General features: G+C 43.6%; 2 protein-coding genes across 3 annotated transcripts; one reads left to right on the forward strand and one right to left on the reverse strand.

The window, feature by feature from the left end:
• Nucleotides 1-4,692: 4,692 nt before the first annotated feature.
• RIPOR3 (RIPOR family member 3) lies at nucleotides 4,693-58,306 on the forward strand. Its single transcript, XM_044455171.1, has 5 exons — nucleotides 4,693-4,814; nucleotides 42,240-42,367; nucleotides 49,825-49,971; nucleotides 55,066-55,144; nucleotides 58,274-58,306. The coding sequence occupies exons 2-5, from the start codon at nucleotides 42,267-42,269 to the stop codon at nucleotides 58,304-58,306; spliced, it is 360 nt and encodes a 119-aa protein (XP_044311106.1). The 5' UTR covers nucleotides 4,693-4,814; nucleotides 42,240-42,266.
• Nucleotides 58,307-90,284: 31,978 nt separating this feature from the next.
• Nucleotides 90,285-121,334, reverse strand: PDGFB (platelet derived growth factor subunit B). Of its 2 annotated transcripts, none has more exons than XM_044455196.1 (7): nucleotides 120,115-121,334; nucleotides 104,719-104,815; nucleotides 98,871-98,960; nucleotides 97,781-97,986; nucleotides 95,759-95,894; nucleotides 95,436-95,606; nucleotides 90,285-93,539 (listed from the first exon to the last, which is right to left on the reverse strand). In XM_044455196.1, the coding sequence occupies exons 1-6, from the start codon at nucleotides 120,202-120,204 to the stop codon at nucleotides 95,470-95,472; spliced, it is 756 nt and encodes a 251-aa protein (XP_044311131.1). In that variant the 5' UTR covers nucleotides 120,205-121,334; the 3' UTR covers nucleotides 90,285-93,539; nucleotides 95,436-95,469. The 2 variants fall into 2 exon arrangements, with proteins under 2 accessions (XP_044311131.1, XP_044311132.1); XM_044455197.1 differs by having other exon boundaries at nucleotides 95,436-95,570; nucleotides 120,115-121,330.
• Between the last annotated feature and the right edge of the window lie 22,845 nt (nucleotides 121,335-144,179).

The raw sequence follows: 144,179 nt of genomic DNA on the forward strand, positions 1-144,179 counted from the left end.
TACAGACCAGTGGGTCATATGACCCATCTCTGCACTTTGGGTTCACATACTTCTGTGTTGTGCAGTGGGGTATGCACAGAAATCACTTGCCAGATTGAAGGCGTCGCCTGTAACCTCACCATGACTTGTGGGGGGGGGGGGTTGGGTTTTTTTGCACGGATGAGCAAATGCTGGTGAAGCTCTTTGAGAGAGCTGGATTAATAAACTTTATATAGAGAATGTAAGTGTACCCCTTATGGCATTGCTAATAAGGCATTGTTTTTCAGCCGAAGAATCTTAGATGCTTAAAAATGAGCCCCATTGATGAAGTGTTCATTGCTTGTTCATAACCCCAGAAAGCTAAGCATACGCAGCCCTTAACAAGCAGATTCCAAATAGGCAAAATCAGCCAGGAACAATAAATTGCAGCCTCACGTCCTTTTCTTTTCCAAAACATTCACTGGATCATGGCATTCCTTTCAAATGTTCTCTTAATACCTAATTAGGTGATCTGAACACCAGCCTGACTGTGCATGATTTATGGCTGAGCACGTTCTTAGAGTCTGTGGGGAAGGGAAAGACCCCCTCCCCATAATGCAGGGGAGGCCATTAAGATAATTATAACCAATAACAGACAACAGAACTATGGCAAAGGAAGATTCAGCTCCAAAGTATACATAATAAAAAACTATGTTTGGACGAGTGTAAGAATGCCATACAGGGCCAGTTTCTCATTATTACGAATAGGAATTTCTATTTTACAGGTTCTGAGACCCCAGATATATACTGTGGAAAAAAGCATCAATATTTCGCTTTGTTTACTAAGTACCCAAAAGGGCCCAATATAGTCAGACCCATCCACAGGGCACCTGCATGGGGAACACGGTTGCCCGATTCATACATGGAGCAAGGGTGAGTGGTGGTTGTACATAAAAAGACATGCATGGTGGGGGGGGGGGGGGCACGTGCAAATAAAATGGGGCTCCCCCTATACTTAACTCACTGCACCTTGAACACTGCATTTCATTAATTTCCCCCAGACTGGTTCCAGTACCAAAAATGATCGGGGCCGGAAGAAAAATATTTACAGTTCAGTACAGGTTAGGTGGGAAAAGCACAAAATCAATCATCTTGTCACACCTTAGAGATTAACAGATAGTGGCAAAAAAGCACCCATTCTCAACCTGGTATCCTCTAGATCCTTTGAACTCCCAGCAGCTCCAGCCAGCACGGCTGGTGGTCAGGAATGTCAGGAGCTGTTCGAAACATCTGGAGGGCACCAGGATGGGGAAGCTCGGGAGGCCTTTATGCCACTCCATGTACAGGGGTTTGCTGAGTGTCTGGACTGTGCAAGCTTAAGCGTGATTCAACACAAGCAAGGCCTTACCTGTTTGTGACAGGCATCCACCACTGGGGACACGATCTAGATTGCAGGTCCCCAGTTGGTCTGCTCTCCTGCCTGACAGTATAGGATGGGGACCTGCAGGCATACTTCAGGCGTAGAACATGTAGCCCCTGAACATTGCCACAATGCTGTCTCGAGCAAGGCAGAGGACGCAGGAGCTCTCTGGTTTTGCAGGCCATGTGCAGTGCCATTGCAGACCAAGAGCAATGCCCTGAGCATCATCTGCCCTTGAGCCAAATGCACTGAGAACTGATGGGTTGCACCAGAGAACACATGTACAGATAGGGTTGCCGACTGACCAGAAAAAAAATGTCCTGGTGTGCTCTTGGAGCATTTATGACAGCATGATCTGCAGAACCATCTGGTGAGGGTTTTTGCTTGCTTGCTTGTTTGGTTGGTTTTTTTGCCTGCATGGAAATATGCGGGATTTACAGATCTCACATCTGTACATCAAGTTGCTGTTAAGGAAAGAACTTTTGTTAGAGTGAACTCTCTAAACAAATTATTAAATACATGCACAACCAAGATGGAGGAAGACCTCTGCAGGAATGGTCGCCTCCAATGAATTAGGGGAGGCCTAATCTGTGTCAGGAATGGATTCCAATAAATCCATTTTTAAAATGGGGGGGAGGGCATCCATGTCTATTCTATCCCAATATACTTCTGTATAACCTAAGATTTTTACTTTTGGTACAAGGTATCAGTCAGACCTAATCAGTCTGTATAGGGCTTTGTCCACTAAAATACTAAGACTAAAGCAAGTTTAACACCAACCCTTGCAAACATTTCCTCCCCTTCTATCACTTGAAAAAAAATCACATCCAAAAGTCTACTGTGCTACTTGAAAGCACTCTGCCTGGGACATTTGGGCTGATCCTAAATTACTGCCTTCTTTACCCTACAAATAAAAATATAATTACAGGCGGCTGTCAATGGGTGGCAGCAACGTGTCCCACTGAACCAACAAACGGGCTGTACAGCTCAGGAAAAACTCCTTTAAAAGATCAAGATGTTTTAGGTGGCAGGGTCCAATGGTTTAAAAGAGAAGACATCTGGCAGAAAGGAAAATTTAAAAAGGAAGAGAAGTGGGGAATGACTGAATTGATGCATTGTTACAATCCTTTCCAAAGAACCTGTTCCCCAGTCTCAAAAATGTGACATTTCTGTAGGAATTTATGTCAGACATGCAGATATGCATGACTGCCATTAAACAACATAACAAAAGATTTGTCTTCTAATATTATTTCAGCAACAATCCATAATGCTAAGGTAATACAGCAAAGGCACCACACAAACCTGGTGAATGTCCCAAATTTGGGACGCAGACACTGTTGATGGTGGGAAGAATTCACCCCAAGTGGGAAGGATGGTCAACCTTCCCTGGACTGGAAAGGAGCTGAGTCAGTGGCCCCTGGACCTTGCCCAGCAAGGCAGTCTGCACCTCTTAAAGCACTGGAGGAAATGGGGAACCGCAGATGCTGAAGGCAATAGTGGGGGAAACAGGGCTGCCCTGGCCAGGCAGGTGCGGAGTTCCCTGATCCCATTATTTCTTGCCATCTCTTCCGGGTCACCTGCCCTCTCAAGGAGAACAAGCAGCGGACTTCATTCATCTGGCCTCTGACTTTTGGCTGGAATAGTCAGTGTGGGATACCCCACACATCTTTCTTGCAGTTCAACAAGGTCTCCCACTTCTTTTTAAATTAGCACATTTGCTTAAAGGTAAAGGTAAAGGTTTCCCCTTGAGGTTAAGTCCAGTCATGCCTGACTCTAGGGGGCGGTGCTCATCTCTGTTTCCCAGCCGAGGGAGCCAGCGTTTGTCCGCAGACAGTCTCCGTGGTCATGTGGCCGGCATGACTAGACACCGAAGTGCACGGAACACTGTTACCTGCCCACCGAAGTGGTACCTTTTTATCTACTTGCATTTGCAGGCTTTCGAACTGCAAGGTTGGCAGGAGCTGGGACGGAGCAACGGGAACTCACCCCGTTGTGCAGATTCAAACTGGCAACCTTTTGATCTACCAGCCCAACAGCACAGCAGATTAAACCACTGTGCCACCTGCATCCCTCACATTTCCTTACAGGTGCTGAAAACTGTGGCTTCCAGGGCTTCATTGGGCCCAGAGAAACAGGACAAGCAAAAGCAGAGGAGGGGATGGGCTGCTCAGGGCCCAGAGAGCTTCCTTCCACGGGTCTTGTTCAACACACACAAGCACACACGTGCAGCCCTCCCAACATCCAGAGTTTGGCACTGGGAAAAGAACATGATTCATATTGGTACTGCACTTGAAATTTTGTTTTAAGTGTATTTTAATTCACTTTTTACTATTTACATGCAGACTGCTTAGAGATGACGTGTGTGATGAGGAAACTGTGTGAGTGTTGGACTGGAACTTGGGAGGTCAGGTTTTCAGCCATGAAGCTCACTGGGTGACTTTGAACTAGTCACGGATACTCTAACCTACCTCACAAGGCTGTTGTTGCAAGGATGGGGAGAAGGAGAATTTTGTAAGCTGTCTTGGATTCCTTGCAAGACATGGAAAGGTGGGGCATACATATAAAGTAAAATATTAGTTTTAACGATAATATTGTGGTATTACTAATTAAAGAAGCAACGTGGAAAGCGCTAGGGTGCAACCTCAAGCAAAGGCTTGCCAGGGTGTGAAAAAACGCCAGCGCAGCTGAAGAACTGTCCCGCATGCACGTGTGAACCGACCAGTGCGCGAATCCTCAGTATCCGCTGGCTCCCCTCTCGTGGCAGATCCTTTTCCTTCCTTGCTGCCCCCCCCCCGCGCCCCGATCCTCATCTCAGGCCCCAACCTTGCAAAACAGTGCTTGCCGTGGGAGGCGGTGGTGGCTCCGGGGCGGGGGACGCTGGCAGTTCGCGGCTCGGGGGACCGCAAGGGCTTGGAGATGCTCCCCGGCGAATAACCGAGGGGCCGGGCCGCGGCAGAGCTCGGCCTGCGGTGGAGCCTCCATTTCCTCCCCTCTCCAGCCCCGCTGCGGGAGGGGGTCGCGGCGGCCGAGGGGGAGGGAGGGAGGGAGAAGCAGCCGCAGGGAAGGGAACCGGGACGGGCGGCCGGGCGGGCGGGGCGGCGAGGGGAGGGAGGGGGGAGGGAGGGAGCGCTCTCGCTCCAAGGCGCCCGCCGCCGCCCGCCGCACGCGTCTTCCAGGAAGAGGCGCCCAGCCCGGGTGACGAGCGGCGGCGGCGGCCGCGGCGATAAGGCGCTCCCTATCGGGGCGCTGCAGGCAGCGGCCGCGGCGCAGAAGTTGCGGCCGGGAGGCTGATCGCGGGGCGTGCGCGGCGAGGAGGAGCCGCCGGGGAGGCGCGCGGCGGACGCATCCCGGAGCCAGGAAGAAGGCAGCGGGCGGAGGGGGAGAAGCGAAGCCCCGTCGCGTCCGCAGGTGCGGGTTCCGCAGGAGATGTCGCAAGGTACGTGGGGAAGGGGCGGCGGAGAGGGAAGGGGTACGGGCAGAGGAGCGCGAGCTGGGGCAGAAGGGGGCGTCTGAGGAGGAGGAGGAGGAGGAGGAGGAGGTAGGAAAGGACCGAGGGCGACGAGAGTTTAATCCCGTCGGTGCCAGCTCCCGATCTGGGGGATAGTCGAATAGACGCCTGTCCAGAGAAAGGTGCAGGACGCCCGGGGATATGTACTCATCTGTAGCAGTTTGTTGAAAGGAAATGGGCAATGCAAGGAGCCGAGATGGGCTCTTGATCTTTTTCTTTACGGGCTTTCAAGGCGTTCTATAAGGACCACTTTTCTGCCCGATGAAGAGTCGCGTGTCACTCGAAAGTTTGTACTCGGTCCGGCAAAACCTTCCTGCCCGATCCTTTTTTGGCACTTCGTGTAGTAGAGACCTAATCATAAAGTTCTGGTGTGAATACCGAGAGTCTAAGTCGCTTCGAGTAAACGTGCGTAAGATTGCGCGGCGCATCTCCTCGCCCCCTCTCGCTCAGCGGTCGTGTGTTCACTTCCAGGCATGCAGCGGTGTTGAACAGCAGCTAAGAGCGCAAGCCTGTGCAAGTTTGGTCAAAAAGTCCTGCAGCTCCTAGCATGAGTGGCCCCTTTTCTGACCAAACTTGCCCCGGATTGCGCCTTAAGCGAGTTCCCCAAGGGCACTGGGCGCGTTTGTAACGCTGCAGGGGTTCAAGTGCAGCTGTGTGGACGGAGAAACTGGGGGGACCGTTGCACTGAATTTCTCCAGGGTGTGGAGAAATTCTTCAAGTATTTCTCAGGGGTGGTGATCTCTACTAACAAAGGCTGTACCACAACTCTCCTTTCCCGTCCCCACACCAAGGGATTTTGGTTTCTGGTGGCACTACTGCAAGCAGCCCCTGTGCTGACAGGTTGGCCTCCGTTTTGCATCCTTTACAACGTCCAATACAAAGTGCAATTCTGAAACCTTTAATGGGTGTGGGGGCACACTTGGGGGGGGAGAAGCAGCTGAGACAAAACATAAATACAACAGAGCAAAAATACATTGAGGAAAAAATGCATTGTGATCTTCTCTTTCTAGGAATGGGTGTTTAAAAAAAATCTCAGAGATTTTCTCAGAAAAAAACCTCTAGCCCAGACACTTAGACACCTGCCATATGATGTCCAACTCCAGAGAAGGGCTAGACGAGCTAGTCCTGAGCCAAAACCTGTCCTCCAGTATCTCCAAAGTTTTCTTAGGCCATGAAAGAGGCTTCTTCCTGCTTTTTTGCTCCATTCTCAGGGGGCTTAAAATGTCTTTAGAATGTGTTTAGGTGGTGGTCTTGAGCGGCCTTATCACCATGAGGTGGTGCTCTGTGTCTTTTTCTTTCCTTGCACATCTCTCCATCCTTCTGCAGCCTCCATGGCTTCCCCCTTGCTTCCTAATCTGCAAAAGCTTCATGGAGGAAGAATTACAATATTCTTCCCATGAGTTTTAATTGAACTGTGGGAAGGAGAAGCTGTGACAAGCTGCCAGAGAAATGACTGCACGGCAAAAGACAGGGCACTCACACACCATCCTTCCAACTACTTTATAAGTAAGCTGAGGATCCCAAACCCCATCTGTGGGAATTTATCTGAAATTTTCTTTTCTTTGTATTGCTTTTCTACCAAATTAAATGCGGACGACCAAAAATGGATGGATTTTTCCATACATTATGAATTCCAGTGTACTGGTCTGTACTGCTTGCCAAGACTGGTGTTCTGTGCAGTGAAATCTGCCTATGATCATGTGATTCAGCTCCCTCCTAGAAAGCAGAGACCTCCCAACATAATCCAGCATCCATGATTGACTCTTAGCTGCCTGTAATACAGAAGTGGTGCTAGATCCCCATTATTCCCACCCAGCATGGCAAGTGGGAATGATGGTTCTAGTCCAACCCATCTGAGCGACAGCTGTAAAGGCAGGTCCCAGTCCGAGAAACTGGATGAAAGGATGTACCTCAGTTCTCAAATGCAGGGGAGGGTTCTTTGAGGGGGAGCACAAGGCCCTTGAAAGGGTAGGTGTGAACTTTCGGGCAGAGGAAGAGATTCTGCTGCAGCTGATTGCTTTACAGCAGCAGAAATTCAGCACTGCAGGCACCCGAACTCATATGCACAGCACAGAAGTTGAAAAGAGGCAGGAAAGTTGTGGGAATTTGTGATCACAGCAGCAACAGTTTCTTCTGTCTGCTTCCTTGGTTGGTTCGTATGGCAAGGATGTTTAAGGGTTGGACCACAGGTTCCAGGGAAGAGCTGAGTCGAATAGGGTATTTAGTGGTCTGAGTAGACTTTCCATGGAAGGCCTGTGAACTAGGCTGGCCATCTCTTCTTTAGTTCACACAAACAAGTGAATAGGTTCCTGTCATTCCAAGGACAGTCTGTTCTAATCCAGTTAGGTTAATATTCTTAGTTATGTCCATTTTCTTATGCTCATTTTCTTACAGCCTCACAAGGTGAGCTTTGCAGGTGGAATCCCCACTGTGAATGGGTCACACAATGTAATATTAGTCTTACTGAAGCAGGTGTGAGAGGCTGAGGGGCAGAGGCACAGAGGACTAACTTACTTCCAGATTTCAGCCCTTATCTGGAGCTCAGATGCTTTTCCCTGCAGAGGGAAAACAGAAAAGCACAATATGATTCCTTGTATGTTTATTCCTGTGTGGCTGGTTGCTGCTTGGAGGAGTGTGGGGCTTTGAATTGGGACCCCCATGCCATGGTGGAGACAACAGTTCACTTTCACCCCTCCCTGTGTTGGAGTCCTTCTCAAGGCTGAAGAACATACTTGCTTGGGAGCAGTACCATTGAAAATAATGAGACTTAGTTTTGTGTAGGTATACATAGGATCGAGCCATATAACTGATAGACCTAAGGGTGCAATCCTATACATATTTAGACAGAAAAATGGCTTATGATTCTTAGCATGTTGCAACCCATGCAGCTGGCTGGGGCATGCTGGGAGTTGCCGGCCGTTTTTCTGTCTAGTCCTACATAGAGTTATGCCCTCACTTAGCTATGGTGTCTTTAATGGGATGGCATCCTTACTTATCAGCTCTAGTCTTCAACACACCTGTGGCTTACTTGGCTGATGAGCTTGGATGGGTGGAAGGCTTATACCCATCCTGCTTGAAGGAGGCTGTGGACCACTGGTTTGGCACCATGTGGATGGAGTGCTGGATGGGATGGACCGGCCAGCATGGCTCTTCTTCTGCTTGTCTGTTCCTGTAAGCTAAAGAGGAAATGTACTGGGTAAAATGTTTCAATTTATATATCTCAGTGTTGTATATGAAAACTGATATTCTCATTCACTCTTCCTGCATGAAGCTTATCTTAAAATCTAGCCATGCTGATGCTAGTTTTGACATTTCCAGCTTGGAATTAATTGCAAAGTGGTAGGATTTCCTTCAGAGTGCTGCTTTTGGTGAGCTGTTGAGGTTTTCTGCACGTGTACTTGTGATTTCTTGCTCATGCTTTTAATGGCTTCTGTAGATGATGATGATGATAATGCCTTCCTCCCATTGGGCTTCTGTTTTTGAAGAGCACTTTCCTGTTGGGTTTTTTTTTTTTTTTTTTAAAATGCAGAAAATGAGCTTTTATTTTTGAAAAGGAAAAAGGTTTTTTTTTTTTTTTTTATTTTTGTTTTTTTTTTTTTTTGTTTTTTTTTTTTTTTTTTAGAATGCAGAAAATGAGCTATTATATCTGACAAGGAAAAAGGTATTTTTCTTCTTGTTGAATTGTGATATTCTGCTGTAGCACAGCATCACATAGAGGTGATGGAGAGGAAAATGGGCAAGGAAAACTTTGTGTAGGGCTCAGATCTCAACTCTGTATCAGAAGTAGATGCAGTGATTAACAGGTACCTGTAGGAAAGCTCTTTGTGTCACGGCCTACATTTTAGTATTGAAACTCAGATTTTGGAGGATGGGAGAAGATTTGTTGGATCTTACACTGAGATAGCCCACTGGCATATCTAACCAGCACTGTCAACTCTGACTGGCAGTAGCCAGTGGTGTAGTGGAGCCAGGGCTCATATGAATGCAGAACCAGAACTTTTTAATTAACAGGGGCACTGTCATTAGGTCAGTTTGCACATGGACAGCCAGAAATTAAGGTATGGCGTACTGATTGTTTGCTTACTAACCCATGTTACTCTCAATGTACGATCAAATGTTCTGCAGCTTGCCACGGTTTGTTTCTGTCTTAGTCCTCAGCATGCTTTTTGCTCACTCTTTGCTAACTTCCCAACGATCTGTGCTATTGGCTTCTGAAGAGGAGGACACCAAGAAAGAGGCAGGAGGGTGGGCAGGATGGTCAAAAGTGGCAGAAGCCTTTGGAACTCCATTAGGGTCATTGCCTCCTGTTTCCCAGGCTGACTGTGAGAGCAGGCATGTTTTGGAAGAGACAGGAGGGGACCCAGGAGGAGGGATGTGACAAGGCATCAGAGAGACAAGCTATCCCATCAGTCACCAGCTGGCTCTCCACCAGAGGCTAATGAAAAGGAAGGATTAGGGAGAAGTTCCTAATCTGGGCTCAACACTCTTTACACAAGTAGAGACTTATTGTTCAGCTTGCTGGAGGGCTTTTAGAGTTGTGTTGTCCTAGAGTTGTGTTAGCTGTGAAGTGCTAATAAAGATCTGCATTGGAAAAGACTGTCTGGTGTTGTGGAGCCTAAGAAAGGAAGGGTTTAGCTCAGGACATCCTGTATCTAATGAGCTTTTTCTGCACAACCTTAGCAGACCACTATGCCATATGGAAACCGGGTCTCCTAGAAACTGTGCAAAAGAGGGAGGCCACCATGGAAGCTGGGGACTCCTAGCTCAGTGGGGCTGCTCATCCACTGCTGCTTTTCTGGCAAGCTTCTTAGGAGCTATCCGTGGTGCTGAGCTCCATCTCCCAGATAGATCCACCTCTGTGGAGCACCATGGATAGCTTCTGTAAATCTGAAAAGAGGCACTAAATGTTGCTGCTCCAGCACCAGGCTGGATAAACAGGAACAGGGTGTGGGGAGGCGCTTTATGTATCAGCAAAAAGAGGGAATTCATAACATGACATAAATGTTTGTAACATTTGCACTTGTTAATTTCTAACTGTAAGAACAAATTTAGAAATAATTGCTTGTGTTATAATAGAATTATGATCCTAGTGAACATTTCACCAGAGTGGGGTGACATGTTCAGACTGACCGGGTGTAACAAGGGCCTTGCTGAATTGGATCGAGGTCTAATCCAGTTCAGCATTTTGTGCACACCAGCAGCCTGTGGGAAACCCACACAGGAAGGCCTGAGTGCAGAATCAGCCATGCTTTCCCCGGGGGCCGTAATGATTTTGACTGGGTTTGCATAATCACCAAGAGAAAATAAAACATGTGATTTTCTTTCCCTCCTCAATCATGTGGGGGTATGAGCTGCCTAATTAGCAAAACTTCTGTTGCCAGGGACTGTTGCAATATGTCTTGTTGGTGCAACGTAATATGAGATTATTCCCCAGAATGGAGGAGGCAGGGTTGTGCTACTTTTTGGGGTGAGGTGGCTGTGGGTTTTTTTTAACACTCCTCCTTGCAGCCTGAGTGCAGGGACTTTCCTGCTTCTAGCACAGCTGTGCCTGAATGTGTGATGGACTTCCCAGTGGCCCAGTTTAGGACCATGGCCATTCAGGATGTAACATTTCCTCTCCCTACTTTCGTCTCTAAACCTTGCCCCCTGCACTGGGGTTAAAGAAAAAAGAAAAAAATGAGACTTGTTTCTTTTCTAACCCTTTTGGGGGAATTTGGGCATGAAAATATGAGGGAGGGGAACTCAAATTCCCTCTCCTGAATCATGATGGTCCCATTTTGGGAGCAATGTGTGCTCACCCAGAGTTGAGTCAAGCACCCCCGCCCCCACTGACTGTTCTAACGTGGCTCAAAGAAGACGAAACCAGTTGCTGTGACATGCAGTGCTGAGCTGAAGGAGAAGGGGCGAGGGCACTGCTTGGACCTCTCGGTTCGCAGCTCTAGAACAGCCCATGGATTCTGGGGAGCATGCCAAGCACCCCAACACTTGCTCTCACCAGGGTCACATATATCAAGAAGCTACTTGTATTGAGAAGCCCCAAATAGAAACCCCACAGGGTAACCACTGACTGCATGCAAATCGGGGCTGTGTTTGTGAGCTCCCTCTGCTATCCAGGTGCTACTTGCTGAGGGGAAACTTTGAGCCCTCTGCACTCCTGATTTCTGAAGGTTTTTAAAATCTTAAATTGGGTGTCGACTGAGCAGTCCTTCAAATAGAGGACTGCCTTGGAATGGTTCTTCATATAGGGTTCTGGAAGGTAGGGCGCATGGCCAGCCTAATAGGATAGTGAAGCAGGAAGGGCTTGGAGGTGGTGTTATTTATTTATTAGATTTCTAACCCGCCCTATTAGCCATATGACTTCCTGAGTGGGCTATAACAAAAAAAAAAGCAGAATAAAATACAGTATAAAACAGAAATTATAAATAATAAACATTAAAACCAACATAACACACAGAACTGATGACATACCCCACAGTTAAAATACTGCTTAAAACAAATTAGCAATTAAAACACCTTTGAAAAAAAGTTTTCATCTGGTTTCTAAAAGAATTTAAAGAAGGTGCCAGGCGAATGTCTCTGGGAGCTTGTTCCAGAACTGGGGTTCCACTGCAGAAAAGGCCCTTCTTCTCCTAATTTCCTAAGGAGGGGGCTCCTTCAGAAGGGCCTCAGATGCAGATCTAAGGTGCCAGGTATGGGAAGAGGCACTCCTTTAGAGAGTGTTTGGGCCCCATTGTGAGTCACATCTATGATACTGTCATAAGGAGTATGGTAGGATCTGAATTTGCACTGGATGTTCTCATTTTTTGTGGTGGCTAGATCAGCAAACCCAAGTTTGCTGAGCCAGTTCCCAAAGGAGCTGGCAAGGAGTATGTCCATCACTTGTAGCTAAGGATACAATGAAAACTTTGCTCTACAGCTGCTTCATTCCTTGTACTTGTGAAGAAATTAGGACATAAAGCAGTGTTTTAAATTACAGAAGAAATGTGACATTTAGGAAGAGTGACATGTTAGGAGGAGTGAAGAAGTGTGAAATGTTAGGAACAGCTTCCTGAGTGGAAGAAGCTTTTGTGAACTTTTCTCCATGGGAGGTTTCCCAGAAAAGACAGGTAATGCAACTCTGGCAGAAACTGAAACCCCTAGTCTTCAGGTTATATCCAGTCCAGAAACTGATTGTATTATCTGACATTTTTTAATCAAGGCATTGCCAAACTGTCCACAGTTTTATCCCCAAGGAAAACAATGCTGTTTTCAAAACATTGAGATGGATCCATGCTGCTCAGGTTGGATTCCCATTTCCTTTTTGGGCTTGTTTGTAATAATGTTTATTGCAGTTTTGTGTTTGCTTCAGAAAGGCAGAAGCTCATGACCCCATTTGTCTGTTGTGGGATTCTTCCGGAACACACATTGGCTTTGCTTGGATGTAAGGGCAGTGTTTGGCAGCAATTTGTGGGTTAATCAATCCACAGAGTGTAAATATGTGTGTTGCATAGGAGCAGTTTTCCAGAAACAACTCACCCATTGGCAGCACTGGTTTTGTGCTGTCTGAATCTAGGCATTCTAGATTGTTTGCGAGTTGAGCAAGCCCCAGTTGATGCCAGAACAAACAATCTGGATTAATGGACTCATAAATTGCTGCTGGATGTCACCATTGCATCCCAAAAGGGCCATTCGTTCTTCATTCTTATCCATATTAATGCTCTCACATCATTTGTGCTTATGCTGTCCATGATCACCACCAACTTGACTGGAGTGAAGGGGTGTTGAGCCTCTTTCAGCCTGAGGGCTGAGTACCATTTCAGAGAAGCTCTGGGGGGGGGGGGGCAAATTCGGGGGGGGGGGTCAAAAGGTAAAATGGATGGGGCCAAAATACTAAAGAAGTCTTATGGCTTAAAGTTCCTATTGTTTACCTAATTTACTGCTTTAGGAGAGACATTTAAACCTATTAAATAGTGGGGCAGGGGGGATGGCATGAAAGCCAAGAAACCCCAAAGCAATTGCTGGTTGGGAGAAAAGAGTTGAGGTCAGGCAAACAGGAGTGTGGCCTTGGAGGGCAGCATATGGACCCCTTGAAGGTTGCATTTGGCCCATAGGCCAGAGGTTCTGCACCCCTGCTGTAGAGTCTGACTCTTGTGGAAGCTTGTGTTGTGTGTCACAGTACACCAGCAAACACTTGGCTGCTACTAGCCCCAGGGAATACAGAAGTGGTCCATCCTTATTTCAGATGCCCCATGTGTTCCCTTAGCTTACAGTGTTGGGCTGAGCTATCTCTCTTTATCATAATCAGTTCTCAGTGTTCTGCCCATTGTGCCCCACCAAGCTTGCATGGCAAAGATATATTATGGGATGGGGCTATGCAAAGAAGTCTTGATTCTAAATGACTGAAGCCCTCTTGAGCAGGGGGCTCAGCCAATGGTTTCCCAGAATGCATCTCCCTCTTTCCTTCTGGGTAAGTGAAAGGCTGCCTTTCATGCCTATGGGCGAAAGCAAAGTGCTGCAGATGGCAGCTGAGTCAGGGTGACGAAGTTTGTAGTGACAGTTCCTCTTTAAAGAGAAGAAAGATGGTTGGAAATGTGAGGAACAGATTCTGAGGTGTGGGTTTTAGTTAAGAGATCTCCGGTTCTCAAAATTTTATTTATTTATTTATTTAGCGAACTTCTATGCCGCCCCATTTGCTGAAGCCTTGGGGTGGCTCACAACAATAAATAAATACATATCAACCATATAAAAACAATATAATAACAATATAATTGGAGACGTCCTGGCCAAAGATCTAAAATCAATAAATAATGTTAACAATTAAAATGACGTTTAAATAAAAAGGTCTTGGCCTGGCGCCGAAAAACAAATAACGACGGCGCCAGGCGGACCTCTCTGGGGAGCGCATTCCATAGATTGGGCGCCACCGCAGAGAAAGCCCTCCTCCGGGTACTTGCTCTCCTAATATCCTCCACGGAGGGTTCCTGCAGGAGGGCCTCTCCCGCTGATCTCAAGGAGCTGGAGGGCATGCATGGACGTTTCTTGAGGGAGGCATACCATTGCAAATTCTTTAAGGCAAGGAAGCAGGAACAGAAAAACGAGTCTTTGAAGGCAGTTACTTGGATGTTCTTTTTGGAGGAATGGTACGTAGGGAGGCATGGAAGAAGACCTCTAGTAGTAGGTATATAGGCACAGGTTTTACAAACATGATTTAGCTCAAGGCCAAGAAGATGTTTGCTGGCAGAAGGTAACTAATCAAGCTGTAAATTGACCTGTACTGAACTTTGGAATGAAAAGTAGCTAATGGTGACAGGCAAATATTCCATAGAGGACAACTCTCGTAATAAGCCTCTTGCAGGCTAGCAAGTATGGGCCGCAAGGATCTTGCTTTTAATCTGTTTCTGGAGCTGGTGGGCACAGCCCACTGGGCACTTCTTCCCCCATGTCCAATTGAACTGAACATGGAAACTGCAAGAAGGGAATTTGCTGGTCTGTCATCCTCTTCAGTGGAATTGGGTTGTGCTTCAGAGTCTCAAGTAACACAAGGACAGGCAAATCCACTTCTGATGTGCTGTTTTTCCAGATTAACTCCTGTTGCCAACTAATGCTCTGCAAGCTGGGTTTTCTGTTTTGGAAACTTTCAGTGTGGCTTCAGAGACAGAAGGTTTACAGTCATGATTTCTATGGCAACAATGAAAAAGAAAGAAAAAACCCCAGCTCATTCAGCCATTGAGCTTGAGTGTAGTGAAGGTTAACAAATGGTAGATAATTCAGATGTTGATATTTCAATTTGAAATAGTATAAACCCAAAGTTCTCAGCATGGTGGGATGCAGAACATGCTAAGTGGTTTCTAGCTTCATATATATAAATATATATATAGTGAAAGAAGAAGGGCAAAGAAAAGAACAGAACCTTAAAAAAAACCTGTATGCCATATGGGGATCCTTGTCGTTATTTTTCCAGTGAAAACAATGCCTCCAGATGAAACTTTTACTGTGCTTTTGTCCTGCTTCATTCACAGATTTGGGAGTGGGGGTAAGCCCAGAAGATGTTATTTCCCCTTGTTTTAGTACCGCTTCCTCTATATTTTTTCTTACCACACAAAATCCGCTAAGCAAGGGAAGATGGAATAGCTGCCCATTGCTTTCTCATTGTTAGTGCTCTGTCTGGAAAAACATACAAGATCCAGCAGTCTCCTATGAATAGGAAACTGGGTTGCTGTTTGTACACCTGGAAAAGCTGCTTGGGCTGCTGCCCCATCCTCTTCACTGCACACAAGGTACGGAAGCTGCAGTGGCCTTGAATCCCACACAGTGTCCTCGTGGAGTCTCTACCCGAGTGTGATTTAGCACAGAGGCACATGGGTGCCTCCGTGGTTCAGAGAAGTGCCAGGGCAGGAGAGAATATGGGCCCTGTGCTGACTCTGAAGCTTGCAAACATTTTGGGACTGGAGAACAGCTGTCTCCTTATAGTATGGATGTGTTACATGTTAACAGTGTAGCCCCTTTTAAATACTGCAGTGCAGCCTTCCCTTGCCAGGCTCCTTCCAGATACGTTGGACTACGAAGTCCATCTTCACCCAGTGCCCATTAAGGCTGGTGATGATGGGAGTTGTAGGTCAACTCACCTGGAAGGCACTCAGTTGGGAAAGGCTGCTGGAATGCAAAGGAAGATGGTTTTGAGCCTGAGATGAAGGGCAGCTCAAGAACAAACGGGGGGCTGCAGTTAAAGAGGGGCTCTAGCATAGTTGTGGAGGATCTGCTCTGCATGCAGAAAATCTCAGGTTCGAGTCCTGGTATCTCCAGGTGGGGCTGAGAAAATACCTTTGCTTTCCAGTCCATGTCATGATGATTCAAGCTGCCCCGGCCAAATACCAAAGGCTTTACTATCCTGAGAGCCAATTCTATCTATTTTTGTTAATCTCCGAAGGCTGTGGCTTGTCTAAGCCAGGAGAAGTTGGTTTTTCTAGCCTGCCTAGGGAACCCGCCATGATCAGCACTGCCGTATCTCAGCAATCTCCACTATTTCCATGTGCAAGTCATGGTCAAGGAGCACAAGGCATGGAGACTGAGCCTCTGTTAATGCCATGCACAAAATAGTGCAGTTTGAAAACTGTGGAAAAGGTAATATCTCTGCAGTCTGATGGAAATTGTGAGAAGCTGCACAACAATAAAAAGAGGGATATGTGTCCGTCTGTACCACAGCACTAAAATGGTGAATCCTAGACACTGGAAACGTGGCATGTGTATGAAGCAAAAGTGTGTAAGCTTCAGGATTATTTTGCTTTTTACATGCATTAATTAATTTTAAATTAATGCAGACTTCCCTAATCAATGCATGCCTTTACAGTCCATACAGTTTGAAGCCAGAGAAGTTTAGGGGGTCAGGAGGCAGAGTTGGCTCCTTTCTGCCTCCCACCTCCTGTATAGCAGCCCTGCTCAGGCCAACGGAGCAGGCAGGGGGACCGGAGGTCTGTTCCACAGCAAGGGCCACGCCTGGGGTGGCAGCAACAAGTCTTCACACAGATGGGATGGGATGGGATGGGCGTAATGCATCTGATTAACAGATACATATGTTTGCTCAGGAGCTTCACTGTATCAAAAGGGCCATTGCAACCTATGCAAGACTGAGTCTGTTCACTAGGAAGAAATCAGTAAACATTAATGGTACAGGAATCTGGATGAGTATGAATATTCCAAGATATGGAGAGGTGGACAAAGGAGTATGTATTGGCAGCCAGATCAGGTCCCCTTTGTGTCAATCCTTTCTGCTTCTAGTTATAAAACAAACCTATCTCATACTATATTAGCAGTATAAATATTTACACAGACCTTTCAGAGCGAAAAGTGCGATTGCTGGCTGGTTGGGGGTGTTTTGGTGCTGTGTACATCATGTGACAAAGAAAAGATCCAGGCTTCCCTTCATCATTTTGCAGCACAAGCACTTCTGTCATTAGTTTTGTAGAAATGATGACAGTCAAGTTTGTGTGTGTGTGTGTGGGGGGGGGGGGTAAGCATTTAACAGACTTTAAAAATGTCAAAGCCTGTTTCTAATTTTTATATTTTTCTAAACAAGAGACTCCAAAGATGTTCCATGGGGTTACTGAGCATTTGGTTGGCAGTGGAGGAATTCGATCTATTCAGGCATATTAATGACTGTGTCTTCATTCTGCAGTTCAAATTTTTCTTATTGTCAATGGCACCACCAGCATAATTTGCTGTCTTCCAAGACGGTTAATCTCCTGATCCAGAATTCCATGACCAGATGTGTTACTACAGAAGCATACTAAAAAGAAAAGATTTTTTTTCCTAATCTTTCAGTCTTCCCAATTTTTCCAGTCTCTGCCCCCACTACCTATTAGTAAATTGAAATTTTGCATTCATATTTCAGTTTTCTTTGTGCATGTGTGTGATGGAGACAATGAGAGAGGGAGAGGACAGGCTAGAAGAGCATGAGAGAGGAGAAGGAGGGTTGTACTTTCCTACATCTGTTAACATTTTAAGGTTCTCATACAGGACTGGAAATTGAAATATGCTGTATTAGGGACATGATTTATGTGCCTCAGAGACAGTTTTATTAAATCCTGAGGAGGTTTTTGAAACTTTTTTTTTCTCCAAAAGTGTTGTACATTTCTTAAGAGCTGATTTATTCCAAATCACTCACAACAACGTTCCTGGCAACTGTGGAGGTTTCTCTGAAAGCATGAAAAGGTATTTGACTTTCCAAACTGCAACAGGTTCTGATGCTGACAAATCAAATATTCACTTATTTGTAACAGGAAGTTTTGCAAATAATAATTAATGTGAATTTATATTGGAGGGAGTTTTTTCTTTCTTTTTTAGAGCCCTATAATTCCCATTTTGGGCATACTAGTTTGGCATGGGAGAACCGCTATATTGCTATGAGAGATAAATAAATGCATGCTGTAATTCAAAACATCTACTAGAGAGTAAGCCTCATTGAACACAGTGGGGCTTTCTTCCAAGAAAACATGCATAGGAGTGAACGGCACATCATTAAATGCTTTTATAATAGATTCACATGTTATTATTTACTTAGTACATATAGGGGTAATACATGGGGTTGCCTGTAATTCTCCATGTGCAGAAGATTATGAACATCCTGTGAATGGCAGGAAAAGTGTAGTGACAAAGGTCATCTCCAGACACTTCCCACCAAGCAAAACACTTAGCCTATTTCATCTGTCTAAAGGGGTGGCCTGGGAGCAACAGGAAAGGAGTTCCAGGCACCATTAGGATGCTGTGGTTACTGGGGGAGCCTGTATCCACCCCCACTCTGCTCCCATTTTGTCCCCAAAAGCACTGCTTCTGAAATCATTCCTGCAGCCTCAGAGCCACAGCTGGCAGGAAGTTGTTCCAAGATCAGAGCCCTACCTCCAGCGTTGGAACAAATTTCCAGGTCTGGAACTGGGACTTGGATTAATCCTGTGGAAAGCTAGACCCTTTCTAGTGCTCATAGGATTGTGCAGGTTATACCTTGCTTCCATCATGAAGCTCAGGATAGAGTATGCGTGGTCACCAGCTGGTCTCCCATCCAAGCCTTGACTAGACTCAGACCTGTGGGCTCTGGTGAGCAAAATGTGCGCCTCCACAGAGGAGCCTGGCCTTGACACCCTATTCACTCTCCTCTTCCTCTTTGCAATTGGACCACTCATCCCCCAAATGCAGAAAACCCTAACCCTCTGCAAAGCCCTCCACTCCAGCTAACTTCTCACACTGACACTGAGGAGTGGGTCAAGCTTCTCCTTTCCGCTTACTGATTCCCCTCCGTAAACAGTCCTGCAATTTGCTAATTTTAGGATACTTCCAGATTAAGGTTTCATTGTGGCATTGCCCTGCTAATTCACAGAATTTTATGGGGTCAGCCAGACATTGCCATTTTTTACTCAAAAAATGATCCTGCTTTCTTCCCATGGAAAGGTGGAATAGCTACACAATGCCTTCTAACTGGTAGGAGCCCTCTGTCTGGAAGTTCCTTTGATACTGGACCTCATGGTCTTCTAGGGGTCTCAATGGAGGCTTCTGTTAGACCGTGTGTGTGTGTGTGTGTGTAGGGTGAATTTGTAGATCTGAGCTCCATATGAGGAAAAAGCAGGAGAGGGTCACCTCTATGTTTCAGAGTTAATGTGTCCTGAAAAGTTGACCCTGGATCTGGTGACTACAAAGTAACACCAACCAGTAACAGCATTTCTTCGTTGAGGGCCACCACAGAGAAAGGCCTACCCTCTTGCTGCTGCCTTCCAATCCTCCCTTGAAGTTGGCACTTGGAGGAAAGCATAGTGTTCAGGTAGATTCTGGTTGGGAGAGGCACTCCATCAAGATCCCCTCTTCTTTCTCTTTATCGCACTCTGCTAATTCACTGGCCTCAGCCATAATTTTTCTATGAAAGATAGCTCTCCTTGCCGCGCACAAAATCAGCCATTCCTTGTGGAGAAGATGCACCAACTCCTTGATAATTTGGGCTGCCATTTGCTCTATCCTTTCTAACTCACAGGTGTCTTCTTGGAGCAGTTAAACAGCATTGTTCCCGATGTGGTCTAGCCATGGATTTTTTTTATAAAGGCAACATTACACTGTGTTTTATTTTCAGTCTCTTTCCAAATCACCTCCAGCATATTTATTTGCATGCAGCTTCCCCTAATTATGCTCCAAGTGAAAATATAAGTGAAAAATAAATGAAAATGTATAGGTGCAAAATACTCATATGGAATAATAAATCAAAGAGTGTGTCCACATTAGTAAGCTAATGAAGATGCTGCAATTAGCATTTCCCTAAATATATGGACAGGCATTGTAATTATTCTTAACATCCCTTTTCTACCCATCCTTCTTTATTTTGCCAGGTTTTTAGCTCAGACTTGAAATTATTCCATATGTAGGAGGCTGGGCTTGACTGGAAAACATCAGCAATAGAAAAAATCTCAGAGGGAATATTAATGGTTATTTTCAGATTGCAGTAGTTGTTAAACTGCTTTCTCCTCCAAGGTGGTGTAAAGGCATCCAGGCAATTTTGCTCCCCAAAGTTTTTTTAATTTATTAAATAGAGAGCATTTGATTTCTGGAAAAAACAGCAGTCTCTTGGCTGGGCTTAAAATCCTAGTTTTCCAACTTTTAAACTAGAAGGGAATGGAATGACCCAAGGGCCACCGCTTGGTTTCCTACTAAAGGCTACAAGAGAATGTTGCTGCTGGCATTGTTTCGCCATGTCGAAGAATTCTTGGTGCAAAATGCACTCCTGCTGCTATATGGAGATTCTGTATGATGTACCTGTTTCTCCTGCTGGGGTCTGTGGGGATCAACGGTGTTCCTTAGAATCGGTAGATGAGCTGCAGCTGGAACAAGCTGAAGTGGGAGTAGAACCTACCATTTCACCTCTGCAAGAGGTTCATTTTAGACCAAGGATGAGCAACTTGTGGCTCTTCAGTTGTTTTGTCCTACTGTTCTCATCACTCCTTGCCACAGGCTATGCTAGCTGGACTTATGGGAGCCGTAGGCCAAACCATCCACCGTTTGGAAGATTGAAAATGAGCCTAGTGGACTTCTGTGTCCCTATTTTGCCAGCCCCCCGTTTTGTGCAGCTTTACTTCCAGTTCACCCTTTCATTCAAACCAAGATTTTCCGTGACATTCTGATGGGCTAAACTCTTCAAAACCAAAGTTTCACGAGAGTCTGGTAATTCTGGCGTGGACAGCGCATCTGTTACCTGTATGTTGTCTGAGGTTTGGGGGATTGCCTACGTTGGGTCATAGACAGAAGAGCACTGCATTTAGGAGACATTGGACCAAGTAGCAAAATGTTCCTGCTTGTCACAAGAGTCTTCACATTTGTGTCTCATCCCAATAACGCCCTGAGCTTTGTGCTCTCCTGCCTTCCATAGAACGGAGTAGCTGTTTGTGTAGAATTAAGTATAATGGTTATTCTCAGAAATACAGTGGCCAGATCTTCATTCCGTTCAGTACTGGCCCCAAGTTTTAGAAGTTCTTCAGGTACACGCTGCTTCCTCTAATCTCTTTTTGACACAACTTGTACAACCCCCTAGTAGAAAAGTGCAAGTCAGGTGATGGATGCTGGTGCCCCTCCTGGTTGTTTTTGTTTACTGATATTTTTGTACCACCCAGTAGCTGAGGCTCTCTCTTGCTTGTGTGCATGCTCACAAAGGGCAGAGAAGTAGGCCGTGACGGCAAGCGGGAAGAGGTGGTAGTGAGGAACTGTGAGAACCAAAGGAAGATGGGCCATCCAACAGCTCAGTAATGCCAAGCCCTGAAGCCAGTCGAAGCCCCTATTCCTGACCCCGGGTGTTGAAGTGAACTGAAGTTTTAAATGAATTAGAAAAGTGAGAGATCAGGCTGGTTTTCTTTTTTAAACATGAAGCAATTGGTTTAAGCCATATTGAAGCCATATCAATTCAGCCATATTGGAGGCCATTTCTGTTCTTCCAGACATGTTTTCTGTTTATGTTCAATACCACAGCTTGGTACTTTGTGGTGCTGCCATTGGAATTAGGCCTTTTAGTGTGAATGGATCGTGGCCTTACTCTCACTGACTTTTCCAGCAGTTTCCAAGGAAAAGGAAAATGTTCTAATTCTAAATTGCCCTCTGCAAACTCCATGTCCCCAAAATTTTATTGCTAAAAATGTCTTGGGCTTGGTGTCAACTGAAAAGTTAAACATTTTTGGAAAGTTTAAACAGCCTGCTGTGCTATTTTTGGGTTATTCAACTACATTAAGATAGATGTTTTCCATGTATCATTTCTCCATTACAGACACATATTTCTCTTTGTACTCATATAGCCTCTTTGACTTATTATTAGAAACCTTGCACACATCTTCATCTCACAGATAGAGGGACCAAGAGAAAGGGGCTTGCTGGGATGATCCATGATGCTCAAGCAGCGGTTCCCAAACTCTTTTGGTCACAGAACCTTTCTGAAGACATTTTCCTTTCTGTGGAACCCTAACCATATCCCTGATTTTTACTAAGCATTGTGGACCCAAAATGTTCTTCCTTCTTTCATCTGTTTCTATTGCATGGATGAATTACATAATGTAGCCGGTTTGGAAATAAAGAGAACATTTTAAATATAATGAATGAATGAAGCGATTATATGGTAATATTCCAAGTGAATTCTTTCGATTATTCCCAACACTGTGCAATACAGTCCTAGGAACCAAATGATGTGATGCAGTTCCTTGTTTGCTGATTGGACACCAACTGACAATTGAATAGTTGGCCTCATCTGGTTTCAATTTAAAATCTGTTTTAAACTTGAGTTTTGAGATTTTCCCCCTACAAGGCTTCTGTGGAACCCTTCTTCCTTGGGACATGCAGTCCAGTCGGCAAGGCTGGAGTAAGATCCAGTGTCCAGACTGTTTGGCTTTTGTCCCTGATATGGGGAAGCGCCATTTTGACCTTCATCTCAGGCAGCAAAGTCTCTTGGGTCACCCTTGCATGTAAGAATGTCTACTGTCACCCCTGTGGCTGCTCACGGTCATGGGGTGGCCAGACAGCATACTCTACAGAGGGAAGTCCTCTGTTTAAAATGGTTGTTAGAGGACAGTCCTTTGTTTGCAGGGCTGTCTAGCATAACAGGTTAAAGACTGAGAAGGCAGAGCGGAGACTGTGAAACTGTCCTTTGATGACACTGGCAGAACAGACTGAGCAGGGGCACAGGTTCCCTGGTGATCTTCCCCTCTTTGGTGAGCTGTGTGGTTTTTCCTACTTAACTTATAGCTATTATGTCCAAATTTAAATCTATACATAGCAATTAGCATAAGCAAATTGAAGCCCTCTTATCCTTCCGTTTAGGTAAGAGATTTCCCTTTTTTTGGGGGGGGGGCAATCTCTTTATGTGTGTGTGTGTGGGGCCACCCTAACTCACTGGGGACTCCGATCACTTCCTTAGGGCTTGCTGCATGGCCAGTATTAATGTCTGGACAGGTCAAGTTACTGCCCCGCCTGCCAGCTCAACACAGGCTGCCCTTCCTGTCGGCCAAGGCCAGAATTGGAAGCTCTTCTCCAGCCACCTCTGGTGCCTTGTCAGACATTAGGCAGATGTTGACTGAGGAGAGGGCATTTCTTGGTGGCACTCCAGCTTTGAAGTATTTCCCTGGACATGTTCACTGGTCATGGTCTAATTTGCTGCAGATGCCAAGTCAAAACACAGTGAAAAGGAATGAATGAACATTGAGTCATGCTTTTATTTTGGCTCTTAAGATGGCAGTTCAGTACTCTGAGCATGCTGAATGATGGGTTGGCATTGGTCCCATCTCATTTACTGCACACTGTTATGCATGGGGATTGCTGGAGCCATGGGACTTTTTTTTTTTTACAAATATACATTGGGTTGCATCCTTAATTTCTTCATTTTCCATTCAGCTGTCTCTTGTATTTATATTATTTCCTTAACTGGTGTCATCCAGGATTTGTGCTCGTAAATACGAAGAAAAATGCACCACTTCTGTGAATTTATTATCTGTTTCTGCAGCTTTACTCTTTTGGTAAGGCACTGATAAGTGCTGTAGTCAGTACGTGACTGTCACATAGAATAACATGGTTATCTGTCTTTCTGAAGCTGGTAAAGATCCTCTGCAATTTGTCTGAGGCTCTTAATTCATCAGGACTAAGTTAAGTTGCTGTAAGTAACCAAGCCAGCCAAATGCAAAATCCACTACATTGGTTCATAAAGTCCCTTTGCTTTGTGTATAGTAACGCATGTACATACAAATGCTGTATATTTCATATTTTTTAATAGACTGGCATTAAATAATTAAATGTATTAACCTGATTTGTTACTGTTGCTACATGCCATCGAAACCTCTGTGCTTTATGGTGACCCCGTGGACAAATGCACTCCCTCCAAATGCATATTGCAAAAGTTCAGGAAGGGACACATTTTTAATATTTTCTTTTGCACTAAGATTCAGACATGCAGCATATGCCTTATTAAGTTTACACAACAGAGCAAGAACGTCTTTAAAATGAGCCACATCCAAGGCCCATCAGTTTCTGCGGTTTGCATGAGAGAGAGCTGCAAAAACAAAACAAAACAAAACAAAACAAAACAAAACAAAAATCTTTGTATTATCTGCACTAGTAAATTGAGGAGCAAATATTAATCTCTGTTTAGGACTGGCCACATTTTTATTAGCCCCTGTTCTCATGGCTTTAACAGCAGATTAATTGGTTGGCATTCTCAGGGTATATTACTTTAATCTGCTATAATGCTTTACCTTCTGGTCTGTGCAGATTTAATTGATGTTAAAGGAACAGGAGTGGGCTATTTTTTCTGGTCAGTTTGACATGGTTAAGGCCTATGAAAGGCAGCACTTTTAAGAACGTTTAATGGAAAATCCTATTGGATTCAAGGGGACTTACTTCTGAGTAGACATATCTACAGTGGCACTGGTCATTTGCTCAAGTCAGCATCCCTAGCTTGAAGGCTCATTTAAAGCAAAACAGCATGTTAAGTTAAATGGGGAGTTCATACTTTGTCTTCTTTTGAAGAAGAACAGATATTTTAAGGGAGGAAGGAAGTGGAGAAGAGGAATTGGGAGGATGAAGCAGCCTAGCAGGGACTGGGTATGCTCCATGATTATGGAACACAGTCAGTTTTGGAGAGTGGGGGAATGTAAAACTGGAATGTGGTGAAGGGGAACGGAATGGAGTATGGAAGAGGACATGGCTGGCTGGCTGAAATCATAAATAGGTGTTATGGTTTCATGAAAACCACAAGATTTTCTTGCATATCCTTCTTGTCAATAATCCCTGTATTTAGGACTACCTTTCCACACATTCCACTTCTGGGTGGGTGTCTCACAAGTTTATGATAAAAGTGCTTATTTTGCTACATAATTGTATGGGAGGGAAGAGGAGGCCAGAAGTACACACACATCTGTCCTGAGGCTTAGCTGAGAAGTAGGACCTGAATAACTTCTATGTGATTTCTTTTCCGTCTCTGCGGCTTAGTTTTTTATTTAAAAAAAACAAAGCACTGGACTTTTGAAGTGGTGTTTCTCAGCATAATAAAAGGCCATAATAGAAGTAGTAAAAGAGAACAGGTCAGTAAAAACAAAAGCTTGAGTATAGGAAAGATTGCAATGTATCTTTCCTATAGAACACCATAACTAATTCATTTTCCACCACTCAAGCCAAATCATGACTGCAAAAGCCTTGTTCCTCCTCACTCTGAACATGCCGGATTAGGCCGGAAGCAAGAATGGTACAGTCCCTCACTGTGTTTGCAGCAACAATTCCTCCCTTCCATGATCAGTCAACCTCAATGCATGCGTAAGGTGCATTTACGAAAACTGTATTCATTTTGGATGAGCATAAGGTATGGAGCAATACACTCCACTAAAAAGGCTGGGAAGAGATTTATTGCAAGTTGATGCAATGCACCATGCTGCTCCGTTTTAGTAGCTGAGATGGTTCATTATATGTTTGCTGAAGTACAAGTCCAGGTCAAATTGACCCAGGCTAAAAAAAGGTAATTGTGAAAAGTAAGGAACTAAATTTAATCTGTTATTTTTGACTCATTTATTTTATCTAAAAGAAGTAACCCTCCATCCTAGATAGATACCCATTCATATCTGCAGAAGTGAGTAAAAGCTACTATGAGGGTAAACATAACTTTGAAAAGCAGAGGAGATGCTTTGAAAACACCCTCAACAGAATGAAACCACAACTACTATAAAGCATACTGAGCATGCTAGTCTCTTCATAGACATTTAAAACAGACTAAAAGGCAACTTATTTTGTGCTACCTGATTCTAGTCAACTCTCCCATCTATCCTGCCCATGATTCCCATTTTCACTCAAGGTTCTCTGATGCCTTCAGAGCTGCCAACAAGCTCTGTACTCTGAGTGACTGCTGTCAATAAGTATTGTTTAAAAACCACATGAAGTAGCCTTCAGGTTGCACCTTTAGTGTAACAACCTGCCACCCCACAACTGTACCCTGCTTGTAGGAGTCTTTCTCCAAGGAGGCTTGCTTGGCACCTACTGAGTCAGTTGGTTCACATGTCAAAATAAGCTACTGGCTGTTTACTTGCTAGTCCACATTCCTCCCAACAAATGAATGGACACTCTCTGGCTTGTCATGGCATGTTTACCCATAGTCTTCCAGCTCACCCCCAGCATGGGCCTTCATTTCCTTATCCCTGCAGAGGAACACTTTCCACATTCACACCCTGCATCTTGCTACTGTTCGCAACTCCTTTTCAGTGCATTTTTTCCGTATGCAACTTTGAACAATTATTTTTCAGTGCCTTGGTACTATGCAAATAGGTTTATGTTTTTTACCTTTAATTTTTCTGTTGCTTGCAAGTATACTGCATGCATTTCATCTGTCTACTGTGTACTTTCTTGAGCAGTACAGATTAATCTATCTGAACATCTCTGCATCTCCCTTGACGCCAAACTCCTAAAGAGGCAGCTGAACGGGACAGAGCTATTATTGTGGGGATCTGGCTGAGCGTGTTTCTGCTTACTGCCAACAAGCTTTGGTTTTTAATTTAACATTATGTTTCTGTCATCCATAAGTGCTTGCTCAGGACATTTCCAAGTGCCATTTCTAGCAGCAGAGGCGCAGACATCACCGAGGGTGGCTGGAGGCAGTGGTAACACGATCGCAAAGAGCAGCTAGGTATCTTGCCACTCTTGCGAGGCAACTCTGCAACTCATGTCAAGAAGTCCCTGGCAAGCCTGGCTTCTGGATTTGCTTATTCTGACAAGCCACCAAAGGAACACGCCATCCCCAGCAACCCAGCGTTCCCAGGGTGGCTTGTCTGTGGTTAATAAACATGTTCGATTGTCTACATCCAGTTCAGATATCACATTAAGCTATGCTGGTTGCAGAAAACATTGCTCACTACCTACCATGGTTTGTTGTGTCATGTGAACTTGATCACTGTCAGGGTTTTTCAGTTCCATTTTTTACTTTAACAACTGTTTTTATTATGCTAGATTTATTTTGCCAGTTATTGATTGTGTTGCATCCATGTTATTGTTTATATTTTATTGTGAAATTTTCCTGAAAGCCATTTGGCTGAACGTTGGTAGATACATAAACAAAAATACATTGAGTTGGATTACCTCAAAGATATGCATGTTTACCCACAGCAAGAAAAGTTTGTAATCTGCAAGTTTTATGCTGCCCTGCCTTGTTCTCTCCTAAGCTTTCCCCCTTCCTCAACATTTCCTTGAAATTATGCCCTTACTTTTAAAGAGCTTATTTGAATCCAGCCAAGCACAGTTCCAGTTCTTGCCAAGAGTGAACAGGCTGCATGTCCAACTAGACCCCTGCTACATTCCAGAATCTGTGATTCAGGCATTTGAATTTGTCATCAGTTTGAAACTGAAACCAGAGCAGCTAAGGCTCAGCTCTTGGAACTTGTAAATCAGCCTTCAATGGAGGGTCTTGTTCTGGGCCTTTGGAATGAGCAGAAAGCAAATCCCACAGCAGGGTCCCCCATCACATACTACCAGTAATTTTGGAGCAGTGAGGAAACACTGGCATGCTCATGACAAGAGTGCCGTTCTAGGAAAGTATGGAGCATTGCAACCCTGTTTTGTGCAAAATGACCCATCTTAGGATTGTACAATGTGCCATAGATTAGACACAGGCACATAGCTCAGCCCACATGATTTACATGCTGAACTATGTGCCTGTCATGATTTATTTGCATGCTGGCATTTCCAGAAAGGGCTGGGAAAGACTGCTCTATAGAGAACTTTGGAAAATATTTGGAATTATTGCTACTGGGGCAATAATGTGGAGCTAGGTGGATCAATGTTCTAAGTATCAAGTGTACAGAATTCACTCTGTACTGAGTCAGACCATGCTAGAACTTCATGGTGGCAATTACTCATGTGTCTCAAGACATCCCTTGCCAATGTTATAAAACTGGAGTGTGTGTATTGTCCCCAGTGATGTCACAGGCACTAGCCAGAAGGTGGCAACTACAAAAGGCACCCCAGTAATTAATCAGTTGCTGTTCATGAAATAGATGGCATTTCCCTAATGACCAAAATATGGCAATCTCACTGCTGGACAACATGTAGTTTCCTCACAATGGAAGCAAACTAGAAATAGATGCTCAGAACTCTCACCAACCATGAGTGACAACTGCATTTTTATTGTACAGCAAGGTGATCCCTAGTTAACACATGACTGAAGATGATCTGTCTTTAATCTGCCTTTTTATAATTGTGCTTAATGATATTCTGCAAGCAAAGGGCGATGCATTCCTGGAATCTTACTACCTTTGATTGAACCACCTCTGTGATTTGAAGGTTATGAGCAAACAATGCAAAATGATCAGGAATGGTCTCTCTCTCTGTGCACTGTGCACTACAAGCACAAACAGAACACACATGACTTTTCAAACTCCTACAATTAGAACACTGTGTATTTGTGCATGGCAGTGGATCATGCTATAAACACTCCATTCCCAGAACAATAATTGCATTCTGAAAAAAATACCAGCATGACTATGCCTTGTACACAAAAAGTCTTCTCGTATAGATTCTTCTCCTTGTCATTGACCTGCTGTATCACAGCTCTTTTGACTGTGTGATGCGAAGACGGCATGTGTTTACTTGTGGAGATGACTAGTAAGAAAAAACTGACTTGTCCTCCTTTCTTTACCCCTTGCACATACTGACAAGCCCACAGCTGTTCACAATTTGCAGTGCTGAAGTTTTAAAGGGAAAAAGGCCACTAGTCTTGGCAGCCTATTAGTTTTAAGGAAAGGATTATGGATAGGATTTTCCAGAGTCCCCAGGACTGACCTTGGCACAAAGCAATCTGGAAAACATCCCTCTGTAGCATACTTCAGCTCTTGAGAGAGCAAACAACAAAAACAGAGGCCCAACAAAAGAACAACAAAGCAATTAAAAAGATATGTGTTGCGAACTTTGGACAGTGATTCCTGCCCACTGTTAAAAAGGAAGCAATGGTTGCGTGCAACCCAGTTCTGCAAGCAGAGGGAATTTCCAGGGATGCAGAGCCCACCTGGCCTTGGTGCCCTTTGGACTGAGATCAATGGAGACCTAGTGACCTTTGTACTATTTGCATTATTCACAAATGTGCAGGATGAGCCCAGGAAGGGGAGGCTCACAGCCTTTACCATTCCAACAGTCACGCTGAACTCTGCTGCTCCCACATTAGATCTTCCAGGGAAACAGCCTGGACACTATGAAGCACCAGAGGGCCAGGTGTATTCTTTTTCTGACTTGTTTCTTCTTGCGCAGACACCTGACTCATTCCTCCCCTGACTAATGAAGGACTTAAGGGTGAGCCATATCAGCTCACCATCTATGTCTTCTTAGCTCCCATTGTATCAACTGTCTTTCATCAGGTTTTCCAACCTATTGTTTGAGACCCACCCTGATAAGAAACCCATAACATGGGCATAGTAGACATAGTGGGCTCATTTGCAAGTCCTGACGGCCCACCCTGGTTTAATTTAGCTGTGGAAGCTCTTGTGGGATGCAGAGCACCTGCAGGCACCCAGCTCATGCAAACCTGAGTGGCAACAGCCTGTAGGAGATTTGAAGGCTGCTGGCCACCCGAAGAAGCCATCCTGCTCAGCTTTGCACAACTGCGCAGCGATAGCACACAGCTGGCATACCTGGTGGGGAAATAAGCCGCTATATCTTATTTCCTCCTCCACGGTTGTACAGATTCAGGCAATGGGGAACAGTCGTGTTGACTTATTCACATGTTAACATGTGCAGAACTATTATTCTATACTAGAAGGAGAAACACCTGAGAAGAGCTGAACTCTCCCCTGCCTTTCCTCTGTCACCATAGTTCAGTGGGGGAGAACATGCTTTTCACACTGAGGGGTCTGAGTTCAATGCCTGAGTTTGTGGAGTCAAAAGAATCAGGTAGCAATTGATGGGGATAACGTCTGTCTGATCTGTTGGGCAGCTGTTGTCATATTGCTACAAAACAGTAACAACAACTACCAAGCCACACTTCAGGAAGTGTTCTAGGGTTGGATGTCATGGCACTGTGGCTACTTACCCATGATGGGTTGTCATGTCATCGAAACTGGGTCAGCAAAGAATGCTCATTTATCCCAGGAAACTCTTTGGGGGATCTGTGCTATAATACATCTCATCCCCCCAAGCATTTTGTGTCACTGGCCAGTTTATGAGGTGCCATCTCAGTACAAATTCTTTGATTAAGTCTATGCTTGTGATTAAATGCTAGAATTTCATGCATTGTTTAATGCACAGACATATATTACAGTGAATTCCAGAAATTTGGTGATGATCAACATTCACATGGGAATGCTAAGAGTCCCACACAGAGTTTGTAAACGCCTGAAAACTCAAGAGATGCACTGGTCATGTTAGCAGCCCCTAAATAAGATTGTCAATACCCACTTTTCTGTGCCCCCAAAGCTGGGAAAGACATATATATTTTTAGGCATGAACAGTATACATCTCATATTGTTGGCATTCATATAGAAGTACCGCGATCAAATGAATGTTGGACTTCTACCATATCATGATTGTTGCCCACATGGATATTAGCTCCCCTGTGCATAACCATTCAAGAAACCCCAAGAAGGACTTTCTGATGCTAGAATTAGATGGTGGGTCATCTTGGCCTCTAAAGAACAGCAAAGTAATTGCAATTTAATTTTAGCTCTAATAACATTATTACAATGCCAATGACTGGATAATTGTACAGATTAAGGATGCTGATTCTAAAAATTGGAGTTCTGGAATGTTTCTATGGTGAAGAATCTTGTTAAGATGACATTGCTACTGAGGTCGATGGTCTTTCTAAGGAATGCTTAAGAGCAAAGGTTAAATACAGAGTTTATTTTCCCAGTAGATTCAGCACTGAATGGAAACTTAGGAACTGAATCTTAATTGGCCCTGGTATTAGGTACTTTGATAATAACAATGATCCAGTTCTGTAGTTTTCTGTATAACAGTCATGAGCTTCTCTTCTACATTCCATTTCATGAGTGTTAACCTTTCTTGTTTTTCTGGGAAGCGGTTATGGGCAACCTAGCTTCCCTCCCATGCAAACCACATTCATACGAATAGAGACTTACTTATTTTAGAATATTTAGATGCCGTTTCCTATTTTAAACCCCCCTAAGCCATTTACAGCAAATTATAAAACAGCACATCCTTATAATAACATGACATTTGGACTGCTTAATGGTTGGGGAAAGTCAGGGTAAACAAGTACATTTTTATAAATATCAAAAGCCCATGATATTTGCTCTCTGATGTATTGCAGAAGGTTGCCATTCATAGAATCTTAGAATAGTGGACTTGGAAGGGACCAGAAGGCCATCAAGTCTAACTCCCTCCTGTTGCAGGACCTCAAGTTGCGCAATCCCATTTAGATGACTGTCCAAACACTTTTTGAATGTCTCTAGCAAGAGCGAGCCCACAACTTCCCCAGGTAATAGATTCCACTCTCATACTTCTCTTACAGTGAGGAAATTCTTCCTGGTGCCTGATCTAAATCTGGTTTCTTTTAACTTAAGTCCATTATTCCATGTCCTGTACTCTGGAATGAATGAGAAGAGATCCTGTCCTTCCTCTTTGTGACAACCTTTCAGGGACTTGTAGAGTGCTATCATGTCACCCCTCAGTCTTCTCTTCTTGAGACTGAACATGGCTAGTTCTCTCAATCTTTCCTCATAGGGCTTTGCCTCCAGTCCCAGAATCATCCTTGCTGCCCTCTTCCGTCCCCTCTCTAGCTTTTCTGCAGCTTTTAAAAACTCAGGTGTCCAGAACTGGACAAAGTACTCCAGGTGAAGTCTGACCAGTGCCAAGTATAGTATTTTGGAAGTGATGCTGGAAATGGAACTAGTACGTGTTTTGGAAGTGATGCTTTTGTTAATGCAGCCCAAAATAGCATTTGCCCGTTTTGCAGCTGCATCTCAGCTCATATTTAGCTTGTCATCTACAATGCCCCCAAGATCCTCCTCCTTTGCAGTACTGTTGAGCCAAGAGTTCCCCAACTTGTAGCGGTGCATTTGCTTGCTTGTTTCTAAGTGGAGGACCTGGCATTTGTCCCTATCAAACTTCTTTTTGTTATTCCCAGCCCAGCATTCTGACCCATCAAGACCACCCTGTATCTTATCTCTGTCTTCCAGGGCATTTGCTATGCCACCCATCTTGGGGTCATCTGAAAATTTAATTGTCTTTCCTTGTACTTCTTCATCTAAGTCATTAATATGTTGAGGAGTAGTGATCCCAGGACCGAACCCTGCGGTACTTCACTTGCCACCTCTCCCCAGTTTGAAAATGTACCATCGATGAGCAACCTTGGAGACTGATTTTGCTGCCAATTGTGGCTCCACCCAATGATGGCACTATTTAGCCCTCTTTTTGCTAGTTTGGTAATCAGGATGTTGTGGGGCACCTTGTGTAAGGCTTTGCTAAAGTCAAGATAGATTATGTCCACAGTATCCCCACAGTCCATTTGGGAGGTTACCCAGTCCAAAATTGAAATTACATTAATCTCACAGGATTTGTTCTTGGGAAATCCTTTTTGGCTTCTAGTAATTACTGCATCTATTCAAAGTGTTAGCTGACTGTTTTATAATTTGCTTTAGAATTTGCCAGAGATTGATGTCAGATTAACTGGCCTATAGTTTGCAGGTTCATGTTTTTTCCTTTCTTGTAGATAGGGACAACATTAGCCCTTATCCAGTCAACCAGCACGTCTCCTGTCTTCCATGAGTTCTCAATGATGATAAATAGTGGTTCTGAGAGTTCTTCCACTAGCTCTTTAATGACTCTGGGATGAAGTTCATTGGGCCCTGGAGATCCTTGACCCTTTTTCTGTCAATCTCAGGCTGCCATCCTGCCCCTTCAGCTTGTACTCCAACTTCATCAGGAAGGTTGTAGTTCTTTTAATGAGAGACGAATGGGGCCACCACAAAGAAGGCCATTTGCTGTGTTGTTGCCAGACAGGACCCTGTAGGATGTGGTAGAGATGATGGGTCAGTGATCTAATGTAACCAGGTCCTAAGTTATTTATGATATATGTCAGTAATAATTCTGAGATCTCAGTTTGGAAGCAGACTGGCTGGCAGTTTAGGAGGAGAGCTGCACTAGGCATGTTTATTGGTATTAGAATTCCTGCCTCACTGGGGTGTCACAAACCAGCCTCAAGCTATTCCTACTATTATTTCAGACTTGATGTATAACAGTTTTATCTGTTGTGGTTTCCCCCTGATATATATATCAGTGTGTAGGAAACTTGCATTTCTGTTCTGTGGCCAGGAGTGGCGGCTCAGGTGGGCTGAGTGGGAAGAGGAAGCATAACAGGAGGAAGAACGACAGCTGTTCTGAAGGAATCCTTCAGATGCTCAGTCTCCCCAGCTTCCCCCTCTGGCAAAGACATTGCCCAATGAATTGGAAAACAAAGGCAATGCTGTTTCCCCCCTCCCCTCCCCTCCTCTTTCTTTTGGGGAAAATGAGTTTGCAATGCCTTTTCAGTCCTGGAAACACATGTCTGCTCAGAAGTAAATAGCATTGACTTCTGTGGAACTAACTCATGGCAAAGCCAGTATGAACTGCATTTTTCCCTGGAATTGCTTTTGGGTGGAAGGGAAAGGGGTGCTAATCCCACTGGCTTCACCCCATGGCAGGAGAGCAGCAGGCAATTCCACCAGATCCTTTCACTCTTCTCTCCTTAACCTCCTTGGTGTCCATGACTTTTTTGTGAGAAAGCAGGAGGAAAATCTCCAAAGCTTTTTAGAAAATCTTTGCTCCTTTGCTTCAGTGAACCTGCACATTCTTAGTAGAGCTAACCAAGAAAAGCAAAGGAATCTGAAAGGGCTGTTTCCTTCCACACATCCCCTTTTCAATGCCTACTTCTACTCTGATGCCTTTGTGTATGACCCAAGATCATGATCCCAACACAGTGGGAACAGCTGTATTCATTAGCACATGACCCCACTGAGATAAAAGTACTTAATATGCATAAATCCTGTGTCTGTGGTCCCTTATACATGGGATGGGCTCTAGTTTAGCTCCCCCCTAGTTCCCTGAGAACAGGTGTTTTCTTCTGGGTGTATGACAAGGTACTCAGCAGCCTTGCTCCAGCGTTCTGCATTAAATGCATCTTCTGAAGCAGCCTCAAGGGCAGCCCCATGTTGAGAGCAAATGAAATATTAAGCAAGTGTCAAGATTCACACACACGCTTAAATCAATGCAGAGGCAGCTCTTTAAAGAGAGGCAGAGAGAGCCCACCTGCAGCTTCAGACGGCTGCAATTCAGGGATGGATTTTAGGCCCTCTCACCACAATCAAATCCGTGACTGGACGCTTGCGTAGCTGTGTGGTGATTTGCAGCCTCCAGGCCTCAGAGGAAGGCTACCCTCACCTGGACAAAGCAGATCCTGTTCTGCCCTCGTCAGTTCTGGACATGTGGTAATCCTAGCACTGTAAGGGAATGTGTTAATATTTTTTCTGCGCAGAGGTAGTTTGCCAAACTTAAGTAAATATTATCTGAGCCCATAACTAAAAGAAAAAACTAGAGAGAAGGCAAGTGCGTCATCTTTTCCTTTGCAAAAATTTTTGTGGTGGACCCTAGAAATACCTAACTAAAGTAGTGTTGGGGGGAAAGTAGCCATACTCATAAAGAATGACTAGAGGAGACATTGTACGTTTCTGTTGTTGTCGTTATTGTTATTTATATTTATACCCTGCCTTTTTTTTCTTTTCAAGGAGCTCAAGATGACTCACAGAAGTCTCCTTGTTCTCTCAGTCTTCTCTGCTCTACAGCAGCCCTGTGAGGTAGGTGCGGCTGAGAGTCTTTACGCTCCGTGGCTGAGTGGGGGCTAGAACCCGGACCTCCTGAGTCCCAGTCTCACATTCTTAAAAATCACACTGGTTGCCATCTTGCAGCTTTCTTTGCAAGGTATTGCAGGACGGGGGCCTGTTCCGAGGGACTTGCAATGCAATAATTCCACACAGAGGCAAACGAAAGGAAGAATGTCCATTGATTTGCTACTTGTACTTAGGTGTGTTTATCGTGAGACAGTTATCCCCAAACTGGTGACCAGAGATTATTTAGGACAAGCTAAACAAATGATGGTAGCCTTCCTCAGCCTGGCACCCTCCATATACGTTGGACTGCAACTGTGGCAGCTGATAATGTGAGGAATTGTGGTCCAGCACAACTGTCTTTTGTCTGCAAACTCTGGCCAGAAACTGAGCGAGGGGGTCTGAAAGCTCTGCCTGTCCTTTGCAGCTGTGGGCTCCCTAAGAAGAACAGCAGATTTGCTCCATTGATGGTTTCCATCTTGTAAAAATGTATCTTTCCAGCACTTCTAGAGGTGTGCAAGCTTTTTCCATTTTATTATTCCATGTTTGTTGTAAAATACCCTCATTTGTTTGATCACTTCTTCTATGAAATGCAGTCATTTGTCAATATTGTATTAATTTTCTACTCACATTGTTGTCAAGCTGTGTGTTTTGTTTATTGTTTACTTTTGTGCTACCTGCAGTGGTTAGTAGCAGTAGAACTGTTTTTGATGGGTGCATCTGGTGGCCAGTATGTTGTTTATGAGCAGCATCTTGGGCATTGCATTTTTGTAGGACACTGGGCTAGTAGTAGGGACTGCCATTTGTTTTGGTACCAGTTACTTTCTTATTCCAGTGCAATGAAAATTATGCAAAATCCAGGGCATTATGGGTAAAATAACATGGCAACTTCCAGATAGGTCTGCTGCCACCCCTGGAGAGAAGTAAATATGCCCCCACCTCTGAATGAACACGGATAGGGGTCCTAAATTTGCATTCATTGTTGTTCAAATCAAAATCAAACTGAATCTCTCTCATTCTGTCCAGTTTTTCATTTGTTCTGAAAAGCGGTAATTAGCGAAGATAAATACTTTGAGGTTTGAGTTCAACCTGCCTGGACCAAGTGAACTTTGCAGATAAATTTCAGCAATGCATTGTTGGAGGTCCTTTTCAGAACTACTCCCTGGGAGGGAAGATGCAGTTGAGGGAAGCCAGGTCCTTATTTAATTAGGAGCAGTTGTAATCTGTTTCTGCAGTTCTTGGAGGAAAGGCAATCTGATCCCCCCAGACAAGGTCTGAATTAGAGTTTCATGGTAATACTCACATGTTCTGCAAGTGAGCGCAAGCACATGCATGCCAAATGTGGTCCTTGGCTGGCATCCTCAGACCTGAGCTGCTACAGTTCCAATTTCCCATTCTCTGCACTAGCATAGATTTGCTATGGTCACAGTGGGAGTGCAGGAAACAATGAATGGGGAGAGAAGGACCAACTAAGGAATGAATGGAAGAGAAGCCTATATTTCTGTTGGTCCATGCTGTGTTAAGAGATCATCTCAGTGAAGCTAAAGGTGAAAGAGACAAGGCTGGTTACTTCCGTGGGCTTTGGCGTATATTCCTTAACTTCCTCTGCAAATGCCTAATGTGAAGGTTTAGCAAAATAAACATGTTTAAATGGACCTGCTGTACAGTCCCTGCCCTGCTGCCCAAGCCATCCATGGAATATTGGTGCTAGGAAACCCATGCTGGTCAGCCTGCAGCATGAGTTGACGTGATGTAAAGCTGAAGGCAGACCACATTTTTTCAGAGTGCCAAAGGTGATCTGAGAGACTCATCACTACCCAAAGTGTACAGACACAGGTCTTTTGTTCTATTCTTGCCTCTGTTCTAGCAGGCTCTGCAGGTTAAGGCTATCCATGGATGCTTGTCTTGAAGGATATTTGCTGCTTCCAGCCTCAGAAGCCATATGCCCAAGTACACTAGCTGCTGGGGAACATGGGCTGCTGCCCATGTAGGTTTCCCACAGGGAGCTGGTTGGACTTTGGTATTACTAGATTTTAGAAACTACAAAGCCTGCCAAATTTATTTACCAGTAGGCTATAGAGGGATGGGTGTATCCATGACAACAGATCCCTGCTTCAAGCCACTGTCTTCTCTGAAAACCACCCAATTATCATTGGTTCCCAGTCTGGTAGAGCCTCTGTCCAGTGAGCCTCCAGTGGGCTCCTTTTGTCCGGTGCTGAAGCTTAGAATCAGTAGCACAGGGTGAACATACATGGACAGGCACTGATTTTCTGAATGCACCAGCAGCAGCCGGAAACAGTTGAGCAAGAAGGCAATGCCCCTCCACCCTTCCTCCACACTCTAGCAGAGCCAGAACCCACAGCATAGCAACTTTCTGAAGTTTTCATTAATAGTTCCATTAACGTTTCCAGGCCTGAGAATAAAAGAGAGGCCCCAGGGATATGTCAATTCCCCACACATCTGGAGTCATGGGGGCAATAACCACAAGGCCAAGCTGTTCATTATTTCTTCTTTTAATTGCTTGTTATGCAAGGGCCATTTTTATTAAAGTGGCTTGTTTACTTCAGCTGTAACAAGCCTGGTGGAATGATTTTTTTCCCATGTTGTACCAAGCTGTGTCATGCTTCCTGGGTCAGATTGGTGGGCCTCCAGCTCCATGATCAGGCTGAGCCGCTGGAGAACATTTCAATTTACCCCCCTTACACAGGTGAAGCAGCGGAGTGATATCCGGACAGACGGCCTGTTATGCAAAAATATGTGTGACAAAGCACTGGTGGCTTTTTTCTTTAATGTTTACTGAGAAGTAGCCTCAGGAGGCAGTGAATGCGATCAGAGGGTTGGCAGTGTGAGGTGACACTTGGATCTTTCCCCTTTTATTGAAATGGTTTTATTTAGCCTTCTTTGGTCCCCCAGAGAAATAGCTGGAAAGGCAGTTTTGATTGCAAACATGGCTGATAGTGAAGGTGCTCAACTCTCCTTCTTGCTGCTAGTTTTTCAATAAAATATGTCACTTCCTGAGGCTGTTTTTCATTAAGGAACCAACCTGTCCTAGCTTTGTGCACATATTTGCATGTAGTGTACATTTCATTCCTTACACTGATTGTCTGGCCACATCCCCAAAGGAGATGCCAGTGGTTTTGCATGTAATGTCCAAAAGCCATTTTTACATCCACGGAATGGGAACAATGACCAAGAAGCTTGACGACTGTTGAATAAAAACAGTGAAAGGGAACAGTGTAACATGTGTAAACCTCATCACCACCTGGAAATTTGCAGAAAGTTTCCAGAAGGACTAGAAACTTGTTTTTGTGTTTTCCCTTTTCTCTCAATAAGCTATAGTATATGTGCATGTCCATAAATCCCCACAGATCTTCCTCTCCTTGGCTTTAAAATAATGTATCTGTTTTCATTTTTAAAAATTCAGTGTGTGTGTGTGTGTGTGTGTTTGTGTGTGTAAATATAATGAATGACCTCTGAGAGAATGCAACAAAGGGTAATTTTCCTTTGTTGAAGCACAGCTTTGTTTGCAGTACAATGCAAGTTACAGGCGTGGGACCCGTGGCCCTGATCAGGACCCCAGCTAGGGGGGCGGGTGTGTGTGGGTGCACATGTGTGCGGGTGTGCAAGCTAAAGCCCTTCCTCCCAAACATGCACTTGGGTTGATCTTGACTGATCTCCTTGCATCAGCCTTTAGTGGAAATGGAAAGCATGACCCAACAACAGAACTATGCAGTTAGTCACAGCTTTGTCCCCAGCATGGCCACCTCTGGTTTTCAGGGAGTGCACTTGGTTCAGAAGACACATTAGCCCACGTATCAGTTAGGATACAATAAATGATGCATATGGGTGACCTTTTTTGGGAATGGATAGGTGGCTACCCTGGGGTGGGGGTGGGGGGGCGGGTCTTTGCTTTCTGTTATCTAGAGAAATGCTTTTTATAGACATGAGTGAATGGTAGGATCTGGCTATCCCTTCCTTCCTTTCTCTTTTTTTTCAGACAAGCCTTAAAATCTGGTGTTTACATTAGTGCTGAGTGCTTCTGCATGTGGGGGAGGATTCTTCGTTGACTTCTAGTCACTGTTTGGACTGAATTTATAGGTCTGTTGCATTTTGCAAGATGGTAGCCCTGTGCTCCACATTCTGTGTGCACACAGCCCTGGGAAAGCCAATTCCCCCAAGGAAAAAGAAGCCAAAGGAAATGGAGTGAGCTGGGGGAAGCCGCATGACCTGAGTTAAGATTTATTAATGAGAGCCAGCATTGTGCTTTTGGAACGAAGTGTTGCTTGTGACCAAGTTCTTGATGCTGATGTGGTCACGCGATACATCGAGCAGCTTCTGGAAAAATAAACAAGAGTCCTGTGCAGCTCTAGTGGCAGTCTGTGCAAGCCCATCGGGGTGGATCCAGTTACAGAATTATGCCAAGCACCACCGGACTGATGAAGAGATGCTGGGCGGCAAGAGAATGAATAGTCTGACCTCATCTCATTCTTCCCATGACAGCTAGAGCATTGACTTGAAACTGTGAAAGAGGCAGGCACTTCTGTTTTGCTGGGGGGCTGATTTCTAGCCGCTGAACATTTGTCCAGCAGCAGGACTGGTGTTCGGGCGTGTGTGCGCATGCGTGATTGTTTTGGTGGTCATATTAGCATCTTAGTCTTGTGTTGTTAGAAGTAGTCATATAGCGATATAATTGAGTGGCTGGAAGAATGATGGAAAATCAGACCGTGAATAATAAACAGAGCTTCCACCCTGCTGTACCATGCAGTGACCATAGTGTACAGAGTAGCTCTCACAACACGGCTTGTTTAGCAGACAGGGCTATAATTCAGGAATGAAGCACCTGCTTTAAAAATCTGCTTCGCCTCCATGTTCCTTCTGAGGAACACAGTTTTAAAACCTGAACTACTAGGAAAAGTGTTTTCTGTGTCTGGATTTTTGCTGCTGCTGCTGATATATAAGAATGCAAAACATCCAAAGATGCTTTATTTGAAAATGGATCCAAAGGTTTAAAAGTGTCTAATGCTTTTTTTAAGGGTGCAGGGGGAATGACCAATGTAATTCTAAGCATGTTTTATCATATGTAAGTAGGGTCGACTTTATTTATATCATTTCTATACCATCTCATAGCCAAAGCTGTCTGAACGGTTTACAACAACCCATAAAAATAAGAACATAAAATATGATAAAATGTCATAAAATATTATTTGAGAGGCTGCTAGAGGACAGTCTGTTTTGAAACTGGGCTTCCATTTAGTGGGCTATCCAGTGCATGCCCAGGTTAAAGATCAGAAAAAGTTGCTAGGTCTTCAAGTTGTCCATCACCACACCTGGAACATGGGCTGAGCAAGAGGGACAGTGCTGGGGGGGGGGGGTGCTTCGTGAGACTGTTTATCCAAGACTCACAGGTGCAATTTCACAAACAAAAGTTTAGTCAAATCACTGCTTCTCACCAGCCCTAGTGTGGAGCACTTGGTGCGTTGCTATGGCTGCTTCACAGGGGGAGGCTGCACACCAGCCCCAGGAGTTTCTGCTGCGGACTGGTGGTGGCATGGAAGCACTACCCCAGGGATGCACAACTGGTGCCGTGCAGGTGTTGTGGACCACAGCATCCAGCAGCCTTAGCCAGCATTTCTGATGGTCGAGGAATAGAAAAGGTGTAGTCCAAAATATCTGGAGGGCTCCAGAGTGCCTACGCATGCTCTGCTCGGTGGAGGAATCCATGGGGATGACTCAAACTCTACCCATGAGGGTTGCCAAAAGGAGGAGGAGGAGGAGGAACTGTTTCTGTGTGACGGCTGTAACATTTTGCATGGACTTCTGAAATCATCTTTTCATGATTGAATGTTTGCAGTCCATTCTGTCCCATAGGATTCACCATTCAGACCCTTTGTCATCTTTCTCACTCTCCCCTGCCCGCCTCATAATGAGCAATAATAGTTGTAATTTGAATTTTGGATTCTCCTCGCTTATTCCCTTAGTGTTAAGTCATTCTATATAGAATTTGAGGGCAATTTATCATTCTTCTGTTAATATTATTAGGCTTCTGAGTTTTTTGTATGACTCATTGGAAGGGTTTACTATAAAAGGTGGCTTGCAAATAATTTAAATCAATAATTAAAATAATAATACCAGAAAGATGGAATGGTGAGAGCAGTTTTTCCCAATTTGATGCTTTCAGAGAAGCTGGACTGCAGTTTAATTCATCCTCAACCAGCATGGCCACTAGGGATGACGGGAGTGATTGTCCAACAGCTCTAGAGGGTGTCAGGCTGAAGAGGGCTGGATTGCAGAGTCAGAATTGGGGAAAACCAGATTTCAGTCACTCAGCCAGGAAATTCCCTGGGCAATCTTAGGCTAGCCACTGTCTGTGAACCTCATTTATCTCACAAAGTGGGGAGTATAAAATGGAAGGGAGAGAGGAAGGGAGGGCTAAAAAGTAATAAATAAAATCAGTAAATCTGCTGCTTGGCCATGTAACTCCTGGCTTAATTAAATTCACACACACAGCACCAGCGTTTCCTTGGGTGGTGGGGCAGAGTTGAAATGGTACAATTGCAACATGCAAAACAGATTAGTCTGCTGATAAAATGGGGAATGTTTAAATGGTTATTTGTTCTGGGGGAAACCAGTGCTTCCCCAAATGTATTTAGCAGACAGCTTTCTCTTTACAGTAGAAGGATGGAAAATCTGGAGCGAGTGCAATTGAGGAATAAATCAAGGTTGGCTCCAGTCTTTGCACAATGCTCCCACCGGTTCCTTTTCAGTGACAACAGCATCCTATCATGCCCTCTGTGTTATCAGTGGGGAGAAGAGGTATTTTCTGTAGAGGGTCGCAGCCCTGCTACTACTTTCCCATCAAATACACCCACCTCTGTCTGCACCAGCCCAGGGGAGGTGGCCTGCACAGACTCTAAAGAGCTTAAACAGTCCTCACCTGTCAAGCTGTTAATAAAATAAGGATGCTGAAGGAGGGTTAATGTTGATGCTTGCTATTTAAATATGTTGCCTGGTGAATGAATGTTCATGCTCACTTGGGTGACGTATTGCAAGGGAGCACACAGTCTGCATTCAATGTTATTTTTAAAGCCCTTTTAAATGCTCTTGTGGGTCTAGGTGTGTTTCTCAAAACCACCATTACCCACATTTCCAGTAGGAACCTGTAATACTTCTGCAAACATGTCCCCCACACAAATCACCGTGACCGCAGACATGGCAACTGGGAGGTGTTTTTTCCAAAATACAACACTTTGGTTGGGAAATTCAACAACTTCAAGAACCAAGAAATGAAGACAATAAAATGATTATGGAGGGTATCAGTAGCTTGATTATGGAAAACAGTCTGGCATCCCCTGATGAAATAATCTCAGCCCTGCCTGAGACCCTGAAGACATCTGAAGAGACAGTTGAGCTGGATGGGCTGATGCTCTGCTTGGAATGATATTTTGACATGTTCAGGACTCCTGGTTCTAGATAAGCAAATGCTTTCTTTGCTTCCTACCTAATCTTTTAATACAGCTGTTTCTCCTTTAATTTCTAGATGTAACAGACCTGTCAACCAGGAATCATGTCGGTAAAACTGACGTTTGACTCCCCAGCTGGTGGGGGAAGAATCAGCCGGAGCTGCTCTTTTGCAGGGTTTAGCAGTGCACACAGCCGAAAGTTAGCGTAAGTTGCACAGTCACAAAAAACAAGTTCCTTTCCAGCGTCTGCTTCATCATGGTATACAGTTCGTGCTGTTCAGGCCAAGCTAAACAAGGCGTTACAAATCTGTGATTGTATCTCTCCTTTGTTTAATTGTGTAAACTAACAATACCCGCTGGTCATCTTCCTCCAGCTTGACTGGGATTGGGAGTCTTGCCACAGAGGGTGAAATGCTTCCCCTGTGCCATTTTCCTGATGTGAATTCTTCCTTCAAAAGCTGTTTTCCAGTTTAGGTTGGGCAAAGGATATACTAATTTAGGCTAGGGCAAGAACTGGGCAGGACATGAGACCAGCTCCTGTTGTCAGAAACCAGAGTCCTGAGTTTCTTGCTCTGAATGTGTACTTCAGAACATGAAATGCTCTGTTATTGCTCCTTCTTTCACTTTGTTTGCTGGTACTTGTACTGGCATGAAACTTGAAAAACGATGACATTCCTTCATGCCTTTTTTGTGTAGTACTGCATGCTATTAGTTGAAAAGAGGAGAAACAAGACTGATTTTTTTGGTGGCACTCGCTTGTCTTTTATCACATCTTGCTCTGATGGAAGCCATTGCAACATTGCAAGCTTCAAAATTGCTCTGGGAAAAATGTGCCTATGCTTTAGATCCCATCCTATGCGTGATTAGTCCAATGCTGGCCCAATGGGAAATCTACAGAAAAGTGTTTGTAGGGTTGTAGCCTAAGTCTGTTAAGCTCTTGGGATGTAGAACTAGATTTAGCACAGGGTGGGGAGTTGCTTTCAGTCCATGGGCAGAGTTCCATTTTGGAAAAGTTCTCAGGTAGGCGGGGCTAAGTAAGCAAATAATATCAGCATGGTATAGCAGAGAGCTCATATTGCCAGATGTTGTGCCTTAGGAGTTTCAACCTTTTCGCATGGGGTAGGGGGAAACTACATAGTAGAAAGGGGAAAGAGATGTACCCCCACAAAGAGCAGATTCTACAGTTACTGTCCTCTACATCCCATGTGAAAATCTCAACAGAGCTCCTTAGGGCAATGGTTTCCTGCCCAGCTTGCCAGTCCCCAGAATGGTTTTGTTTTCAGGCTGGTCTTCCTAAACTTGTTGGTTTTAGGGCAACAAGTTGGTTTTAGGGCAAAGTCATGGTACAGACTTTGCAACAGACTTTGCAACATGGTACAGACATTGCAACAAGCCTGGCTCCTTAACTGAACAACAAATCATGGCTTGTATTTGCCCTTTGTAGGTTGTTAAACCATGGTTTGTTTGTAGAAAGAGGCTCAAAGGACAAGCCAGATTTCAATAAAACAAACCTTAGTTTAGAGTTTTATGTGAACCAGGCCTACTATCTATTATTTCTGAAGGCAGTCATACAGCCCATAAGTTCTCTATGCAGACAGGATTGTTGTGCTATTGATGAGCTGTGATTTGAAAAGAAAACCAAGTAGCACGACTGCAGTGTTTGCCACTTTAGAATAGTGGGTTGAATTCAGATTTAGGGTAAAATCCTGAGGAAGTACTGCCTTGCAGATAGAAACTACTAGAGGTCATAGAGCGAGCTGTCTCATTGAAATCAATGGGACTTGAGTTAGACTCATTGATTTCAGTGGCTCTACTCTAAGTATTGACTAAGCTTTGTTTACATGACATGACAGCCCACTATGAGGCAGACCCCAGTTTGCTATGGCTTGTGTCATGCAAACCTGGGCAGAAGTATTTATTGGAAGTGGGAAGCAACCTTACAATGGCCATCAAGGGTAGTTAAGCAAATTCTGCTGGTATTAGGCTGGTGCATGGTAGGGAAGTAAGCTACTGTGACTTATTCCCCTTGCCAAGATTGTGGGAACCTGTATTGCTTGTGTAAGAGTGGTACATGAAAATAAACAGGAGTAGCATGCTCAAAGATTTGCTCAAAGAGCTTCCATAACTGGGGGCAGAGGATGGGGCTACAACCGGAAAGACCCTGTCTGTGGTCTCTACTTTCCTTACCTGCCATGGTGGAATAAGGCTGACCTTCTAAGAAGATCTCAGCCAATGGGCAGGTTAACATGACAGTAAGTAGTAACTTGGGTTTCACACATCCCAAGTAGCATATAAGAATGTAGGTGGATTTCCACATCCATTATCAGACCTGAAGAATTGTCAGCCAGCCAGAAAGCCATTTAAGTGATGCGCTGGTGGACTTGGCTCTGAAAGGGGGAAAAAAGAAATCAAGCAGTCAATTGAATAAACAGATAGGAGTCTTAAGTACATAGTGGGAGTTCTTACAAGGAAAGACAGGACCAGGGAAGAGAGTTAAACAGCTGTTTCTAGAACCAAAGCACCTCCAGCAGGGTAAGAATGCTCTAAAAGAAGTGAGTTTACATTCCCTGAAGGTTATTCAGTTTCTTTCAGCTGTAAAGCATTTAAAAAACAACAATCAGCTCTTTATTACTTCTAAGGGGGTGGAAAGATTGGAAAATTCAAGTACCATTTCACTAGGAAAGGAGCTTGGTTTGCACTCGGTTTAGGGGTTAAGTACTTCTAGAAAACAGAAGCAGTTGTGATTTATGTATTACTTTTTAGACAATATTTATTATAAGAATGTCAGATTGGTTTTAAACTTGAAATTCTTGCAAGAAATGCAGGCCACAGTTCAACACAGAATTAAGAGCGCACAAGCCAATTAAGCATGTGTAATGTTGCATTGGATTGTGGCCATAAGCATTTTATTTCTTGGATTAATTGCCTATATATGAAGAGCTCAAAATAAGTGGATTGTTATTCAAAAGGGTCATAAAGCTCTCCATCCATATAGTATAATGCCAGTGTTCATCCATGAGCAGGCTGGGAGCAGCCAGATACTTCCATGCATGGATCTGCTTGGCTGCTTCTAAAGTTAAAAATGCATTTAGAATTTAGTGGGTTGGCTCTAGACACAGCCATGAACATAATGGGGCTTCAGTTAGTTGTCCTCCCCATGCAGCTACAAGGCTTAGTAGAAAGGTTCCCATTGGCAAATATTTAAATAAGTGCCCAAGGCACATGGGTAAGAAGATCAACATGTGGACTGTGGTTAGGGAGGGAAGGAAGGATAAACCCCGTCAGCACTCGCTCTGGTCCAGAGAACAATTGCCTCTGTACAGCTGTCGTTAATGTAGGTAAAACAGAAATGACCACCTGCTACTAATATGTGGCTTGGCCCTTGGGCAACATTATTGCGGGTCCCAGTAATGGCTACAACATCAAGGGGTTATTGTCCTGGTCATCTTTTAATGTTGATGTATGCTGGAATTTCCCAGCAGTGCCCTTCTGCATTCTGCTCACAACAAACAAGTTAATCCCTATGGAAAAAACAAATGCAAATAAAACCAACATCAGAAATGGCAATATTCAGAATCCTACCTGAATGTTTTACTACTGGCCATCCTTCAGTAAAGGAATTTGTCAAACTACTGGATCGTGGTCTGTTCCTTGAGACCTGAATAGAGACCATGGTTCCTTGCTCTTCTACAGTTAACTCAGCAGGGCTGAGTTGACTGTGCTATTACCTGCCACTGCTGTTAAGAAGGGTCATTCTAGTTAAGCGTGAATTTTCACTGTCCTTACTGTGTGCATGCACTGTGATCTCAGTATGTTTCACTGAGTTCAGTGGGACTCAAGTATCCATGCATATGTGCTCTCTGGGGAGCGCATTCCCAACTGTGGGAATGTGAGGTTCGCCTGGCGCCGACTTTATATGCTTTTTGGCACCAGGTAAAAACCTTTTTATTTGCCCAACATTTTAAAGCTTAAATAATTTTTAACTGGTTTTATTAATATCCTCAGTCACATTTTATCTTGTTATTGTATTCTTTCCTTATTTGTATTTATTGTTTATATTGTAAGCTATCCTGAGACAATTGGATTGTATAGGATGGGACAAAATATTCTAAATAAATTCATAAATAAATATAATGTAAATCCCGCCTTAATGTTTAGCACCACTAATCCTTTCATCTAATAACCTTTTCTGAGGAGGGACAATTTTAGGTGTGCTTCAGTTGCCCCGTGCAGCTAAGGCTGCAGTTGTAAACCTTTGGTAGTGGGACTTACTTCTGAGTAAGCGTGGCTAGAACTGGGCTAGGAGGCCTTACTCTCAGCACAGTTGGTGTCTTCCAGCTCTGTCTATTGCAGGAGTTCTTTATATGATCCGGTGGGAAATCGAGTTGATTACGAGGGAAGAATTTACCTAGATACACCTTCTGCAAAGTAAATACATGGTTAAAAACTGAGATAGCAAAAGTCAAGTACAAATAATCAGGGAAGAGGAATGTAGCGTAGCCTAGCCAAAAATCTGTCGAAAAGACAACTTTTGACAGGCAGTGTAAAGGCCTCCCTGAGTTGTCTTTATCCATCTTAAGTAGGTGAGCAATACTCAGTGTTGCATCTGTTCTTTATATTTACACAGTGAGTATTGTCTTGTGAAGGATACATAGTAGATTTTTTTCTCTCTAAGTGGGACTTCAAAATACTTTTTAAATCAATCCAGCTGGTTCTGTTCTGTGTTTCAAACAGGAATAAATAAACATATTAGTTTAGCAGGGAAAGCGAAATTTTAAAAAGCTGCTCTATAAAAAATCATAAAGAAGTACAACGATTCAATGAGAGGAGAATAGCAATTTGTCTGCTGCTACATGTTTCAAACGGAAAGAAATATATAGGCCATTAAGCAAGATTTATATCTCAAAGAAGTGAGCTTTTAAAACATAATGCACAGCCCAACAATGTTATTTTGAACTGGCAATAGGTCCTCCTTTCTTCACTGGAGCTGGTTCTGTAGGAAGTATGTATTAATAACATGCGTCTCATGCATTATCCCCATAATCTTTGTGGCAACATTGCAAGGTAAGTTAATATAATTAGAAACACTTTAGATGGGCCAGTGACCAGCAGTGGCTTTAGATGCAAGCCAGCCAGTGAGCTCAACCCAGATACGGTTTTCCACCAGGGATGCTTTGCTTGCATCTCAGTCTCTGAGCCGCTGCAGTCAGTTGCGTACTCTTAGTCTTGGGTCAGGAATCTATTTATTCAAAAGTAAATGTCAACATAAACAAATAGCTGTGCTCATAAATATGCTAGGGGCTAATCCTTTAATGTTGTGATCTTATCTTTTCAGGATGAGTGCACTAGCACAGTTTATAACCTAATTTTCCATAGATCAGCTGCTAGCTTCTCTGTTAAGCTATGAACTTAGTCCTTTCTTTTTCAGACCTTTTCCAAATTTGAAAGATTATGTCTTGTCTCACAGGTTTACTTAAGAAAGCAGAGAATCTACCTTAGTGGTAGAGCACCTGATCTGTGGCTCCAGTTCTTCCCATTTCCAGTTTAGAGGGATGATTAATAAGAGGGCCTCTTTCTTTTCCTGAGACCCAGAGGAGCTGCTGCCAGTCAGAGCAGATAATATTGGGGTGGGCCAATGGTTTGATTCAGTGACTGGGTTTGGACAACACAAAAACCTATATCCAAGGGTTCAACATAGATTGAATGTGGGTTGTTTTAGAAACATAGGTTTTGTTGTCTGAACCCAGCTTCTTTAGCAAGCCATGGCTTGCTGCTCATGGCCAACTAGAGAAGACGGAATTTGTTCTTGGGTTGCGAAATTTTGGTTCACCATGGTTTGCTATCGCAGCTGGGTTCAGACAACATGATAACCATGGTTAAAAAAACCTCTACAGTTCATAGAATCGTAGAATAGTAGAGTTGGAAGGGCTTAGAAGGCCATCAGGTCCATTCCCCTGCTGTTGCGGGATACTAAGTTGGACCATTCCATTTAGATGAATGTCCAAATGCTTTCTGAATGTCTCCAGCAAGGGAGAGCCCACAAATTCCCCAGTCCTTCAGCAACTCTAGCTCAGCCCTTGAGAATGCATTATTGTGTTGTTCAAATTTAGTAGATATGAGGCAGCTTCATGAGTTGTTATAAACAACAAAAACCATTGCTTCTTGAATGTGCTTAACAGGAAATAAGGAACAATAAACTTGATGGGACTGGCATCCAAGTAAACATAATTAGCGTTATTCTCCATAAATGGTGTGGAATTGATTTAATTATAATGTTTCTGAAAGCAGTGAATGTGCTGTTTAAAAGCAGTCTGCAGTGGCGTATGTAGGACTGCTTGGGTAATACCACTAAATTTCATGGCCACTGTGATGTAAGTGACTTGACAATTACTGCTATATGCCCTGAGTACTGTCAATATATGCTAATCTAATGCTGCCATTTTTAGCAACTTGTTTTTAACTGTTTCATGGTGCATAGGGCCACGGATAGATCATGCAAATATAAGGAAAACAAAGCTGTTCTGGAGGAACATAACATTTTAGGGATATTTTAACCATGTTTCTGAGTATATTTACCAAGTAAATACTGTAACTCACCCAGAGAGCCCTTTTTGGCTAAGGGATGGGATATAACTCAATAATGATGATAATGTTAATATGCTTAGGATTGTGCATGTCTGAATTCAGAAGCTTTTGTTCCTCCTTACTCCCTACTAAATAATGCATAGATGGTAAACGTCCTTAAAATACCGGGAAAAACCCAGTAACATTAGCAAACCTTTTTTCAAAGTAAGAAAGCATCACTTGGTTCTTATCTACCTTTGAAACAAATGAATTCAACATTAAAGCCAATACTCTGCTTATACCTGTTGTCTTTCTCTTGTGCTCTGCTGATAATAGAAAGCTAAAGGCCTGTCTTTAGCTTTTCTGGATTTTGCACTGGTGGTCTGCTCTGAGGGCTGAAAAGGAGAGGAAAGATTATGTATGAATTGTTTAAAAATGTAGAAAGGAGCTTCTGGTCCCAAAGACTTCTGAGCCTGCAGTGTGCTACCAAACTATTGCTGGCAAGGTGAGCGGAGGGTGGAGGTGCCTTTTCTCCTCCCTGTCCTCCTTTTTATATTGTTTATATAGACGGCCTTTGAGCCTGTCTGGAGGAGTTCTGCTAGCAGGGGCTGAGCTAGGACTGAAATGGTTATAGGATTTTTCATATCCAGGCTTCCCCTCCCCCCCAAGCCTGCATATGCAACCAGCCCATGGGGTTCTTTCCACAACAGCTGCAAGGAGATGTGAAAGGGGGATAGGATCTCAGCATCCCACTCAAAAGATCATAGCAGCATCTGTGGCCTTGACAGGGTCTTTCCAAACAATCCTATGATCCCTGCACCCTCTTCCAGGGACTTGGCTTGCTGTCTCCCTGCTTTATGTTACATATCATACCTAGTATTGCCTGGAGACCAATTTGCCTTGCTTTATTAGGGCTATGGCTATGGCTCAGAAAAGAGCCCAGCCCAGGTTCAGTCCTTGGCATCTCCAGGTGGGGTCTGGAAAAGATGCCTTCTCTTAAACCTTAAAGAGTGACTGTCAGTCTGTGCTGACGGTACTGAGTCAAAAGGACAAATGGTTTGATTTGGTATAAGGTAGCTGTCTTTCTCTCTTTTACAGAAAGTCCCTCGGCAAAGGTTCCACAAGATCCAAAATGTCAGTGAAATCTGCCAAGATGTATTCCACTCTCCAGAAAGGGGCTGTCATCTGGGATCCCAAGCCGCAACAAGTGACAAAAGTTTTTGAAGCTTTGAAGAAGGGACTTAAGTAAGAATCCCACCTCCCCTGGCACACAACAGATTAATAAGCTGGACATCATACTGTATCTTATGGCTTACTATTTATTTAGCTCCATCAGCATGTTAAGTATTGTTGAGAAGAAGCGCAGATCCTTTCAGCCTGAAGGCCAAATTCCATTTTCGAGCTGCTTTTGAGTGCTGCATTTCAGGGGTGGGAAAGCCAAAGGGGTGGGGGCCAAACTTGTCCCTAATACCAACATGTTTCAGTTTAAAGACTGTAGTAAGTGAAATTTAGGGGAGGCATTTCAACATTTTAGAATGGGGGGAAACTCCACAAAAGCTCGGAAACCACCGAAGAAGATCGTCTCCAGAGTGGTCCCAGGTATGGAAGGAGAGATCTGATGTGACCCACCTGGCACCAACATTATTATATTTTAATAAGCTCCAGGTTTAGACCTTCTTCTTCCTCATCTCTGAGTCATTTGGCAGTGTTATGATGAGGTTCATTGGCATCCTGATTCTTCCTGTTGTTTGTTGAACATTGATTTAACTATCTCTCTGTGTGTTTTCCATTTGTACATATGTATTTATGAGATTTTTATAGAGCTTCAAATCTTGGGTGGTATCAGTGGTGGGCACAGGGAAAGGAGCATGACCAACTTCAGACCTCCAAAGGGCCAGTTTGGTCTCTAGGCCTGTGTTTCTGCATCCCAAGTTATGGAGGAGGAAGAAACTATTCCCCCCATGTTCAAAAGATCTCTGTGGATTGTTATGATTAGGTTATGATCAGATATGTCCTTAGGATAGGGATCTTGGGGTTAAGGTGGACAGCAGCACAGCTTCTGTGAAAAAGGCAAGTTGGGGATCATTGGGAAAGAAATCAAAAATAGAACTGCCAGTATCAGAAGGCTTTTATACAAACCTTGTTTGTGACTATGCTTGGAATGCCTTGTACAGTTCCAGGCACTGCACCTGAAAAGGGATATTGTAGAGCTGGAGAAAGACTAGAACTGGGCAGCCAAAATTATGCAAGGCTTGGAACAATTCTCCTTTGGGGAAGAGGCAAGACAGGAGGAGGAGGAAGATGGCAGTGGTGCCTAAGATTGTGCATGGTATACGAGAGAAGGCTAGGGAGAAGGTTCTGCAGTCGTCCCTCTAGTCTCAGTGGAGAAGAGGAAGCGATTCTTTACGCAGCACATTTGCAGTTTGCTGCCACAATGTGTAGTGATGCCTGGCAGCTTGCTTTAAAAGCACGGATGAAACAAATCCATGGAGCGTGCAGCTTTCAATGGGTGCTAGTCACAAAGCCCATATACTTTCTCCAGCATTGGAGGGTTTCTCTATGTCACCAGTTGCCACAGAAATGGTGACATCATGCCCTGCTTGTGGCTTCCTAAAGACATGCTGGGAACAGTATGCTGGTCCAGAAGGGCTTTAGTGGTTGCCTGTTCTTATGAACATCCAGTAAGGGAGGTGAGCTTTTCTCCACATCCTTTTTTAGGTAGTTGTTCAAGATATTTTCTTCAACTGCCTTGGTGGCTGATAGGTGCTTGCTTAAAGAGGCATTGATGACTGGTGTGTACAAGCTGTTGATTGCATTTTACACAGGGCCTGGGGAGGAACCCTTTGTGATTAAGATCTTCAGTGGAGACAAAGGGTAGAGTTTTGGTATTGGCTGAAAATCAAGTGCCTTGAGAAGTTTTGTGCACCTGAAAAACTTGCTTATTCAGCCATATAAAATTAATCCAGCAGCTAGTACCCTTGTCCACTAATGCCTGCTTAAACAAGAAACTCCCAAAGAAGTGTTGAAATAACAGTTGAAGAAGCTCCTTCAGTTTTAATCAAGTTAATGGCCCTGATCCAGAGGTCCCCATGTCATCTTCCCTTGAAAAATCCCCTCAAATATATGCCAAGTTCTCTTGCAATTGGTTGAATCATGTGTAGTTTTTGTTTTTTCAAAAAATCTCTTGACCTAATACATTATCTTGACGAAGGTAGCTACTTGTTCTGAGTTATATTTATTTGTGAATTTATAGCAATAAGACCATGCAATACTTTTAGTTCAGTAAGTTTTCAGGCAGCTGCATTTTAAAGGTTTGGGTGCAGAAGTATTTAAACTAACCTCAGAGGCTCTTGCCTGCCTTGCTGGCAAGTAATCAAATAGTTGAATTTTGGAGGAACAGTATGTCTCAGAAGGCTGGGTGGGACAATAGTTAGGGAAACCCCCACCCCCCAAGTAAGTTGGGAAAGGCTGCTTAAAATAAACACATTGACCTGTTTAGGTTCTGCATCTTGTAAAGCAGCACTAGCTGTACCCTTTTTAAATATAAGAGGAGAAAACTGAGTTATTCATGATGTCTGGTCTGAATTAACTCACAAACTTAGAGGAATGTGAGCTGAAGAGGTTTGCCCTCTGGGAACTAACATGAAGTTTCAATCTGCAGCTGCTATTCTCTCTTTTTGGGGCTCCCACTGGACCCAGTAGGTGCAAAGGGGCAGAACCTTAGGGCTCCATTGCAAAGTTTGGAGGAAGAATAGTTCTCTTTGCTTCCCCCCTCCCCCACTCCAAGTCTTCCTTGTCAGAATTCAACTTTCTTCTCTTCTCCATTTTGCTTAGTGGAAACTTTGCTAGGGTGATTATTGTCTCTCTGCCCTCCAAAAATGCAAAGGAAAATGTGAAAAAGGAATTTGCATGTTATTCATCTTAGCTGCCCCACTGGAGTGGTGTGGGAAAAGTTGGGAGTAGGAAAAGCTGGATGTAGGATGGGTGTAGGAAAAGTTCCACTTGCAGGCCCATGCCTCTTGTTAGATGCAAGTATCACCAGTCAATCTCTCTTTCCTTCTTGCTCGTTGTTCTGCAGTGCTGATTCCCCACAACCCACCGTTGGCAGTACGGCCAAGAACAGCAGTGTGCATGGCAACATGATTGTCTGGCTTTAGGTTCTGTTAAGCCAACAGGACATGCATGTGAGGACGGAGGTAGCCAGCTGGGACTGATTCCCAAAACTGAATTAATACCAACGCTTCCGTAGGGCTGAGAGAATAAGAAGGCCTAGGGGTCTAAATGAAGTTTCCATTGGCTGGAGCTTAACAAAGCCTGGATCAAGTTTCCCAAGATTTTTGAAGACACTGTGTGTAAACGCCCCCTCCCCAAAAAAAGAACAACATGACATAGTAATAACCAGATGTGACTTGTGTGGTGGTGGGTGTTAGAACATTAGAACAGCACATGTTAAAGCATTATTCTTTGAGTGTTTGGATTATTTTTCAAGCATGGATCTGAGAGCAGCTGCTCCAGTTCAGGAGTGTTTCAGTTCAGAGCCCTCCAGACTTCACAGACTTAGAACCAGCCTATGCAATTTGCAGGATGAGATATGAGTTATTTTTGCAGTTGGACCACCAAAGGTTTTCCACTCGGTTCTGTGGATGAACTGCAGTGGCCCTTAATGTCAGGATGGGTATTTCCAGCCCCATCATTGACACTGGAGTCAATCCCATGAAAGTGTGAGAATGGGTGGGGCGGGGTCTGTCCCGGGGTGATTTGCAGAGGAAATCCACATTGGGGGCTGTGTGTGGGGCAGGGCCAACCTGGGATGCATAATACTGTGATTGTCAAATCCCAAGTGAGAGAGCAGAAGGTTGCAGAGAGTACCTTGACTGCTGTTGTTCTAACAAGGAATCGCTTGCTGTGTGTAAGCAAAAGTGCAGTTTGTGTATGCCTTCCTTGCCTCGGCACACCTAGAGCAGCTCTCTGCCTTCACCTTGGTTTCCTTTGCTGAATCAGAAGTTGCTGCTTTCTTCAAGGAAACTACTGGAGACTGAAAGGGGGAAATGCATTTGGGGTTTTGCATGAGAAAGAGCACATATGTATATGTGTGGGAGGGAAACCGTACACGCGGGTAGTGAGCAGGGCAGCTGATCTGTTAGGGCTTGCTGCTGTCCAAAGGATGGCCTGGGGAAAATGTCTGTGGTGCATGGAAGCTCAGCTTTGCCAAGCACTATTCTGACCTGAGGTGGAATTGGCTTATGATATTGATGATGCTGGTGAGAAAAAGAGGAGGAGTATGAAAGAAGAGGCTTCAGTGACCTCTGCCCACCTGCTGCCAGTTCTGGTATGAGAATGTCAAATGTAATGTGAGGACTTTGTGACTTTGCAATAAGGAGTCCAAACAGAAGATCTGGCAACCCCGCGCTCTGCAAAGTACAACTTTTCCATCTCCAAGGATAGAGAGCAATAAATGGAAACATTGCAATCTTGCCTCACCTAGCCACTCGTCAGGCCTTGCTTTTATATAGTGTTCAAAAAGCTTATTCTCTAAGGCCGTGTTACAAGGCAAGTGATCTTTGTCTTGAAATATGACTGTGGGACACCTTGCAGACAGAAGGGCACCAACCCTTTCCCCACCCACTGAATTTTCCTGCAACTGCCTGCTCCAAGGCAGTTTGTAGCTCTCTCCACCCTGCTCCCCAGCAAGGTGAAAGTAGTCTGGTAGTTACCCTAAGCTGAGGCTGGATCTCACCATATATATTAGCACCAGACTGAACAGATGGAATGAACTGGAGCAACTGGGAAGATACCATTTCTGAAAAATGAAAATAGAAAATAAGCCTAAGGAGAAAGATTCTAAACCAGCAGCTGGTTTGTAGTGCTAGTTTTGCAGGGAGGTTTTAATGGATGAAACAGCCCGCTACCTGCACCCCATTCTGCTGTATAGCCCTCTGGGAAGGAGAGAATTGAAGATGGGAAGGGTTAAGACTGCCCACATTAGCATTATCTTTACCCTCATGGGTTTAAAAACATGTATTTTCATTAAATCAAAGGAATGTCATGTGTACCTCCACAACCTTCCAACCTTACTTATGCCAAAATTGCTCACTCTTTCATCACAAATAGACATACCTGGAAAGTAAGTTTCATGTCAATGTGGTTGGTGCTATTATCTAATTTCCTTGCCTTCTGTAATTCATAAACTGTTAGGTTTGTCTTGTTTAACCGAAGTGCACTTCCTTGTGCAAGTCCTATTTAAAGTTACTGAGCTCTTGTTCTGTGTAAACATACGAGCTAGAAATTTGTTCTGTGATACTGCCTAATCCTTCTGTCAAATTCATTTCTTCCCTTTAGTGAATATCTAGAAATGCATCAGGCAGAGCTGGTTTATCTGTCCGAGTGCCACAAAGATACAAGAAGGATTTCCCGGCTGGTAAGAAGGTTTTAGTTTCTCTAAGCAGTGCTAATGGATAGCTGGAAATTGCCAAGGACCAAGGGCATAATGCAAAGTTAAGCCTATTTAAAATTCCACTGACTTCACTGCAGACTCTTCATGTGAGGAAATTAATTCAATGTTGTATTTCGACTAAAGCCACTTGATTCTGGATTGGCTCCTAACATCTCAAAATTCTGCTGTTACTCATGTATAGGAAGACTTCAGGCTTGCTGGATCTATTTTGGCTTTTGCTATAATCTCCAAGCCTAGCATGGAGTCTGACACAAAAGACATGTATTATACATAAAGAATTCGGAGCCCAGAAATATTTTATGAGTGTTAGAATTGAATGAAGCTTTCAGTCCTTCCACACTAAAATCCATTCCTTCTTACCTCTTTGTTGTAGACAATATAAGCCAACAATGTGATGCAGCTGCAAAAAGGGCAAATACTATTTTGGGCTGCATTAACAAAAGCATCACTTTCAAAACACATGAAGTACTAGTTCCACTATACTCAGCACTAGTCAGACCTCATCGGGAGTACTGTGTCTAGTTCTGGGCACCCGAGTTTTAAAATGATGCAGAAAAATCTAGAAAGCATATGGGACTGGAGGCAAAGCCCTTTGAGGAAAGATTGAACAAACTCGCCATGTTCAAGCTCAAGAAGAGAAGACTGGGGTGGTGGTGGGTGATATGATAGCACTCTACAAGTCCCTGAAAGGCTGTCACAAAGAGGAAGGACAGGATCTCTTCTCCTTCATTCCAGAGTGCAGGACATGGAATGATGGACTTGGTTAAAAGAAACCAGATTTAGACTAGACACCACTGTCCAAGCAATACAACAATGGAATCTATTACCTGGGGAGGTTGTGGGCCCTCCCTTGCTGGAGACATTCAAAAGGAGTTTGGACAGTCATCTAAATGGGATTGTGTAACTTGGTATCCTGCAACAGCAGGGGGTTGGGCCCAATGGCCTTCTGGCCCTTACAACTCTACTTTTCTATGATTGTACCCCCAAACTTCCCTCATTCCAACAGGAGTCATAGAGTTGGAAGGGCTCAGTAAGGCCACTGGGCCCAACCCCCTGCAGGAGTAATTCTCCTCCCCCCTGTCATTGCGCAATTAGGAGTCAGCGTTCTTGTCTAGTCCAACTCATCCAGAGATCGCCCAATGTATCCAGCTCTAACTTTTGTCTATCCCTACCGCACTTACCACTTCCATAGTAAATTGAGGTCGTGCTTAACTGAGTACCTTTTTAGCAGGTTTGACAAACCAGTTTCAGAAGAGCCACCGTTAGCTTCAGCACAGCCTCAGAGACTCCGTGGGTGCTAGTGATGCACAATCTGATCCTTTGGGTCGAACAAGATGCGACAGTGCCAGACCTGTTTTGCTTGTGGCAGTGGGAGCGCCAGGCTTCCCAGGCTTCCATGCACCATGTGCTCCAGAACAGAACCCCCACATGCCGCTCTATGGGGCATTTTCTGTACTCTTGGGGTAGGCAGACCTAGATTAAACAAAACGAGACTGTTGTTGTCCTGTCTAGGTTAGCCCTTAATCATAGGGCAAAATGTATTTCTGCAGAGCCCAGGCACTGTTCTTCAATGGTTAGCAAAATCAGCCTCTTGTGTTAAAGTTAAGGTTTAAATTCTATTTTTTACTTCTTGCTGTATTTAACCCCAGTTCATGTATAATCATGCATTCTAAAAACTGAACAGCTCCATGGACATTTTGATACACAACTGCTTTCCTGTGTTCCCTAAAAAGGAATCTGTGAGTCCAAGCAAGCTGCAAAGGCACACAGAACATCTGAGAACATCCTTCAGGCTTCAGGGGCGAGCCCAGTGGGTTGGGTGTTGTGTAGATCCAGAGTTTTCCATAGGTGTGGTGACAAAGTTGTCATTCAGACCAACCGTATAATTGCCTATAAAAGCGCAGGTGCTGAGAACTTGAATACAAAGATCCATGAGACACACATACCTGGATTTTCTGCATCCTTTATATTTTATTATATTTATATGTATTCTTTTTCCTTGCAAGGAACCCAAGGCAGCTTACACGTTCCTCTTCCCTTCAGTGTTATGCTAACAACCACCCTGTGAGTAGGTTAGGTGGAGAGGCAGTGACTGGCCCAAAGTCACCCAATGAGCTCCTTGGCATTGAAGTGGGATTGAATCTGGATCATCTGTGCTCTATTCCCATGCTGGCTGTAGTGCATAAGAGCGTCCCCTGGAAAACCCCCTCTCTTCCCCATCTCTGCCTGTTGGAAATGGGAAGGGTGGTTGTTCTTGGTGCTCCTTCCAAGGTCAGGCAGATTTGGACTTGTCAGATGAGGAGCAGGAGAGGCCCTGGGAGCAGGTGGCCCCAGACCTTGAAATGGTGAGAACAGAAGTGCTGCCCAAGGCTGCCCGTCTCCAGGTGTTCAGATGGACTCTGAGAATAGCCAGGATGCACAACTGATGGGATAGGATGTGGGACAGGTGGGGCAGGAGCCAGCTGAGCTTGATGCAAGTCCTGATTCCATGATGTGGAGCAAGGAGAGGAGGAGCAGCAAACTAGAGGGGAGATGTACAGAAAAGAGGGTTGCCCATCTCCAAAAGGGCCCTCCCAGAGGTAAGGGACCCCAGGAGGACTCAGAAGGAGGATTTTTGGAAGTAGCTGCTAGATTGGGTTCAATAAATTGTTCTGTGCATGCCTAGAGACTCATTCTGGGGTGATGGTGCTTACTGGATATACTTTGAAGAATAAAAAGTGCTCTCTCTCTCACACACGGGGAGTTAGCACTTCATAAAGGAAAACTGGAAATGCTAGTTTCCAAGTCAGGGGAGCTTCCGTCTGCAGGCTCTACTAACCTGCCTTGTTCTGGAAACAAGCATTTCCACCAGTGTCCAGGGTTCCTTTGTGAAGCAAAGTGTAATAACTGTTGCTGTGAACTGCCCAGAGAGCTCCAGCTATTGGGAAGTATAGAAATTAATCAATCAAGTGCTAACTTGCCATTGCAGTGTTTGATATGTCCCCATACATTGAAAGAATATAGTTCTCTTTCATAATACTGTCCTTGAACTGTTGGTAATAATAGATCATATGCATTTGATGGGTGAACTAATTTAGCACACTTCTATTTCAGGCCTTCTACTANCCCCCCCCCCCCCACTTTTAGGGGGAAAAGCACTTTGAATTTCCTTTCCCAGAATTCAGAAACATAAAATTCATTAAAACTCACTTAAAATCCAGAAAACACAAGCAGTACTTTTGTAACTGGGCAGTCCATCATGTGAGGAAACATTATTTAAAATTAGAATTCCCTTTTCAAAACAATGCAGTCAGAAGTACAAATATTAAAAGAGAGTTTAGTGGGGAAGTGGAGGAACCAAGGAAGGAAACAATCACACATGCACAATTCTACATAAAACCAAAGAGTGCATCCAATTTAGCTAGTTACAGCTCACCTAAATGAGCTGAGTCTTGGATTCCCGAGCTTATGCAGAGTTCATTGCTGAGCGGATGCTCGGAATAAGAGCACCTCTAGTTAGATAGTGCACTGAAAGCTTTCAAGATCTTACTTTTATTATCTGAGCCCAGTAAAGGCCAGTCCCTTAACAGAGACAGATTTTTGTTTTGTCCAATAACGTGGCAGCAAGTGGTTCAGCCAGCAAATCAGAACATTTGTTAGTGGTTAGACCCAGCCAAATAATGGCCAGAAACTTCGAAACTCTCAAAGGGATCAGCCATTTTGTCCCAGCTGAAGTGCTATTTTACATATATTTGCTAGCAAGAATGTGAGGTGAGCCTATTCAGGCTTCACCAGGCACTCCAGAGGACGCTGTTGAAGAATATCCAAATAAAGTGGTTTGTGGCCCTCTCTCCCTGCAGCAACGGAGACATTAAGACATTAGTGGGCAACCTGCGCTCAGCAGGTTCAGGCCACTTGGTGAGCTGATCTGCCCTTTCAGAGGAATCCATTGCCTGGAGAAGGAAATAGAGAAAGGATTGTCAAGAAGAAAGAAAGACCATGAGAGACAGAGAGAAAAGGCGGGTAGCAGAAAGAAAGAGAAAAGGGGAAGCCACACCCATGTTTGGCTTTGATCCTGTCCAGCATTATCTTTGGCCCACTCACCATCATTATGTGGTTCCTGACAGATTATTCTCAAGGGAATGTAGCCTTCAACACTGTGTGCCAAGTTGCCCTCCTCTGATATGAAGTGTTACTGTTCTGGGCAAGATTTAGCCTGAGCAAACATTCTGGGCAAACTTTCCAGGCTCTTGGTTTGTTCTTACTCCTGGCTCTAGATCCTGACTCTGTATGGCTAATGGATCTAAGCAGTGAATGCTGAATTTTAGTTCCCCAAAATGTTTCAGAAGGGATTTCTGGCCCCTGCAACCTCTGATACCAAATATCAGTCTGGACCAGCAATATTCTTTGCTCCTGTGAACTCCTTGGGGAATGGTAGTTCCTGAGTAATATCTACTCATCTACTCGATTTCAAAGCAGGAGGCCAAGCCGGATGCAGGAGTAGGCAATCCAGTTGCCTCTGGATGTTTTGTATTACAACACCTACAACTCTTAGACATGGATCATATTGGTTCAGGGTACCAGCCAGTATGGCCCATGTTCACAGATTTTGGGAGATCAAATGTTAGGACTAATGACAACTGTTGTCCAAATCATAGCAGGCCATGCAAAAGCCAGTCAGGTGGGCTTGGAACCTGACAAAGTATGGTAGAAAGCTGAAAGTTCATTTTTAATATGATATTTAGATTTGGAAATGTGTGCATACTTTGGGCTTTTGGAATATGTGTTTGTCTGCATGCATCTACAACACACTTTTTGCATTAGCCAAAGGACTTAAGACTTTACAAGCAGGAATAACACAAAATTCAGCTCCAGTTCTTTCAGCTCCAAGTGTGAAGGTAGCAACCTTTAATGGAATTTTTACACCCTTCTCTTCAAGCATAAAACATTTCTATAAAAGAGTTAAACCCCAAATGCTATCTTATCATTCTTCTAGAAGGCAATGAAGCAGCTTGGGCAATAAATCTTTTACTACATCAGAACACCATACCTAGTTCCATAATTCATAACTGCTTTTTGCAAAACTCTCACATAGCCCATTACCTGACATTAACCAAGTTCTCAGTAACAAACATTTTCCTCAGCTGGAAATATTCAGGATAGTTTTATAGGACTGAGTAATTGCTGTTTCCTTTGTTTTTGTTTTTAAAGTTAATCATGAAAGAATCTAATGGTGTCAATCTTGCTAGATTGTTGTATTTTGATTTGTTTTCCCCTTGTAATTATTGACTTGGCTCTGTTTGAAGCCGCCAGTGCCAAGTCTCTGCAGGCCCCACTGCAAGTTGCAAGAAACCTGAAGTTAAAAGATCCCTTTATATCTGACCCAGCTCCTGTCGAGGTTGGCAGAGGCAGCAACAGGCCAGTGCTGCCTCTCATAGAAAGCGGCTGAGTCTCTTTGATGCTCTAGGCTCATGACTACACCGGGATCAAGAAGCTTGTATGGAAAGCAAGCCGTGCCATGTGTGCATGCAAGTTGTTTCCGGGGCAGTCTTCGACCTTTGAAGTAGCATTGAGGAACGCCTGGCTGTATGTCACATTTGGCTTCCCTGGCTGGTCCACCCAACCTGTGGGGTGTAAAGCACGCCCTGCCTCTTCCCTGAAGCCCTGAACCTTGTTGGCTTTCCTATATACAGAACGTGAAGTAGGAACAAAGTCCCTTGATGGGCTTCACTTCATGCAAGCTTTCTCTGGCTGGGAAAAACCCACTTAGAGGGAAGCAGACCCCCAGATCAAGGCAGCAGCTGGATTTGTGCCTTCCCCTCACACCAACCAAGCTGCAGGTGGTGCTGAGGGAGTATTTCATGCCCCAAAAGTATATGCAAACCTGCCTTAAATCCCTACACAGTTTATGGCCTGCCTAACTAATGGAATGCCTGTCGCAATCTGTTCAAGAGCTACTGAAGGGTCCCTTCTGAGGATGCCACCATTGCAGAGATCGAGTTTTAGAAAAGCTCATCTGTCAGACACTTTTTAAAAAGTTGGCCTTTTATTTTTAGTAGCATTATGAGTTTTTTTATGATGGTTGTAATGTTTTTACGGTGTTTTGCTTTTATTGGTTTTGAACTGTTGGTTACTGCCTAGGTGTTTTGCTTTGTCTTTTTTTAACAGAAAGATGGCATGGAAATACTCAAAAGAAATTAAACATGAAATGCTTTGGTTTGTTGCTGTTAAGAGACTTCCTTGCTGGCCTTTGCTTCCTCCCTCAGCTACAGCCTGGTGGTGGCAGACATTGCCAGGCTCAAATCCATCAGCTTCCTGCTGCAGGCTTCTGCCCAAGTATGTGTCCTTCAGTTTTTCTGCTCTTGTTTGGGCAAGCCTATGGTAACCTCCCCAGTTGTATTTCCAGGATTTTAAGCCAATGATTAACAACACTCACCTGGGATGTATTCTGGGTCGCACAGTTCAGATTCTGTTTTCAGGAATGCATCCCTTTTGTGTATAACAGAGGCAGGGTCAGGGAAATGAGAAACTGTGCAACTGTAGCTATTCAAATGTTGGATGACATTGATCTAAGCTACAAAATGTTTTAATATATAAGATTTTCATGGCCAAGTAATATAGGACCTTCTCCTTAGCTCATGTTCTATTTGTCAGTTCGTAATGTAATAACTCCACTGCATATTTAGATATCAGAATGAAATTTGATATGCATACTCATGAGGCAATTTTATATTTTGTGTTTATGGAATATCAGCTTCATCTTCATATCTGTTTTCAAAGTGGGGAGGAAAAATGCAACCACAAAAATATAAAATGCCATATAATCTCTCCCATGGCAATTGAGATACCACAAAATTGCTGCGTGTGCATGTGAACAAGGGAGATATTGCATTTTGTCGTTGAAGACTAAGATTTTAGAATGAACGTATATGTGTTCCATGCACAATTCTGTATTTCAGGCCCCAGCCCAGCATCTGTGCTATTTTCAAGTGGGCTACAAATGGGAAAAATACACTGTAGTACAATGCCTGCCTTGAACCCTGAGGTATCAGATGAAATGTGTTATGTATATTAACATAATTCTCAGTTTGACCTTTAAATATGGCTCATATTCTGCCTCAGTTTTCCAGGTACTGAGAAATAAGTCAGAACAGATTGGGATATGCTAATAACCAGAACAAGGTTTTGCAGAACATGCTTTTAATATTTTTATTTATAAAAGTTTATACCAAACTACTTTTGAGCTCCATATAACAAACATGGTATGAGTGCAGACAAGGATCGAAACTCAAGACTAAGATACCCAATGTAATAAAAGCCCCTATAATTGATGTCACTCAACAGTGTTCCCTTGAGCATCTGGTAAGTTAGGGCAATGCTGAGATACCTGAATAGGTTGATCTCATCTCTTGCTTCCCCAACAGGCATCGTAGGCTTTTTCCAGCAGGCTGCAGCAGAGGGAGAGATGAGAAATAAGGAGATTATCAGATTAGCTGAGAAACCAACCATTTTTGGCTCCTCCTATTTGTTTCTGTTTGTTTGGAATTTAGAATGAATTAATTAATTTAGAATTAATAGAATTTGTTTCTAATGCAGCTGGTTGTGATAAGACCATCAATAATTTCTGGCTGCATTTTATATACATTATATTCATTGCATAACTATTACATAAGAACTATATAATAATAAGATTTGATCCCTCACTTTGTTTTACTTTCCCCTGCCCATTCCCTTTTCTTTTATAGGCTATCTTATTTCTTGCACTTGAAAGTAGGGGCTGTCTTGGCTTACAGATCAATAAAAACATGTTCTGGGACTCTTCCTGGCAGAAAAACAGGACCTACATGCTTTCATTAATTAAACAAATACCATTAAAGCCCCATTACTGTTACAACCCACCATGTCTTCCCAAATCCTCCTACCCTTAATCTCTCATGCTTTGATCAAAACAGAAAAGAAAAAGAAAAGGCAATCTAAAAGGAATATAAATATTACAGTTTCTTTTCTGTGAAGCACAGAGCCCAGGAACATAAGAAGAAATCATTATATACATCAAAACATTTTGTATTTGTTTTGTAGGTTTAAATGTTAGGGTCATGCCTCTGCTAGATATGCCCATTTTTCCTGGTAAGCATATCTAACTGTTCAATTTATAATTATGCGTTCTCCACAGAAGTATTTATGATGTTTGCCAGTGGGATTTTATACAGCTCCTCGGTAAGGACATAAATAAAGGCTGTAGTAGGGCTTCCCCTAATCCAGCCTTGGGAAGACAGAAGCTGTAGCTCAACACAATGGGAGGGCACCAGCCTGGGGAAGGCTGCCCCATATCAAGGCAGAAGAAGGAGGGATAAGGCTGGGCGATACCTAAGAAAACAAGGCGTGGTTCATGCATGGTGTCTAAAAACCTCACCGTGTGTAGGACATACCTAGGTGGTTGGCATTAAGCCCAGGCAGGCTGGTCACATCCCCAAGCTTCATCAAGGTAAATCGGAGCTTTCCATACAGCCAGGGATTTTGAAATCCCCCACCAGAGCTCTCAGCCTAACCCCCAGGTAGACCAGCCTCCCAGGTAAATGCAGTAATCACCTGAATTCACCAAACGACAACTGTGGTAGAATTTCAATCCAGTGGACATCTGTCACTGCTACCTGGTCAGCAAAGGTATAAAAGGGGACTGCATCATGTGCTCCAGGTCAATTGCCCTTTTGCAGGTGATCAAACTATTCTCGAGAATAAAAATCTAATTTTACTCCTCTCATTCTTCTTGTGCTTCATTGGACAAAGCATACCCAGTCCAGACTACTTGTGTCTGACAACTGGGTTTGCTTAGCTTGTTGTGTCACCTTTTTCCACCTCAAGATCCAAGGTTTGTTCAGGGGTTTCAGAGACCTTCTGTAATTTAGCATGTTGTCTAAACCTGGCCAAGATGCTAAGCCATGGTGAAACCAAAAAATATAAGAGTCCCTGGCAAGAGCAGCAAAGAAAGGTTTTCTTTCTAGCCTTGTTCTCAGCTTGAGATAGAAGAGGTGCACAGCAGGGGAAGGGCCTGTTTGCTTCCTCAGGAGGAAGCAGTCAAGCAGGACCTTCCTACCTGCTCCCTCATTTATTTATTATAAAATTTCTATACTGCCCCTTAGCCAAAAAGGCTCTCTGGATGGTTCACATCCAGACCTAACTCATGAAGTTCTTGCTAGTTCAGCTGGGAGAAGCAATTCTGCCTCTCAATACCACCCATGTGCAGGTCATTAAAGGCAGAATCACCTTCCCACTATCAGTTACAGGACATAAAAGACAGGTATCTAGAATTGAAGCACCAGGGCCAGAGATAATGGAAGCAGATGGAGGTCTTCCTGAGATGCATTAGAGCCAGAGAGAAAAGTTAAGTCAGGTACAAGGGTCAGATACTGGAAAAGTGTGACAGATCCAACAGCCAAGTCCAGAACAGGCAAGGGTAGGATACCTGGCAAAGCATTGACAAGAGGCAGGATCAGAAACAAATAACGATCAGATACCAACATGACATGACAGGACCAGAAACAAAGGTAAGGCCAAAATCAGGCAAGGATCACACACTTGACAAAGGTGTGGTAGGACCAGAACTAAGGCACAGACATTATGGGACTGAGCCAGCCACCGACTCCTAGTGACAAAGACTCTTGCTGTTCTAGCAAATGTAGATGGGTCTGAGTCCTGATACATGTCCTGCAAGTACTTGCAAGATGAACCAGCTGTCTTGTCTCTCAAGGCAGCAGGCAAGCTGCATTGCTCTACAGATCCCTAACAAGACTCACTGGACTTTGTAAGCTGGAGACAGCTGAGCAGCAAGAAGTGGGGCACAGGCCACCTTGCACTGGGCTTCTGAGCTCAGCATTAGGCAGCCCATGTGCCCCTCTCTGCTGCTCAACTGCAGCACACCATGGCCGAGCCGCCAGGAAAAGATCTCATGCTTTTTCCCTGGGATACTGAGTACTGGAAGGGTAAAGGGAGAAGTAAGGGCTGAGGACCGCCAATGTGCCTGATCATTAGTCAACTACTGTTCCCACTAAATAGTAATAGTAGTAGTAGTAATAGTAGTAGTAAGTCTTTAAGCTCAGGATAGCTAGATAGCCACCCTGGGCTTAAATATCCATGTGACTATTACAGCAGCAAATTAACTTTTCAGTGCATATAAATCAAGCCCCAAACCGTAGTGCTTTCTGATAGCAGTGTTGAGAGATTATAAGAGGGATTCCTTTTCAGCAACTAAAGGAGGAGGGTGATGCGTAACCCCCTTGGTTTCTTGATAGAAGGAAATATTATTTAATATTCATTGTGCTAGAAATGAAAACAAAGTCCTTGGCCTTTCTCTAGTTATTTGGTTTCCCCACGTCCTGGCCTCAGCTTTTGTTTTCTGCAATTGTTCTTGTAAACATGTGTACATGTGTGTGTATGTGTGCGTCTGAGAGACTTGAAAAAACCCATGGCAATTTCTCAGCGTGCTTCCTGTGTTTTGGTGAACAGTGAGCCTGGTCACTAGGCCTCACTTCCTGTTGCAGAGACAATGGTTGAAGTAATAGAAGTGAAGGCTGTCTCTGTCGGAGTGATGAAGAGCCAGTTACATCATCCGAATGCCAGCTAGAATGTTTGGCCTTGACTGCTTTCTGGGAGAGAAAGGGGGAGGAAGGGAGAGAAAGTTGGTATCAAGGGGAGTATTATAGAAGTGACTCAGTATCAAAAGGCAGCACATTTTTCAGAGCTGACTCACCAGCCCTTCGGAAAAAATCCCTATGGTATTTCTTCCCAGGGAGGTAAACAAGGTCTCCGCGTCCAGCAAGATCCTGTTTACCTGAGAAAGGACATGTTTCTAGAAGCAATATTGGATACTCATAAATGTTGATGTGAGTCAGTGTAACCAGCACACAGATGCTGTTGTTTCTCTGGGGGCAGAAGCTTGCATTGGCCAGACACTTCTTCCTGTTCCTTTCTTTTCGGTATGAGCAAGGTTCATCTTTTTATGTAAATAGCACCAAAAAGTCTCAAGGGGAGAGATTTAAAAAACTCACCTGTTAAAGAGGCCCCAGAGCCTGAATATGCAACTTTAAGCTTATTCCTGGGGCCAAGCAAGACATAACAAGGCAACTGGGAGAAGGGAAAACTTTCTCACCTCTCCTCACCATTGTTCCTTTGAATGTAAAGCAGGTGTAGAAAACTGAGAACCCTCCAAAGGTTTTGGGGTAGAATTTCCATAAACCTTGACATTGGCCCATATTGTACTGCCTGAAGCTTGGAAAGAACAACAGGGAATAAAATGATTGCCAGCATGTTTTAAAAATTAACAATGGCCTTGTCTTTCTAGTAATCCAAGAGCATTAGAATGAGTCACTTAAGAATTTGTGTGCCATACAACAGTAACTGAGCATTTTGCCAATAATATAGCCATGAGTTAAATGACCCCTGTGCATGATGGCCTCTAATGACAAACTCCACCATGACAATCCCTGTGCAAGTAGAGCTTCTGCAGAACTACCCAGTAGGTTGTGTCCTGTGATGGCCCTCTTGATGGCCTTTCCGTTTGGGCAGTAGCATGTCACCCACAGCCCTTGTTTTATGGCAAATACCAGTGGCCCAAATCCTGCCAGATACTTTTCCAGAGACAACATGTACAAGCTTTGAATGATCAAGCCTCAGTTGCTGGATGATTCATCAGTACCTATTCCAGACGCTGACTGTGTGTTTTTTCCTGATAACAAGACTTGTCTCTCCTGTAATCCTGCTCCCCCCACCTCGCTGTTGGCTTATATCCTGTTCTTGCCCTTCGGCTCTAGCAGAAGCGGGAAAGTGTGCAATGACTTCAAATTCCTGGAATTCTTGGCAACCAGTCGGGGACCTAACAACAGCACAGTGGCCTTGTAGGGTGACAACACAGTACACTGTAATGCTAACTGAATGTACCTGGAGAAAATCACATGGTTTCACTTGATCAGTTGCGTCCATTTGAAGGGCTATCCCAAACACGTGAGCCAAAGTAGAAAGGAATGAGGTCCTAAATGAATGTGCTGGCCACTCATCCATTATTCACAGATATTACTATTTCTACACATTATTTATACAAGGATTTGCAATGTGCAAAATGCTTGACAGTGTGCAACCTTTTGTTTTGCTCAACAGTTTGTTAGGAAAGGTTATTATCATCATTTTTTAGTTAAGAAACTGAGGCTAAAGAAAAATGATACACATGCCTAAAGTTAGCCTGTCAGGTTTTGTCTCAAATGGTATTTCTCATCTACCATCACAGATCCTACATGTAAGTGATTCCAAGTAGCTCTGAATGAGCTAATTTCTGAATCTGAGATGGGCCACCTCTGGCCAGCAGGGCTCCCTGCCTGTCTCATGAAGCCCTCCTCATAGCCTTGACTCCTCAGAGAAGTTGCGAAAGTGGCTTCTGACTGAGCTCCAGTGTCCAGGATCTGCTCTAGGAAGCTGTGGCCCAGTTGGGAGCCTGCATGTATCTACGCAGTTTATTTGTTCATTTGTAGCATTTAGAGAGCCACAGTGAAACAGTGATTAGACTGGGACAATCTAATGGACTGGGACTCAAGAGACCCAGGTTCTAGTTCCTGCTTGGCCATTAAGTTCACTGGGTGGGTGACTTTGCCTTGCCTACCTCACAGGGTTGCTGTAAGGTTAAGATGAAGAGGAGGAAGAGGATTATGTAAGCTACATGGGTTTCTGGCAGAAAAAAGGCAGCATATAAATAAAATGATTTAAATAAATACAAATTTATATACTGCTAAGTAAAATAAAATTCCTAAGGAGTTTACATATTGTTATACAAATTTTGTCTTAGAACTTGTTTTCTTTACAAAATAGGATTGCTCACAGAGTGAGGTCAAGGTCCCCTTCTGGACCCACCAAAAATTGGCTGGTGCATGCCTCCATTCAGTAGTTTGCCAGGCAGACCAGTAACGGATGAGGATCCCAGATGAGCCCACAAGGCTGTTATAAAAATTTTATCTTAGAACTGTTTTTTTGTTTGTTTGTTTTTTACAAAATAGGAATACTCGCAGAGTGAGGTCAAGATCTTTTTATTGCAATAAAGGGGAGAAAGGGGAAACACCAAAGTGACGCTCAATGTTCTTCTCAGAAAAAGTTCCCTCTCCATTTATTCCTTCCCACGGCCACATAACACTTCCCCCTTTCTCCTCACTGGCTGGGATACTCAGGAGTTGCATTCTTACATATTTCCTGTCCCCTCTCACTTCATATATCTCATGACCATGTAAATGAAGGTATTAGCTATGCAGGGTGTGGCAGATACTTTTCACTACATCTCATTTGTTTCCCCTGTTTCTTAGCCACTCACCACTTCCTTCACATAAAAATATGAAAACTCATATAGAGCATTAATAGGAAAATCACATTTAAAAACAATTGTAATAAAAATATCGAGCAATACATGAACAATAAAACAGAGTAGCATGATTAATTTAATTATAAACCAAGAAAAGTCAAGGTGAAGAAGTACATCTTCTGGGGGCATCTGAAAGATGTCACAGTTTCTGTTTTCATTTTGGCATGAGGGAGAGTTTTCCAAAGGGTGGCATCTTTGGTGGTCTTTTCCAAAGGCTTCCCACCAAGGTGTTCACATAGTGATATTCTGTTAATTTTGGAAAGAATCCAGGAAAGCATGTTATGGGTCCTCATGCCAGGAATATGGGTAGTCCTCCTCCCACTGGCATATAGTCCCAACATGCTTGCCCGTAGTCAGTTCAGCCCTTGGGCTGTAATATGTTCCCAATCCTTGCTTGGAGCATTTTCATCCTGAAGGTCACAATTGCTAATAAGCCTGCTGTTTTTGTGACCATCTGTTTTGCAAGATGCAGCTACTGAAGCACTTATCTGAAAACGAAGTCCCAGGTAGGAAAGGGGTTTCTTTTGTTGTATTTTTTCACTGAAAATTCCAGAGTCCCTTGAGCCATGGATAAAGATACTGGTACACCTACCACTTCCTCCATGGGGAAGAAATCTCTGGGCACAATTTTCAGGCAGCACCTCACCACCACTCCCTCTAAAGTTGAAAGCACCTGCCTTCTTAAGATCTTCCACCTTATACTGCAGCTGTGTCACAAATATCAAGAAACTACCCAATTATACCATACTTCCTTTGTGCATTTCTGCAGTGGACTAGAGATGGTGAGTCCATGGATAATAACTTAAACAGTATCCAGCACTGCAGCTGTCCTTTGGAATAAAGCTAAAATAATTTCGTCTTGTTAAATCCTTTCATAGAACTGTGCAATGGAAGCTGCAGTACTGGGAAAGTTAATGCTATCATTTTTTACATGTTACTGTAGAGTCCTGCAAGCTCTGTTTCACAAGGAAGATGCCAACAAAATAAAAAAGAATCCCTCAGTGGTGTAAATAAGATGGGACAGAGGCATCACTCTGGGTGCAATGTTGTGGGAACATAAAACAGGCTAAGATTTATATTGCCAGTTATTAAATTATGTAAGGTCCTCTTACTCAGATACTTCTGGGCAGAGGAGAAGCAAAGTTGCTGCCTTTAATTGCCCTTTTGCATGAACCCTAACTCAGCAAAGGTGCAAGCCTGTCCACATTTAGACAGAGGAAAGGCCTAAAAATGGCTGGCTGGGGCATGCTGGGAGTCATAGACATTTGTTCTATCTAAGCACGTTTAGGATTGTGCTGCAAAGCACATCCAAACACTGAATACCGCTGATGCTTCAGAATGTGAAAAATATGGCATTGGACAACCACTGCTAAGAGGCTTTTTACATCTTCCCAGCGGCATCTAAGCAGAAGTAGTTGGAGTGTGGCACTCCAACTCCCACCATCCCTGGCCACCATACTCAATGCTCAGGGCTGACAGGAGTTGCAGTCCTGGGACATGTGGAAGTAACAGGTTGCTCACGCCTGCCAAAGGGTCATGATTACTCTTAACTCACCTTACTGCCAGTTTCCATTCCAGAGAAGCACAGAACTGGGAGCTTCCTCCCCAAGTTGACATTATTAGATATGAAAAAGGGGGCTGCAGGCAGAACATGCTCAGCAAGTCACATACTTCAGGATACTTTTTATCATTATTGCCCTGCCCACAGAGGTGAATAATTTACTTGCCAGTGTGAAAAATATGGTATGCAGACAGGTGAATGACTATCCATGGATGCATGCATCTGTTCATTGCATTCTGTCATGAAAGGCATCTTGCGAATACATCAAGAGAAGTGTCTGTCACAATAATTTGAAACAGATGGTACGGTAATGACAAAGCAGGTGAAATAATTAACAGCTTTTCATAGGTTTGAGCTTAATGATAGAGAAGGTTGTGACTACATTCATTCAATCTTAGAGTTTGTATGGATTTTGGAAAATATTAACTTCTGCGTAGTTAAGATGGTAATAAATCTTTAATGCTTCGTGTGAAAGTCTTTTCAAGCCAAAAGGGTATTTTCCATATTGGTATTTTCCACTCTGAACTGATTATGGTCAAGACATCTATGCATAGACATTGATGGATGGCCACACTGAATATCTATTAACAGAGCAAAATTGTCCACATATTCACGAGCCAATACTCATTAAATCCATATTTACTAGATCAAAAACCCATACCTGGCTTGTACCTATTCCAGCTCTACCCCAAAACAATATTGCTTGGTATTTGTAGTATCCTGGGAGCATCGAGAATTATTAAAGAACCCTGCAATTTGGTAACACCGCTCAGAGTACTGCATTGCGACATAAAAACAACTAGTGTAGAGGGACATCAGAAGGTTAAAGATTGTCTGTAGTTGCTAGGTAACAACATTCTGCCCACAGGCTCATGGGTTGGCCAATAAGACTGGCTATGATGACGCAAGGCGAAGGATCTGTGCATTGGTTAAGTGTGCTGCTCATTCGTCACTCTGCTTGGATCCTGCACATATAGTAGAACCTAAGAGAACAATCCAGAATGTCTGTGTTTGCTTGCATAGTTAATTTAGCTCTTATTGTGCATGTTTGCGACAGAATGTTTCCCACATGACACTGTGCCTTTGAGCTTCTTGCAGGGAGTTGTGCAGGGAGACTGGGACTGGAGGTTTGGATCTGGCTGTTAAAATCCTTCCCTTGAACCAGTGTACTTCCAGTTTTGCTACTTGCAACTGATCTAGCAACAGAACATGGGTGAGTAAATATCACAAAGCAGCTGAGCAACAGTATAAATCAAAGGGTAGCGAATGCCGGTTGAAAAAAGCAAGATCCTTTTGAAATCTTCTTAAGCAGTGTTCTTGGAACAGGCAATGAACCTGATTTTTTTAAAGGAAAACTTTTTATTGCTCATCACATGTCTTCCTCTTTCAGACAGGCCTGCTTCCTCCCTCCCCATCTGTGGTTTAAGTAACTTTTTGAATGAAACACATAGACATGCCTAAATTCTTACTATTTTTAAGGCAGGCAGACAAAAAAAAGACATATCAAAAAAGACGACTGTCTCTAAATGCCAGATGCAGGCATACATGCACAGGAAGAGGAAGAAACATGGCAGAAAAGAATGGGATGTTGCATAGTTATATGGGGAACTGAAAATGGGCTTGTTTTTGAAAACTTCAACTCACAAAATGTTGATGTGAATGAATGAAGTATGGAAAAGGAATAGGAAATATAAGGAAACTTGGGATTTGCTAATCATTGTTATTTTTATTAATTGCATTTATGTCCCACCTTCGTTTAAGGAATCCCCTCTCTATTTTATCCTCACAACACCCCGACGTAGGTTAGGATGAGAGTCCATGATTGGCTTAATCCCTGTGAACCCCATGGCAAGTGGGGACTAGAACCCAGGTCTGTGTCTACCACTCTAACCACTATACCACATTGCAACCAGAGAGACATTTTGAAACATAATTCAATTACAGTTGATCCAAAGCTAACTCCAATGCACAGTAGGCATAGCCTGTTATAGGGCGTGACAACTGTTGCTGTTGGGTGGTGGAGCACTATCTCTATGGGCTGAAGCCAGGGAAGAAACACCTTTACCACATCCTAGACCCTTCCGACAAGCAACATCTGGGGGTTGAACAAGCAACATCTGAGAGTGGGATTAGGCTTTCATTTCTGAGCATCATTGACATCTATGGGATTTAGGTGTGCCTCAATTTATGTGTATAAGCCCTTAATTTTTACAAACCCTGTTTTCATATATTGAGATGTAGCCTAATCTTATATGTCTTTATTTGGATGTCGCACTGTGTATGTTTTCTTAAGGGAGAACATTCATTAAATGGCAGGAACTTTGCTAGTTTTCTGTCCTTTTCCTTCTAAAGGACTGATGGAATCCTCCCATGCCTCTGGAGAGTAATAAAGCTAAAAACATACAGCATGGTGACCAAGGATCTGAGGATGGAGAAGCCATACTGCTTTGTTTGGTGATGTCCTGGGAATCAGCCGACAGAGGTTTGCAAGGGGTACACCCATAGACCAGGCAGTACTTGTAGCAACAGTGTAGATGGCAGCTGTGCTGCAAGGCATTTTTATTAATTATGTATTTTTATTCCAGTTTTCTCCTAAGAAACGCAGGGCTGCCCATCCCATACATTTTATCCTTACAACAGTTCTGTCAGGTAGATTAGGCTAAGAGATAGTGACTAAAGCAAAAAAATCCAGTGGACGTAAGTCATGATATCCACACATTGAATGGTCCATTTCCTTTTATGGTATAACTCAGTTCCATAACTGCAAGTTTCCTCTTTCCTGTGAACTAAGTTTCGTGCCACCCCTCCTTCTGTTTCACAAATCCTTCACATGCTACTAAAATTAAATATCACAAAGCATGCATCTGCCACAGCAATGTTGCAATTCCTATTTATTTACTTGTCTTTCTGTGACAGAAGAAAATAGAAATAGCTTGGGTTGAAATTTCCCCTTTCTGTTGTGCAAGTGTTGCTTTCCTTGGTTGAGGGCTGAACAAACAGGAAGAAGACTTCTACAAGGTTGTGCAGGTTTTTGGCATTCAAAGGGATTCCCTGAATTTGTGAAAGCCATGCAGTAGTAACCCCATCTTGTGGGCTCCTTTGAAGACCACCTTGCCTTTGGCAAAATGAAAATCTGAGGAGTCCTTGAAGGAGTAGCCAGCAGGGGCAAAGTTGCCAATTTTTCAAGTGAACCTTATAAGACACCAGCAAGATCATATAGACATGATCTATAGACATTTTCATGTGCTATGAAAAGCTTCCTTTAATGCAGGGATGGACAACTAAAGGACAGGGGACCAACTGCCATCATCACTGATGATTGGCCATGCTTGTGGGACTCAGTCTCCTGCTCCTGACCAAATAATCCCTGAAATCAAGTTCCTAGAGGTCATTCCCCACTCCTCTAGTTATCTCATGTATTATGGATTACATTCCTTTACCTCCCAATAGCTGAAACTCTCTGAGCAGTTCATGGCAAATCCATCAGCAAACCTAATCTGTGGGCCCTCTTAACAACTAAGGAACAAATAATGCCTTCCACTTGCCACTCTTTTCATCCCATTCTAGCCTGTTTTTGCATCTTGCATAAGAACCTGGAGGTGAAGAGATGGGACTTCTCCTATTGCTTAAAGCTCCCAGGGAGGTTAAGAGGAAGGAGAACAGATGCCTGAAGTCATTAGCACTTGATGTGTTTGGGCATGAGGTGAGGGAGCAGTCATCCTAAACTAGTCAACCAGCCCTACACCCTGGGGGTGCATGCAGGCAAGGCTTTGGCAGCAGGCCAGTGTCAACTAATGCCAATGCCTACATGCCTACATGCTAGATTTGGAGAAAGAAAGGTCCTAGTTGCCCACAGTGTATTTTTTAGAAAATCTAGGAAACCCTCAGTTTGCCTAAGCTGATGCTTCATGGGTGCAGGTGAATCAGAGCTGTAAGGGAAAGGAGAAAGGTTTATACATAGATCTATAAAAGTTTGTGTTAAAAGTTCAGCATTAATGTTGAACTTAATGTTGGAGACTGCATATGTATAAATTCACACAGGGAAACTGTGGCAGCACAACACAGATGCATGGATTGTAGGTTGTTGGTCCAGGGCTCCCACTGGGGCCTCCACCAGAGGGAAGGGAGCTAGACTGCATCCGGCTTTCCTTCTCCTTCCTGGCTCAGCTTCAGTCAGGCTTGGCCCTGCCCTGGAAGCCTCTAGTCTGGCCTTTACGTTTGGTCTCTCAGCCAACGCCCAGTTCCTGTTGCTTCCCCAGCACCATTATGATTGCCATTGCCTGTGCAAACCACATCTTTATTATTGATACTTATAATATGCCTATACAACAGGTTTTCTAGGCATTGTACAATCATTTAAAAATAAGCCAATAGGACAATAAAATGCAAAGTTCTAAAAACACAATACAAAGCCAACACAATAAAAGTGCAGACGCAAATACAAAACCATCCTTTGATACAGTCTAATAAAGAAATTGGATCCTGTTTTCTCCCACCCCTTATGGTCAAACCTTTGCTTTTTGGCTACGTTTGCTTTTTGGTTAAGAAAGCAAGGTGTTCAAATTCTTGTTCTTGTCCATCTAAAGCAGCCAACTAGACTCCACAGGGGGACAGATGGATTGAGGAGAAGTGGCATTTTAACCCTCCCCCCCCCCCAGTTTTGCTCTGCTGCTTTTGACCAGATGGAGGTAAAGAAAAATGGCTCATGGGTGATCTGTACATACTTAGCATTGCATGTAGTTCATAACTGCATTACCTGGCAGCATGGCCACCATTTCTCTCCCAGGGCCACCTCTGCACCCGTCATATGTGAAAATAAAAGCTGGGTCCTGTTTGAAGGGGAAGGCTTCACAGTGCCCACCTGTTCTTAGAACTATGAACTTATACACAAAAGGGTTATATACAAAATAAACTGCAATCCCCAGTGGAATGAGCTTTGGAAAGTTGGCGGGGGGGGGGGGGCAGCAGGAAAAGAAAGGCTTGTCAAGTGAAAAATGGCTAAATCCTTTCAGCTGCTCCTTTCTGTTTCTTGGAGTACAATGGAAAGTACATAATTAGACTACTGTACAGTTCCCACCCTTCATTGCTGAGCCAAGGAAAGATCTTCTGCCAGAACTGAGATGGGCCAATTCTTATTCCAGAGTCTGAGAAAATTCTTAATTCAGAAATGTGTGTGAATTTTCCAATAGCAAAGTACTCCAGCTTGCAGGTGGAGGTGAGCCCAGAATCCTTCCAGACTGCTGTGGCATCACCCAGCACAGTTTCTACAGACTGAGAAACTTTATGCAGACTAAACTTACTTAAATAATAACAGAAAGTTTCTAGGCTTAATTCTGTTGGAAACATCAAGGCAATTTCTACTAAAGGCTCAGAAGCCAGAGCAAGTCACATAATTATCATATTTCTTCCACGGAGCTATATATGGATCTCTTATCCCTGTTAGTATTACAACAGCCCTCTAAGGTAGATCACACTGAACGATAGCAACTGTGGACCTGCGTCTCCTAATCTAAGTTGACATGGGATGCAAAGTACATACTTTGCCTGCAGAAAGACTTAAATTCAACCCTTGCCATCACCAGCTAAAAATACCTGATAGCAGGTAATGCAAAAGATCTTAGCCTAGGACCCTACAGAGCTGAGTCCAATCAGAGTAAGACTGGGCTAGACAGATGAATAATCTGACTTGATAAAAGGTTGCTTCCCATTTTATAACTGTTGTACTACACTGACTGGTTTTGGACAATGCAATAATCCATACTCAAGGAGTATGTGTGGATTATCACTAAACTACAGGTTGCTGTTGAAATGTGGGTTATCAGGTTCTCTGAAGCCAGATCCACTAACCATGATTTGTTAACCATGAAAAAAACACAACTGGCAATTAAAAAACAAACCATGACTTGCTTTGTGTTTCACTTGTGGTTAATAAACCAAGGTTTGTTAGTGTGGCTGGGTTCAGACCCCATGTTATCCTGTGGTCTGAACCCAGTACTGAGTTCCCATGGCTGAGACTATCTCCGTGAGACCATATCTCAGGATCACAACATCACCCTGCATGTAATGAAGTGATGTGCCAGTTTACACTGTTGAACATTTTGAAACATTCTTATTTTCTTTTGGTAGAGAGTTTTTTTTAAACCCTAAGATTAAAATACAACACAGACATGGGCATGCTTTAGGGTGTTCTGGCTGCAGAACTATGGGCATTTTAGTTCAATGCATCTGGATGCAACTACGTTGGAAAATGTTGAGCCTTATTAGTAACAAACTGTTGCTAAATGAATTATTTACACTTGTTTTTTATAAAATTTCCAGATCCAGCAGCATGCAAATTATGAAAGTTGTAAAACAACAAATTAGCATTACAAATCAGGAAAACAAAACTAATCTTGGGTAAGCACATTTGAATTTTTTACATCATGGTATTGTTTGATAATTCTATCCCTCCATTCAAGTCTGAGACTCAATAAATCTTATGAAAGCAGCAATGAGAACTATGCCAGAGTACTCATTACTGTGGGAGTCATGCTTATAATTCACTATTGTTTTGCTTGTTGCTTCAGGCTTTCCAGTTCAGGGTCTGCTTAGGTTAAAATGTTTTGCTCATGGCAGTAAGGTTTATGGGACATCAGGGACTCCTTCCTCCCACTCGCCACACAGAGGTTTTATTATTATTATTTTATTATGTTTGTTCTTCTTGATAATAGGGAAAATTTTGGATAGGTAATCCTCTCTTCTCAATAATTAGTAAAACAAGCACTTTTCCATTATAACAAGGAAACACACTCTTTCCATGTAAATCCCTCTAACCTTAAAGGGATAGCATACTTTTTTTTGGCTTCCTCTGAACCAGTCTATTTTTCAGTCTATTGTAGTGCAGATCTGCTTTGTAGTGATTCATTGGAATGTACGTTTTGTCCAGGATACATTGGTCATGGAATGAATAATGCCAAGCCTGATAGATCCGCCACTGGTTAGCCAGCTCTGGAGTCCTGGTCCAGAAATTTGATTCTGCTGTCCAGAACAAATCACTCCTCGTTAACTCTTAAGGGGCAGAATAATAAAACATAGGTTCTCTTTATGGGCTGTTTTGCTTAACAAGCCATGACTTATTAGTGCAGCTGGGTTCAGACACCATGATAACTTACACTCAAGGGTTGTGTGTGGGTTGTTGTTGAACCACGGATCATTGCACTGCTTGAACCCAGCTATGCTAACAAGCTATGAAGAACCCATGAAGAGAACCCATGGTTTGTTGTTGGGTTGTGAACTGTGGGTTGGCCACAATTATTCGTTATCTCTGCTGGGTTCATAGAATATGATAACCCATGATTCAACACCCCACAATTCAGTGACAACCCACACTCAACCCATACTCATCCCTTGAGTGTGGGTTATCATGTTGTATGGACCCAGCCATGGTGCGAACAAGACACCATGTTTGTCTTGCAGTGCTAATGCAGGGGCAAGGAGGTTGTTTGCAGGGGAGAATCAGTGGCCTATCCATGGCATTTGTCCCTTGACAAGGCAAAGCCCCTGACTTCACTTCAGCATTTTGAATCTCGCTGACGGTGCCAACGCCAAGCTTCGACCTTCTCACCACTCTTATCACCCAGTCCTACTGGTCTTCCACCTCTTATCACCTGCTTATATGGCAGGCAGAGAATCAGCATGCAAAAAGGCAGTGGCATCTACTGCTCCTTCTCGACGTCACACTTGTCTGGACCAGAATGAGAAGCAGATGAACAAGTGGAATGCAGTGGAGAAGAGGAGGAGAAAGTCCTGGGAACAATGGTCTGTGGGCCTTGCTAGGTGTGGACACTTGGCATGAGCCCAATCATACCTACCATTGAAGTGGCCCTGCCTTTCTGGCTGCTTCTGGGACAAAAAATAAGCCCCACTAGCACATGCTTTGCATACAGAAAGCTGAGATCCACTTCCTTCCATTCCTTGTTAAGACTATCAGTTAGCAGTTGGAAAGATGTCTTTTGCCTTAGACCTTAGACAGCTGAGTCAGTCAGAGTACACAAGATGAACTGATGGTCTGACTCCATATAAGGGAACTTCATACAAAGAGTCAGTGTTGTATATTAGTTAGAGTGTTGGATTGGAACTCAGGAGATCTGGGTTCTAGGCCCTGCTTGGCTATAAAATTTATTGGGTGACTTTGAACCAGCTCAAAAAAGTTTAATAAGATACATTGCCTTTATATTTATTATGTTCATTATGATTTCCATAAAATAATAAAAATACATTTCCTTAAATAATTTTGAAAGAAACATTTACAGTAGGTATATTTGAAAGATCTACAGGTATGTGTGTATGAAGATATAACCATCAATAAAAAACAAAAGTTTTTTTAGTTGTTGTGAGGGTAAAATAGAAAGGAGGAGGATAGTGTAAGGCACTTTGTGTTCCCTGGAGGAAAAAGTGGGACATAAATGTGATATAAATAAATACACTTTGTGGGGGGAAAGATCCAGAGGGCAATTACTGAATAGGATCTTCATCCTACCTGCCAGAGCTCCATATAACCAGAAATTTTACTTTTCATCAACTGTTTCTGTATTACTTTAGTTAAAGACATAAATATGATTGCTACATTCTACCGTCATTCCCAGATATTTTCCATATTGACATCACAGTTCATATCTGGGTGAATCACCTTCACCTCTTACACTGATCCAGGGTGATACAGAGTTCTTTGGACATTTCAAAAGTGAGATTTTAAAAGCAACTAATATGGCACAATGTCTTTTTAAGACATATTTTTGCAACTTTTTTGTGTCCTTTCTTTACTATTGACAAGAAAGCCAGATAGAGTTGGTACACTGGGGGTGTACAATCAAAAGAACGTTACCATTTATTCAGACATACAGGAAATACATGGAGCATGTAGGTAGCCCCTTAAAGGGACTACCAAGATAGAGTCTGTCCAAGATGCTTTTATTACCTACCAGTTACATACCTGGTTTGGGCAAGGGTGAGGGAGTCAGGTAGGCAGTTTGCTAGAGGCACCTGAGAGTAAAACAATAGGCTTGAATGTAAGACACACAACACAAAAAGAAGACCCTTCAGGACAGGCAAATATTAGCACTTTTGAGGCATGGAAAGGAAGACGGCCAAGGTGGTTTCTTGCTCAGATCAGGAATCCCATCCTAAGTCTAAGCTGTTCTTGCAGTGTCAGGCTTTTAGCAGCCATATTATGGCAAAACTTTTGCTCATTTTGCCCCAATGCTATCTTTTTGGTGCCAGATTAAGACTGTCCTCTACCACATGGCATTTAATGAGTTCAAAGGTAAGGGTAAAGGTTTCCCTGCACATGCATGCTAGTTGTATCTGACTCTGGGGCTGGTGCTCATCTCCGTTTGTAAGCCAGAGAGCCAGTGTTGTCTGAAGACACTTGCATGGTCGTGCGGCTGGCAGCTGGCATGACTAAATACCAAGGCGCATGGAACCCTGTTACCTTTCCCACCATCTTGGTACCTGTTTATCTATTCACATTTGCATGCTTTTGAATTGCTAGGTAGGCGGTGGGGGGGTTAGGGTTAGGGGGTGGTGGACAAGGCAGCATTAGCTCATCCCTGCCCATGGATTTGAACTGCCAGCTTTCCAATTAACATCCCAACAGTTTAACCTGCTGCACCACCTGCCTTCCTTAATTGGTTTATTAGTTATTATTATTGATGTGTTAGTTGTTGGTGCATTACATTTTACATACCCTTATCCAAACCTCTCTGGACAGTTCACAACATTGTAATCACCCATCCAGAGTTCAACCCAGCCCAACCTCCTGCTTATCTTCCAAGAATGGGCAGGATATAGCACTTCAGGCTATTTGAAAGCTGGACTTTGTTACTGGACCTTTGTTAGTCAATCAGGTCCCAAGATTTACTTTAAGTTTTTATATGTGTTTTAAGTTTTGAATGGCAAGCTTTTTATAGTGTTTTATAATGTGGTATATTTTAGATTGTATTTTAATGGATTATTATAAGCCATGCAGAAAACTTCAGCTACTGGGTGACATAAAAGTTAAATAGATAAATATCACTGGTCTTTGCTGTGATCATCCTGAGCCTAAGACAAGCTCCTGTGATGCCTTCTGATCATGGAGAAAAAGTTCAAAGTCCAGCTCTAAGCTAATGGGTTGCTTCCTTGTTCTGTTGGCCTTACTTTGCATCTCAATCAATATAGAAGAGGCTTCTAGAACTATGGCTTTACCTGACAAATTGGATGGATGTAAATTTTTTCCCCATACATTTTGAAAGTGAAATCATTAGACTAGATCCAAAATATACAGTGGGTGATAGTTTTTTAGAACCAACCAAATGCCACTTCAGAGTGCAAATGCTGGTCCTACTAAAGGTTTTCCCAGTCATGGAACTTGGATTTTTTTTTTTCCTTGTGGATCAGCATGACTGTTATTTTCTTTTTTTAATGTGTAATAATAGAGTAGGGTGGGAGACAATAGACATCTAGAAGTCATGGCAGTTTGTACTGGGGCATAGGTGAGTTACAGGTATTTTTTACTGACGTTTGCTAAAAACCAATAATCCTTGGAGTGTATATACACATTTTGAAAATATGATGGAGGATTCGGTGCTTCTTCTTTGCTCCAAAAGTACTCTGCTTCTGTACTTGTACATAATTAATTAGAAATTCCAGAGAGCTAACTGTGTTGCAGAAAAACACCATCAAGACTAATACATTTATCTTGACACAGGCTTTGTGAACTAGCATTCATCAGATGTGAGAAAGCCCTATTCAGGTAGCCATAGACTCACAGACTAGGAAGATGTAATCTTGAAGGTTATGTAGTCCCGACATCTGCTAGAGGAAGGGTCTGCAATGCACGATGCAAGCACAGTGGTGCAACACCCCCTTCTGCACACATGATTTCCGCCACCATGACTGTGTCCCCTCTGTCACATCCTGCCCTCTTCATCACATGAACTGCATTGCTAGACAACTTTCTTGGAACAAGGTGCTTTACAAAAGGTTTTTTCACCTCCCTCAAAAAATCTTTTGTTTCCCAGGCCTATCCTTCCATTTGCTATCAGCTCTTGAACTGCTCTATTTAATTGACTAAAGAGGCTAACAGGGATTAAAACTGGCCTTGCTAAAGATTACTTATCTACACAGAAATATCACATCTAATCCCAGGCTTCCTATACCAAATGAAGCGGCCATTGCATTCACTGTGAATGTTTGTAGACTCATTAATCCGATAGAGTCCACAAGGATGCTTCATATTTATTTCCCACAGACTCACCCACTTGCCTTCTGTTAGATAGATTTTAAAACCCAACCTTCACCTATTTCTTTTATACAAAAGTGTTTGCTGACTGGCATGAATCCTTCCAAGAAAATAGTCCCTAATTAGCTGCAGATAGCTCTAAATGGTGATGTTATGGGAAAGATGAAATCTCCTGATGCTCACAGGATAGTTGCTAAGTTTTCAACAATGGCAAATATTCCACATATTCATTCAGCCTCTTGAAAGAAACATTATTTAGCTTTAAAATCCAAAATAATTATGCTCTAAGGAGCACTAGTTACATAGATTTTTTTCTATGACCTCAAAGGTAAATCGTTCTAGTAATTAGGTTACTGTAAAAAATGATTGACTAAAAGCACACTTAGTCTCTTGCATATATTACTGAAATGTCCAGTCATATGTTTCTTAAGTAGCCTTTGTGTCTGGTCCACATATATTGTCTTGCAAGTGCATTTAATTGTATAGGTCACATGTGCAATGCTCTTAGGAGAAAATTGTTTGATCTCATATACGGGGTTCGTAAAGGCCTGACATATTTGGACACACCTGCAAGGTATGCAATAACGTAACAGGGAGGTCACCTCCTGGGTGGTGTTTTGGGCAGTGCTGAGCTCAGTGGCGGCTGAGTGTTGCTGTGTACAGCCAATCCTTTAGTGTCTGGATCCTCTTAAAGGTGAGGATTGTTAAGAGGAGCCCAACAAATCCTCTACTAAATAATGCTATTTGTGAATACTTTCCTGAAGTTTGTTTTAGTGACCCCATCCTATGTAAGACTGCAGTATATTCATTAAACCTGACTAGACTTGGGATAACCCCTATGATGCACAAGGCCTCAGCCTGTGGAAGGCTGGTGTGAAAAGCCCTCACTTCCAAGGTGACAGTCCTGCCATTTTGAGTGTGCTTAAATTTGAAAGAAAATCCATGGAGTCCCAGACACTGGGCTTCATGACCTGGATAAACAGTTTCAGGAAAAAGAATGACATGATGTGATAGAGGCTTTAGAATGGAATTGCTCGCTAAGGCAATAGGACACTTGTAGTCCAATTCTGAAATACATCCCATTTGAAGGCCTTTCAGAAGGATGTGTATATTGCCTATTATTTCCTTAGTGGGGCCCTTTCCACGTGGTTGATATCATGAAGTATCTGACAATTATCTGTGCATTTCAGCCTCCCAGCCTTCTCAATTTTGTATAACAATAGCCCCTTCTTTCTCAGCTTCCTTGACAATAATAGATGTGTCTCTGGCCAATTCTCATAGTGCAGATGTTGCTTGTTGGGTCAAATTGACCTATGGCTGGTGTGTAGACTGTCTATTGTTTCTAAATCTTTCTGCATTCTTGCTTAAGGACCAGAATGACAGATGCAATGGGTCCAGCAGGAATGAATCCAGAAGTGGGACAAGGTGTATGAATATCTGTATGCTGAGAGCAAGAACCCTGGAATATCCATAACACATCACCGTTCTTCGGAGAGTGTGCTGTCTCTCTTATCTAAAGGAAACACAGTATCAAAACATTGCCAGCAACCTTCTTATTATATATAATGCATTACTTCCTTCTCATTGGATATAATAAATAAACCATCTTAATTTAAACATAACTTAGAAACAAATATATTAAAATAACTAGTAACAACAACAGCAACAGAAATGAACTGCACCAACCATTTAAAACCTTTTCAGCAACAGATTACATGCTAAAGGCCTGCCTGAATACCAAAAAAGGAATACCAAACAAGAAGTCTTTGCTGGCTGGCAGAAAGGCAACATTATCTTTGTTATTGCCCCAAAGAATCAGGAAATATCAACATGTTTTTAAGTCTTCCTCGTGTTGCATATTAGACCTTTACAAGTACATACCTGCTGTTGCCAACGTCCTCCAACTTCATAACACAACTTGAGAAACAGCCTTGAAATGATCAGGAATTCAAATTCTCTGTCATATCCCAGATTCCATACAGTGTTTGAACAGATGGGCTACATTGGATGGAATTTGTTCTCCTGTGTTTTACCGACAGTGTTGGGTGAATTGTTGTGTGCCCAAACCAGCATATCTAATGCATGGGAAGAGGTGTGAATTTATGTAGCATAATAATGAGATGTTGGTTGATGAGGAACAGAAAAACAAGCTATTAAAAGTTTTTAATGTCTCATTGTACAAGTGAGAGCTGATTCATGTTAGCTTTTGCAACTAAGCAATACTCTGATGTTCACGTAATTTCACACAAGCTTTAAATCACCCAAGAAGCTTTATTATATGATCTGCCTTTGCTTCATCTGGATCCGTCTAGTTCCGTCTACATCTACCAATCCTTGCTCCACTTGGCACCCACCAAATGTGCTGTGCTACAACTGTCAGCATTCCCAGACAGCAGGATCAATGATGGGATTTGCCATCCAACATAATGGAGAAGGGTAGTCTCTGCCATTGGTGGAGCAGGGCCTACTGCTGGTTCTCAGCAGGGCCAGCTTCCTCACTAGGTATGCCAGGCACTCACGGAGGGCCTGCTGGAGCTTGAGCAGCTGGTGAAAATGGCAATGAGAAGATGGACTCATTGAGGGAAGGTGCCTGACCCACGGGCCCTCGGGAACCTGGATGGTGCCCCAGCGATTTGTAGCTCGACTTAAAATGGGTTGCAGCACTGGCATGACCATCAGACAAATGATGGGGGAGGCATAATTAAGAAGTATGGGCCCTCACTCATGTTTGAACTAAAGCTGGGAGTTGGGCCCGAGAAGGTTGATGACTACTGGTCTACACTGACAGGCTCTCCCAAATTTGGGAGAGAAGTCCTTCCCAGCCCTAAGGCGGCAATGCATCCACTTTTACAGAGCGTAGTCCTGCACTTGAAGGGGTTGTCCTGCCCAAGTCTAGTCAAAGAACCATCAGGAAGAAGAGCCGGGCCTTGAAGTGGGCCATCCACAGCATCCAGGCTGCAGACTGGGCAAGTCACATGGGTCACCTGGTCACAGGCTTCCATGCTAGAGTGAGGTGCACTGCATTCCCATTTAAATTATAATAAAGTCTAAATTTGCATGTATGCATATAAGTTAACATAGACATAGTTTATGCACGTCAGTCTCCTCTTTTGGTGATGGTTTTTCTCATTTGGGGCAGCTCCTATGCAGCCACTCTACTGAAAAGAGGCCCTGCTTAATGAACAAGGTGGGGCAGAGCAAGGGGAATAATTCACCTCAAGATATTCCACACTTGTTTGTTGGTTGTGCTACTAGGGTAAATTAGCTACACCAGTTTTTGGAGCCACCCTATCAAACCTCAGTGCGATTCTGAATTGTCATTTCTTCCTCTGTGAAAGGCAGCTGCAACTGTAAAATTAATTAGAAATACTCCAGCATAGTTCAGACTTCAGCACTGAGTAAGCAGATGCTGCTGCCAGTCAGGATGGGGGCGGGAGTACAGAATTTGCACTGCATTAGCATGACCTGAAGCAACAGGTGGATTCAGTGCTATCACTTCCACACATACCCTGTTTGACTTTCATTTCTCACTTCTCATTTCTCACTGGAATGGAAACAAACACTTGCAATTCAGTAGAAGTGGACTCTCAGAGTGATGCCCTTTTTTTCTGCTAGGTCCCTGTGTTAAACGGCTTCCAGACAAACTAACCAAGACCTTGTCCTTGTAGGTGTTCAGACTGGATTGTGTTGCTCCTCGTAGGGGTATTGCTCATCCTGCTGGCTATGGCCTGGCTGATATTGTCCATGCCCAACAGAAGCGAGGGGGAGCTCTAGTCCTGCAGTTGTTGCTGGGTTCCAATTCCCATCAATTCCAGCCAATGATCAGGGGATGACAGGAGCGACAGTACAACCAAACATGGGGCACCATAGATTACTCACACTTTGCCTACCACAAGCTTCATCCTGGACCTAAACACCCAGAATTAAATCAGTGCACCATGCCAGGAATCCCAGTACAGTAGAATATTAAATTCAGATCTGTCCCCTCGTCCCAATACTCCCATCCTTGCCTTATCAGGAACAATCTCATAGTTCAAGGATTAGGAAAGTTCAGTTAACAGGGAAGCTGGCCATCAGAAAGCAGTGTAAGAGAAGTGTTCTTGCAAGGGTTAGGCAGAATATTGCTGCCCACCTCTTCCTAGTTCATTATAAGGGCTCCATGCTTTCTTCACATTGGGACATGCTGCCACCTTTGTTCATGAGGGTTATTTGGTGGACCTGGCACATGTGGATGAGAACAGTCTGGTTCTTCCAATGGTACAGTTTCCTGGTGTGAGATATTGCTCCTGGAGATGGTCTCAGGAAGACTACCAGTGTCCCACACAGCACCTGAACCTCACAACCAAGAGGACCAGTGAAGATCCTCCTCCTCCTCCTCCTCCTCCTCCTCCTCTGAGATCTCTTCTAGTTTCAGGATTGTCCTGCCAGGAAGGTCATGAAAAACTTGATATGACATCCCCTCAACATTTCTTGGGTGAATGTTTTATGGGAGAATTATTAAAAGGAGATCTTCAGCTGATGACACAGGAGCTCTTTCTTCCTAGCTTCTCTCTCTCTGCCTCCTCTCAAGCCAAGAGGAAGTATCAAAAGCAGGAAGAGGAGCTGCAGTAGTGGTGATCAGATAGATAATTTCTGCACATTTCAGTCTCATACGCAGCTCCAGCAAAGCTTGCAGTGGAACAGACATGGCTTGACACTGACACTTCCTTTGAGCCTTCAGCATGGCAGAGTTCAGGGCCATCTGCCTTGTTAGAGACCATGTCTGAGTCCACACTCTTGCACTATTTCTTGGGTGACCAGTTCCCCGTGCAAATCCAGCAAGACTTCCCAAAATCCTCAGAGAAATTACAGCATGTTCTAAGAGATTATCTTACTCTCTTGAAAGACTCTCTTGATGCTGTCCTGCCTAGGGCTCCCTTAAGCCTACACTACTGAAATTGCAGTTGCTAGGTCTCCAACATCCCACAGGCTGAGGCTCAAGATGTCATTAGGTGAAGTTTAGTAATGCCATAGGAAAGGGTCTGGTGGTGTCACAGGCTGCCATATTCGTGGAAGTATCACATACATGAGTTGGACCTGATCCAGGAATCAAGCCAGTGGTAAGCAGATGAAGCTAGAGATGTGTGATCTAGAACTTCCCTGTCTTGTAGGGATCTGTGGATGACTCAGTCAAGGACACAGAAAAGGAAACATTCCACATACCTTGCACTTCTGGGCTGTGGAACCTCAGGTATAAAGGCTCAGCCCACTTGGTGCCCCAGCCACTCTCTGACATCCTCCAATAGCCACATACCCTTTCCTGTGACTGCCAAGCATTCAGTAGTTTTCTACTTTGGCAGCCTTTCCCTGTTCAGAAAGGCTGACATGTTTCTCCTAAGACTTGCTTACTGGTACTATGCACATTAAGCCATAATATGCTGGCAATTGTTGCATTTCTTTGTGCTTTTGTCCCTTTCCCTTTGCCTTTGGTCATGTTCACCCCTAGAATGTGCCCCTACCCTGCCTAAGCTTGTCTCCAAAAGTGAACTTGTGCCCCTACCTTGAAAGAGGTATCCTCCTCTGGCATGGTTAAACTATGAGATGCCGCAATAGCTTTAAGAGAGGATTCGAAAAATTTATGGAGGATGAGTCTATCAATGACTACTAGTCATGATGGTTGTATATCCCCTTCTCTATTGGAGCTGACATATCTCTGTTCCCCAGTTGCTGGGGAGCACAAGTGGGAGGGTGCAGTTGTGCAAATGTCCTGCTTGTGGGCTTCTCACTGGAATCTGGTTGGAAACGGAGTGCTGGACCAGGTAGGCCTTTTGTCTGATCCAGCCCATTCCAGACATGTAGGCTTTCCACTGCCTTGTCTCCTTGAGCCCAGAGACTTTTTTAAAAACAAGCATGCTTGCAGCTGTTTGCACCTTATCCTTACATGATCCATGGGCAAATTTGGTCACTTTCTTGAATAATGCCTTTAATCAGTCATCACCCAACTTCCAATTTCACATTTCAGTGCAGAAATGGATTCTGTAAGGGTTCCTAGAATGAGGAGAGAAGTAAAACCCACCCACTCACCCATGGTAAGGTGAAGCACAGCTCTGAACTTTAATAAATTTAGACTGTGAGGTGTTGCCAAATATGGGTGGATGTGCTCTCTCTCTCTCTCTCTCTCTCTCTCTCTCTCTCTCTCTCTCTCTCTCTCTCTCTCTCTGTGTGTGTGTGTGTGTGTGTGTGTGTGTGAGAGAGAGAGAGAGAGAGAGAGAGAGGAGAGCCTCTTTTGATCTTTCTCTCTTTCACACTCATGCATGCATGCACGCACACAGATCAAGAATGCATGACGTGTTGGGATTTTAATTTCCTTTGATGCAAGGAATTTAAGCTAAAATAGTAATGATGATGGCCTGATGATCCCATTTGCTCCAAAGGCCATTGGAAGATTTTATCAGTGATCTCTCCACCACTGAATGTATTGGTATTACTGTTGGGAAAACAAAATATTAGTAGTCTTCACAAAATGGAAAACCCAGCCCTGGGGATTTCCTTGCTAGTTAGGTGGAATTAGGCTGTCGTACTAATCCTAATATGTTTATGTGGTGCTTTTGATGTGTCCAAAATACTTAATGTACATTTAGTCACTAATTCGCCTGACAAATCTGTACAGTATGCCATATGAGGACTGTGGCTTGTCTAAGTTCATTGGGTGCATTTGCACCTGGGGTGAGATCTGAAGCATTGGATTGCACATGTGCCTCTGTTGAGGATCTGCTGGTAGAACTCCGCATGCTTTGGCAAATGGCTGACTGTTAAACTGCCTGAACTGTCCCCACTACAAAATATTGGCTTTCATTTAAATGAAGTTTATAGACCTTTGTTCCCATTGACAACAATGGGGCATGTTAAACATGACTTGCGGTAAGACTCATTGATGTCAACAGGAGCATGGTTCAGCTAACTTAGCCTAGATTCCAACCCATTTGGAACAAATGGGAAAACGTTGCCCATGGTGTTCCATTGGTGGTGACTGTTGCACAAGTAAGTCATCACCTGACATGGCAATCATGGAAAAGTGAGCACACACATCGTGGGGAAGGCCTGAGCTCAGTTGCTGAACATGAACTTTCCATGCAGAACATCCTGGCTTTGGTACTTGGCACCTCAAGGTAGGGCTGGCAAAGGCTGCTGGCTGGGACTCTAGAGCATCATGAGCAGTCAAAAAGGACTATTTGGAACTCCGTGGACCAAAGGTCTGATTCTGTATCAGCCACATTGATATGTATACGCAGCAGTGCAACAAATGTGGAAAGAACCCAATCCTGTGCTGTAGCACCAGTGGTGCTACAATGGTAAAATTTGAAGCTGAGGCACTCATCATCACAGTTCCTATAGCCATGCCTCTAGGAAAGTCTAAAAATGCAGGCAGCTGTAAAATAATCTTTTTTTTCTTGCATGATGCAAGCAACTGCAGATTTACTGGGAAGTTGGTGGCCTGCTTAACAAAAGGAAAACAAACCAGGACCAAAATTACCAGTGCAGAAGCCCTGCCTGCACCCATCCTGGTGCTAACTAGGAGGAAAAACGGTTGGGTACAAATGGAATACATGCACACTCTTTCCTTATTGATAGGAAGGGGAAAGAACATGCCCTTCTGAGTGCAAAGGAGTGGCATCTGTCTAGTCTAGCCTAGTGTTTGTCTAGACTCTAGACAATGTCTAGACTTGACAATGACTAAGGAGGTTGATATTTGCAAGGCCTTGAAAAGTGTACTGGGCAAACTACCAGTGGGAAGAAAAAAGATATGTGCAGATCAGAGATGAGAAAGAAGTTGCCAATAGTGAAATGCAGTGCTTTTTTTGTCATACAACACACCGGAACAGAGTTCCGGCACCTTTTTTCTTACAAAAAAAGCACTGGTGAAATGTGCTTAGGTTGAAGAATACCCAGGGTCACCAGAGGTGTAGTGGAATTCCTGGCTAAGTCAGGAGTTCCTCGAGAAGTTTAACAACAGGAGACAAGCTTACTTAGAAGGCAACCTGCTCATCCACCACTAGTCTTCCTCTTCAGTGTGCAGCCACACTGGGTGAGCATGAAGTCTTAGTTCATAAGTGAGGACAATCAGTCCCAAGAAGGTGGGCCAGTGCCCTGATGAACTGAGTATGTTCCCCAGGATATACCCTGGAATCTTTTGCAACATGTGAAGATTGCTGACAAATAGTTGCCATCTAAGACAAAAGTTAAGTAACCTGTTGCCCTCCAGGTTTCATACTTTAACTTCCATATTCCCTGCCCACAAGAGCAGTTATGGGAATTATATTCCAAAATATTTGAAAGGCACCAAACTGCCCATCCTTGATTTAACTGCTTCTAGGTAAGGCCTTTATTTCACAATCATTCTAATTTGTGGAATTGCTACAGGGCATCCAGATGAAGTCATCTTCAAGGTGTAACACTCTTCTAAAAAAATTACATTACGATAGAACATCCATATGCTATCCTTTAAGTGTTAGCACTAGAACCTCTGTTTGGAAACACCCTATATTAGTGGCTGTCAGACTGCTGGTACAGTATTTGTCATATACAGGCTCTCAGGAGGTTGTTGGACCCAGCAAGTCAATGTGTTAATATATGAATGAAAGAATGGCAATACATTTGGACAAATATATGAATGTGGAAGTGTAATCCTATACATGACTAGGCTTCTCTTCCTCTCAATACAATATCTCCCTTTACCTGTCACTACATTCTTCCCGCTTGCCCCTTATCTTCCTTCCACGGCACTACGAAGGGAAAGGCAGTAAGCCCCTCCAAGGAATATGCACTTGCACCCCACTTCTCAGCCAGCAGAGACCACATAGCTGGCTCATCTACCTGTCCATACTAGGGACAGCTGCAGGTATGTGCAAAATGGATAAAATCCTAAACAGAGTGCAGATTTTGCCTTCAAAGTTTTATTTTAAAAATTCCCTTCACCTTGCTTTTTAGGCCCTAAGCACAAATGAAACACAACACCATATTGTTTTGATCTTAGTTTTTTAAACAACTTTAAATACAGTACTGAGTATAAATTAACTTTACATAGAATGCATGGGCCCAACACAAAGATGAGAGAAAGGCTTAACTCTCCTTACAAATGAAAAAAAAAAAATGCAGCAAAACAAATGGTCTTTTAAGACAAAGAGGAATAGGACTGGATAGCAAACCATTGTTTTAGTGACAGAAAAGAAGATGTGGGAGACCCATGCCTCCAAAGTATTTCTCACAGATATTTCTTCTCCTGCTACTGGCCTACTCCATGGAACTATATTGGGAGACCACAACTTTTGATATAAGTGTTATTGTTTTGCCAATAAAGTTCGACCACACTGTTAAAAGCAAGCAATTGGCGAAGGGCCACGAGGCACAGTCTTCTTTGGACTTCCTCATGCAGAGGAAAACCTGGACCAACCCAGTTCAACAGACCAACCCTCTCTAACCCAGCACCCTCCCGTTCAGTTGGATCAGTTGTCAACTACTCTGGTGGACACCAGGCTGGGGAAGGCTGAAACATCTATTACAAGGAGCAAAATTCCAAGAGCACCAAACAAATGCAGCTCAAGTGGGAATGGGGACGATAATCTCCTATCTCTTTCAGACCAAGGGATCTGAGGGATGGAGACAATTGTCTTACATATTTTCTGTTTCCCTTCACTCTCTAGAATGGAGTACAAATATGATTTTACTCCATGCGATCAAATGGAACACAAACATTTCCACCTGGGGCAGCAAAATAGCTGCAGACATTTTTATAGCATTTTTTAAATTTGACCTGGACATTGCGGAATTTTAACCTAAAGTTGCATTTACCATGCTCTTTCTTTGTAAATGTGGCAAAAGGGCACATTCCTTTTCTTCTTTCCTCCCTACTACCTACCAAAATTTTGCACAGGTTCATCTCTTTGGATAGGATTGTGCAGTACAATCCACTTCTAACAAATGAAATGTGTGGCTGCTGGCCTCCATCCTGCATCTGCTCACGCAGAGATGCATCAGTTTATCCTGTATGGGTTTGATATCTGTTTTGCTCCTTCCCCAAGACAAATACAGTGAATAAAAGTTGCTGAAGAGGTAGATGGAAAGTAAAAGCTAAAAAGCGTCATTTACTTCATCCTTCTCTGCTTTTCCCACCAACCTTTCCAATATATAGAAGTGACTAACCCCTTTTCTATCTCAGGTAAAGTGAATGTCTTTCCTTTTCCTTTTTTTTAAATCATTCCTGAATGTAAGCTCACTGTTTAGCTTTATTCAGTCACACAAAAGATACTGCCAGTTTCATTCGTGGGAGATCTGGAAAGGCATGTGAACCTTGAAAAGTGGGGTTGGAGAGAAAAGGAGAATGGAGAAAATGCAGAAGATTTAAAAAGCACAAGTGGTTAATGAGGGCCAGTTCATTTTGTTGCCTTCTTTGCCTCCAACACATCTATTGGGTACTACCAACTGGATCCTTGCCTATGAACTTTGGTTGCGCAGCTGTCAAAATGCTGCGTAAGGTGCTTGGCATCTTCAGTATCACTTGGAATTGCAGAATAAATATACCGTATGTGATGCATCACAGGCATCACAGGCAGAATCTCATGGCTCCTAGGAAGCTTTGCACTTTGTCCTCATCAGAAAATTAACCTGAAGCTATTAACATGGGTTAGCATCTGTAACATCTGCCCCTTAATTGCTGTGCCAGAGGAAAGTTGCTAGTAAGGTGGCCATCAGTAAAGGTCATGCACAAGGGACACTTACAGTATGGGGTGGACTGATACTACAAGGAATATAACCAAGCCATTATACGAACAGTCCATTCAAGCCACTACTGCAGCCTTCAACCTGTTGCCCCCCAGCTGCTTTAAACTGCAACTCCTATCAGCTCTGACCACTGTGACCAATGGTCAGGAATAATGAGAACTGCAGTCCAAAACACCTGGAGGAAGCCAGGTTGGGAAAGGCAGCACTGCTGTTTCTCAAGGTGGGGGGGGCAACTTCTGGCCCTCCAGATGCTTTGACCTACTGCCCCCATCAGCCATAGCCAGTGCAGTAATGTATGATCCAGGTTCTAGACCAAAACACCTGTAGGGCTACAAGTTGCCTATGTGTGCTTTATCTTTCCATGGTCCCATGCCATGGTCTTTGTCTACAATGATATTTGAGACCCCATACAAAAGTTGCCTTGATTGCCCATTGTCAAAGAGTATGTTGTAATACAGTTCTAGCCCCTTCTACTAAAAAGCAAGGCCTTATTCTGGCAGCCATGAAAGCAGCAACCACAAGGGTAGCAGACCAGACAGGCTAGGAGCCCCACTTTATTGAGTGGTTGCAATCTTCACTGTACTGAATGCAAACCCATTAACAAAACCTCACAATGATCCATACAAAAAACCCCCAAACAACTGCAAATTCCAACTGAAACAGGAGACTGGAAACAGTGTAAGCCAAGCCCTCCTTATAATCATGTGCAAAGAAGGCCTCTTTGACCTAAGGGGGTCACTGGATGGGTGGCAGCAGTGGTTCCGCAGCTTCCCTCCTGTTTGTTGTTCCAAGCACCCCATCCATATGACAACAGGAAGTCCTGGGTACATATTCTTAGCTGTCACTGGTTCTGTCCTCCGAGGCATGGCATGTTTAGTGGTTTTAAAAATAAAATATACATACACACATGAAAAATATCTATTCAGACAAAACAAAAGAAGTCTTTAGTGCATTTACTGTCGTTGGTTGTCACTCAGACTGCCTTGGCTTGTGCTCATTGCCATTGTAAACAGCCTGAGCTCAGCTAACTCCTGGATGGGAGCAAGAAGGAAAGGAGGTAAAGACATTTCTCATCCTCTCATTTCCCCTGCTGCCTTTCACAAGGCGATTGGGACCACAAGTCTTTGCCACATTCCCACTGCACTTGCTGTGGCACAAAGCATATCGTCCGTCCAAATTCCTGCATCTTTTGCCATTTATTTCCCACCACAGTCTTCTTCCTTTGGGAGTATGCTGAAATGCAATTAAGAAATGAGAACTCAAATAGTAAACTTTGGTGGGAGAATGTCCAGCGGGCAAAGGATCAGGAAGCACCATTTGCCGTCCAAAATAGCATTGAGGCAGATGGACGGAGAGAAACTCTGAGAACCCCACGGGGGCAATACAGCAAACGTATTAAATAATAAACCTAGAAGGTAAGAAAAGAGAAAAGGTGAGTTGTGATTGTACCTTGACCTGTCAAATCAGTTTCATTCTAGTTGTTCTCTGTACAATGGCCAATATTCTACCTACAAAATGATTACAGCTGACAGAGACTCAGTTGCTATGGAGGTGCTTTCTGCAAAGCTCCTTATTTTTCAGTAGCTCATTCAGCTTCCGTGGAACTTGGTCTCTGTTTAAGGGGGAAATGGTGTAGTGTCAAGAAGAAGAGCAAATGTGTTGGTTGGAGAATTGGCCAAGAAAAGACGCATTGTGCATTATGCTCCGTAGCATAATGGTTCTAGCAAAATCATTCCTTTGTTCAGTCCATACCATTTTAAATCAAGAGATAAGCTGTCAGCCTGACTCATGCCTTCACCTTTGCATTGATTCAGAGACAGAGCTATGCACTTGGTACACCTTTTATTCCTGCCTTCCTTCCTAGACAGGGGATGGGCTGTTAAGTCTAATCAAAGATTTGAGTAGTTCAGTGCTCTTCAACAGACAAACCCCACTGGAGGAAATATTTATTCCTTCTCTCTTCCGCTCATTCTTTGGTGTCCTAACATGGCAATAAATTAAAGGTAAAGACCCATGGGATTACCATGTGTTTTAAATTACACTGAGCTACATGGACTTGAGGAGCTCGGCTTTCTTAAATAGCCAGGTAGCACTTTTAGATTGCATGAAAGGTAAACTGCAAAGCTACTGCAGCATCTTCAGTTGGCAAGAATGTTAAATACTGGCCTGACTGCCTTGTGACTACTGTATGGTCAGCTAGATTAAAACCTATAGAACAAAGGGCATTAAAGCAGCACCTGCTCCTGGTGTCCAGGTGACCCTGCTATGATGTGGGCATGGGCTCTTCATATGTTCAGGAGACTTTTGTACTATCAATTTGGTGTTAAATACCAGGGTTGTTTCTGCACTAGTCCTTTTACTGTAATGTCGATCCTTTGTTTTTGGGAATGGACATAAGGATGCAACAAGGTGAATCAGACCAAAGGCCAGCCTAGCCCAGCATGCTCCTTCCACTGGAGCAAGTGGTTGGCAATTATGGGAAGCCCACAAGCAGAATACAAAAACATCCTCCCACTTGGGTTCCCCAGCAACTCGCATTGAGAGAGACACAGTGTCTGATACTGGAAGTAATATATAGCAATCATGGTGGCAGGCTTACCCTCCATGAAATTTTGGACATCTGTGTCAGAAAATTGTTAAGATTCCCTTGTCACGTTTTTCAGTTCTGATTTGTGGCATTTGGTTTTACAGTAATGAAACTGTAGCACCAGTATGGCCAGGCAGTATACTTTTGAAGCTTTTACTGTGCCTTTCATCAAAAGCTTTCTCCTTGTAGCACCGATTGGTGCATCCTTTCTAGAATAGTTGGTGGTGGGGAAATGACTAACTGTTGCTTAATTAATCAGTTCCCCTCCCCTCCATAGTTGGCTTCCTTCTTTTCTTTTGCAACAGAAAATGACTAGGAGTGAGGTGAGGAAATTAAAGGAAGCCGGTAATTATCACTCACTCACTCATCTACCACTGGGAATAGAAACTGACTTAACTAAGCAGGGGGATTCAACATGAGTCCCCCAAACATTATGAAAAGGAAGCAACAGTAAGCATGGCACCTGCAAGAAAAAAAGCTTTTAATTAACACTGCAGGGGACACTTCTCTAGGACTTACTCATGAGTAATTATAGAAGGAACCTGACCACAGGAAAGGCATTGCTGGATAATACATTATTCATTGTTGTGCGCACGAGTCATCTTAATTCTGTTTCTAGCGGACTGCAGAAAAGCAATGGCTTAGCAATACTGAAGGGCTGTAACCCAGGGAAGTTCTATGCATTCACAACACAGTAGTTGTATTCAGTGCACTCACCTGACATCTGCACTCTTGCCTGCCAGCACTTCTATTATGCTGGGAAGATTTCTTTCAGCGCCTTCTTATCATTCACATGCTTGAACTTCCGATGCTTCCTCTTTCGTGGCAGCAACCGGTGCACTCGTGCCCTGGCTGGAAGAGAAGCCACAGTGCTCAGTCGAGGCCCACCTGCCAGAAGAGGAGGGAGCACCACATATTCCAGTATATAACACCTAACTGAGATTAACAAGCACTTTTCTTCTCTTCCCAGATATTCCTTCCACCACATTTCCCTCCATGCCCATCCAGCTCTCAAAAACATCAGTTCTACGATTGCTTACCTCTGTGCTCACGTGATTTTGCCCGACTGAGAGGCAGGGGTGATACTGTCTCGCATCGACACTCCAGATGGTCCTCCAAGGGCACAATGACTTTATGTACGACTGGTTTCATACGAACAATTTCTATCTTGTTTACCTATCAGAAGAGATTTAAAAAAACAGCATAAACCCTTGATGTATAAGCATGCAGAGATAACCTCAACTCAGTCAGTGCCACTGCTGTCATACAGAGAGAGATTTATATGAATCAATCAATAAATTGATTCATTTTAAGCCCACTGCAACCTTCCATGAAATGAGGACAGATACATAGCTAGCTACCCAATCCATTTTCATGGACCATCAGGGTCATTTTACAGAACTGCTCTTGCAATCACAAAGGTACATCTTGAAGTGCACCATGGCATAGGAATCATAAAGGGTTCCTACTTTGCTCCCAATGCTCCTGCATTGGTAATCCTATAATAAGCTTGAGTTGAGTGTTGGGTCTGTAGTGCCATAAAAAGATCAAGTGACCATCACCAGTGCCTGCCTGCCACTTCCAACTCCTCTATATTCCACCAGATCAAACTTCACAATATGTTGCAAATAAACAACAGGCACATTGCAAAAAGGTAACTACAGAGTATATGGTTCCAGATTGCTCCAACTAGCTGTCAAGAAGGTTAAATCTATGTTGTGATGATGGCTTGAAAACCTACTATAGTTCTCACCTAGGAGAGAGAGCAACCTTACAGAAGGCAATTTTTAAGAAAGTAGATTGGAATGAAGGACTATATCCTGCCCAAAAAATTAACAAGGGCATCAGTTTAATCTTTTCTGAAAGCCCTACTCTGCACATTTCAGGACACAAGGTGTTGACTAGACTAATCTTTCCAAGCAAACAATATAGGCATCTCTGTTTGCAGAGAAAGCATTTCCAGGACACATTTTCTGGCTAGCTGTTAACTTTTTGTTTGCTTATTTCCACAAAAGCAAATCATTCTACTTCTCTCCCTGCCCCCCCCCCCCACCTTCCTTCATTTGCACCTTCTGTTCAGCTGAGCTTACTGGAAAAAAGACTTTCCCTCACATGGTTGGTGTAATATCTTTCTTTCCCTGTATCTTCTTACCCATGGAAGACCCATAGAATTCTCCCTAACACAGAGGTCAAACATGGGATTTACATTATATTTTTGAACAAGTAGTCTGGGAGGAAACATAAAGATCGCTATTGTCTGGATATTTAGCAGAACTCGAATTAGCAGGTATCGATTTACAAGACACCCAGATGGAATAATGAAGAGGAACTATTGGTTAAGATGATTATTTGCCAGGAGAACAAACTGTCCTAGGATGGTAGGAATCAGTATATTCAGAACAGACAGCCACACAACTGGCCTGCTGGTTTTAAGGTTGATTTATAGCACAGTGCTGAGTATTTTACTGAATGCTTGTTTCTTCACCAAAGCATCCAGAATAAAGGCACTTATAACTTTAGTTGCTATCCCATATACAGTGACCTGAGAGTAAGTCCCACTGAACACAGTATAGGTGTTCAGTGCTGTGCAAGAACTCAGCTTCTCAATATTAAATAAACAAGTTTTGTGAAGCTCAACTGTTAAAGCAGAACACCTAGAAAAACACCAGTTCCTCTGCAAAGGTTTGTTGCTGGGTTAACTCTGGAGCTGATTGTTGTTACATGCGGTCGCTGTCTCCAACTTAAATGATGAAGAGTTTTCAGGTTCACATGTCACAAAACAACTACAGAATGGGGCATTCCTGGGCTGTTAACTAAACACGGACATGAAGAGCATTCCATGCTCATCACTCTGCTCATCCCTGCAATTCTTGGGTGGGGCAACCCAGTAATTGCCCTTGTGACAAACTAATCAGGTCTAGATCTACCTTATTTACATTTCCAAAAGTTGCAGGACTGCACACTGCATTCTACTGAATGCAAAAGTATTAATCCTGTAGCATCACCATTATTATTAGCTCAAACAGAAGGAATAAAGGCTTGTGGAGAGGGAGAAGTCCTACCTGGATATGTCGCACACGAACCCGCGTGGGGCGACATTGCCTGCTTCGGGTGTTGCAGCAGCCTGTGCACCGCTGCACTTCTACACATGGGGGCCACACGACAAAGTTGGCGTTGGTGGGATCCACCATGCTCCGGGAGATTTCAAAGACTTCGGTCCGTGTCTTGCATTCAGCAAGTACTGCTGCCTCTACAGGTTCTTCTCCACCTGGAAGGGTCCAACAAGAAAACTTTTGAAAGAAAATCAGCTTTGAAATACAAGGCTACATTCTGCCCCTTTCCCCTCAACAGCCTCTCCTATTTTATTGGTTTCATCCACATTAGAAAGCTGCAGAATCGAAGTACCATATAACCAAGGCATTGACACATTTATTTTGTGTGAAGGGATAGAGCAAACAATTTTTTTTCAGAAATCTGATTTCTCATCTTCATGGCTATGGATAAAAGTTTTGAAATGTTTGGGAAATTTCTGTTACATAAGCAGAAAGTATTAGGGTGCTTTAGTACTCAAGTGGTAGAGGTATTAAATTCAGCAATGTCCTAAGTCATGCTTCAGTGTCCTAACTCATTCTGGTTTTTGGCTAATTAGAGCTACTGCACTAAGCAAGCAAATAAAAAGCAATCCTATTTTTAAAAATTCACTCCAATAGCAGAAATTAATTTTCCACTTGCAGAAACTGATTTTTTTTTGTTTAGTACAAAATTCTAGTGAATTGGAGGCCAAATAAGCTAAATTCTCCATATGAGAGAAACAGTTACTGGAACAGCAGATTATATCTGTTAACCACAACAACCTTGTGAGGTAGGATAAGCAGAAAGGTAGTAATTGGCCTAATTTCACCTAGCGAGTTTCATGCATGAAAAGCAATTAGAACTCAGTTGTTCCTGGTTCAAGTTCAATACAACCTACTACTACTTCCCATTGGCTCTGAAGTAATGGCTCTGAAAATCACTCGACTACACAGACAGAACTTTCAGATTACCTGAACAGAAAGACACCATGTCACTCAGATTGTCAATCATGTTTACAAGACAAGTCTTGTGCACCAATTTCAGCAAATACAGGTTAGGTATGTCATGTCTACAACTCACCAAGACTTCGTCTCCCTCGGAAAAAAGGAACAGAATTTTGAGCGGGATCTGTTCTGGTGGAGTTCAGGTATGAACTGGAGCTAACTTCTTCTGCAAGAGAAAACAGCAATGTTCTCAAGAAACAGCAATTAAGTTTAGGGGCAATGCAGAGATATGGGTATTGGAATCTAACTGGAAACTACAAGGAAAAAATGGACAATCATCAAAGCTAGGGAATCTTCACCACTTGAACTACAGGGTCCTTTTCAATATATCCTGTAAATGCATCTCCTAATAGCTGGAAAGGCAAGAAACAAGTTATGTGGAAGTGGTTTTGATTTTACTAAGATAAGAAAAGTCAGGAATCCACATTCTGTTCCAGAAACCAAATTCTGCATATCTGAGATTGTAGCAACCAGCCTTAAGAAACTGATAATGCTACACATTTCAAATTAACATTGTATGTTTCAAAGCATGGAAATGAGCAAGCCCACTACCACTTCCATGTGATTTGGTCATGAACACCATGAAAAAGATGGCTTGATTAACTGAAAAATGTCTTCCTCTATATTCCAGGAAATGTTTTTGTACTTAGAAGTGTCCTCAATTAGCAAAGTTCTATTGTCGCAGCATATCTCACTCCCAAATTACTAACATTTTTTCAGAATTTTGGAATGCTAACACATATTGTTTAGATTGCTATCCCAAAGTTTGCCACTCTTCTCTGCTTATCTTAAAAGGCTTGCACAAGAGGCAAAAGTGTGGAGAGTAAAACTCAGTGGAGAGGATGCTTTCAATCCACCAGCTAAGACTCCCACTACAGTACCATTCAAAAGAACAACACACTCCTTCTACAACTTGTACATGGAATGTTTAAAAATCCTGAACTTAAAAGATTCAGTTACAAAAGCACTTAGCAGAGATGAGAAAGGGTTAATTAACATACTTTGCAAAGCAGCTTGTCTCAAAAACTTGCCATATACCACAGAATAGGAAAGACCCTTCAAGTTTCATCTACTTGCTGAGCAAAAACTAGAGGACTTTGGAACGAGGCTTTGAGTCATGCCTGACAGCTCTGAATCTTCTGCCTAAGGAAGGGCTACCAGAAGCTGCAGCCTTTCTAAACTAAGCATTTTTTTCTATGGTTATGTATCTACTGGATTTAGTCTTACGGTTTCAGGGTATTGTTGTATATGAGGTTTGCCTGTAGTGTTGTGGCTTTTTTAATTGCCCTGGGCCTATTTTGAATAAACATGCTTAAAATGACAGACAGAAAAATAGATGCATAAATCAGGAATGCTGAAGCAAAAGATTTGGGTGATGTAAGGAATTGTCTGTTTACCTATTTACCCCAGTTTTGTCTGCTGAGACTGGCAGAAATCCCCCAAGTTGTTAGACAGAGATCTAATCCTTTTAAAGTGGGGATCCTAGAGGTTGAACCTGGAGCATTTAGCATATTAAGCATGTGTACAGCACTGAGATACAGCCCTCCCTTGGCATTTAACTGGGTGACAGGATCAGGAGAACATGTGTTGAACTTTACATACCAAGTGTACTTGTGAGTGAAGGAAAGGCCTGACACCTTACAGCTCAGTTCCCTATAAACACATGTCTATGTTTTCCCATAGGAAATAATTAATAAAACCCAATGTCCCTGGAGCAAGCAGCTCCTCTAGAGTTTATTCAAAGATAAGCTTTCATGCAGCTGCAGGGTTTCCCCCATATGAACCACTTGACTTGTAAAGAGAAGTAGGACTGATGTTCTTGCTGTGGGATTAATTGGATTAATTGGGAGTGTGCAGAACAGGGTACTGGAGGCTTGTGGTTATCTGTGGAACAAGCTTCCACAACACACCGTTAGTCTATATCTTTAAGGCCAAGGAAAGCACAGGAGCTAATTTTCCATGTCATGTTACATATAGGCAGCACTGCCTACAGAGTTTGGAATCTGGTGTGCAGACAACAGACTCAGTATCATCAAACTCATTCCACATGAAGAGGCTTAGGAGGAATATGAAGCTGCAACCGATACTGTGGCTGTGTAATCTCCAGTGTAAGGACTGAAACTATCTTGAAAGACAGTTGTTCCCAAATTCATTGCCTTAAAATGACATATGCCTCCAGGGAATGGGCAAGATTAGTCACTGGAACAAAACAGGCTCTTCCCCAACCATCTTCCATCCCCCATTCTCTGGAATTTTATCAGGATAGGGTGGGGGCTGCTTTTGCACAAAGGTTAAATAGACAAGGAAAAAATAGCAGGCCTGTTGACTAGAAACAAATCTTCTATTGAAAAACAAGAGTTCTCCACTCAACTTCACCCTCCACCCCAAGCCTTTTCCCCAAGGGTGTCCTTCTGTTTGATAGGGCAGTACAGCTACTGCTGGTGAGGCAGCAGGGCCACCACTGGAAAAAACAGTGCTGCTAATTTTGGAAGCCCCATTATTGTGTGGCTTGTGTAGCCCAAGAGAGGGGGGGAGAGAAGGGGGGAGAGACTGAGTTGCTTTTCTCCAGGGGAAACAATAGCAGAACGCAGCTGGTGCCCTCCCTCTCTCTTTCCCTCCTCCCATCACAGGCATTTTGAAAGGGAGCGGGAATGCTTTTGAGAATGCGCCAGTGGTCCAACTGGCATAGGAAACAAAAGCAGGAAATTCTGTTCCCCCGTAGATAGTGTCTCGGCAAAGATTACAAAGCTACAAACAGACAAACACAAGAGAGAAGGCGGGGGGCGGGGGGGGGAGAGGACAGGCTGGAGCAGGGGTTGAAGTAGAATGGAATTCACAAAGAAAGCGTTTATAAATACATTCCAGGGCCAACCCGGTGGCCGTGACGCGTGCTCACATTCCTGCACGTGCCAAAATCTTGGTCCGAGTGCCACTGCGTGACCTCAGTCCTGTGGGCAGGTATCCCGAGCACCACCACACAGCCAAAGAAAGAGCCCTTATCCAGATATTCTGATAAAGCAGAAGATCCACTATTCTGTTGCTGTCTTACGTTGCTCGTTGCATTCTTTTCCAAACAAGAGGGATCAAGAGTTGAAAAACTATCAGGGCAGCAACTGCATCATGAATCATGGGTGTCTAATTTCTAATGCAGAGCTTGATGGAATTCCCAGATGCCAGAAACCCTCTGCTCCAATCTAAAAAACACACTTTTTTGGACCTACTTATACCTTTGGAGGGAGAAACATACTAAAACAGACCAATTTGCCATTAGCAAATAGAAATTAGCAATCCGGAATGCTCTCCTCTATTTCTCACTCCTGCCCCCTTGCAGCCACATCCCAATGTTCTGCATGTGAGGTCTGAGTTCAAGTAGCCCTACACACTGAGTGCTGCCTAATTCTGTAGGATTTAAGGTAATAATGTCTACAGTGCAATCAGTAAATCCCTCTGAATTCAGTGGTGTTTACTCTCTAAAAAGCATATTTAGATCTGCAGCCTCAGTATTTGTATACCCTTTTTTCTGAGTGTTTAGAAGTACTTCTTGTCCTCATTACAACCTTTTATGGCAGGGCTGTCGAAACTCTTTCAACCCAGGGGCCAAATTCCATTTTGGAGCTTTGAGCCGCTACTGCCAATGCCCAAGTCTTAGGGGAGGTATTTTAGCCTTTTAGAAGACAGAAACTGTTGGATGGGGGCATCTGCAAATCTGAGTCAGATCTGATCTGCAGGGCCTGAGTGTCAACGCTGCTGTTGAAGGGTACACTCACTCTGTCATTCACAGACTGGTGAACTGAGAGGATGTTTGTTTGCCTAAGGCCCACTGAGTTCATGGCTGAGGTGATTTTTCAGTCCTGGATTTCTTGGTTTACAGAAAATGCTTTAGCTACTGCACTACAGCAACTCTGAAGGAATCGGGGAGAAGACAGTGAGGGTACTGGGAAGAGCAGGGGTATCACACAGTAGTGGCAAGCAGGCAGAGGGTGGCTCTCAAGGAGAAAGGGCTGTGGCATTTATGTGGAGTGCCGTATCACAACAGCTGTATTTCTAGGTGGTCTACACCTTTGTTCAATAGGTTACACATTAATCTCTATTCAAAATTTTTTATCTGTAACAGCAGTACATTTTATTACACCCTATTAAACATTTCTTTCATCTAGCATTGCCCTTGGCAATTCCTAGCGAATACTGCTGTGATAACATTTCCCAGAAACCTAAAGGAGGCAGGTGGCGATTCCAGCAGTTAAGCGCCATGACTCCCCTGCTTTCCACCGCCTCTGTAGGATCTCTGCTGCTACATGCCACACTGTTCCTGTGTAGAAGGCAGGCTCCTCATCCATGCAAATATATCACGCTTAATAAAGCATCAACATTGCACAATTAGCACAAGGAGGCTGAAGGAGCGCTTGCATCCATATATGCCCAGCCGCCCCTTGAGATCAGCGGGGGAGGCCCTTCTCCGGGAATCCTCTGTGAAAGAAATTAGGAGGGTGGGTACTCGGAGGAGGGCTTTCTCTGCGGTGGCGCCTAAGTTATGGAATGTGCTCCCCAGAGAGGTCCGCCTGGCGCCGTCATTATTTGCTTTTCGGCGCCAGGCGAAGACCTTTTTATTTAAGCGGCATTTTAACTGTTAGTATTATTTGATCTTATCTGGCCAGGGCAGCTTATTTTATATTGTATTTTTTGGATTTTTAATGTTTATATTTATTGTAATTTATATTATAATTATTTTTATTTATTGTTGTAAGCCGCCCCGAGGCTTTGGCAAATGGGGCGGCATAAAAATGTTTTAATAAATAAATACATAAATAAATAAAAAAGCCCTGCCCCTCCCTGGCTTCCCCTTGCCCCTCCTGAATTCTCTGTCAGTTGGCTTAAGAAGTGAAGGCAAGGACTATCAAGTCCAGTTCCTCTTCCTCCCCAGTCTTATCTCCTTGCAGTGGACCGAAAACCAGGCCTGCCTCCTCTTTAGCATCCCACCTACATCTGCTATATAGGACTGCAACTGGCCCACTCTTGCAAGCAGTCTGTGTTCCTCAAAGATGTCCTATGGCTGGGGTTGTGTTCTTGCAGCTGTGGCAATGAGGATGCATCCCTACTCCTTAAATGGGCTGTGTGTTCCTGCTTCACTTGTAATGTTTGTGTTCTTACCACCCAAGATGATGGTGATGAGGAAGCAGCATCCAAATTGACCCTGCACAGCATATAAGGGTATGATCTCATTTGTGTTTATCAACTCATGCATCCAGTTGCCATCTTCAGTTCTCCTTGTCACCCCTGTCCCATTCTTTCCTTGGAGATCTTTGGGTATTTCTTATGAAGACTAAGTACACTTTGATACTAGATGACTGTATTGTGTGTAAATTACCCTACAGCCATTTTGTGAGTTACTGGAGTCATAGGGTGGACTGTGACTACCCAAATATGCTCTACGCTCCTACTTGTCTGCCCTGAATGTAGAGAAATATGGGGTTGTTTGCCCACAGGGGCATCTGTTGGTAGCATACAGTGCTGGCTCTAATTTTCAGCGGACTCCTGAGCAAGGTACCTCAGTGGGCCCCCTCCTTCAGTGAGTCCACATCTCACCACTGTTGTCACCAGCTGCTCTTGCTCCTCATCCTCTTTCAGACCATTTGTGGCTTGACAGGCAGAGAGCCATTGAGCAAGCTGCAGGGGCGTCTACTACTCCTCTTTCACACCACCACCATTATCTGGGCCAGAGCAGGAGGCATGTGAGCAACCTGGTTGCTATGGTGAAGAGGAGCTGCAACTCCAGGAGTCCCTGATGAAGTGTAGGCCCTTGGCAGGTGCATGCATGCCTACCCTCCTGCTGGCTCTGGTGGCACACACATGCTTTTGTTCTTGTCCCACTGTTACTTTTGCTTGGGATTTAAGGAAGAGGAGCATTCATTGTTGAAGAGATTTACCTACGGAGTCTATCCGCAGGACCTGCTGGAGATCTCTGATGGAACGCACTGAACTGTCACTCAGCATTTCATAGATCTCTTCCGGGATGGGGTCTCCCTGTCAGACAATAAAGAAAGAGGTTGCGTTAAGTAGGTCTCATATGCCAGTTCTGTATCAGCTCTTTTACAGACTGAAGGCAAGCCAACCGAATAGTGCATATGCACATTCCAAAGTGTGAGAGTATTAACTGCTGAGGGCCCACCCATGACAGATTCTTTATGGACTAAGGAAGGGGCTGTCCATCTGGGGTGCTTCCAGATGGACAGCTCTTAGCCTTGCCAATCAAAAGACATTATGCAGTTCTTCTACCTTTTTCTTATCAGTTGTTTGTACAAACAAAAAAGACAGAAGAGTGATGTGAACCTGGGGGGAGGGGGTTAGATGTAGATGTCTACCCCACCTTACCATTCCTTGGTAAAATTCCATGAATGAGGCAGGGCAATTGCATCATTAAAGCTTCATAGGAAAGGACCTGGGAGACCTTTATGGATTACACGCCCAAGAATTCTGAACATTCTGTTAACAGGCAGATCTTGAGACTTCTTCAGAAACATTATCTAGAAACCCCTTTTACAGTCCTATGCATGTTTTATGTTCATCTGTGTACAGTAGGACTTCCTTGCTTGAAAGCAGACTGAGTAGCCTTAAGGTATGCATCTCTGAAATCAAGTTAAATATATTTGAAGATTTTCTTCAGTGTTTTCTTCCCTTGGGCTGATTTTAGAATGTTGATCCATTATCTGGAGACATGAGAACCGTTGAAACTAAAGCAGGGAAAGGCAGGGAAAAGATGTCTGTGACAACTTGATTTCTCCGTTTTGTTTGGCAGTGAGAGCCCAAACACAGTATCTCCCATTACACAAATATACCAAGCTGGTGTCCTCCAGATTTGTTGCATGTAGTACAGCTCCCAGCATCCCCCCAGGCAACTGTTGGTGATGCTAGAAGCACACACACCAGGAGGCGCCATGTTGGAGATCTCACTACGGGCACGATCCTATGCATATTCAGAAAAAAAGTTCTACAACTTCCAGCACTCTCCAGCCAGCACATGATACTGGTTTTATGTACATACACACAATTGTATCAAACACTGGATTGCAATGTCAATAAACCTGTACTCCAGAGTACCTCTAGTTAAGGCATTAATTACACTTTATTGGCAAACACTCATGTAAGAATCCTGGTGCTGTTTGCTTTGTTTAAAGGAAAGGCAGCCTCAAGATAGGGTACCTGAGAGCACAGACTTTTCCACTGGAGCCTTAACCTTTCCACTCAGCCATTTCTTCACTCCAAGTAACAGCTTCCCTCCCTTCCAGTTTCTTCTTCACATAAAGCTCTCCCTTTCCCCACACAATCCAAAACACATGGAAACACACAACTGGAGCATAATACAAAGGAGAGACTTGGGTGGTAATTTGAAATGAGAAATGGCAGGTGGGGAAGGGTAAACACTTCTCATTCACCTGCTACTTTTCCAATCTAAATCATCTTTCAAAATGTCATTCTAGGAATATATATATTTGTTGAGGCTCTATCATATGTGGTTGTGTATGATGCATTGTTTGCCCCTGAAGAACACTTCACACATTATTTTTCCTGTTCAGAAACATGAACAACACATATAAAAAGGGGTTTGAAAACAACAGGAGTACATACTTTGTTACAGAGACATACATTTTGGATGCTCAGTGTGATGCAGCTTCCAAACTTCATTATCACAGAGAAAATAAGATACTCATAAATTTCACATTTCTGCATACACACCTCTACACATAGTTGGTCATAATGAACAAAAAACGTGCATGGGACAACCCTTGGTGTAACAGCAACTTATGAGACACATTTGAATCTGAGATTGTTTAACATTCCTCAAAATCAGCATCCAGATCTGCCCTGCATGTGAAACTGGATGCACTAATCAATCCTCATTTGCAGGGGGAGAGGCAGAAGCAAAGGCAGTAAAAAGAAAAATAGCTGAATCTGCTCCCTTTTTAAAACCATTATCATGATTTTCATTTCTATACCACCCCATAGCTGAATGTACAAATTACCTTTGTGGTGGTGTTTTAGAAGGAAGTGAGGTAAAAGAGGCAAGACTAAGGTTAGGATTAAGGGGAAGTAATTCAGCTTCCTTTCCCAGATATTTGATCTTGAAGTATTTTTAAATATGTTGGGCACAACCCATGAGGAGGTTTTCCTGCACAAGTCCAAACTGAAATGAATGGGAGCTTTAGAGGAACATGCTACCGCTTCCAATCATTCTGGAAGCCTAAGAGCCACATTTGATTTCAGATACATTCTTGGAAGCTGCATTTCATTGGTGGTTGAGACCAAAGGTAAGAACTGCGCAACCAAAAATACAGCAAATAGCACCATATTGTTGCTTAAAGCTCTTGCTGCCAGTAACTCAACCTTAGGAGAGGCATTTTAAAATTTTAGCATGGGGGGAAAATGTGCAGAGAAGATAGGAAACTGACAAACGACTGGTGACTGGAGAAAAGGGGTAAGGGCTAGGGTTCGTGTACCCTATAGAGCTGGATTGGGACCATATGCTAGAGTTTCTCCACTCCTGGTCTATCTGACTGGCAGCAGCTCTCCAGGGATGCAAGCTGCTGTCTTTCCAGGAACTGAAACTGGGACTTTTTGCATGCAAAGCATGTGCTTTACCACTGCATAACATCATTTCTCTTGTTATGCAATCCTATATGCAATCCTTGGCATCAACTGCATTTAGAATATCAAGTAAATGCGGAAAAGGGCAACTGAAATGATCCAGAGGTTGGAGTAACTCCCCTCTGAGAAGCAGCTGCAACAGCTGAGAAGGTTTAGCTAAGAAAAAGGTGAGTAAAGGGAGATATGATGGAGGTGTTCAGAATTATGCATGGTGTGCAGAAAATGGAGACAATTTTTCCTCTCTCCCATAATACTAGAACCTGACGTTATCACATGAAGCTGACTGGTAAGATCCCGAGTAGATAAACAGAAATATTTCTTCACACAGCATACAGTTAAATTATAGCATTCACTAACACAAGAAGTAGCAATGTCACCAATCTCGCCTTCTTCACTCTGAATTCATGTCAGAGAAGGGTATCAATGACTACTCGTCTGGATGAATTTTTGCTAGCTCCAGTACCAGAGGCAGTAGGCCTGTGTAAGCCTTGGCAGTTATAGGCGGCCTAGAAATACATGTATAAATAATTATACAAACCAGTTAGTGGGATATTGGGGCAAGAGGGGGCTGCTGCACTCACGTCCTGCTGGATGGATCCTTTTAAATAGTTGGTGCGCCACAAAATGCTTCACTAGATGGACCACTGACTTATGACCAGCATGACATACAGTAAATTAACTTTCCGTAGCCAAGATAAAATCCCCAAAGTTAGAAGTGCGATGCAAGCTGTTTTAATAAGCCCAAGTTAAAACTTAACTTCTCCATAAATGTTTATTTACAGCCCATTGTGTTCTCTATTGTCTTTCCTGACTGAGAAAGAACTGTGTGGATACCAATTTTGTCCTGCAATGTCATAGTAGCTGGGTTTAGACAATTAAATAACCCACTTTTGAGTTGAATATGGGTTGCTGTTGAATTGCAAGGTTGTTAAAGAAACATGGGCTATTGTACTGCCTGAACCCATCCACACCAACCAACCATCATTTGTTAACTACAAAAACCCATGAAGAGAACCTACGCTTTCTTCTTGGGTTACAAATTGTTGTTTGTTAATAATTAACAAAATCATGGTTTGTTAGAACAACTGAGTTCAGACATGGTTACCCACATTTCAACAACAACACATGGTTCCATACCAAACCACACTCAACCGTTCAGTGTGAGATATTGTATTGTGGATCAAACAATTGGAACAGACGGCTAGAGATAAGCAATGTAGCAGGAAAATGTTCACTATTCTGATCCCAGTTCTGCACCAGTATGCTTAGTTTGGAAAAAAAATTGTTTGCAAAGCCTGGGCTTTTGCAGCTTTGAGGTCATTAGTAAAAGTTGGGACTGTTTGGAAAGTGTTCCACCTGTCAGGAAAAGCAGTTGTGAGTTAACAGTGCAATCACACAAATGCCTCTGGCCCTTCCTGATACTTAAGACATGAAGGAGAGGTGGAAGTTTATTTTAAACTCATACATTTGCTTGAGCTTGGCAAATGCTGCAGGTCTCTGTGACTTTGCAGGAGGAGGGCATACACACCTGTGATAAAAGGGAAGGAAGGAAAACTGGACAAGCTTTTATGGATCAGTGCTTTGCTGGAGGAATTGCAAAAGCAGATCATGGGAGGGCAGCAAGCTGAGGAACCGATCATTGGAATTAGCTCCACTCCCTTTTTAGAGAGGGGGTTTAGGTGCCAAGTTTTTCTTGTTGGAGATGTTATCAGGTAGACCAAAGCATGCCAACACACCCAGCTTGTAAAGTTCATTATTCTCTCCTTCACAGAGGGGCATGTAGGCCTGGGCAACACAAATGGCTCTTTATTCTCTCATTGGAGCCCGTTTGAAGGTTGAAGTCCTATGCGCCCTTGCTTATGAGAAAGCTATTTGTACTTGCTTCTAAGTAAAAACCGTAGGTGTCAAGCATGTGCATCTATGCAGACTGGCTTTATGTGTGAAGTGTAGGGATCCTTACACTTCACTGAGCAGGAAACTCATTCCCTTCGAATTGTCCCAGTGAGCACAGGGTCCACTTCAGAAGAGGTACCATGTGAAAGAACTGTAGACACTCATTCCAGACCAGCAGACATGAACATAACACATAAAGTGCGCACGCGCCACTCACCCACCTTAATCTGTGAATTGCCTGGGAGAAAGCTGGAATGGCCATGAGGAGGAGGACCCTGTCCACAGGCCAAACAGGGTAGCAGGAGCTATTTTCTGCTCAGCTTCTATGAAGGTAAGGTTATATGTCTAGATCAGGTTAATGATCGCCTTTTAACTGCTTGGTAGATCAAAGGAGACTCTTGCCAGGCTAGCTATCAAGTGCCTCAGGGGTGGCCTTGCATTGCTGCAAGACTGCAGATACTTCGGCCAGTGGTTTTTATATCTCGTCTGCCTTCCCAGTTTTATGGTTTCCTCAGGTACGGTATGTGCTGGCATGCAGGGCTGTATGTTCACTAGACACAAGCCAGCCATCACACACGTACCAGAGCAAACATGCTCCTTCGGCAATGATCTGCGGACTTGGCTGTAAGGGCTGAAGACAATATCGGGAAACAGATGCAGAGCGTCATTTTCCAGCCCAGGGTCCCAGCAGTGAGTGAGGTCAGCTGAGGGTCTAAGTGAAGGCCAAGGACTTCTTAAGCCCCAGCAGGTAGAGCAGCTGTTCTCCTGACCAGGTGAGGGGAGCAAGTGGCTTTACTCCAAAGCACTGTACTATCTTAGGCAGAGCCCAAATGCCCCCTCCATGTTGCAGATGACACTTTCAAACAAGAATGAGCAAGCTGTCACTCCTGCGGGCTGCGTTTCCTCTGGGACAATTTGTCTGGTGCCACGTGGGCAGAGCAGAAGAGCTGAAAGTGAGTTGCATGGCTGCGTGGGAAGATGTGAATGTGTGTGACAGAGGTAGAGTGTTATGTGAATGGAGGGGCATAGCAGGACATGGGCTTCATAGCTGCATGAGTAGGGAAGGGGCTGGGGAATGTACAGGTTGATCAGCACTCCTCTCTACCTGCCTGGGCAGAGCCTGAAGAGGCATGTGGGCTACAGAAAATACTGCAGACAGTCACATGTGGCCCTCTCCAGCTTTAACAATTCTTCTGTGCTATTCAGACAGAAACTCCTGCCTTCATTTATATTTATTTATGTATTTATTTTTCAATTCATATCCTGCCCTTTTCCTACAAAGGGCTCAAGGCAGCTTACATCATCTCTCCTCCTCCATCTTATCCCCACAACAACAACCCAGTGAGGTAGGTTGGGCTGAGAGTCTGTGACTGGCCCAAAGTCACCCAGTTGGCTCCATGGCTGAGTGGGGACTAGAACCCAGGTCGTCTGAGTCCCAGTCCCTTGCTCTTAACCACTACACCACACTGGCTCTCCTCACCCTCCTTCTTTCTAGGGCTGAAATCTGGGGAAATGCACACTTACCTGTGTGAAAGTACAAACAAACTCAGTGCTTTATTTTTGAGCAGATCTGCAGAGTTGTACTGCATATTTCACCTACCCCATCCCAGGGTGCACATGCGCCCCCCCCCTCACACACACACCCTTGAAGCCTGCCAAAATCATTGTCCAGCACAGATGGATGCAGCTCTTTCTTCCCTCTGCCAAAATGCAGCAGCACGTCTTCCCTTCATCCAGGAAAGCAGCATGGGAAGTTTTAGCACTGCTTTCCCCAACCTGATGCCCTCCAGATCTATTAGACTGCACCTCTCCTAATTCCCAGTCACATAGCTCATTGCATCCACTGCAATTTCAGCCTTAAGGTGATTTTTCCATAGACACAAATTTGCCAGCCTCTTAGGCTTACATAAAAGGAATAAACTCTAATATATCACCTTATCTCCATCCTAGACATTTTGCTGGGTGAGGCAAAGTAGCAAATGATACCTGCCCCTACCCCATTAAAGTCAAATACCCAAGACCAGCCAAGTTATTTTGGCACCTGAGGCAGAAAATCTCTGCAAGCACTTCTCTCTCTCCCTGGCAGTAAAATATAGCAGTAATATATTAATTAACTAGCAAACTGCTGTCCTATCAAGACACCCTAAAACCAGGCACCTGAGGTGGCCTTTCCATTTTGCTTAATGCTAAGGCCAGACGCAAATTTACTATTTCCCCTCCTTTCAAGTGCCATGAATCTAATCTAGAATGGAATCTGCCAAGCTGTAGTCAAAACAGGAAAGATGCCTAGTTTACTATCTTGCAGGTATGAAATGCACAAGGATGTAGGAAAGAGTTGGGAGCTGTGCTTTTTCACTGGATCCATGAAGAAATGCTACAAAACACTGGGACATTCCCTTGAAAAAGAAGTAAAAAAGTGAGCTTTGAAACTATAGAATATTTTCCATAGTAGCTCTGCATATATTCAGTGTTCCTCATGCCTATGCTCTCAGCACATATTCTCACAGGCGGTGAAATCTGGGGAGTGGGGAAGAGGTGATAAATGGCTTGGAGAGGAACAATTGAGGACCCTTCATCACTGTTTTATTTCAACACTGATTGCTTGCATCCAGAGTGCCAAATATTGGGGGAAATGAAGCAGAAAGGAAGATCTTCTCATTCAGAAGCTCCAGGAAAGGCTTTAACTGCTCTTGCCACCCCCAATCCCCCTTTTTTTGTTCCAAAAATTGGTACAGGTTATAAGTGGAATTTCTGGGTCACCTCAATATTGAAGTTAAGAAAACCTAGCAAGAGATGCACATGCTGATTTAAGCCTAAGGGACTTAAGCATCCCATCCTGATGTCCTCCAGGTGTTGGATTATGAACACCATTGCCCGCAGTCAGTCCACAGGCCACACTGCATATGGTGACGGAAGTTGTAGTCCTATACATCTTTAGGGCACTTCTGTGGAAGGCTTTCCTCCTACATGGCAGCTTACCAAGAACATTATAACTTTAGAGCAGGCCCCGGCTACCAGTTTTGAAATCCATCCTATCTCTTGTGCTACTCGGTCTCTCTACTATATTTTGGAAAGGGGAAGATTCTAGTTAAGCCAATGCATTTCCTTCCTCCATTGGGGAGGGGGGGGGAGAGAGAGAGAGAAAGTTATTCAGGACTCATGCAAAAATAATAATCCAGAAAATGCTCCCCAGGTTTTATCCACCCACCATGCCACACTGATACCATCAGCTTTGCCAGCTTGACAGCCCACCCACTAGGTCCCAACCAAGATTGTGGAAATCTGTGCCTTACAGTGATTAACTGTTGTGGTTGTGTGTTAACCAGGGTGGGGTCATACTGCACACCTGGAAGACTGGGAAAGCAAAGCAGAAAAAAATACTAAAGATAGTTCTTCTCTCTCAAAATTGTGCTTGGGGGTTGTGGTGGGGAAACACCGTGACATTCCTCAGCATGGAGTAACATCAACGAGTTCCAGCAGAACCTAGCAAGAGATGCACATGCTGACTTAAGCCTAAGGGCCGGTGCTTCTGTGGCTGAAAGGCTGCCTTTAACTGTTAATGTTTCCACAGCCAGCTGTGGGTGATTCAGTTCTAAACCCTGACAAAATATATCCCTCTCATAAGTCAAAGGAAGTTCCTCCACTACATCTTATACAGAGAAATGCCACTGAAAGTGCTGTCTTTACTGGAGTTCTCAAGAGCACTATCCAATGCATGCTGAAACAGCAAAAATACTATACTGGGACTTGTACACTTTTTCATGTCTAAACATGCGTAAGATTGCACCTAAATTTTGATTCTTCCACTGGAATAAGTTCATCATTTATGCTCTCTCATCCCTCAAGCACCCAAGACAACCTGTTCCAGTTTCCATCTTTCAGTCCATGGCAGACTAGCAAACAAAGGCGAAGGGATTTCCCCAGCAGCATGACACACATGGAAAGGGCCTGGACATAATGTCATTCTCTCCTAGACTCAACTATCAGCTGAGATAGATATACGTCTACATTGCTTGTCTGCCTTGGGTGCCAGCTCACCTTAGGATCACTTGCACAGTCTGATTCTTCTGATACCATACATTGATAAGGAATTTGTGTCCAGAACAACTACTTGCTTCATTTTATCCTTGTTAACTTTAACCCATCTCCTGAGACCTATCTCTGCCAAACCTATTTGAAAAATATTTTACCCATTTGCTGAAATACCTATATGCATGTATAGAAATGAATAGGACAGTAGTAGGCAGACTGTAGGCCTGTTGGTTCAACTTTGTTCTTTTACGAGGACCTCCCAAGACCCACCAACCACCACCTAAAGCACAACGCATATAATTAGCATTAAAGAATTCTGAAGCAGAACTGAGCAAAAAAGGCTTCTCCTGGTTACTCCGTGTTTTCTTCATTTCAGCATTCTGACTAATGGGTGGTATAGAAAAGAAATGAAATAAAATAATTTCGGATGGGGATGAGTCATTTTTGTTGTTATTGCTAAACAACTGGCAGTCACAGATCCTTGCTGAACTACTGCAAATCAGTCAGAGATTCATCAATAAATCAGATATTCTTATGTGATGTACCAACTGCAGAAGAAGGAATTACAATATGAATTAAAGTCATCTAGGCAAGATAGGCTGCATTACTTAGGCCCTCCTGCTTGCCAGCACTTTCTCCCATCACCCACACAATATACAGAGCATTTAGAAAAGCTATATGGGTGCTCATAGAAAATGCCATCAGATAGGTCAAGACCCTGAATCCTTACCCACATTTACAAAATCTACATTTATTATTCTCCTCTGCATAATTTCATTTGGAACAGTTTCTCCTGTGTAGCCAATAAAAACTCATGTGTGGTATCTTGGGAGCACCTGCCATTAAGGAATTAACAGTTAGTGGGCTGAACAGTCAGTGCTACAGAAAAGAGTTGTGCTGGATCAGACCAAGTTCCATTCTGTTCATACTGGCTAACCAGCCCCCACAAGAAACCCATAAGCAGCACATGCAAAGAACATCCTCCCCATGTTCCCTAGCAACTGCTGTACACTGGCATACTGCGTTTGTTACTGAAGCATACAGCCATCAGGAATAGCTGCAACTGACAGCCTTCTCCACCATGCATTAGTCCAGTTCCCTTTTAAAGCTATCCAAGCTGCTATAGCTTGTGGAAGTGAATTCCATACTTCTAACTTTGCACTAGTTCCATTCATCTGTCCTGAATCTCCTGCTGATCAGCTTCATGGAATGAAGCTCGGTTCTAATATTAAGAGGTATTATGAAAAATGTCTTCCTATGTATTTCCTCTATATGCTGCATAATTCCATACACCTCTGTCAAATCTCCACTACTATCCTATTTCCTAAATAAAACATTGTAAATATTCTTCATAGGGAGATGCTCTGGGCCCTCCCTTTAGCTTTTTAGTTGCCTTCTTTTGAAGATTTTTAAATTGTACAGTATCTTTTTAAGGTACAGTGACTAAACTGTATACAGTATTTCAAGGGTGGTAGCACAACAGATTTCTTCCAGCATGCTGAATGGAAGTAGGGGTTTCCCAGCAGACAGGTGCCATCTTCAGGATGGGGACAAATCTCCTGCAGGGAGCTGGAATTTCTGCAACCCAGTCTCGGATAGGACAATGGACAGGTCACATGTGTGCAACTACTGCACAGCCCACATATCCAACTTCCCTTTGTGGCTTGTATAACAATGGAATAGCAGGGGAAGGAAGGCTTCACACCCACATACCTTCTCTATAAGCCATGCTGCAATGAAGCATTGGGGTAGTTTTAATGCAAGGGAATTTCCAACATCCTACATCCACCCATTCACTCAAATGGGGAAAAGGGGCACTAAGTCGGCACTTAAGGTCTTGCATCCCCTCAAATCTCTGTAGGGTTACCAACTGCCAGTTGTGTCATGGGGGCAAAAAGACCTTTTAAGGAATTGCAAAGGGATTGAAGACTTTCAACAGAGTGACTTGAGGGGCCACAAACCTGTCCCAGTACATAAATAAAAGTGCAAAAAGCAGATGCCAAAGATCCACAGAATTAGTATGTGCTGCTGGGGCGCTACCATCAGTGAGCCACCTGCAGGCATGGTAACTTGTAACAGAAGTGCAATAGAAACTGTAGTACATACATCGAAGCAGGAGTAGTTGCCAGGTTGCCCTGTGGTTACTGCTTGTGCAAGACAGAAATGGAACCCTGGGTGAATAACAGCAGGGGATTGGGGCCTGCAGCATGTACATGGTTCAGTACAACTCCAGCTGGCAAACTTAAAGCAAGCCTGTCTGTTAAGTGGAGCCGGAAAAAGTCCCCTTGCTTACACTGGAGAAAGCAAGTCTAAGAATCTTCCATCAAAACGAAGCCTCTTTACTGTTTAGGTGGAACCAAGGGTATGGCCAGAAAGTATTGCACATATATTTTGTCTTTGTTCTCCTTAACTGATTTTCAGAAAAAAAATGGAAGCAGCAGTAGGGAAACAAGAGAGGGTCATGACCGGCAGACCTCATCTGGACACCCCTGTCCTCCATTGAATTCTGTGAATGAAACAGTGCAATGGGATGATAAAAAGCCTTGTCCGGAAACACCCAGAGTCTAGACATTTGCTTTTGATTTAGAGGAATCTCTCTAACCATCATCTCATAGGGGTGCCATCCACTGACCACCATCCAGCCAGTTTCAGCTTTGCATCCCATCTGATCTGGACAGCTCTGTAGGCCAAAACCAATCCATTATGTTGTAGTTGTGCCCCTGGAGAGAGCATGAGATGGACCTCCAATTTCTTTGAACTCAGCTGTTCAGAGAAGCCTAGTTCTATAGAAAGCTTATGATTCATTCATGTGAGTAAACATTCTCTCTGGTCTGTGGAGTGCTCACTCACCTTAATTCAGGTGAGCTTTATAGTGTGCGCATTACTATATAAACTTATTTTCTGGCTTGCTGTGTCATGTTTCACCAATAACTGTATGCTCCTCAGGACTGGGACTGTGTTTTTACTTGTCTGTTAAATCTCATGTATACTTTTGGGTGCTAAAAACAAGACACAGATGGTGTCTAACTGCAAGTGTTTGCATGGTTATAAGGAATTGGTGGATTATGTAATTATCAAATAGTCCCAGAGTTAGAAAATGGGCAACAGTTGGAGTGCATACTCTTCCCATTACTCCTTAGTCAGTGAGATAAATGCTCACTTGCCATGAGGTAACCAGACATTTTCAACTTAGGTATTAGTTTGCTAATTATACCCAGTACAATGCTTATATTCAGAGACTCCCAAGGTGGAAAAAAGAGAAATTTCTCTTTAAAATGTGCTTACTGCATGTATTCCAAAGTATAACATTTTAATTTCTACAAATGCACCATTTGTAATACATGCAATATGTGTTATGTACTTCGCTATCCAAACCTTAGAACAAAATATATCCTAAGAAATAGGATTTGTATGCTGCTGAGAAGCTCTCATGTACAATGGTGGGTGAAGTGATATTATCTCCAGCACTGAAAAATGGGTATTATATGCAAGCCTTTGAACTATATAACCCTAGGTAGGATGGAATCAGAAGCTAACTGATACAGGTAAAATAAGTTTCCCTGTGTTCAGAGGAGTTTATTTCCTAGCAAATGTGGTTGAGACTGCAATTTTAGTGCGTATATATTTATAACATTACAAATGTCACAGCTCATTACCCCCACCCCACCCCACCCCAAAGCAGAGTGTGGCACCAGCCAACAGAAGCTGGGGGGGGGGGGTATACACACACATACTGCTGCTACACAATTGCCTTGCAAAGTAGGAAACACTCTTTCTGCAGGGATGCAAGCCTGGCATTGCAAGTATATACAACAGTTTAGGAACATAGAATAGTTCTGTGAAGATTAATTTGCTGGAATCCCATCCTTAGTTCAGCAAAAGATGGATGGGCTGTAACCAATTTCATAGCCACTATTCTGTGAGGTTAGTTGAGGTGATGACTAACTTAAAGTCAACTTGCAGAAAGTGGGCAGAAGGTAGATTTTCAGATGCCTTGGACTGCAAACTTTCAGAAGCCCCTGCCAGGATGCCCAACGTTCAGGAATGCTGAGAGCTTTAGTGCAAAACATCTAGAGATCTACTTTGCCTCCATCCCTAACCTGGGAAACTTCATAGCTGAGCACAAATCTGAATTTGGGCTCCGCAAGTCCAAATCCAACATGCTTTGGTATCATCTTCAATCATTGTTTTCAACTGCGGAAAGTTCACAAGACTTTTCCACAGGAGACCAGGCCTTCTGGACTTGGCCTTGGACAGCCATGCTGAGAAAAGCTGGAAAGTCTTGCCATGTTGCTATTAAAATGTAAGAATCTTCGAGGTGGTGGTGAGGGTGGGAAGAGAGGAAATAGCAACAGCGGTGATATCAATGACCGCCCGTGTTGGCCTGCACAGGAAAAAAGGGGGAGACAGAGCAGCAGGGGAGCAATCCTACTGTTCTCCCCGGCGAAGGAAGATTCCGCCAGCGCTCGGAAAGCCCTTCGTTTGGCCTGGCCGCGGGGAAAGCAAAGAAGAGCTTGGCCCAGCGCCTCTTGAGCCAGCCGAAGGGAAAGCCCGGCACCGCAGCGCCGCCCGCCTCCGCCTAGGTAAGCTGCAGAAAGGCCTAGTGCGCCCTGTCGTTAGGACCACCTCAGGGCGGGATTTGGCGACAGCCGCCGCCTCCTCTCCTGGCGAGCGAGCGCGCACACACCGAGAACAAAAGGAGGATTATTTGCACAGGTTTGTGGACACAACAACCTGAGGTTTGGCAGCCTCTCACACTCTCCTCCTCGCACTTTATTTATTTACTTTTAAAGAAATGGTGCCTATAATAAGCGGAATTATTCGGCGTGGCGCTCTCGGTTGCACTTCAAAATAGGGAACCAGGCTGGGGTTCCTGGGTGGAAGCGGAAGGCACTCTGCCATCGAGATATTTTATTTTCTTACTGCTTGACCCATTTCAGGTTTGCGGCCTTGGCTGCCTCAGTTTGGCATACACGAAGGATTGGTAATGAAATCCTTCCTCGAGCCTACCACCTCTTGTTCTTAATTTGGAAAGGGCGGCGTGAACTTGCAGTTTGTTTTTGTGAATCGGTGCTGTGCCCTCGTTCTCTGTGAAATAACGTTGCTGCAAAACTGCGAAGTATCCTTTTAATCCCCTCTTTTCCCAGCTGCTAACCCCGCTACCAACTCGTGGTAGAGAGGAGCAGACAGAAAGTCTCCCGACTTCATTTCTCTGGCCCCGCCCTCCCGGCTGCGCATTTCCAGACAACCTGCTGTGCTGTATAGCTGGGTGTTTCCCTCACCGAATCGGAGATACCTTATTAGTATTTTCAGCACCTAGCTGCACGCACAGGCTAGATTACCTCTCAAAATTGACATAATGCTTGAGATCCTAGCCTAGCGTGCTGCATTAATCTGGAATGTAAACTAGGCTTGGCTCATACTAAGCAATGAGAGGTCGAATCCTCGCTTCCCGATTAGCGCGCACTGCGAGACGGCTGTGCTGTTCAAGCGGCAATCTCCTTTCTCCAAGATCACACCAAAAACAAAGGTTTTGCCTATACGCTCTGTAGGATCAAATGCAACGGTGGTAAGAGTTGGCGGGCACGAGGGAAATTAAACTAGCAGTAGCCCTTTAAGAGCTCCTCCCTAGCCCCAGTCTTCACATTCCCTCTCTTTCCTCTTGGGCATTAGCTTGGAACTGATATAGGATCCCTCCTGCGGCAGTTCCAAGTTAGAACAGCTGGGAAACTACGTCCTCGGCTAGTAACCCCTGTTTGGAATTCAGCTGCCAGCCAAAACTCTGCAGTATCTTTTAGTCTGACCTCCCATCGTGAGATAAGAGGGGGGAAAAAAAAAACCTGCCACCCCAGGGCATCATACGATAACACTACAGACTCCTCCATTAACTACCAGATAATCTCCCACCCTTGTTGCGAGCAGGTACCTGGGCTGAATTCCCAGGAAGGTTTGTCTGCTTTCATCAAAAACAATTCTCTGTGATCCTTTGGGGCAATCTGATATGATGTGTTTTGTGGAAGAGGTTTCTTTTTTGAAGGCTTCAAAAAGCCCTAAGCAGTCAATTCACTAGTGAGTAAGGAAGAGGAGCTGCTACAGTGCAATGCAAATGAGAAATCCAGGAAAGCGGGTTATTCCCATTGGACCATAGTGATGATAGGGCACTTATTGAGCCTGCATAATCTTAAAACTTGGGTTGGTGTAAGTAAGGCTCAACAGTGCCTCAACACCAGGTGGAGAGGTATAAAGAGCAACTCCTTTTCATACAAGTTGCCAGAGGGAATTGAAAGATTGCATGGACTACATTTGCCCGGACTGGATAGAACTCCCAAACTTAGAACCAGACCTCTTTCAAGAATGCTATTTCAATTTGGCAACTAATAAGATTACGAGTACGATTTTATTTGCTTATTGGAAGTAAATTGCATTGGATTTTCTGGGGCAGCCAAGTAAACATGCACGAGATTCTAAGGCTGCAATACTAAATGCTAGATTATATAAATCTCAATTAATGTGATTTCTTCACTTGCTACTTCTCTTTCTCTCTGAAGGAAGAGGCTCAGTGGAAGTAATTTTGCAGGTCTGCTCTAGTTATCTTGCTTTTAAATAAAAGATTCTTTAAATGTATGACACTTCTGCATACATAGATTGCTGCTAACCACTTATACAACGTGTTTGCACTCCTACTATATACTTCTATCGCAGTAGTGATATTCACCAGGTATGTTTTCATTAAGGAAATGCAGTTAGTTACTAACCTCACTGCTGATGAGTGGTAGGTGCCAGAGACACACGACGAGCACTCCGAAATTCATGCCGACTCCAATCCCCAGAAGTTCCAGACACATTGAAGAGTCGTCGTCGTCGTCGTCGTCTTTTTTTTAAAAAAGTAAGGTTCCCACACTTCAGGCACAGAGGTGAGAGAGTCTGCCAACAGTCTATGCTGTATGTCATGCACAGGGAGTTCTGTGCTCTCTCATTTCTTTCCTACAAACTTTTCTTGTCTGGAAAATAATATACACTCTTAGATAAAATATTTTTTTAAAGGTCCTTAGGGGAAAATGATGGTTGGTTATTTTTCTGCCTGTCTTCTTAGAGAGAAAGCATAGGTGACTGTAAAAGAAGAAAAAGCAGGAAAATATCCCTGTCCAAAAGAGGCATCTCCTTCCATCCCCTCCAAGCACTTTGCTATAAGAAGTCTCTCAACATTTCCCTGGGTTTGGCAATCTGCATAAAAGCAGGGCTTGTTCCTTTAAAGGACAAAAGTGTCTGCTGACAAAAACAATTATTTGCAGTATTCCTTCAAAATCTTAAGCTTCAAAACATTGAAAACTGTAGGGGAAGAGTTGAGGTCTTCATGCTCCTCATTCTTCCTTGTGTAACTTCTTAATGCATTGCTCTCGCCACGCCTTTGGTTTGAATATCTTCATTAGGTTAAATTTCTGTTTGAGGCTTTTTTCCAAAGAGCTTTGGTTGAGTGAGAGTTTGAAGCATGAGTTATGTTTGCAGACAGGTGAGCAAGTGGCTCCGGTAGAGCAGCCTGCTTTTGTGTGTGTGTGAGTGTGCGCGCGCGTGCGCGCGCGCGTGAGTGTGTAAATCGTCCTAAGTCTCCAGACTGGTATTGCTGCTGCTGCTGCTCTCTTGCACTCTGCTCCAGCAAGGAAGAAAAAGGTATGCTCCAGTGGGAGGAGAGACAGCACCAGGGAGAGAGCTAGTTTGGGTCTCTGCAAGAAAATAAGGTGCTAGCATTTCAGTTGTTCCTTCTTTTAAAGGAGAGAAGAGAAAGCGAAAAAGGGGTGGAGACATGGCTTTCAGTAACTCCTCTTTTGGCTATGAAACAAAACAGAAGGGGGAAAAAAATAAGGCACGATTCAGCATTCACCAGATTTTTTTAAAAAATATATCCAGTAACATAGACTGAGCGCACACTGCTTTCAAAGGGGAGAACCTGGGGAATTCTAAAGTGAACAAGGGAGCATATCTCTTATCAGAGCAGGGTTGTGCAGTGTATTTGGCTCCTAATATTCCCTCTTGAAGCTCAGATTTTATTTTATTTTGCAGGCGAGAGAAAATTAATTTGTTTTCTTTTAGTTCTGCCACCTCAGTAATTTTGAAGGAAGAAGAGAGCATTTTTAATAGCTTTGATCTATCTACAGAGTGAGAAGAGAGCCAAAAAAATCTAAAAGTTGTTACAACAGAGGTTGGCACTTGGCATTACTTTCGGTGCTGGAAGGCTTTTCGTTGCATAGTAATTTCCACAATGTAATAAACATCCAAGCTTTGGAAAGTTGAGCCAGCAGATATTTGCTGGGGGAAGTAAGAGCAATTAGTTAATAGGTAAGAGTGAGACAGTCACAGGCTTCTATTGAAATAACTATAGCATTTCCCCACCCAGATGGTCTATGTTTGATGATAATTTTTTTCTACTCCTGTTCTGAATCCATGTACAGAAGAGTGATAATAGGTGCTTGTAGGAGAGGTCTGTTCTTATAATTGTTTTAGTAAAGCACTAGTCACCTAAATCCACAACCCATCTGGCAAAACTCCACCAATCCTTCTCTGCTGTTCTTTTCCTTCCGACACTATGTAAACTGCCCTGAGAATAGTTGTAGGACCACTATAAATGAATTAATACATCTTTGCTGGCAATGTTGAACTTATTTCAGCCTGCAGGCTAAATTTAATTTTGGAGAAACTGGGATGGGGCTCTGTTTTACTGATGGGTGGGGTATGCTGTAAAAATATCAAAATAGTGGCATTTTGCAACTTAAAGCATTTCCTGCCAGTAACTAGACTGGGGGTGGGGGAAGCAGCAGTGTTCCAACCTTCTAAAATGAGGGAAAAACTGCCACATCCAGGAAACCACCAAAGGATCAGTATGTTGGGAAACGGGATGTCATATTGTGGCAAGTCCCTGAAAGATTTGATTGGAACCCCAGATTTGGCTTAGCATCTTGAGGTTCAACACACATGCTTTATGGTGGGCCAGAGACTGGGTTCACACAGCATAAGCCATGGTTGCTTGTTGTGTTGTCTGAATTCAGCAGCATGGATTGTTAACAAGTCTGGCTGGATTCAAACTGCCATGGCTTACTGTAATGTGTGAACCTTTTGGATGGTTGAGCCATCTGACCCAGTAGTGTCTCCTCTCACTACCTGTGCCTCTTGGATCAACAGGTCTTTGCCCTCCTGCCTAGATCAGGGGCAGGCAAGACATTACCCCATGCTGGATTGCAGTCCTCGGGCTCAATCCTTTGCATGCTTAGATGGGAAAGCACCCCACAACTGCTAGTATTCCCTTTGTGTACAATCCAATGCCCTACACTCCTGTTGCATGTAATCCTCTGAACCCAGAGGCTTAGGTGCCTCCAACGCACAGGGCAGGTTGCAGTAGCAATCACTGCTGCCTCTGTGCCTCACACTGTGTGTTTTATCTGGACAGCCATTTTTGGCTGTCTAGATAAAAGTGACAGGGGAGGAAGAAGGCTGAGATGTCAATAGGAGTTGGCAGGAGCCATCAGTCCCTGCTGCTCCCGTGCATCCCTTTTCTTCCTCTCCAGTGTGCAGTTGTAAACTCAGAGAGGTGGCCAGATATGTTCTTTGTATGCCAGCTGTAATGAGGGCAGGAGGGGGCTCAGCCTTAATTCCTGGCCCACAGACCATAAGGCTGAAGTGCTGGGATTCCAGATAATTCCATGGCCACCACAGACAATGCTGAGAGGCTGTAGGATTGCGTACCTCAAGATTGCTTAGAAAGTAGGTCTCCAAGATAATTTGCAGTAATATTTTCAAGGCTTCAGTTGTCAAAACTTTGATAATGGCAACTGCAAAAGCTCATTCTCTCTGCCAGCCCCTTTAATAGACTGCTGAAATAATGAAAGGGAAAACCAGGAATCTGCTTTTATGTGAAAATTATTGTGAACTCATTTCTGGTACTGAATTCATGAGCTCAACACATGTTGTGTAGTTCAAAATGTATGCCTCCCTTTTTGCCCCAGCTACTATTTTGAACTGATTTTATTTAGCCAACGTAAGGAAGTCTGGCCTTGATTGTCCATGTTCAAATGTATTCTTTTTAACACTGAGTGCATGTGAAGATACCCAAAAAGAAACATACTGGTGTCAATACACATTATCCAACTGGAGAATTTGCCAAGGCTTTCCAGCAGGTTCTTGCCATTTCAGAAGTGATCCATTTGCGGAATTTGTGCAGATGCATGCATATAAAACATCTCTGCATTGCAGTTGGGACTGGGCATGGTGTCAGTGCTACGGGGAATAACTTGGAAGCGGTATCTAGATTGTGTTGCTTCCAGCCACTTTATTCTTGATTACAAAGAAACCATTAGTTTTCTTATGCTGCAGACCTCATCCTGAATGCTCCCCCAATGGCCCAGTTTGCACATAGTGGGCAATTATGGGTTAACTAAATGGCATGAGCAGGAGTGAGGAACCCTAAGTTGAAATACCTCTGCTGAGGTTTCTTAGTGGCAGTAAGATCTCTAAGCTTAAATATCCAGGCATTTAAAAAAAAAAAATCCTTGCCTTGCATTTGGTTCTACCTAGTACCAGAATGTTTCCTCCTGCACAGCTGCTCCATATTTGACTTCATACCTCAGCTGTGTAGCCCTGCTTTACACGCAGGACCTGGATCAATGAAGCCTGTGTTACAGAAATGCCCTTTGGAGCCATCCTGTACTTTTTGTGGAGATCTTTTGCCAGAATGTTTTGTGGTCAGGGCAAGTTGGGTATGATGCTGGCTAAGTTCACATGATCACTGTGTATGTAAAAACCAGCTGCATAACTCTTTTTTATGTTGACTGCTTTTTAATATTCATGAATCTAATCTTTAATGTGTTGTTTTATGATAGGATCTAGTATTTGTTTAATTGTGTACTGCTTTGTGCATTCCCACAGGAAACACTGCATAGATTTTTTAAAAACTTCTGCATGTTGACTTAAAAGCCCAATGAAAACCAATGGAACCACAATCTTTACTGTTAATATGTGTTCATGAGTGCAGTTGAAAGCCAAAAGAATGTATATTTTAAGACAGGGGTGAGCAGCCTATGGCCCTTGGGTCACAAAGAGTTGTGGGACTGCATGTAGCCCTTGACCTAATGTAAAAAGCCCTCTGCAAGCAATTTTCTTGGCATGAATGGAGAGCTTTTGTAACAAGGAAATTAATTGCTGTATCTACTTTCAGTTTTGTCACAGATTTGAGATCTAAGCCACAAAAATCTTGCCTTTTCCTGCATTTCTATTACACAACCTATAGATGGTGCAGTACTATAGCAGAATATGCAATTATAATATGCAATTATACAAGTAAGAAAATGACTTTTTTGCTTTGAGAAATAATATCCCATTTTCCCCACTGAGGAAAGTGCTGTTTAATGATAGAAGTGAAACTGGAGGATCTCAGCATTATCTAAGAACCTGAACAATAAATGACTTCTGTAGAAAAGCTTGAAGGTGGGTGGGGGATGAAAGGGAGAGAAAAGTGGTAGGCCTATTCAGCTTCATCTGCATGTGATCCCTGCAACTGATCACTCCCAGGGGAATGAGGAAAAACAACCCCACCCTTCTTTAATACATATTTTTAATGTGCCCCCAGCCCTTCTGTAATACATTTTTAGTATGTGTAATTAATACGCTTTGCTAAGCTCCTTTTTAAAAATGTCTAAGCTGCCCTATACAAGGTCAGTCATCAAAATAGCTATATTACTAGTATTTTAACATGTAAGGAGAAGATGCTAACAATTGCTCCACTTTAGGCGAAGACCAGCATAATAGCACTGTTATTTTTTTCGCCTGCAATTCTGTGCATGGGTTGTAAGTCCAATTGAATGCAGTGGGACGTAATTCTGGGTAAGCATGCATAGAATTGCATTGTAAATAAACTAGACATGCTTACCATCATACCTATAGGACACCATAAGGAATTGTGCATTTGCTGATGGGTGGCACTGCATAGTTACTTTTCTGTATAATAAAACAAAGTATATGCAAAATCCAGGGCCAACTTGCTAAGCAAGGTGGAAGTTGAGGCACAAGGATCTGGGGCATCTCAGGTTGCCTTTTTGAGCCCTTGGCTCACTGTCTTTTCCATATCCGGTTAAATTACGTGGGAGCTAATATGGGAAGAAGGTTATTTATTTACACGTGGATGATGCTAGGCAGAATTTTTAGAAGCATGACTTTCGGGAGCAGTGAAGTCTTACTGATTCTTCAAACAATGGGGAAAAGGATGTTTGGAAACAGGCCATCCATCTATAGCTTTGGATGAAGGCAGAGGTAAATAATATTCAAAGCTTTCAGTGGCTATTTATTTATCATGGGAAGAAGGGAACAGATTGTCTTTCCCTATCATATCTTTAAAGCAGTTTGAGACCAGATCTGAAGAAGGAGTAGAGGCCGAGAGATGGTACAAGGTCGTTCTTGAACAGCATGTCTTAGGTTTTCTAGAGCACCATAGACCACCCTTTGCCAGCCTGGTCCCTTCTGCATGTGGTGGACTACAGCTCTCATCCCCTAACCATCTATGGAAGTTGTAATCCAACACAGATGGGAGGGGGCCATGATGAAGAAGGCTGCCCTGCTGGACCAATGTGACCCAATGTGAAATACTGCAAGAGCATGTGGGGAAACACCAGTGCAGATTCTCGCTTGATCATAATCTTGTTCAGTGGCCTTATGCAGGGCAACATCATGACCAACCTCATTGAATTAAGAAGCCAGAACTTTGCCTTAAGCTCATTTTTGAAAAAATGTGCAAATCAACTGGTTCGATGCTAAGGTGGCCCTTGCTGTTCCTGCTTACATCCTTGGATGTGTTTAGTTTTGGCCAGGAGATAGTGTATCATCACACTGGAAAATTCTGTGCTTCTCACCACCACCTATTTTCAGTGCTACCTTAAAATGTGTGTTGAACCCATATAAACTTGCTCTCTTCTGTTTAATTTCTTTGTCCCAATGCAAGGATAAATGTTGCAAGTTGCATGTGCTATGCATTCCAAGGTTGTTTTCTTTGTTAGGGAACCATTAGCCACCTAGATAAAGTGACTACATAGAGAACCGTCCTCTGTCTGAAGCAGAGGCTTTGAAGGTGACCTTCCACAATGAATATCTGGACAGCACACACAACTCACCTGTTCAGAATCTTCCTCACTGTGGTGGAAGGTCTTGTATTTCCTTTTATATTATAGTAATTCTTTCTACATTTGTACCTATGCATTTCAATTATAGGTACAAACCCCGGTCCCCTTTGTTCTCTTAGTAGGCAATGCAGTCTCTCTCTCTCTCTCTCTCTCTCTCAATCTCAATCTCAATCTCAATCTCAATCTCAATCTCAACCTCAACCTCAACCTCAATCTCTCTCTCTCTAAGGTGTAAGTGACCATGCTTACCAAAAGAAAGTATCTATAAACTGCTTTGTATTCTTTACTCTCAGAGAACCCTACAATGACTTGAGGGACTGGCTCCACAGGATAACTGGGAATAAGGAGCCCCAGTGGCTTCTCTTCCCTGCTGGAGCTGGTTGCATTCTGCAAAATTTGCTTGATTGCCCCATGGTGTGTGAGTTGCCATGTTGTCCAAGCTTGGCCAAGCACATAGCAGTTACTGATTTGGGTGTAGTTTGGAAAGTATCCATGCTGCTAACCAGATGACATGGCAACCCACATACTGCAAAAACTAATTACACAGTATACAACAGGCTTACACAGGGATGTGTGTGTGGGCGGGGGGGGGGGGACTGTAGTGGCTTTTCTTTGGAGGTTGAACAAACCTAGCCACAAAAAGATTAGCTTGCTTAAGGTTACCTAGGTCAGCCTTCCCCAATTCTGATGTCCCTCAGAAGTGTTGGGCTGCAGACCCCATAGTTCTCATCCAGCTGGCTGGAAGGCCAGCTTGATATGGCCATGCTAAGAGCTAATGTAGCATAGAGCTTAGAGTGTTTGACATGAATTTGGAAAATCTGGGTTGCAGTCCCCACTTTTGGCCATGAGCCTCACTGGGTGACTTTGTTCCAGTCACCAACTTGCGAACTAACCTGTCGAGATTTTTGAGTATAAACTTGAGAGGGGAATTATGCAAACTGGTTTGGGTTCCTTGCAAGAAAATAGGCAGGCTAGTAAATAAATAACTAAACACACACACCAGTTTAAGTTAAAGCTGAGTCAGGGAGTCCTGGATGATAATTTCTGTACCTTGCTGTGAAGCTACTTCTCAATAGAAATGAGTTGCATGGTCTCGGAGCTGCATCCTCTTTTTCCATTGTGATATAATCTTGCTTCTGCCTCCACCAGTTAAAATCTCATAGGCTCCAGCTCTTGCTCATATACTATGTTGAGGGGTAGGCCACTTAATGCAAGGCAGTTTACAGTGAGCAGTGTAACATGAATGACAGCAACTTCCAATGGGCAATTTGCTTTGGAGCTGGTAGAGCTTTCTGCAGTTGGGATCCATGTTCTGAAAGTCTATGCAAAATAGACAAATGTGGCTTAGAAAGAGGCAGAGTGGCCTTGCAGAATGGGTTAAGATACCATGTCTTCTGGAACAAGCCACATGAACCCTCTGGGCATGCCTCCAAATCACCCCTTGCAGGTGGGAACAGTAGAACAAGATCACTGCCTCCACTTTTGCTTGGAATGTTTGTATGGTGGCTGGAGGGGTGAGGTGAAGCAATTTGCTGAGCTTGGATGGATTGTTGGTCAGATCTAGCATGTGTCCTCATGAGGCTTATAGAGCAAGTCACATTACTACAATTATGATTTTCATTTCTAGACTGCCCCATGTTGTAGCCTTAGTTTCTCATTTTGTAAAAGTGGGAATACAAGTTATATAGGGCGCTTGTGGGTGGTTATATTGGATCAGCTTGCTCATCTGTAGCCCCCATGGAATGTAACGAAGTGACTAAGAGAGGGGGAAACTTGTGCTTTGAATTTTGCCAGTGTTGACAGTTGGCTCAGTGGCCATAGGCAAGCTACTTCCATTGAGTGCCCCTCTGTAGTGACTTACCTTGCCAGATTATTGCAAGGGAAACCAGAATGGTGTATGTAAAGCAGCTTTGAGCTAAGCAAATGCAAAGTCTGTTGTTGATATTCACCCCATTCCCCTAGTCATAGCAGCTTCTACCTGAGATACCTTGTTCCTAGGTAGTCTTGACACCAAACTAATGCTAAGTAACATTTCACTATTTCTGTTACATTTTAATGTGTTGGTATTATATATTCTAGCCCCATCTATCCATCAGAGGACTAAGAAGCTCCCTTAAGCATCATTCGATTGCAAAATAAAAATCTTCTAAACAAATATTTTATTACTAAGGTTAACAAGTTCAGCACTGCCAAAGGATACTGATGGCTGAAGCTTCTTTAGAATAACTCAGGGATAAATAAGTTGACTACAACTCCCATCAACTTCAACAGCATGGCCAATAATCCAGGATTACGGGGGTTGTGGTCCAAAATTTCTGGAGGGTACTACTGCTGGGATAGCTTGTCAGTTGTATACCCGTGGCACATTGGAAGACATTCTGAGCACTTTGGTGAGCCTTATCTCTCATGTGGCTAGGCACTCTTGGAGAATTGTACCCAAAGGTTGCATTTTAGCCTTAAAAGGGGAAAGAAGTGGTGGGATGAGTGCTGACCTTGTATTAGCTGGATTAGAGCATTAAAGAGTGCTTGGCATTTGAATAGACAGTCCTTATGCTGAATTCCAGGAAATGGAAGGGGGAAAAAGAGGGCTTCAGCCTCAGAAGACTTTTCAGGTATTGAAGGAGGGGGGTGGAAGACAACCCCTATTCTCATTGCATGTGGGAGCAAAAGATGCCACCTAGGTGGAGGTTGCTGCATGACCATGATGGAAGCTGCTAGCTCCTCATCACCATCCTTTGCTTCCCTGTCCTGACCTGGGTGGATTCCTTTATTTTCCAGTTACAACTTTTTCTTGCAAGGCTCTGTCCTGGGAACAAAGGGCAAAAAACAATCTGGAGGTGGTGTGATGGCCCTTTCTCCAGAGTATTTCCCCTTGGTGTTGTGTCGCCAACCCTCATCCAGTCAGTTGCCTTGAATCACACAAATAGAGAATGCTTTCCTGGTGAGCAATAAGGAATGTTCTTTGTTCTGTTTTCCTAATGGCAGTTGTTCACCCTAATCCTGTAGAATTCAAAGGAAATGCAGAATTAACTGGACCAGATTGCAAGCTGCTTTTAGTCTAGGCAATTTCACAAGTAAAGGAAACTGCATCACCACTCCACCCCCACAAGACTACATAACATGTACTGATGAATGTTCACATATAGCGTAGGTAGCGTAAAAAAATAAAAGCTAATTTAAACATTGTTTCAAAGATGGTCTTCCTCTTCTTATAGCAGGTAAGGGAGACATATTGCTTGGCCCAGACACTACCCAATAGGTGCTTCTAAAGAAAATGTGCATACAGCTATCCCAGAGATGGTCCCGCTTCTACAGACTTTTTTTTTCTTTTCCAAGATACATTATAAAATGCTACAACAACCTGAAAAACTTGGTATGAATGAAGACCAGAAACTGATATTGTGCACCATAGTTATTGGTGACAGCATTATCAGCAATATTAGACATTATACAGGTCTTCATAAAGCAATTAACTTGATGGAGTACAATGTGCTAAGAAGAGAGAGCAAGGCATACTCTGTTACCCTGTCCTAATCGAAGCATTTGATAGATCTTTTAACTCGTACAAAATTATCAAGCCCTTGTTCTCTTCATATATTGACCCAGAGAATTTCTCCCATTGATTCTTAGCCTTCAGAGTGGTTAAAGAGTATTAAGGAGCAACTCACTTCTCCATGAATTTGATCAGTCTGCCTTACAGTACAACCCTCTGTGTATCTATTCATCAGTAAATCCTATTGCATCCAAGGAGACTTACTCTATGCTAGGTACGTATGAAGAGCATTGCCACCTCAAGGGCGTCCTAGGATTGTAGAATTGCCTTGGTTCACCAGTGGAGCTGCCCCACAGGCCAAACCAGGGTGGAGTTGTGGGCACAGGGGATGAACACATGCACACCTCATCTTGTACTTAGCCACATTTGTTTTGGCAACCCCGGATCTAGTGCAAATAATTTCTCTCCCTTTGACTCTGGTGAGGAAGTTGTTTTTTAAATAGTTTCCCCAATGTCAATGACCATCTAACCCACATTACCATCACAGGGCATAGTGCAGATTAGGGATTGGGTCCATGGCCATGCTTGAAAGTTTGAAAAACTGCCGTGGGCACATGAATGAAATAGCTGCCATAGGTAGGGGTGATGAGTCACAAAGGGCAAGTCCTCTTCCCAGGGGCATTCGTGGGAAATTAGGATGGCAGTAACTAAAGTCTTCTAGTTCACCTTGAAGCCATCCGAGATGCCACTAAGAAAGAATGAACATGTTTCCACATGAAAACTGGGAACAGCAAGAGGTTGTTGTGGGTACCAAGGAAGGTATCCAGGGGTATACTCTGCCGATGGGTATTGGACTGCCTTCCCTTGGCACATGGCATAGCTCAGTACTGAATCAAAGCACAGCAGCATCAGAATGCAAATGCCACACATGAAAGGTGTGCCACATGGGACTTCCTCTGGCTTCACACTTCAGACTAATCAAGGAGGGACCTCTGGTGATGGGAACTGGGACAAAGGTGACCTTAAGCCAAAAAGGTACCACTTCACAAACAAGCTGTGTCCATAACACACTTGGAAACTTAATGCACATTTCTAAGGTTGCTTTGTTTAAAACCCTCACACCTTGCCTTAGGAGTAGAAACACCAACTTTTCCTATCAGGGTGGCACACTGGAGCAACTTTCGAAGCAGGTAAAGGAGAAAGGTATGTGTATAAGGAAAATTGGGCTTAAAATGCTATAAAACTGCTGCAAATGGCTTGCATGTGCCTTCTTCCTCTTTATCACGTGCAGTTACTACTTCTTGTCCCACTGTATTGCCCCACCCAGCAAGGTGGGTCCCCCTGCTCAGAGAAAGAGGCAGCTAAGCTCATCTTTGGTAAAGGTCAGGCACTTGCCATCTTACAAAAATGTCCCCACTTGCAGAATTCCATGGCAGTCTTCAAGGGCAAAAGAATGCATGTGCCCAACAGTCACTGCAGGCTTCCCCTCCCCAAAGTGGGGAGGAAGCTGAAGACACAAGCACTGGCACCACATACGCTCCCCTTGCAGTTTCTCTCCTCTCTCCCTCTGCATCCGTATCCAAAGACTCTGTGACCAAGCTGTTGACTATATGGTTTGTGACAATGGGTTCAGACAATGTGATGAACACATGCAGGGGTTGAGTCTGTGTTCCACGTAGATTATTTTGTCTGAACCCAACTGAGGTGACAAACCATGGTGAACAATCTACAGTGCATAACACAACAGCAAGCTATGGTTCTCTTCATGGATTGTTCATGCTATGACTTGTTGGTGCAGCTAGGTTCAAAACAACACAGTCACCCCTTTTCAGCAGCAATCCCATGGTTCAATAACAACCCGTACTCAACCCTTCAGTGAAGATATATTGTAGTGCCTGAATCTAGTTAGTCTCTGTCTGTCTGTTGCACTCCACAGGCTGCCAAAGCTATTTCCCCTCCCTTGATAGGCTGCTCCATTGAAGAGGCCGTGCGTGTGTCCTGTAGGCTGCCTTCTGTGTGTGTTTAGCTTCCCACAAGCATTGTTTTGGGGCCCAGGAATGTTTTCCCTGCCTGTCACTTGGTAGCATAAGGATCATTTGTGGCTGAAGCACTAAAACAGATGAATAGGGTGTTATGGTGATGTGTTGTGCGTCTTGTAATGTGGAACCTGCTTGGTGATGTGCTATAGGCATGTCACCAATCATGCGAGTTTACTAGCTCCCTCCCTGGGAAAGGGGCATGTGGGTATCCTTGCTGGCGTTGTCTCTGTGGGCTTTGGAGGTGTTTCCAGAGGTGCTGAGGTCAAGCATGCCATTTTCATGCCATTTTCGGAGCAATGAATTCTTCCCTCCTGTACCAGGCTACAGATGTACAAGATGTATTAGCTATTGCACACAATGGCAGCTTATCTCCCCTTAGCAGTGTAATTGAAGTCTAGGATTGCTCTAATTCTCATGGATGTCAGAGTGGAAGAGGGATGGGTAAAATTTACAGCTCTCACTGGGGGGCAACCCATTTGCTTCAGAGTTTCAGTGTGCCCTGATGCCTGAGCGTTTTTATGAATAAGTGATTAAAGACTTTATCCTGTACACAGATACACACAGTTCTACACATTTCCCCACCCCGGCACTCTTTCGCCCCACTGCACAAAGCACTTGGTAACATAAATTTCCCCCTTCCCTTCTCTCCCTATCAGCTCATTCCTGTTTTGATGGGAGGAAAAAAAGTCCTGCTTTCCTTTCTGTATCTCCCCCTCCCTCACCACCCCAAATATAACAATACCTGTTTTTGTTTATGACATGTATCACACCTTGTTCCTTTGGGATAGTAGTATATTATTCTTCCTAACTTGGGGGTGGGGGGCATTCAGCTTCCCCCTTTTTTCACTTCCCGTCATCCTTACTACCCAGTCCCATCCCTCATACCCTTACCTGTCCCTCCAGCTCACCATCCTCATGTTCAGGAGCAGTAGCAGCAGCTGAGGAAAGGAAGCTTGCTGAGCAACGGTAAAAATAGCCTTGGGTTGCTCAGCTTCTGAGAACATGCTAGTATGACTCATGAAGTAAAATAAAGAGATACGAAAATCCAGAATCCATTGCAGAGTTCCCCTGTGCAGATGCTTTTTGCTATTTCACACTCTCACCTCCACAGAGGCCTATGTGGGTCTCAGAGCTGAGGTTCAAGGAAGAGAAATAATGCTCAGATTTCAGCAGTTGTTGAGTTCTCAAGTTGAAAGGGAACTGACGACCCCAAAATGTACCTGCATTTTTCATCAAGCTGCAGTTTTCTTCCAGTTTCCCTATTGGTTTTGATGTGGTAACTTTTGGGGGCAATTCGGGGAGGTCTTTCTCATAGTCCCTTCACGGCCTGTTTCAGGGGTTGGCAGAGTCAGGCACCTGCTGGGACCAAGATCCATTCGTGGGCCCACTCAGCCGGCTGTGAACTTTGTTCTGGCTTTGCAGAAGACTCGGAGAGGTAAGAGGCAGCACATGTCTCAGTGTGCATTTCTCAGGACTGAAGAAATATTCTCAGATTCTGCATTCTGCTTTGTGTTTAGTCCCCAGCCCCCATCTTTCCAGTTAAAGACATTCATAGTGGCATGTTAATCAGTCTGGATGGCTGGATTTACTTAATTACCCACCCCTCAGTGGTGTGGCCAGTTGTGATGCCCAAACATGGTGAAGGAGTTTGATTAACAAATCATGCAGAAAACGTGTTCTCTCCTAGCGAGAGGGGCTGTAGCTCAGTGGTAGAGCCCAAGCCTTGCATGTTAGGAGCTCCCCGGTTTGATCCCCAGCATCTTCAGGTAAGGGAAGAAAAATGCCTTGGAAGCCTTGGAGAGTCATTGCCAGTCTGCAAAGGCTATGGTCCGCCTTAGTCTAAGGCGGTTTCCTGTGTTCCTAGACTGTCTTGGAAGTGAGAGACTCTTTTGATGGAGGTATGTCAGCCATGGCTGGACAGCCATTCATAATAGGTGTTGCAGTTCCAAGTGTCCTGCATTGAGCAGTGGTTTGAACTAGCTGATCTCCAAGGTCCCTTCCATTTCTAAAAGTGTGGGATTTTGCGTCAGCCCACAATGAATATGTTATTGGGACATGGTAAAACTATCTAATTCATGTAATGAACCATTGCACAGCAACTACTTGTCACGCATGGCAGTTTCAATTGGTCTGCATGTGATGGTCATACTGTGTAAACCTTGTAAAAGATAAGAAATAAGGAAAAACAGAAGCCTGTATGTCAATGTTTGAGCCGTCCACAGAACTTCCTTGGTTTAATAATTTCAGGCTGTAGGCAGGGGATTAATTGCTTGAGTGCTTCTACATATTTAAACAAGAAAAGGAGGGGAGTCCTTAACACAGGGAACATTAGCAGATGAGGAAGAAAGAGTCTCCTTTTAGTGGGTAGGAGGGGTTATTGTTGCTTTTTAATTATATGGGTGAAGCATTCCAAAATATGATGCTTCTACCACCTGCTAGATGATGTGGCAGCATCCAGAAAGAGTTGTGTGCCATGATTTTGTTGATTGTGTAACCTGGGTTCTTATCATATAAGAAGAACCCTGTGCACACAGCTGGGAAAACTGGTTCACAGATGGCATGTGTAAGTGTCATATTTGCATGAGCTCTTTCTATCATTATACTAATTTTCTTCTTTGTTTCCCTGCATGCATCTTAAAAGGTAGCAGAAATGGGGTGATGAATGCATTGCAACTGGCCCTTGGGGAATTCTCCAGTCTTGGTTCAATCTTGCATATAAAACAGCACGAGAGATGTTGAATGACTCCTGGCAATGTATCCATCTCCTAGGCATGCATTTTGATCACCCTGCCATGGGGATCATTTTGCAGGTGGAACAGTGTGTTGTGGGTAATTACCCAATAACTTATCACTATGGGTAGGATGAGGAGAGGAACATGGTGGGGAACTACCTCTGATATCTGCAACAGCTAGGATTTAGTTTTCCCTGTGTATTCTCTTACGAGGGCTCTTTATGGAAGACAGGTATGATTCACGTTACTGAACCAGTCATCCCATCTTACGCAAGACAGAAATGTGCATGTCCTGATTTAAATGCTCACATCACATTATTAAGTGAGGACAGTTTACACTTTCGTCATTGAGAATCTTCTAGGGTTGTTGAAAACACATGCATGAATTAACCTATGTAACAGCTACTTTTCTGTGGGATATAGCATGTGAAAAATCCCTCTGTAAATTATTTACATACGGGGGGGTGGGGTTCAGGCATAGAGAAATTTTGGATGGAGTTAATCATGGCAAAGAGATAACATTCCACCCTGATATATGAATGCTTTACTAAGATGCTTTGTGGGGGAGGTGGATTTACTTAGATTTATTGCAGCTTTTGAATCCTCACCACTCAACCAGTACTCAATAAGGAGATGCAAACAGTGGGGTCTCTTTCCATTTATTCACAACTGATCTGGAATTAGAAGTGAACAACGAGGTGGCCAGGTTTGCTGATGACACCAAACTATTTAGGACAGTTCAAACCAAGATGGATTGTGAGGAGCTCCAAAGGGAGCTTACCAAACTAAGAGAATGGGCATCAAAATTGTTCAGTGTAAGCAGGTGTAAAGTAATTCACATTTGGACAAAAAATCCCAATTTCAAGTATAACCTCATGGGATTTGATGTAGCAATGAATGACCAAGAAAGGAATTGTGATGCTTTGATGAACAGTTTGAAGAAAATGTTAAGCCACTGCATGGCTGCTTTGAAAAAGGCAAACTCTGTGTTAGGCATAATTAGAAAAGGAATTGAAAATAGAATGACTGATATCATGGAACCCTTAAGCAAATCTATGGAGCAACTGTGCTTAAAATATAAAGTATAGCAATGGTCACAGCACCGCATAAAGGACAGAGTTGGAACAAATGCTGAAAAGAGTAACTAAATTGATGAAGGGATTGGAGCAATTCCCCTATAAGGAAAGGTTGTAAGAGTTGAGATGGTTTAGCTCAGAAAGCAGAAAATTAAGAACAGACTTGATAGAGGTATGCAGAATTATGCATGGTGTGGGGAAAGTGGATGGGAGATATTTTTCTTCCCTTCCAGTAACACTAGAAACCAGGGTCAGCCTATGATGCTGATGGGTAGGAGATTCAGGACAGATGAAAGGAAGAACTCCTTCACACAAGGCATAGTTAAACTGTAGAATTCACTTTCACGAAATGCAGTGATGGCTGCCTATTTGAACAAGTTTAGAAGGGGACTGGACAAATTCATGGAGAAGGTTATCAGTGGCTACTGGTCCTGATGGCTACCTCCAATATCAGAGGCAGTGTGCCTGTGCACACCAGTTTCTGGGGAACATGGGCAGGAGGGAGCCATTGCACTCACACCCTGCCTGTGGGCAGCTGGCTGGCCCCTGGGGGAATGGAATGCTGCACTAGATGGCCCCTGGCCTGATCCAGATGGTGGTTCTGCTGTTCTTATTGCAGGCATTTTAAAATCATAAAAAGTATAAAACTTAGCTAACTAAATAACAAGGAAACAAAAAGCTCTGGAATCCATAAAAGAAGAAAAAAAAGATAAAATATACCCATTACAATAAAACACTACTCTAAAATCAAGGAGTGAACACTTTTGGCTGAGCAGTGGACTTTTCGCTAGCTATTTAAATCAATCACTATGGAACATTTTCCAGATATTGTTCCAGTCCAGATATTGTTCCAGACATTATTCTGTCACTCTAGTAACATTTGCATGTTATTCTCAGTATATAACTGAACCACCCCTGTTGTTTTTCTGTCTGAGGGATAGCAAATTAACCTTAGCCATGAAGCAATAAAATATTATTGTTACTGCACAGCATTTATATTCCACCTCTCTTCCTCTAGCAAGGAGCCCAAGGCAGTTTACAAGGTTCTCCTTTCCTCCATTCTGTCTTCACAAAACATCGCTATGAGGTAGGTTAGGATGCAAGTCTGTGGCTGGTCCAAAGTCACACAGTGAGTTCCATGGCTGAGTGGGATGCAGAATCCAGATCTCCTAGGTACCCATCCAGCACTCTTAACTACTGCATCACACAGACTCTCAATAGGAGTAGGCAACCTGGGAGCCCATGGATGTTTACACCTCCCATCAGCCCCAGGGGTGTTGTAATGCAAAACCTTTGAAGGACTCTGGTCTGTCCCAATCGATCTGCAATAGAAGATCATGGCCATTCATTCTGCATTTACACAGAAAGTAGAATTGCTGCGCTTTCTGGGACAGTGACAGCATCATGAAAGCAAAGGCTGCCCCTTCCCTAGACCAGGGTGTCTCCTCTAACCACAACACTCACCGCACACACTTCTCAGTGGGCTAACGTGTCCCACCGCCACCCCAGTGGGCCCAGACAAAGTGGCATCTCTATAGACAAAGGGTTTCAATAGTTCTCTTGCCCTCTGCCCTCTCCTAAACAATGTGAAATCCAGGAATATTGTCCTCAGCTGAATAAAAAGCTCTAAATATAGAGCGTCTGATGTGTTCTTGGTTTCCTGCCTGCCGTTCCCCTCCCGTCGTCCTTCTCCCTGCCCGAGCAGCCCACTTTGTCACTAATCTCGTGCACTGACACAAAGAGAGTGAGGTCACCAGCAAGACCACCTCCTCCTTTCCCCACGATGAGGCAGAGGGGATTTCCAAAGTTCTGTCCCTCTTGTTTATGAGCAGAGGTGGGATGGGGGTAAATGTCAGGCAGCACTCATGCTGCTTGTGGGGAAGTTAGCTCTCAAACAGAGAGCCTTTCACTGCGGCTTCCTCCTGCACCCACATCTAATTCTGGGCCACCCACTTGGCCTTCCCAGTGCACACTGGCCTTTAATGCTCTGCTCCTGGATTCCTGTTCATTGCCTCAAGCTGCCTTCGCCCGTGTGCACTTCTGCAGACGGCCCAGCTTACTGTCCGTGCGCTGTGGGTCCACCAGGCCCAACGGATGTGTGAAATGGCTCCCACCAGCACCTTCCTGTTTCCAGACCAAGGGGTGGGCCTCACGCAAATGTTCAACTCCTGTACCCACCCACAGGGTGGTCACAATCAGAGGAATTAAGTTCTGCATCTGTACTGGCAACTTGGTCACAAGCTAGGGGTGCCTGCCACGGCTCAAGCACTTTCTTCACCAGCCTGGGTCACTCGTTTTTCTGACGGGGCAGTCATGGCAGGCTCATTGGTCCAGCTAGAAAAGTCCCCATTGTGTTGCTTCTTTTCTCAAACAGGCTTGGCTGTTGCATGCACAGATCTGCGGGAGGAGTAGCTCTGCAGTGACAGAGGAGAAACAGCAGGGACAGCAGACATGGCAGCAGAACCTGTGTGATGGTAAATGCATAGATTCCATGCATGCAGTGGAATGCTACACATAGGAAGCTCTGTGAAATAATAGGGTAAACATGTATCAGGCACATATGGCATGCATCTGATTCAGAAGCCACTTTATGCACATGGGAGCTGATGATACATGAGCCTGAGAATGTTGGCATTTAATGATGTGTGACAGCAGATTGGAAGAGCTGCTGGCCATTGGGCAGCACCCTTCAAACTTGAGGATTTGGTCATGATGCGGCTCAGATCTGGCATGCTATCCAATCACAAGGGTCTAAAATACTGTATTGCAAGTTGAATTGTGGTATTGCATTCAAGCATGGGTCAATGCTGCTATCCAGAGCATGGCCACCATCACTGGATAAACTGTTAGGGCTCCAACACAAAACTCTTCTGTGCAACAATGGATGGAGAAGTTGCACACCTAGGGGTGCTTCTTTGTCCCAGTGACTTGGGCATTTTGGCCAGCCAAGAGCCAGCTAAACTGGTGCATTTCTAGGTGTCAGACTATGTGGTAGTAACTTTTATACTGGCTCTCTGATTAAAGAAATATTAATTCATTATTTGTACAATCAGTTGAATGCTTATCCCTGGTCTTATTTGCATATGACTAAAGCTACAGCTCCTTATTTTTAGATTTCATTTTACTTCATTGCTGTACCACCCAGTTACTAAGAAGTAGGTCTTGTTGTGTTCAGTGCAGCTTACTCCTGGTTAAGTGGGTATAGGTTGTGCCCTGAGTGTCACAGCTATACTTTCAAGAAAAGATTTACTGGCAGCTTTGAAGGGTGATCCCATTATTGTGGAAATCTAATCAAAGATTTGCTCTCTGCCTAACGTATGTGTTTTCTGCAACAGCTGTGATGGCACACATGTGTTTTGTAGCTTCTCCTGTCTGTGCAGGTGTCTATCTGTTGAATTGTCCTCATCTTTCCTGAAGATGTACTGGGTATTGTCCAGATCACATGTCTGGAAGGTCTGCTCTGGCCTGCAACCCTTACAATCAAATATCACTGGTCTTTATTCCTAGATTTTTCGTGGAAAATGAGTAAGCAAGGCCTTGTTTCCACAATCAGGGATCCTGGGTTGTTTCCAAGGCTGTATATTCTACTTGCTTGCATTGACTTGACACCCTCACTTTAGATCTCCTTGTGGAGAGACAATACAAGGCCTTAATTTACTGTTGGATATTATTTTGAGTCAGGTATTCTTGCTGTGAGTTGGGAACTCCACTCAAACTTGTTTCTCAAAAGTGAAAACTGAGTTGTCTGATTAGGGATGCTTTTGTAAGCTGACACTGACTCCTTGGTTATGAAAAATAAAACAAAGGTTGAAGCAAATGAAAGTACATTTATGAACAATGCCCCTTTCTGAGATCCAAGCAACAGCTGGAGTTTCTCAGAACTTTTCATCTGGATTTTTTTTTCCTAGAAGGGAATGAATGAAATCTGTTAAATAAGCAAATAAGCTCACTAAAGCCTTCTCACCTCAAATTGTTGACTTAGTTTGATGAAATATAACTTTCTATCCTGGCCCCTATTTCCTTTTAAATGAATGAACAGGTGTACCCTGCTAAGCGATTCTCTCCCTCTTCCTTTGGCAGAAGATGCTCTTTATTTTATTTTTGCCATTTTGCCAAGAATCCAGAGGTGGGGGGTGGGGTGGGAGGAAGGTTCTTTGGAATTTTGCTTTTATTTGCCATGGCTGCTGGTATGCCAAATACAGCAGAGGCGTGGGGGGAAAACACTGGATCCTCCCAAGACATGGAGGAGGAAGCAGAAGAACACAGCTACAGTCTGAATCACAGACAAAACAAGTAACAAGAGTGAAGAGGAGAAAAGAGGAGCTGGGTGCTCTCTGGCTTATGCTCGCGCCCGCACGCGCGCGCGCTCTCTCTCTCTCTCTCTCTCTCTCTCCCCCCTCTCTCTCTCTCCCTCTCTCTCTCTCTCTCTCAATTACAAATGGTCTTTGTAAACAGGAGATGATGGGTGCATGGCTGTGGAATTTTTTAGTGAGGCTATTTATTTCTTTATTTATTTCATATGGCACAGTGGAATACAGCATCATTGCATAAAAATTCACAAACCAATGTATAACGTGTAAAATGCAAAAAAGTAAGACAATTAACTTAAACTTGCAATATAAACAATGGGTAAGATTGTAGAAAAAACTAGATTAGATATGAGCATTTACTAGAGTGGCTTGATCATTTAACCATTGGACAGCAGTACCCTTGAGATGATGTAACTCTTGCAGGGTACCAGGAAACCTTCTAAGGGGTGCAATGTAGACTGTCCTCCTTGTCGTGCACCCCAGGCAATGTGACTTGTCATGGCTAAATATTCCACACATCTGGCTGCTGGCCTTACAAGGATCTCCCAGCAAGAGGAAGCAGCATGGATATCTGTGAGGTGCTCTTTCTAAACTTGTCCTAGACAGGGACATATGGGGCTGATCTTACGAATAGTAATAGAGAAGGAAAGAATTCTTCTCTAAGACAGTGGTTCTGAAATTGTGAGGTGTGTCCAGGTGACCCCATAAAGTGCTAGGATCTTGAAGCAAGTGGCTTCCTCCACATCCCCAGCTAAGTCCATGCCAAGCCCCTTATCTGAGCACTGGATTCATGTAGCTGGCTTCACCTTCACTGTCCCATCATGCCAATGCGATTTAGGAAGAAGTGAGTTCAACAAATGAAGCATTTCATTGTATACGAATATATCGTGAGGAAAGCTTATTCAACTTCATATCATGTAGCTGCTGACAGGGTAGAAGTCCATGAGCATGTAAAATATGGTAGCCCCACTATCACCTGTCACCAGAAATATCTCTCTGCAAAGATTCAGGAAGAAAACGATGCAAAATCATTGAAAAATAACAATAAGGAGACTTATATCACCCTAAGTCAATGGTGATGAACCTACGGCACGCATGCCGCAGTGGGCATGCAGAGCCCTCTCTGTCAGCACGCAAGCCAAGTTGCACCAGCATCACCCCAGCAGCCGAACATTGGATAACAGTGCGCTTAGGGGCCATGTGCATGCTCGGAAAGGAGTAGCAGCACCAGGTGATAATGTCAGGAGCTGCAACTGATTAGCCGCGACTCATCCGAGCTTTCGCATGGGCGATCAGTATACTGCCAAGGATATATATATATATTTGCTTGGACTGGCTGTGAGTTTTAATACATTTGTTTTTATTAACACAAGATTTTAGCTTTGAGTTTTCTAATGAAAAATTGAAATTTAATATCTAAGATATGGGTCCTCAAACTACGGCCCGCGGGATGGATCCGGCCCACCATGGCCATCCATCCGGCCCACACCACCGTTTGCTGCCTGCGTGCATGCTTGCTGCGCGGACAGGGAGGTGGTAGCTCGCTTGCTTGGAGATGGTGCGCAGTCACCGCTGCCTTGCAGTGTGGGCGGGGAGGTGGTGGCTCACTCACTCGGAGATGGTTTTGGACTCACTGGGAGATCTCCAAGCGAGTGAGCCACCGCCACACATACCCAATGCCGCCTCGCATGCACCCAACGGCACCTCACTGGCCCGCATCCCCAGGAACCCCCACCTCACCAGCCCACGACAGTCACCGCAGCCTTTCAACTGGCCCCCTATTTAAAAAGTTTGAGGACCCCTGATCTAAGCTTTAGCAAAGAGATGTTCTAATTAAGAGACTGAGAATCTTTTAATGTTGTGCTATCCCCCTGGCATATTGGAATCTACAGCATCATATTTAGTTGTTTTTTCTAAACTAAAACCTCAGTATTCAGGTTTCATTGCAGTACTGGCACTTTGCGATAAATAAGTGGGTTTTGGGTTGCGGTTTGGGCACTTGGTCTCTAAAAGGTTCGCCATCACTGCCCTAAGTGATCAGTGGCTGCTAGTTTTACTGTCTATATTCCTGCCAATAGCAAAGACAGTACGTCCCTGTATATCAGTTGTGGGGAGCATGGGTGAATGTGCTCTTGCATTCATGTTCTACTTGTAGGGTTCTGACTGGCAGCTGGTTGCCCACTCTGTGAACAGAATACTGGACAAAAGAGGACTTCACTCTAATCCGTAACAGCTTTTCATATGCAAGTTACAGCCAGCAATGTGCATTTGAGTTAGCTGCTTTTTGCCATCTTTTACTACTTTAGGCTGAGCTGAGTACCGGACTGCCTCCACTCCCTACCCCATGCCAGGAAGCCTTTATTTTTAAAATCACAAACAATGAATGAACAGCTGTTAGGATCCTGGGGGGAAATTATATATACATTTTAATTAGCTCCTTTGAGTCAATTTCCCTTCCCATCATTCATTAGCATGGGCAGGTGCCAAAATGACCCCCTCACCCCTTATCTGTAGGGTGGAGTAACATCTCTATTCCCTGGTACACCTGCATTTATTTTTGGTACTTGGGGTGCCCAAGTCTACCATGGCAAATAGCTCTAGCAGCAGGTCCCACCCTTCTGGCCTGGAGGTGAACTTGCACACTGATGCAGTTATATCAATGGGGGTGGGCAGGCACAAGAGAGAGCACAATGCTAGTGTGGAACCATTGTTTTGGGGACATCTGCACTACACATTTGAATTTCTTTATTATAGTTTTTAATTTGCCTAATCACCAGTGTTCTTTGGAGGATTGCAAACAGCTAAAAGACAAAATGTCATACACACAGTTACAAAATAAAATGCTACACAAATATTTAAATATTTAAACAATTTAATACAATACCATATAAAACAATATATAGCACAGGAATCAATAAAACAGCCATTAAAATCTATAAATAGTTGTTTAAAATGCCTAGGAGAAAAGAAAGGTCTTTGTCTGGCACCAGAAAAATAATGCAGGAACAGGCGATCCTCTTTGGCATTGCAGGTGCCACAGCTGAGGAGATGCCCTCTCTTGTAGCCAGGTGTGCAGCTTCCTTCAGTGGTGGTATCCAGGGGAGGTTTTCCAACAATGACCTAAGGGTCCAGACAGGTAAATGAGATGCCTTTTAAGCCCAATAATAACTTTTTGAATGTGGCTCAAAACTGGACTGGAAGCCAGTGCAGCTCACAAAGCCATACCAGCCAGTTCCGCTTAGCAACCTAGCAGTAACTAACTGAAGTTTCTGAATAGTCTTCAAAGGTAGCCCCACATACAAGATATTGTAGTAATCCATCTGGGAGGTAACCAGAGCATAGATATTAAGCTGAACCTTCTCCAGAAAGGATCTCAGCTCGTATAAGAGCCAAAGCTAATATATGCTGCTCTGGGCCACCAAGCCATGTGCCAAGTCTTTCACGGGCAATGCAACCCCTCCAGGATAGGTTGAACACTTAACTGGGCAAACAAACTGCAAGTTAATCGTTATCTCCATCCTGTCTAAAGCTGTATTTTGTTGCCCCTCATCCAATCCATTGTTCAGGCACTGATCCAGAACATCTGCCTCACCTGGATTTTTAGTGGAAAGGAGAGGGGGGTGTGGTGTGGTGGTTAGAGTGTTGGATGCTACCTGTCAGCTGGGGATCTGGGTTCTAGTCCCCACTTGGCCATGAAGTTCACTGGGTAACTTTGGGCCTGTCACTGCTTCCCAGGCTAACCCACCTCATAGGGTTGTTGTGCGATACAATTGAGTGCAGCACTAAGCTGCCCTTGGTTCCTCACAAGAGAAAAAAGGTGGGATAGAAATGCAATATCGTATATTGGATACCAATGGCACTTTAGTCAACATCTCCAGATAACTTTTTCCAGTGTTTTAAACTAGATGTTAAATTGCACAAGGAATAAAGTTAAGCCCTATGGAAGCCTTTGATGGAATTGTCCTCAAACAGAGTAATAATCCACAGCACCATTTTCTGGAAGTGACCATCCA

The sequence above is a fragment of the Varanus komodoensis genome, unplaced genomic scaffold (genome assembly GCF_004798865.1).
Source record: "Varanus komodoensis strain SLA01 unplaced genomic scaffold, ASM479886v1 scaffold8, whole genome shotgun sequence".
Taxonomy (NCBI): domain Eukaryota; kingdom Metazoa; phylum Chordata; class Lepidosauria; order Squamata; family Varanidae; genus Varanus; species Varanus komodoensis.

What these genes read in the sequence shown, in the direction of transcription:
- PDGFB (XM_044455196.1), bottom strand. Translation starts at nt 120,204, where the DNA reads ATGTGTCTGGAACTTCTGGGGATTGGAGTCGGCATGAATTTCGGAGTG. An exon ending in CCTGCGGATAGACTCCGTAG is followed by an intron (nt 98,961 to 104,718) that starts GTAAATCTCTTC and finishes TTTCTCTTGCAG; the next exon opens with AAGAAGTTAGCTCCAGTTCA. An exon ending in AAAATCACGTGAGCACAGAG is followed by an intron (nt 95,607 to 95,758) that starts GTAAGCAATCGT and finishes CTCTTCTGGCAG; the next exon opens with GTGGGCCTCGACTGAGCACT.